This window comes from Cavia porcellus, unplaced genomic scaffold, assembly GCF_034190915.1.
Source record: "Cavia porcellus strain 051 isolate PalLab524CR breed Dunkin Hartley unplaced genomic scaffold, mCavPor4.1 scaffold_25, whole genome shotgun sequence".
NCBI lineage: Eukaryota > Metazoa > Chordata > Mammalia > Rodentia > Caviidae > Cavia > Cavia porcellus.
In genome coordinates this window covers 40,345,547-40,489,725 of record NW_026947508.1, presented here as the reverse complement: position 1 = coordinate 40,489,725, position 144,179 = coordinate 40,345,547, and the positions used below count along the sequence as shown (strand labels likewise).

General features: G+C 38.8%; 3 protein-coding genes and 3 non-coding genes across 9 annotated transcripts; 5 read left to right on the top strand and 1 right to left on the bottom strand.

The window, feature by feature from the left end:
• Positions 1-29,199: 29,199 nt before the first annotated feature.
• On the top strand, positions 29,200-29,336 carry LOC111754746 (small nucleolar RNA SNORA2/SNORA34 family). The gene has a single exon (XR_002789414.1). It is a non-coding gene; the product is annotated as a small nucleolar RNA SNORA2/SNORA34 family (small nucleolar RNA).
• A 27,611-nt stretch (positions 29,337-56,947) lies between these two features.
• LOC111754742 (small nucleolar RNA SNORA31) lies at positions 56,948-57,073 on the top strand. Its single transcript, XR_002789410.1, has one exon. It is a non-coding gene; the product is annotated as a small nucleolar RNA SNORA31 (small nucleolar RNA).
• Positions 57,074-57,597: 524 nt separating this feature from the next.
• On the top strand, positions 57,598-57,703 carry LOC111754743 (small nucleolar RNA SNORA31). The gene has a single exon (XR_002789411.1). It is a non-coding gene; the product is annotated as a small nucleolar RNA SNORA31 (small nucleolar RNA).
• Positions 57,704-69,207: 11,504 nt separating this feature from the next.
• On the top strand, positions 69,208-108,214 carry Efcab14 (EF-hand calcium binding domain 14). 2 transcript variants are annotated; one of them, XM_013144216.3, is made up of 10 exons: positions 69,208-70,429; positions 72,140-72,288; positions 78,403-78,548; positions 89,483-89,581; positions 92,061-92,171; positions 94,337-94,441; positions 95,468-95,659; positions 101,010-101,121; positions 102,662-102,787; positions 106,103-108,214. In XM_013144216.3, the coding sequence occupies exons 1-10, from the start codon at positions 69,960-69,962 to the stop codon at positions 106,276-106,278; spliced, it is 1,686 nt and encodes a 561-aa protein (XP_012999670.1). In that variant the 5' UTR covers positions 69,208-69,959; the 3' UTR covers positions 106,279-108,214. The 2 variants fall into 2 exon arrangements, with proteins under 2 accessions (XP_012999670.1, XP_012999668.1); XM_013144214.3 differs by having other exon boundaries at positions 101,007-101,121.
• Positions 108,215-111,038: 2,824 nt separating this feature from the next.
• Positions 111,039-115,169, bottom strand: Tex38 (testis expressed 38). The gene is made up of 2 exons (XM_013144205.3): positions 112,723-115,169; positions 111,039-112,135 (listed from the first exon to the last, which is right to left on the bottom strand). The coding sequence occupies exons 1-2, from the start codon at positions 112,754-112,756 to the stop codon at positions 111,531-111,533; spliced, it is 639 nt and encodes a 212-aa protein (XP_012999659.2). The 5' UTR covers positions 112,757-115,169; the 3' UTR covers positions 111,039-111,530.
• A 410-nt stretch (positions 115,170-115,579) lies between these two features.
• Positions 115,580-138,058, top strand: Atpaf1 (ATP synthase mitochondrial F1 complex assembly factor 1). Of its 3 annotated transcripts, none has more exons than XM_003462478.5 (9): positions 115,580-116,041; positions 118,864-118,972; positions 123,151-123,201; positions 123,839-123,901; positions 126,829-126,879; positions 128,643-128,690; positions 130,354-130,449; positions 132,347-132,454; positions 134,999-138,058. In XM_003462478.5, the coding sequence occupies exons 1-9, from the start codon at positions 115,722-115,724 to the stop codon at positions 135,191-135,193; spliced, it is 1,041 nt and encodes a 346-aa protein (XP_003462526.1). In that variant the 5' UTR covers positions 115,580-115,721; the 3' UTR covers positions 135,194-138,058. The 3 variants fall into 3 exon arrangements, with proteins under 3 accessions (XP_003462526.1, XP_023417571.1, XP_063092478.1); XM_023561803.2 differs by having other exon boundaries at positions 126,781-126,879; XM_063236408.1 differs by lacking the exon at positions 123,839-123,901.
• The last annotated feature ends 6,121 nt before the right edge of the window (positions 138,059-144,179 follow it).

The window sequence follows — 144,179 nt, the reverse complement described above, 5'->3', positions numbered from 1 at the left end:
AAGGGCCTGCAGTGGGCCTCAGTTCAGGGCATAGGCCTCTGCGCTCAATCCAGGACGGGCTGCGATGCGCACATTCATTTAATATAAAGTAGGGGGAGATGTTGGGAGCCGCGGCTATGCTAGGCCACCATGCATAACAGCCATGGGGCCTGTGGGAAAGAGCAAAGCCTGAGCTAGATTACCCCTCCCATCAAGGGCGCCAAGATGGCGCCTGCGTCCTGCTTCCTGGGTGTCCTTGCCGCATAAACAGCCTGCCTCACAGAATAATCTGCCTAGCAACAATTGATGTTAGCCAATTAGCTTGCATTACCCGCTTCGCTTTGATTGGGTGCTGTGACTGCATATAAGCGAGTGCCTCTCCCGCCACAAGAAGAGAAGCACGAAAGGAGCCGCGGGGAGCGGACCGGTAGAGGCTTCGGCCGGGAAGAATCCCAGGGCAGACTGTGCGGAGAAGGAAAATAAAGAGAGCCTAGCCACTGCCAGATCTTGTCGTGTGTTCTTCCTGCCGGCCGGGAGCGACACCGACAGTGCCCCCTTCTTAGAAAGTCAGGGCTCAACCAATTCAGTTCTCTGTGGAGATGGCTCAGCACAAAACCTAGTAACCAATCATCCCCATGTGTCTAAGAATAAGAGTATCATGGGATACAGAATTTTCCATGATAACATCAGAATAGTCTGGGGCACACTGAAGTGTCTGATTACCAGCCAATCCACAGTTGAGTTAGAAAGTACTTAACTAAGCCAGGGATTTAACCCAGCAGCACAATGCCTGCCTGGCAAGGGTGAGGTCGTGAGTTCAATTCCAGTACCAAAAAGAAAGTACTTAATTAATTAAAGGAAAATATGAAAAGTGCTTAATTAAAGGAAAATATGAATGAAAAACTTGGTATCAAAAATGCATCTCATCATTAATGAATTTTTATCCAAGGGAAATAGGATCCAGAAATTGTTTTCATGCTAAGGCTGCAAGAAGCATGTACAGAGCTACAGAGTTTGGAAAGCATTTTCTCCTTCTTGGATTCTCACAAAACCCTGTGAGCTAATTAAAGAGGAAAATCTAATCCCATTTTCACTTGCCTCTGAAGTACAGAGAGGTTAATACATGGAGAAATAAACCATATCCATAGAGACGACTCAGTATCACAAAGATGGCACTTCTTCTTAATCTGTAACTTCAATGCCATCCCCCCAAAAATCCTAATAGGAATTTTCTTGGGACTTAATAAACTGATCCTCAAATTTTTACAGAATAATAAATGGCTAAGGTACCCAGAGAATTTTAAAAAGAATAAGAGTGGAATGGCTATCATAAAGATATCAAGATTTGCGGGTGACCCAGGGAGAAAACCAGCCAGAGCGTCTCCCAAGACCCTCGCCACAGTAGAACTTAGGACACTGGCCAGCAAAGGAACACGCTCACCTCCCTGGTATGCAGCAGTGGCTCGAGCCAGCGGTGGGCGACCCTGGGAGAGAACCAGTCAGCCAGTGTCTCCCGAGATCTTCACCATGTTGGCACTTAGGGCACTGGGCAACTAAGCAACCTGCTCACCTCCCTGGTAAGCAACCATGAGCCTACTGGCATGCGGGCTGAGAATCAAACATCCTATCCTTCCCTTCCCCCTCCACCCCCCCACCATTAGCAAATGGGAGCCAGAGATCTGAGCCTCTCTTGGGAGGATGACCTATGCAATATAGCAAATATGAGGATTTCCTGTTGCCATCTCTTTGAAAGCAAATATTATCATTGTTTTGCTTTGTTCCAATTAATTGTATTGCTCTATTCAACACTCTGTTTTGATAGATTGTATGATGTTCTGTACTAGATTTGGTTTTACTGTACCTGATTAAAAGGACAACTATTGTGAAAATAATGAGATATACTATGGTACCTATTACTGTTATCATGGTAACCTCCTGTGTAGTTCTGTACCAATTTCATGCATTGTCTCGATTGGCTTTGTTCTGTCTTGTTCTGCTGTATTTTACTACCTTCAAAAAAATAAAAAAAGATATCAAGATTTATTTAAAGCTATAATAACATTTTAAAAAGAATGGTAGTGGACAATGGAACAGAAAGATTAATAATGACATTAAAACATCATCTATGACAAAAGTAGCATTAAAAGTCAATGGGTATACATCAACTGCAGAGTGGATGAAAAAGAAGTGACAGTTTTATACAATGAAATACTACCCAGCTATAAAACAGGATGATCTTGAGGCCCTTATAGGTAATGTAGACAATTTGAGACTATCCTCATAAGTGAAATAAATAAGTCATTTTTATAAATATCACATTGTGTCTCTAGTGTAAAAATCAATAAGAAATGTAGAAGTAATAAAATGCAAAATGTGTAACTGCTGTTGTAAAAGAGAGGAAAAGAGAGTGCTCTAAAGAATATAACTGCATGTATGTTTAAGTGTGTAGGATTGACAACCCATTACTAAGTGTTTATTGGGGCATTGAACAGAACTGTTTGCTGTCTCACTGTTTGAATGTCCACTTTGTATACTTTAATTTTGTAATTTGAACAACTATTTCTAAGGGGACAATATGTAATTTATCAACTAGTGATTTCTTACGGTTTATTTTTTTGAAATTCTGTATTATTTCTACCCTTTTTCTGTTTTGCTTTTTTCTGTTTAAATAATTTTTTTTAAAAAAATCAATGTGTATAAATGAAAAATTCAATAGATGGTGCTGTGACTATGGATAGACTACATAGAAATGGGGAAAATCAGATTTCTGTGTTATATAAAATATAAACATTTCAAATGGATTAAGTACCTAAACATTAAGTGTTTTAAGGCTTTAAAACTTTTAGGAAACTATCAAACCATGAAAGAAAAAAGTGTATGCATCTGATCACTTTCAAAACTGATGATTTTTTTTGATACAGGAGCTCACTATGTAGTTTAGGCTGGCCTTGAACTCACTATGTACTGCCCTCAAACTTATGGCTGTCCTCCTACCTCAGCCCCCCATAATAATAATTCAACAGGAAAAAATAACAATCATAAATATATATGCACCAAATACTGGGGTACCCAATTACATAAAATAAGCACTGATATATATTAAAAATCAGATAATCAGCAATTCAATTGTAATGAGGGATCTCAACCCCCTACTCTCACAATAGATTGATTAGATGAAAAAATCAACAAAGACAAAACTTTTGAATAAATGAATCTAATAGATACCTATAGAGTTTCCCACCCATCAACGTAAGCATTCTTCCTAGCAGTACATAGGACTCTCTCCAAAATAAATCATATATTAACTCATAGAGCATGTTTAAGAAAATGCAAAGGAATTGAAATTGTCACACACATATTGCCAGACCATAATGTAGTGAAATTAGAAATCAATAGCAAAAGAAACCTCAAAAACTTCATAAATACATGAAAATTAAGTAATACCCTCTTCAATAACCAATGAGCCAGAGATGAAATGAAGGAATAAACTAGAAAGTTTCTACAATTATATGATAATGTCAGTACACCACAATGAAACCTATAGTTAGCAATAAAAGGAGTCATAAAATGAAAATTTATAGTGGTCAATTCCCACATCAGAAAAACAGAGAGAGTGCAAATAAATAACATAGGGCCTTGTGACCATGTTAACAACCATCAGAGCTGGTAACTAGTATGGGATGGGAGGCACACCCGGCCACATACCCATAGGCCTGCCATCATTGGGATAGTCTCACTGTAGGACTTGTGTCTGGAGAAGTCTGCTCTGCACTACACCACCACCCCAGGAACCGAGAAACCCAGGTGCCTGGCCCATTCTTCTACACTTTAGATAGGCAGCCAATATGGGAAGTGGCTGGGACCCCACAATAATCTAATCCAAAAGAACCCAAGAAAATGTCCAGATGAAGGAGCAAAAGGCAATCTCAGACCTCCAGCCCACACACAGAACAAGTCTAGGAGACATGGACAGGAACAAATTGGAAGTCACATACCTGAAATCTGCTAGAGAATAGCAGCTAAAGTAAAGAAACAACTTCATGAAATTGTAAAAGCAATCAGATCAGAAATAATATCCCAGGTAAAAGAATAAATGACAAATATAATGAAAGAACTGCTGAGCATTTCTAAGGAAGACAAAGATTTTTTTTTAAAAAAAGAGGAACATAGGAAAATGATAGAAACTCTGAATGAGAAAGAATTACAATCCATGAAACAGATTCAGAGATATCCAGGAAATTAAAAATTCCATTGAAAGCTGGCAAAACCACTTGAAAGAAACTGAAAATATACCCTCAGACCTTAAAGACAGGATTGCAGCTAGCAATCATGAAAGGAAAGAGCTCTTTAAAATAACAAGGAACCAAGAAATAACAATTAAAGACTATAAGACAAAGCAATGACAAATAATGTAAGCCTGATAGGTACCATCACAAAAAACAGGAAGTCAACACAAATGACATAAAAAGAAGACTGTTTACAGAAGTAATAGCAGAAAACTTCCCAAGTATAGGAAAAGGACCTGACACAGAGATAAGTGAGGCAAATAGAATTTAAACTAGACATAACCAAAATAAAGCTATACCCAGACATATAATGATCAAGATTCCAGAAATTCAGCACAAAAATAGAATATTAAAGGCTTTTGGAGAAAAAAAAAGTCATCTATAAAGAAAAACCTATCAGAATCATGGCAGACTTCAACACAAAACCATTAAGTCAAGACAAGTTTAGAGTGAAGTGTTTCAAGTCTGAAAGAAAACAACTTCCAGCCCAGGTTGATGTACCCTTCAAAACTATCTTTCAAAATTAATAGAGGAGTAAGATACTTCCATGATACAGAACAAATGAAGGAATTCATGACCACCAAACCAAATCTATAAAGAGTCCTGAAGGATATTCTAGAGAGAGATAAAGATGATCAGAGTTTCAGGAACAGCACCAGAAGGGGATCCCCAAAAAGAGCAGGCAATTGAATTGAGGGGAAAAGTGGGGGATCAATGACAGGAGGATAGCATGACCGAGAAAGCCAGTGAATGTCAGTCATAAACATTAATGTAATGGCCTCAATTCACCAATAGAAAGAAACACGGGCAGAGTGGATCAGGAGACAGCATCCATCAATATGCTGTAAACAAGAAACACCTCTTTTTTTGGGAGGGGTACTGGGGATCGAACTCAAGACCAAGCACTTGCCAGGCAAATGTTTATGCTGGTGAGCTAAGTCCCTGGTCCTAAGAAATATATTTGACTTAAAAGGAAATTCATGGACTGAAGGTTGGAGGAGAGAAGACAATACTCCATGTTACAGGGACCCAGAAAAAAGCAGGAGTAACATCCATCAACTGTAGAATGCATAAGAAAGATAGGCATTTTTATACAATGGAAAGCTACTCAGTTAGATGCAATTTGATATCATGCTTATGGGTGAAACGGTTTGGACTCACATGGATGAACATCGTGTTGTCTCTCTACTATAAAAAAAAAACTGAAGCAATTACTGCCAAAATGTACAATAGATATTGTGAAAGTTAAGGGGAAGGAAATATCTAAAAAGAAAAGGTGATAACCATTGTTTATTTCCTGCTATCTTGTTTTGAAGTCCTGTGTCACTTACGTTGTTTTATTTTGATTGGCTCTATTCTGTTTTGTTTTGTTTGATTTTATTATGTCTGATGGTAAGGGCAAGTATTTTAAGGATAGCAAGAGGGGTGAGCCAGTGCCATGAACAAGCCACCACTGCTGGGGAGACAACCAGGACCTAGCCTTTTCCCATGAGTGAGCACCATTCAGCCAGACTTTAGCACCTTCCAGCATGCAGGCTGGGAAACAAGAAGAGCAAAAGTGACCCTACCCCTTGTAAGCAACTGACAGACCCAGAGAAACATAGGCTAAGATCTAGTGATTGAGATGAAATGCAATTTGATGACTGTGGAGTTTGATGTTTCCTTGACTTTGCAGGTCTAGGGCCAGTGGTGATCATCTGTTCAGAAAATAATGGTATGCAGTGCGGCATCTCTGCAGACAGAACAATTGACTTGAAGACCACGCCCCATGCACTAGGGCAAAGATATCTCCAGATACTTGTCTTCATTTTGATTAGTTGGCAACTTGGATATATATTGTAACACTTAGGATAACATCTCTCCAGAATTGAAGGTGGGTTTTTATAACTAAAAGAATGAGTGAATAGAAAATTATCCCACTTATAGTCTAAGTAACCTATATTTTGGTATTGAGGTACCTGGAAGGAATATCAGAATTGAGAAAGACAAAGAGACCTGTGCCAATGTCTGGTAATCAGCTGGTTTTTACCTCTTGTCATGAGTAATCATGACAAGAGGTAAACACTTCTTCATGGAGATGACAGGCAGAGATGACAGTCTGGCCAGAGGGAGGAGACAAGTGCCCTGAGGCCCTTTAGTCCTGCTGGACCAACTGACCAGGTCCTGAACCCTGGGGTGTTGGCCTCAGAGGACAGTTTGGCCTACAGTGGTCACCTTTGCATTTAGGACATGGCTTGGAAGGCCCTTTAAGGCAGTCTCTCTTAAAGTAGCCTGGCTTGTGGCAGCAATCAGTAGGTCAGTGTAGACTTCTTCAAGCTCTCTTGGAGCCCCAAGAATCAGACTTAAGGTCTGTGTTTTTAAAACCACAAAAAGGCAGCCATTTTTTGGTGTCTTTGCTTTTTCCCTTTGGTTTTCTTGCAGTCCTGATTATAGAATGCTAAGGAAGCAGTTTTTACTAAAGAATCAAGTGAACTATCTGAAGCAAAGGCTACCTTTTTTAGATTTGTTTTAATGTCTGAGGTTGACTGGGTTACAAACATGCCTTTAAGTATAATTTGTCCCTCTATTGAATAAGGATTTAAGGAAGTATGCTTTATCAATGCCTCTCATAAATGATCCAGGAAAGCAGAGGGGTGTTTCTTTTTGTTGTTGTGGAACAGCTGATAATTTAAAATAACTGAATGGTCTGGTTTTTTTTTTTTTAACCTTTAAGAACACATTCCTGGAAATTTTTTTTTAGTTCAGTCATCTATCTGGCTGTTAGGCCAGTAAGAGTCTTGCATAGGGACTGTTTGTGATCCAGTGGGAACTGTGGTTCCCCTGATGTCTATCTTTTGGCTCTTTAAAATTAACTATATGGTATTTATCTCCAAAGGCAATATCAGCCTGTAATTTGGCTTGTCTCTCACTAGACGTTAAGTGTCTGATTTAAGCATAACATCACATCTTTTTACTCTAGCTCACAGGTCTGAGTAAGTTCTCAACATAATTACCAGGGTTATCTGAAAATTTTTTAAGGTCTGACTTAGTCTGTTTTAAGTCCCTGAGAGAAAAAGGCACGTGAACTCTGGAAGTCCCAAATTGTCCATGTCCTTCCTGTAAAGGATATTGCCCGTAAGGAGCTTGCATAAACTCAGCAAAAGATGGATATATCCCTGTAGAGGCCTGAATTACAGCTGGTCTAGAATCCTCATCCTTAAGACTAGAAGGGAAAATAGGGGAAATCTCAGGTTCAGTAATGAACATAGATTTGATTAAGGCTGTTCTGTCCTCAGGTTCCAAAGGTTTGGAAGCAGTAATCTGAGGTTCTGGTGTAGTAAATGCCTTAAAGGCCTGAGGTGCTGAGTATTCTTGTGGCTCACATTTACATTTAGAATATAAATAAAGAATATTTCTCAATGCAAATAATATCTGAGCATAAGACAATTTTGAACATTTTTTCACCTTTTTATAGTATGTCTCTAATTGTAAAACAGTATAGTCAATATTTCTCTTTTCATTCTATTTTGGGTCTAAGGGGTACGTAGGTCACATACACATGCAGAGAAATATCAAATGGCTCTTTTTCAACATGGAAGGGTCAAACATCTTCTTGTGCTTAAGAATTCATTCTAAAGGAATAACAGGCTTTGGTATTAGTAATATGTAAGGCTATGAAATCTTTTTGTACCAGGAATCAAACTCAGAAACTTTTGCTGAGCTATGTCTTTGGCCCTGTAGTGCAAAAGATTTTGACATAGAGCTATCTGACTAGGCAAAAAAGAGATAACTAAGGTGTCCCTTATTATTCCTATTTGATAAGTGTCCTCAATGCATCCTTTAGGTTGACTTTGCTCTAGGGCCAGGTGGATGCCATCTGGAGAGCATAGAAGATAAATTTGATCAACCTATCCACCCTCAGACTGGTGCAAGGCAGTCTTATCTTTCCCAATAGCTCATGAACTTTGTTTCCATATGACATTTATAAGTTATTGTGATAGAAATGTTTAAAGAAGGAAGTATCACCTTGTAATACACTACTGCTTTTATTCATTGGAAGAGAGTATACACCAAAAGGTGAGTCACAAGCAGAGCAGTTCTCAGGTTGTAAAATAACTCACCTCTGCAGACAGAACAATTGACTTGAAGACCTTTTGCACCATTCACTAGGGCAAAGATATCTCCAGACACTTGTCTTCATTTGATTATCTATGTAAGCTTTTCTAGTAACAGAACAAGGCTATACTTTATTTAAATTTTTATATCTTTGAAACTCACAGGTTAAATTTATAAATTATCATCTAGCAGTCACATTTTAAGTTAGAAAAATGCACATCAGTCTTCTAGTAACACATAAAAACCTATTTACTTTTAATTAACATAGGTAAATCAATTTTTTACTGGCTGCTGTGGAATGTAAGCAATTGCTGTAGGATAGGTCAGTTTAATCTCTGAAGGAATGGGTAATCTAAGTGATCTGAAGATCTACTGAAAAGTTTAGAGAGAGTTATTAATCTACTAGCAGAAAATTAAGGATGATAGAAAAGTGGAGACTTTCAGTGGTCATGAGAAAATGTCCACTGAGGAACCTTTGGATGTCCACCAGAGTGTTGCCCTGGCCAGGAAACCTCAGGTCTCAGGTGTTCTTTTGTTTGTTTGTTTGGTTTGGTTTGGTTTGGTTTTTTTAATGGAACCAGGGATCAAACTCATGACCTTGCAGTGCCACTGAGCTAAATCCCCAGCCCAGGTCTCAGTTTTTTTGGCACAGATAACCAGAGATCAGTCTCCAGAAAGTAATCCAGCTGTCTGTCTGGTCAACAATTCATTGAATCCATTGGTCACTGGCTTTAATGGGGATTCACCAAACATACGCTGGGGAAACCTGTCTTCTGCTTTTAAGGGTGGCAGCTGCTATGAGTGATTAATTAGCTAGCAGAGTAACCACTGTGTGTCATAATTCTATAAAGGATAGTTAAAAGCCTGAGCAAGCTCATTACCTAGTGCTCTATGAATTTACAATGAAAGTTTTAAAATCCACGACTTGAAAGGTTGGAGAGCCTCTTTATTTTAAATGTGTTTAGATCCCATAGATGTACTGCTTTGGGGGATAGCTTCTTCCATTGTCACATGGAAACCTGTTCTCACCACAGTGACTCAGGTTTTATCTCTAAAAGAGGTGTGGCCTCAAACATTACACCAGGACATGGCTCTCATGTATGTTCTCCTGGATGGGCACAATTCCATCTGGGTCTCATCTGACCCATAGACAGGTATGTGTCCTCATCTAAGATGACTTCCCTGTCTTTGACATTAGCAAATGCTCACTTTCTATGGGCTTAACTAAAAGGACAAGGTTTGAATAGTCTAGAGGGTTTTTTTTTCTACTTTACATTCCTCTTTAAGGAAAGTACAAAGTGGAAAATGAATAGAAGTAAAGTCAAAGGAAGAAAACTGAAGCAGAACAGGCTTGACATTTCCTGTAGAGTATAGAGAAGGATCAGAGCCCGTCTGTCTCAGTGAAACCTGTCCTCCAAGTCTTGAAGACCAGCCATCATCCTAATACTGCTTAAATGGTGGAAGGAGTCTTGATTTTATTACAGGCATGTATATTTTCTAAGTCTGAGGTAGATTTTATTTAAGAGCCATTTTATATAAGTTTACATTAAAGTCTGTCAGGGGTGTTCTAATATTTTTCTGTCTAGTGTTATTGTCTAAATACAGTTAAGCAAGGAGTACCTGTAACTTTAGCAACTAATTTAAATTTTAAAAAATCAAAATAATAAAAATATACCATTAAAGAAATATCATGATCTTATTCTCTTCCCAAGTTTTAACTTATTATTTTAATAAAACTATGTTTTTAATAAAAACAATGAGCAAATCACAAGCAATTATCACAAGTAATTATAAGCAACTGACAAAGATAAAGCAAAATTTGAAGCATAAAAATTTGTTTCCTAATGGGTACCAGATTAGAGTCTGATATAAAAGCAAATTCTTATCTCCATCTAATGATCTTGGTGGGACCTCCAAATGATATAAGGGAATGAAACTCTTGACCTACTATATGTGCAGTATGAGTCTGTGTTTTCTAAATCAAATAATTTAGGAACAACAGAGATTAAGAGCAGAATATATTTATTGAGAGAAAAAAAGTTCCTGTCTGAGAGATAGAAGGGGTCCTGAATGGGTTGCCAGGGACTCTATCATTTTTAGGGACCTTTATAGAGTAAAATCAGGAAGTTAAATGGGTCTTTCTCCTTGGGAGAGAAGCCAAGCCCTCTTGTTTTGGTAAAGATGGAGGATAGATAACAGCAGGCTACAGAGGCTCCCTGAGATAGTCAACTTAGATTCGAAAAATAATACAGTGTGGGGAGTCCCAAACAGAGGGATAAGGATCCTCCCAATCCAGGAACAAACTAAGCTGATTGAAACCAATTAAACATACAGTCCTGATGCTACTATTAGAACAGCTAAAGGTTCGGTGCTCCCACTGCAGCACTTGAACTCACACAGCTGAGAATTACCAAGCTGCCCGAAAGCCCACAACTTCAATTCACTGGAGACACACTCACACTGAGGTCATGGGTCCACAAGCCAAATAGAGAGCTGAGCTGGTGGGGAACCTGCATTGACCTGTGGTGAGTGACGGGAATAGAACCAATCAACAGAAAAAAGGGCTCCAACAGACGACATTCTGCTGATCCAGGAAAGGTAAATACAAAGGACATTGATCCAGGAAAGGTAAATACAAAGGACATTGATGATGACAAACATGCAATTTCAGACATAGCAACAGTGGACATAAAGTGATATCTTTGGGACCTCATAGACAAGTTCAAAAGGGAAATATTTAACCAAGTAAAGCAAGATATAAATAGATTAATAAAAGAAATGCTGACAGACTGGCAAGAACAAGGAGCGGTGGTGACTGTAGTCAGCTGCTCCTTTCTCAAATGGGATTGGTGGGGTATGCTTGACCTAGGTCATGCCCCAGACTGAGACCCAATAGGTTAGCCCAAACCAAGTCCCTACGCTTGGAAGAACACCCTAATGCAGTGAAGCCCTCAGCAGGTTGACTGATCCAGAGGGGAGGACCCAGCATGTGCTGCCCCTGTTTGTACCACCATAGTACATGGCAGTGGGCAGGAGCACCTGGTCAACACACTTCAAACAAACTGTAACCAACAAAGAAAGAAACTGGGGCCTCCTATGTACACATGTATGGAAGGAACAAAAAATATGAGAAGAGGAAGCAACAAGAAAAAAAAATCCCAGCCCCCAACCCTGAGAACATTGATCCAGGAAAGGTAAATACAAAAGACATTGATGACAAACATGCAATATCAGACATGGCAACAGTGGACATAAAGTGATATCTTTGGGACCTCATAGACAAGTTCAAAAGGGAAATATTTAACCAAGTAAACCAAGCTATAAATAGATTAATAAAAGAAATGCTAAGCACCTCTCAAGAAGACATGGATGGAAGAATGGAGGAACACAAAAAAAGGGGAGAATTACTTGATGAAGAATATAAAGAAAACATAGAATACAAGAAGCAGGTTCAAAGAGATTACCAGGAAATTAAAAACTCCATTGAAAGCTGACAGAACTGCTTGAAAGAAACTAAAGATAGATTATCTAAACTGGAGGACAGGTTTGCAATGTGGGATCATGAAAGGAAAAATTTTTTAAAAATAACAAGGAAACAAAAAGTAACAATACAAAGGCTTGAAGATGACAAGAGGATCTATAACTTAAGAATAAAGAATGTGAATAAAGAAGCAAGGGTACAAACAAAGGAACTACAAAGGCTATTCACAGAAATAATTGAGGAAAACTTCCCAAACATAGGAAAAGGAAATGATATTTAGATATATGAGGCATACAGAACTCCAGGCACCTACAACCAAAACAGAACTACACCCACGCATATAATAATCAAGATCCCAGAAATCCAATATAAGAACAGAATATTAAAAGCTGTCAGAAACAAGAAACAGATTACTTACAAGGGAAAACCCATCAAAATTACAGACTTCTTGGCACAAACCATCAAATCAAGAAGAGCATTGAGTGAAGTATTCCAAGCCCTGAAAGAAAATAACCTGCAGCCCAGATTGATGTACCCTGAAAAATTCTCTCTAGAAATTAATGGAGAAACAAGATGCTTCCAAGATAAAGAGGAACTGGGGGAATTCACAGTCACCAGTCCAACTCTACAAAGAATACTGCAGGACATCCTAAAGAGAGAGAAAAGTACCAGGATGCCAGAAACACTGGCAGAGAGGCCTCAATGAATGGAACAGAAAGTGAAATGAAGAAGACAGACAACTCATAATGGAAAAATAGCACAACAGAAATGAGGCAGAGAAGGTTGGATATAATTTCTAATATAAATGGCCTAGATACACTAAATTAAGGAAAAAAGAGAGAATCAGAGGCAGAGTAGATCAAAGGGTAGGGTCCACCGAGATGCTCTTTGTAGGAAATATAATTAACCTGAAAAAGGGTATATGAATTGAAAATGAAATATGAGAAAACAATACTCTATGTGATAGGGAACCAGAGAGTAATAGGGGCAACTGGACCAGTATTTATGGATAGGTTGGCAAGACAGGCTTTAATAGGTAAAGAAATACAACTAGAGACCAAACCCAGGGATGAGAAGGTTCGGAACCACTTAGCAGGCTGCCCCCAATATAAAACCGAGGGTGTTAGGGGGACCTAAAAATGCACAGTACACCCTGGGGGAGAGAAAGGGGAGTAATAATCTTAAAAAAGACAGCAGAAGATATTGCTAACAGTGTATCAGGAATTAAAACCCATATTACTCACACTGCTCTGCTTAGGTAGAACCTATTCCATCCCAGTTTGTATAGAAGCACTAAATCTGAGGGCACAGACAGCTATCCCCAAAATATCAGGATATAGCACAGTAAACATCTTTAATTTCCTATTAACTTAATCTGGATCCCTGTATAACTTATACTGTTATATCATGACTGATATTAGTTAAATCTGATTTGTTTGATTGCTGTTTGTTCTTGACAGATTTTATTCAAAACTGATAATATCAAGTCTGAGAGTATAGACAACTATACTGAAAATGAAAATGATTCATTATGATACCCATTCTGGTTTGATTGCTACCTGTTTTGTAGTTCTACCCTATCTACAAAGTTGTACTTCTATTAATATTGTTATGTACTGATATATTCAATTATACCCTATCTGATGATACAGTAAATTCTATTGATGATAACAAGAGACAACACAGTAACCACAGTAGAACTCCTTGCACAGCAGTTTTATGTGTCTTTTTAGTTTTATGTGTCTATAGGAATATGTCTTGTTCTGTCCTGCTCTGCTCTGTTTCACCCTCTGGTATAGAAAGGATAGAAATACATGCTAAGGGGCTGGAGATTTAGCTCAGCAGCATAAGCACCTGCCTTGCAAGCAGGCAGTTGTGAGTTCGATCCCCGGTACCAGAAAAAAAAAAAAAAGAAATACATGTTAAGACTCATGCATGCGTAGAACCTATAAACAGTTTACGAGAACTGATCTTAAGACACATGATGAAATGAACAAATACTTTGAAGGAAAAAAAGGCACTACAGTATCCAGTGCTGATTCCGGAGTGTCATGATGTGAAATCCAGCAATACTATTATTCTTTGTGCAGAGTGATTTTAGTCTGCTTTGGTTTATTTAATCTCAACATAAATGAAGATATGGATAAATGTGTGTATGTTTAAGTGTATATGATTGATAACCATATTACTAAGTTTTTATTAGATAGTTGAACAGAACTATTTGTGGTCTCACTGTTTGAATTCCCATTTATATGTTCCACTTTTGTATCTTGAACAATTATTTGTATGTAAACATCAACTAGTGATTTATTGCTGTTTATTTTTTTCTTTGAAAGTATGTATTATTTCTACCCATTTTCTGTTTTGTTTTGTCTTTCTTTAAATAAAATTTTACAAAAAAGAAGCCAAGCCCTCTGCCTCCCATTCGTGGCACAAACTGACTCCCAAGGGCCAACTTAGTGCCCCTCCCACCCACACACTGCAGTTTCCCTTTATCTATTACCCATAACCTGTGCCTAGAAGGCTCTCCCCAGCTAAAATGCCATTTCTTCCAGGAAGCCTTTTGCTACCTGCTCTTACAAACTGTCTCCCCATAGTCTCTATCTCAAGGTCCTCCGTGCTGGCCTCCACAATAATTCTAGTTACACAACCTTATAATTATGTAACAGGAAGGAGGGAGTGTTATTTTCAACAATCACTTACAGCCTGGGAATTTGGCCAAAGAAAATAATCTTTAGGAAGGTAATGTTCTTTTAGTTAGAGAAAGACAATAAGAGATCAATTTGAAATAAACTGACCTTAACCAGAGAATATATGTGATGTGTGCAGACAAAGAGACTTTAAGTTTCTGTGTGTGATGTTTACTTCTCTCTACTTCTGCTATTGCTCTCCCACTTTCCCAATCTCCACTTCACCAACCAGACCTGCAAGTTTTTTAATCAGAGTCAGATGCTTGATTTCAAGATTCACAAGCCTAAGTCTGAAAGATTTGGAGCACAAACTCTATAATACCAATAACAAACTTGGAAAAATATATGATCTGTTGGAGCCACTTTCCCATATCTGAGACAGATCTAAACTGAATGAAAGAAGTATAAAGAGAGAAGTATGAAAAAGAAATAAAAACCACTAGGTCTGCAATAAATTTCCCTGCATTTCCTCTTTGGAGAACTCAAAGCAAAAAAGTGTTACAGGTAGCTGAGTTAGCTAGAAATATAGGCAATGAAACAAGGCTAGATCCTTGAAGGGGCCAGTGCAGAAGCCCAGATACCTTGTAACTGTGGGAAAGACAGACACCTCTTGCTGTGGGCCAGGCCTCAAGACAAAGACCAAACAAATGCACCCATATCCTAAGGACTGATATTCTAAATAGTTCCCTATCACCCTGAGGAAGTCAGTAGTCACCATCCCAACCCCCTAGCAAAGAGCCACTGCTTTCTAAGAATCCCTGCTTTCTACATGACTTGCTTCCCCATTTGTCCCCAATTTAGTCAATTTTACCTGAACAGTTAATCTTATTGATTAACCATAGTTTTGTCCCACATCATGCCCATATGCCTTATAAGTTCCCAAAATTCCCCACCTTGAATCCATCTCAACCCATTATTTTATACTATAAAAGTCCCTAGAAAAGACAGTCTTTGGCAACCTGCTTGGGACCCCTTTGTCTCTCTCAGACAAAAGTTTTCTTTCTCTCAATAAATATATTCTGTTATTAACCTCCATTGTTCCTAAAATTCATTCTTTGATTTTAGAGTACACAAACTCATACTGGACATATAGTAGGTTGGGAGTTTCATTCCCTTATATCACTATCTGGTACCTTTTTATATCTGGTGGTTTTCCTCTCACTACCCTTGTCCTTTTAATTGTTCCTAAAGGAATTCACCTAATAAGGTTTTACCACCTTTAGTCAGGATTAGCCAGTAAATGTAACTGCAGAGGCAAAAACCACTTTTAGTAAGATTTCCTACTGATTTCTTTAATAAAGACTAATGAGGCCCTTATGCTATTCTTTTCCTGCCTGCAGATCCCTATCTCTACAACAAGGACAAATGCCCTGAACCCGAACCTCACCAGTGTTGTGACTGTTAAAACTTGACATGAGACCAGACTTAGGGTCTGAATGTTTGTGTCTCCATAAATCATGTGTTGAAACCTAATCATTAATGTGATGACATGAGAAAATGAGACCTTTGCACAGGTAAGTAGATCATGATGCAGGATCCATCATGAAAGGATTAGTGTTCTTATTAAAAAGAACTCTTTCCCTTTTAGTTGTGAAGACATAAAAAGATGGCTATGAACTGCTAGGAAGCAGGTAGTCATCAGACACTGGGTAAGCCAGTGATTTTGATCTTGGTCTTTCCAGCCTCTGAAAGTGTAAGAAATAAACTTCTATTGTTCCTAAATCACCTTCTCCATGGTATTTTGTTATAGTGTCCCAAATGGGTTAAGGTAAGGTGAACTGAGGATACCTTGTCATGACTGAGATTTGTTTCTGCCCCCACAGGATGGAAGCAGGAAAAAGGGGAGGAGGAGTCTCAATATGAAGAAATAGTGTTCTTTTCTTGTAGCCCTAAGTTTATGGACTAAGAATCTAACCATTGGATGGTTCTACATATGCAAATAAGAATAAACATAGTGAAACCGGGGAATGGGAGAGGGAAAAAAGAAAGGCCCAAGATAATGGCAAAAAAGTGTGCCCAAGGATGGGCAAGACCTATAAGAAAGTTCCTGTGGGTGATCCGGGGATATGGCTCAGCAGCACAGCACCTGCTTGGGAAGAGCATTCCTGTTACCACCACCCTGCAAAAAAATTCCCTGTGTATAGAGTACGTATACATTTTCACTCATGCAAGTTGAATACTAAATTGAAGTTCTCATTTAACCTAGTTTTTACTTTGGCACCAAACCTTCCTGTTGTGACCACAACTCTTCAATATCTTCCTGTTATGATTTGTGTCTGAATGCCCCCCAGACCTCATGTAGTCATTAAGGGAGGCCTTTCATAGATGGTTAAATCTAGAGTTTGTGATTCATTCATTGTCTAGCACTGGGATTGGCCATATGAGTGCTGCACCCATCCTGAGGTAGGCAGCTTACATACAGTATAAAGGAGGGAAAGAGGATTGCTCCATCCTTTTGCTCTTTTTGCTCTTTTCTCTTGTAGATACCATGAATGATTGCGCCTTATCCATACTACCTAGCCTTGGAGCCAGCTGATGATGGACTGAAACCTCCAAGAACTATAAGCTAAATAAACCTTTCTCTCCTTAATTTTGGGCATTGGCATTTTGTCCCAGCAATAAGAGAAAAGTAACCAAGACACTCCCTTTGCAAACATATTTTTTGAGCTGGTCTCATTATGCAGTTCTGGCTGGCCTTGAATTCACTATGTAACCCAGGCTGGCCTCAAACTCACAGCATTCCTCCTGCCTTGGTCTCCCAAGAGTTGGGATTATAGGAGTGTGCACCATTCCCAGCATTTTCTACAAACATTTGCCATGCATTGGTGATGCTTCATCAGGCTGATGGAGGAGAGGAAATAGTGTATGTGGAATGAAGAAGCAGGAAAAAAGGACATTACTCCCAGGCCATAGGTAAATTACAGTCAGGTAGCAGATGGAAAAGGAGTACTCTCAAAGACTTATTGACTTACATATCACCTGAGACTTCATCTGCAATTGTCAGTCAGAACAGCTACACATGACTATTCCATGTGGCCTGGGATTTCTCATAACATGGTGGCTAGATTCTGCACATGAGCACCTAGTGATAGAGACTGTCAGAGGCTCAATCTTCTTTCATGATAGCCTTTCCTCAGCAATCAAATGGTACTGATATAGGGCAATGAAACTCCTGACCTACTATGTCCAGTACGAGTTCACGTTCTCTAAAATCAACAAATGAATTTTAGGAACAATGGAAGTTAAGAGTAGAATATATTTATTGAGAAAAAGAAAGCTTTTGGGAGGGACAGAAGGGATCCCGAGCAGGTTGCCAAGGACCTCCATCTTTTCCAGGGAATTTTATAGAGTAAAATCCGGAGTGAGATGGGTTCAAGGTGGGGAAAACTAGAAACTCACAGGCAAATGAGTGTAAGGTGGAACAAAACTACAGTTAGTGAATAAGATTAATAGTTCAGGTAAAACTGATTAAATTGGGGACAAATGGGGAAGCAAGTCATGTAGAAAGCAAGGATTCTTAGCAGTGACTCTTTGCTAGAGGATTGGAATGGTGACTCCTGACTTCCTCAGAGTGATAGGGAACTATATAGAATATCAGTCCTTAGGATATGGGTGCATTTGTTTGGTCTTTTGTCTTAAGGCTTGGCCACAGCAGGAGGTGTCTGTCTCCCCTCATAGTTGCAAGGTAACTGGGCTTCTGCACTGGCTCCATGGAGGACCCAGCCCTGTCTCACTGCCTATATTATTTCTACCTAACTCAGCTGCCTGCAACATCTCTGCCTTTTTCTGTTAATCTGAAGCAAATCACCAAGACCAGCCCATACTCACAGAGATAATTAGGCTCAGTCCTTGATAGGAAGAGTGTTTAAAATTTTTCAGACATGTTTAATGATTGAGTTAAATTTAATTATTCAATCTAAGAACCTAAAATGGTGCAGGAAAAGAGAGAAAAAAATATGAAGACAAGATATAAAAGTTTAATGCAAGCACAGAGAGTCACCACCACAGGGAGGTGCGGGCTCTCTGAAGACAAAGGGCAAAGCTTATATGTGTTCTGATTGGAAGAGGCAAAAGGTAGCTTATGTTAGCTGCTAAATATGATAAAACTGAGGGGAATAGGGTTATTTTTGCCACACATGGGCTTTGGCAAAAGCAGCTGGGAAAAATAAATCACAAGGGTCTCTGGAAGAGGGAGCTAAGCACCATCATGACTCAGCATTGGTGATGACTGGGCAAGTCTCGGGCAGGGAATCTAACATTTAAAACCACTGAAAGATCCCAAGGCCACCAGGAGAAGCACAAATCTTGAAGATGATGGTTGAAAGAGTGATTCTACTTTTCCCTGTATGGAAACAGATCTCAAGTGATTCTGAGTAACAAAGGGCAGAGTAACCTAGAGACTGGAGGACTTCAGGAAACCCAGGGCAGGAATGCCAGTTTGCCTGGCTGACACCCTGAAGACAATGATCTCATGACACTCTACTCTGTGTCTGTGTTGGTGCTAAGTAAACTAGAGTGACTGTAACTCTGCAACATTTCAGTTTCCACGGGGTGCACACACTTGTATAAATCTAATAAATGTGTAAAATTTGCAAAGCTCACAGAAGCATCACTACAACAAAGGGTGCAGCAATTTACTCACTTGAGAATGTTCTCTGGAGTTGTTTTGGAAACTGACCACAGCTCTGGCTGACACACCAGGTGGACAATGGTTCCTCCTATGAACAAAACTCTGTAACTAAACCAGGCAGTTAAAATTAGCAGAGATGGATTTTAATCTGATTGTATTATTGAAAATTCAAAAATTTAAATGATTTTATTATTGAAAATAACAAAACAAACACTTTTCTGAGTGGGAAAGGATGAGATAAGGGCAGAAAATTGGGCTCAAGTTCTGCACATGAAGACCCCCCAAAAAGCCAAGGGTTTGAGGGTTCCAACTGCCTGTTCAGACACTTCAGAGAGGTATTGAGTTTCCCCATAGCAAATCATCCATCCCTCTCTGATAGAACTGTGGAGGGAAGGAGGAGGAGGAGGACCAGTGACGGCTGAAAAGATAAGAAGTATAAAATATAAATAACCTTTATTTTGGGAATGTGGGGAGAGACACCCCCTACCCCCTGGGGTGTGGTATCTCCACCCCGGGGCCTGCGATCTCTCCGTGGAACATGTGGAGTGAGGCACATAAGTAGCCTCAGCCTGGGGTGGAACCTAAGGGGGCATTAGGGATGCACAGGTAGCCCATTGGTCTTAGTTTGGCACCAGAGGCAATTCCTAAGGGTGGGGGGAGATAGGAGCTCCTTGGCTTTACCGGCTACCGTATCCGGCCTGGGCCAAAACCCTTTCATATCCCATCTTATGATTATTATGAAGAGGGGTGAAGATTTCTCTCTTTAACTACTTCCTACTGGCTGAGGGTGTTGTACTGGGGTCTAGGGGAGTTGACAGGATGATGGTTGATGTCTAGGTAGAAGCTGGTGTCAGGTGTTTTAGCCAGGACAACTTTACTGATGAATGTACGTATGTCAGACTGGAAAAACAAAGAGACATGATGTTATTAGGAGACATGGCACTGTCATATTTAAGGACCCAGGTGAGGTAGAGAGGAAGGTGCCTTTGATTTAGACATGGTATTTTATTAGGATGACATTGAGGTAGGATCATTTTTATGGTAAGGCAGAATTCTGAAACTTAAACATAGGATTAGGAGGAGTGAAGTTATGAGAGGTGTTTACTCCCCCATCTGAAAGCATAAAAGTTAAAAGGTAGGCCGGTAAGGCTTATCTCTGGTATATACGACGTTGGAGTCTGTAGGCAATACTGTTAAAGAGTCCTGCTGTAAAAATGATCATTAATAGAATGTAAGAAATTAGGAACCAAAGTGGATAACAAAACATGACAACCTGTGAGTCATAAGGCAGAGGTGAGTACGAAAAGGATGGTTAGATCTAGGGCCTGCATGATGTGAAACCAGGATGGCAGTCTAGTAACTTTGATTGCTGTTGAGATTACCAAGAATATCAGGTATGGGTTGCTGTGACCTGGTTGTAGTCCTCAGAATGCTTTGTTGCAACAGAACTTTACCAAGTATATCAGTAGTTTCCCTGGTTGTGAGAAAGGCTTTATGTATCCTGAAAAAGTATAAACAAAATGAGAAGACAAAATGTATCTGTCAGCCTGTATAAAAGGGAATAAAAGCATTTTAAGATTTAGGACTGGGACCTGCACAAAATAGGCCCTGTTTGTAACTGGCATAGGTTGACCTTTAATACTCTGTCAGACATTGAGAATTTATTAGCCTGAAAACTCAGTAACAACTCTGTATACATGGCCTCTATGTCCACGAATATAGAGAATGTCTTACCTTGAAAGTTTTAATGTGACTTGGACTCTGAGACAGACACCCACAAAGGCAGTTGTTGTTGGCCCTTAGCCCCTCTCAGTCTTCAGCAGCAATTTTTGTCAGTGACAAATCTGGCAATGTCCTGTGAGGGCTAGAAGTTCAAATGGCCCACCCACTCTCTGGTGGCCAGGACAGCCCAGCAGCCCTGGAGTAAGGTCTCAAAGAATGCCAGGATGGGGCATTTTCTTGTCCGATGTCTTCTGTTGCATTTGAGCGTGGTTCCATGGTGGGGTAGCTTTACCTTGTGTAGATTTGTCTGTCTCAGAACTGCAAGTGTTATTTAAAATATGAAAAACCATATTAAGGTCTCTGTGGAGCTTGAAGGTCAAGTTTTGCCTTGTTGCTTGAGATCTGGACTATAGTAAAAGGTATCTGTAGAATTAAGTAAGTATGTAGGAGCTTAATATCGGCATTTTAGATTAAAAAGCTGGCTTTATCTGGATGTTATACCACTTTTTATAGAGTGCCATGTGGAATTAACAAAAAAGGCTTTAATGGAAACATTTTGCAGTAAAGGTTTATCAATCTTATGAATAAATTTATTAACTTAGTATATACTCTCAAGTTATTATAACCCAGTTGTTAAACAGGAGATTGGCGACAACACAGTACAGTGGAAGCAATGAATTTAACAGAGAACATTACTGGTGGTGGACAACATTAGAATTTTTAACAAAACCCTTGTCTTGGAACACAGCCAGTGGTTTCCAGCAAAAAGGAATTGACAAATATCTCTTAATTTTAGTGGTTAAAACAGGATATTAGTGTAGACTTTAATTGATAAGCAAGGCTGGTAAAATTACCAGGTAGCCACTAACCTTGAATAAATGGTAGAAAATTGTAAGAAAAATAGCCTCTCTTGAGTGGAACTGAATTGTAAAAAAAATATGTTTGAGCGGAGCCGCAAGATGTTGTAAACACACGGTGTCTAAGGCAGTTTGGAACTCTGAGATAGACAGATCGCTCTTATAGAGAGAGCATAGTCACACTTGGGGCGGGGCCGAGATTATCTGGCACACAGCACGTAGGTGAAACATGAAGAGTGGGCGGGGTGAGTGCCTCAACATAGCGTGCAGGGGCAGGCTGAGATGGAACCCGCAGAGTGAGTGGGGCAAGCACTGGGACAGCGCGCAGGGGCGGGCCAAGATCCCATCCAGAAACCACGACAATGGTGCTGGGACGGTGCAGGGAAATATGCATTTTAGCTGCGATGGCACACCGGGGTGGGGATTGGAAGCCTGTAGTGGTGGCAGCGGCCGTGGCCTGGCTCTGCTGAGGGAGGCGGCAGCGTGTGGCATGAAGGGCTGCGGGGGGGCAGGAGCGACGGTGGCAGTGGCAGCAGTGGTAGCCCCGGCTAGGGCGGGCAGCGGCAGCAGCAGTGGCTGCAGCAACGGCGGTGGAGCTGGGAGGCGCGACATAGCCTGCAGCCAAGTGTGGCTCTGCTCCCAGAGGCGCGTGGCCGGCAGCTGGCAAATGGCTGCTCGCGGGATGCGCGGCCCAGGACGCAGTGCCAAAAGCATGTGAGAGCCTAAACCTGTTCGAAAAGCAGTCCTGCGCATATCTCTCAACAGCGGAATGGGGTGGCATGGTGGGGAATGGGTTGGATATGGAGCTGAAACTTTGTGGGGCGCACAGAAACATCAACCCTATGTGGACTTGAAGCGCTCCATGAGAGTGGAGATACTGCACAGAATTGGAGCACGGTGTGAGAGTCAAAAGCTGTTTAAAATCTAAAGCAGTTTTATGTGAATCTCTCAACATTGTCTGGTCTCATTTTTTTTTTTAATCTCGGTGGCAGGGGGATGGGTTGGCGCGCATGGGAAACAAAGGGACGCTGGCAGCGCGGTGCAGGGGAGGGTTAGCCGGGAGGAAAGGAGGCACTGAGAAAACTCTGAAAGACTGCAAGGGAAGATGCTGTTATCTCTTTAAGTGCAGGAAGGGAGAGGGATCCTGGAGGAGACAAAGGGACAGGGACGCTGGCAGGAAGGGAAAGGGCACATTCCCAAAACAAAGACAGAGAGTTTTGTAAGCTTGTCTGCAGTGTGATAAGCCATAAATAGGTATGGTTTCTGGGGGGGCACTGGAAGTGGTCCCCGAGATAAAATCTGGTGTGGGGTCTAGCCCATGGGGTACAATCAGATGAGGCAATGGACCGTGGTCTGTCAGGACTAGAGTCATCACACTGCACCCCAGACCGACAGGTTGGCTATATGGCTCCAAACTCTTAATGATTGGCCGTCACCAATATTAAGAGTGGACTTTGTGTGGGCTGAGTAACCGCTCTGCCATGAGAACTTAAAAAGCTCTAGAAAAACGTGAGGGTCTCTCAGTGTGGGCAGTCCAACAACGGACATAGGCTTGCCCAGAAAGCCCCTAGTTTGGGCTGTCTGCCAGTGAGAGCTTAAAACACCCTGGAAAAACATGAGGGCCTCTCAGTATGGGCTGTCCAGAGTGGACAACGGCTTGCCCAGAAAGGCCTTAGTTTGGGCTCTCTAAAAGATGTGAAAGGGTCACGAACCCATGCAAAGGGGGAGAAAATCCACATGAGCCTGGCTCAGTGGCTGTCTCCGGGGAGTTGCTCACCTATGGTAAATTGGTGGGTGTTGTTTGTGAACCAGCAGCCAAGCTTACAGTTCCTGATGTAGAAGTGAGGAATTAATGCAGGATGCAGTCTGGTCGGTCCTGAACAGCAGGGGACTCAAAACTGGGAACCAGCCCCAGGAGTCTCTCGCCTGCTGTTCCCAGTCAGGGAACCATCTGATAGGCGGCTGAAAAGATAAGAAGTATAAAATATAAATAACCTTTATTTTGGGAATGCGGGGAGAGACACTTCCAACCCCCTGGGGCATGGCATCTCTACCCCGGGCTGGCGATCTCTCCGTGGAACACATGGAGTGAGGCACATAAGTAGCCTTGGCCTGGGGTGGAACCTAAGGGGGCATTAGGGATGCACAGGTAGCCCATTGGTCTTAGTTTGGCACCAGAGTCAATTCCTAAGTGTGGGGAGAGATAGGAGCTCCTTGGCTTTACCGGCTACAGTATCCAGCCTGGGCCAGCAACCCTTTCACTCTCTAGCAGCAGGTGCCAAAGAGGAGGAAGTACTTCTGCTTATCAGTACTTGCTACTTCACCAAAAAATGAAAGTCCTGGAATTTAAAGATGTTGCTCGCCCTCCTCTGCCTCCTTCTCACTATCTCCTTCTCCTGATAAATGATACAATGAGGAATCCATGCTTCAGGAAGCCAGGAACTGCAGTTTTAGATGGACTGGAGCACAAATATGGAGAAGCAAATGATTAACGAAAAAAGAGAACAAAATGTGCACCAAAGACTGTGCCAAGGCAGAATTCCTCTCTCTCGGCATAAGAGTGGGTTCTCCCTGTGGCCATGGTAGAGCTTGGTAACAGTGTGCCCTAATTGTGGAAGAGTGTCTGGAGGAAAAAGGAGGCAAACCAACAGGGATGCTAAAGGTTTTTCTTCATATACCTTTGCAAAGTTTTCCCATTATTTAGTAGGATTTTCGCGCAATAGGAACTTGAGGCCATGTATTGGAGAAGTCAAGTCATTTGAGGTTAAGATCAGGCATTTAATAAATACCCACAAAGCTATCACTGTGTTCCAGAACTAGATAAGGTCTGGGGTCACTAAGTTATCTCAGATGAGATTATTGTTCAATAACTCTGATAGGGGTTTCATAGATGGGGTGGCAGGAAATTGAAAAATAGGGGAAGAAAGTACTGCTTTGAATATTATGGTTCAATAAAGGAATTGAAATGCATCAGTGATTGTCAAACATAGAGAAAACTGTGCATCCTGCTTTGGATTTGGTCTTCCTTTGGCTTTCCTCACAGAAATCCATTATTCATATATTATCAATGGCTGCCTTCTCAATCATTTTTCCTTTATTAATCATCAACGCCAATGAAGCAAAAGATCTCTAGAAAAGCATGCCTTGCTTTGTGTTGCGTTTCTTCTCCTTGATGGTCTTCCTTTTTTTCAAATCCATTTTACTCAAGGATAAAAAGAAAGAGAAAAAAAGAAGGACAAGAAAAAAACTACAACAAAATTTCAAAACACACCAATCAGGGGGCAGCAATGGTAGATATACTTCACACTGTCATCCCCAAAACATTCACTCAGAGCACAAGACATCTGCATTCAATTATCTGAACAGTCCCATCACAAATCTTTCTCTTCAGTGAACTCAGAGAAATCAGTAGTATAGCTATGACTTTTTATATACATATTCATAAACATATACCTGTTTTTTCCTTCAGCTTGTCACACGAATGAAACAATATGATGTTTACTCATGTGTGTTTTATTTATTTCACTAATGACTATTTCTCAAGATACATCCCTTGGTCTTCTTAAGCATTAGACTCTTCTGTAAGACAATCTGCCATGTTTGAACTTACAAAACTGGGCAAGAAAGGAACCCACTCACCTCCCTGGTAAGCAGTCGTGGCTCAAATGAGCAGTAGGTAATCCAGGGAGATAACCAACCAGCATCTTCTGAGATCCCACCATGAGGGAACTTAGGGCACTGGGCAAGAAAGCAACCCACTCACCTTCCTGGTAAGCAGCTGTGAGCCTACCGGTGCACAGGGCTGAGAATCAAACATCCCATTCATCCCCTCACCCCCCATTAGCAAATGGGAGCCAGAGGTCTGAGCATCTCTTGGAAGGATCACCTATGCAATATAGCAAATATGGGGAATTTCCTTCTATTATCTCTTTGAAAGCAAATATGTTATTACTATTTTGCATTGTTCTGATTAATTGTATTGTTCTATTCAGTATTCTGTTTTGATAGGTTAATGTTCTGTATTTGTTTTGATTTTTCTATGCCTGATTGAAAGGACAACTATTGTGAAAATAATGAGATATACTCTGGTAACTATCACTGTTATCCTGGTAACCTGCTGTGAAGTTCTGTACCAAATTCCCTGCATTGTCTTTATTAGCTTTGTTCTGTCTTGTTCTGCTGTATTTTACTACTTTCAAAATAAAAAATATTTTTAAAAGACAGTCTGTCTTGAGATGCTTCACCTCTGCAGATCAATTCTCTTTATCACATCCATTTCCTGCACACTGAAGGTTGCTGCAGGCCACTATCATCAAAAGAGGATAAGTGGAATAAGAGATAGGCTGTGGCAGCTCTTTTCTCTGTTCTCTCTTCCTGGTAAGGGAAGGTAGAACCCATTCTGCCAAGGGTATTCTGCATGTTCACTTCTCTTTAAAGAAATAGAATTGTTGTCTCTGATGCATATAAGGAAGAGTCTTCCTGACACCAATGTGGGGATTTTTAACACCATTCTGAATCTAAATTGACCACAGGTTTTTCTGTAGCTGTTTTCTAGCATTTTTCAGCCCTCGTACCTGGACTGATTGGAATACTTTGCTTTTTTCCCCCATGCCATTTACCCTCCTATCTGTCCTTTTTGCCTTTCCATGCCTTTGGAGGAATGGATTTTGTAATTCTGCTTGTTGTGTTCTTTGGATTCGTTTTTTGTGGGGGTTTTGTTTTGTTTTGGTTTGGTTTGGTTTGGTTTTTTGGTTTTCTATGAAGCATATACACTGGATGTAAGAGGTAAAGGAGTATCTCAGTTGCTCCTGGTCACTCCCTTTGTAGCCATCACTGTCTTGTTTCTTGTAACTCAGGTTAAGTTTTGGTCTCTTTTGCTTTCCTGTAAAAAAGAAAAAGAACTTGAAGACATAGGACAAAAGGAAACACCTCACAGCCAGATCAGTATGATTTTGAGGAATAATTTTCTTTTTTCCTTTTAAAAGGGAAAAAGCTTTCCCTGCTCCTCACCGGTACATTTAAAGTTCCCAGCCGTGGGGAGGTACAAATCCTAGATAAGTGCCGCTGCAGCAGAGACTACTCAGAGAACCTCAACTTTGCGACTCTGGAGGGTGAAATCTATTGTTCCCCCTCCCATGTCTCACTGGTATTTGAAGGAAATATTAAGCACTGCAAATATAAACTGAGGAGTTCTATCTACTAATCCCATTAACCCTCTGTGTGGTGATGTTTCTATCATTTTAAGAAACTAAATGTGGGGGCTGGGGATTTAGCTCAGCAGCATAAGCTCCTGCCTTGCAAGCAGGCAGTTGTGAGTTCGATCCCTGGTACCGATAAAAAGGAAAAAGGCAAAAAAAAAGTAAAATTAAGAAACTAAATGTGATGAAAAGATGTCAAAACACCTGTACAATTCTAAAATGTCATAATTAATTGTGAGCTGGTACCCATTCCTAAAAATAATAATTGGATAGCACAATTGATAAGTGTAAATGTTTACCATTTATTTAGTACAAAAGAGGAAGAAAAGCACAAAAGAAGTGTTCAAGAAGAAAATATGTTCTGAAAAGAAGTGCTCCACATGAAGGAGCAAGCATTACTCTGATACCAAAACTGGAGAAGAACCCAACTAAGAAAGAGAACTATAGGCCAGTCTCCCTAATGAATATATATACAAAAGTCCTCAATAAGATACTGGTAATTAGAATGCAGCAAATCTTCAAAAAGATGATATACTATGATCAAATAGGAGTCATCCCAGAAATGCAAGAATGGTTCAACATATTCAAAGCAATAAATGTAATACACTATATCAACAGTACCAAAGACAAAAGTCACATGATTATTTCAATAGATGCATAAAAAGCTTTTGATAAAGTCCAAAATCCATTCATGATTTAAAAAAAAAAAAACCTAGAGACATACCAGCCTTTTCTCATGAGTCAGCATCATTCACAGACTGTGGAGAAAGAGAACAAGAAATAACAATAAGCAAGCCTCCCTGAGAATTGACACCATGCATGGGCTGCTAGGGAAACAACCAGATGCCAGCCTTTTCCAGTGAGTCAGTGTCATTCACAGACTGCGGGGTGTGGGGGAGAAGGGTATAGGAATTCAACAAGAAGCTAGTCCTCCCTCCAAATCAACACCATGTGAGGGCCGCTGCCACTGGGGAACAGCCAGACACCAGCCTTTTCGCATGAGTCAGTGCCATTCACAGAATGAGGGAGAAGAGAGTAGAAAATCAACAAGAAGCAAGCCCTTCCTGCAAGTTGACACCATGTGTGGACTGCTGAGGTGAGAACCAGCCCCTTCCAGTGTGTGGACTGGGAAACAGGAAGAGCCAACCACCTTCCCAATCCCCACCCCCATTGTAAGGGACTAGCTAATCTGGGAAGAAACAGGCTACAATTATGGCTATTGAGACAGAATACTTAGTGTTTCACTGACTTTGCAGTTCTAAAGCCAGTGGTCTGATCATCTATTCAGAGGATGGCAATGGCAGTATAGCATCTATAGGTGATCTCCTTCTGAAGATAGTGGCTATCATTGATTCCCTATTGTCTTGTTTTGAAGTTTTATATCATTTTCATTGTTTTGCTGGGTTGGGTTGGGTTTTGTTCTGTTTTGTTCTGTTTTATTTTACTGTGTCTGATGGCATGGACAGCTATTTCAAAGATAACAAGATATATTATGGTAGCCATTTTGAATTTGCTATTATCTTTCTTTGAAGTCCTTTATTGCATGCATTGTTTTGTTTTTATTGGTTCTATTGAGTTCATTTTGTTTGATTTTTACTATGTCTGAAGGTATCTGCAGCTCTTTTTAAGACAGTAGGTGGCATTATGGTAATCATTGTTGATTTTGTATTGTTTTGAAGTCTTTGCATAGATTGTTTTGATTGGCTTTGTTGTTTTATTTTCCTTGGTTTTAGTCTCTTTAAAGTAAAAATAAAAAGCCCTACAGAAAATCAGATAGTTGGTCTCTTTCTCAATCTGATAAAAGCCATCTAGGACAAATCAACAGCCAACAGCATACTAAATGTACACAAACTGAAATCTTTCTCTCTAAAATTAGGAACAAGACAAGGATTCCACTGTCTTCACTCTTATTCAACATAGCCCTGGAAACTTTAGCCAGAGCAATTAGAAAAGAGAGGGAACCCTAAGGAATAAGTATAGGAAAAGAAGAGATCAAACTATCACTATTGGCAGATGATATATTCTCTACATAGAAGATCCCAAAAACTTCACCAAAAGACTACTAGAGTTAATAAGCAAATTCAGCAAAGTAGCTGGGTGCAAAGTGAATACTTTAAAATCAAATCTTCTGTACATGAATTTAAAAGTCACAGAGAAATTAGGGAAACAATACTTTTCACAATAGTATCCAAAAAATGAAATACCTGGAAATCACTCAAAAGAAGGATGTATAAGACCTCTATGTTGAAAACCACTATACTATGGCCCTGAATCAAGGCCAGCAGCTTCCTGATACTGTTGCTTTCAAGCATGAACCTAAAGAGATGCCTTTCTATGGTCTGTTGGCCATTTCAGAACTTGGACAATGAAATGGTCAATTCATTAGAAAGAAACAGCTGGAAGCAACCACTCCCCCCATGAGTGGCTATGAGTGTGGCAGGCTGTAGAGGCCCAGGACAGGAGCCACTGGCATTTACTGGGACCCATGCCATGCTGGGACCTGGAGCATGGGAAAACCAAGCAACCCCTCCCCACTGTGAGTGGCTGTGAGCATGGCAGTCTCTGGTGGCCCAGGATGGGAGCCACTGGTGTTTACTAGAACCCATACCATGCTGGGACCTAGGGCACTGGGAAATCAAGCAACCCCTCCCCCTCTGGTGAGCAGCTGTGAGCATGGCAGGCTTTGGTGGCCCAGGATGGGAGCCACTGGTGTTTACTGGAACCCACACCATGCTGGGACCTGGAGTGCTGGGAAACCAAGCAACCCCTCCCCCATGCCTGTTTTGTTTTGTTGAACTTAAATATACATGAAAATATAGACAGCTATTTTGAAGAGAATGAGACACTCTATGACAGCCACTAGTGACTTCCCTATTGTCTGATTCTGAAGACCTAAAATGCTTTTCTCATTCTGTTCAGATTAGTTTTATACTATGTTGTTTTGTATGAATTCTCTGCATGTGAAGACATGGACAACTATTTGGAAGAAAACAAGAGACAACATGATAGTGAAGATCTCAGGTTATCTAGCTTTGAAATTTATATCTCACCGTGGGAGCAATGAAACCCAAAATGTGTAATAGTCATTGTACAAAAGAGAGGAAAAGAAAGTGCTCTAAACTATATAACTGCATGTATATTTAAGTGTATAAGATAGAAAATGATATCACAGAGTTTTATTGGATCATTGAACAGAACTGTTTGCAGTGTCATTGTTGGAATGTCCACTCTACAAGCTTTAATTTTGTGACTTGAACAATTGATTCTAAGATGGCAATATGTAATCCATTAACTAGTGATATCCTATTGTTCTTTTTTTTTCCTCTGTAAATCTGTATAACTTGTACCCTTTCACTGTTTTTTTTTCTTCTTTTCTCCTTAAATAAAATAAAATTTTTTAAAAAAAGAAAAAAAAAGAAATTTATATCTCTTACATTGCTTCCTTATGTCCTATTTTATTCTGTTTTGTGGTGTTTAATTTTACCCCCTTTAAAATAAAAATTAAAAAAAAACTACTATACTGTGAAAACAGAAATTGAACAGGATATCAGAAAATTGAAAGATATCCTTTTCTCTTCAGTGAGAAGAACCAATATAGTGAAAGTGGCCATACTTGCAAAACTTATACAAATCTAGTGCAATTCTAATCAAAATTCCAACAGCATATCTTACAGAATTAGAGAAAAAAGTATAAAGGTTATCTAGAACCAGAAAAAACCTAGAATAGCAAAGACAAATCTGGGTAACAAAGGCAAGGCAGGGAACATCACAATCCCCAGTTTGAAATTACACTATAAAGTTACTGTGATTTTAAAAACACAAAAGTGAGGTACTGGCAGAAAAAACAGACCTCAGGATCAGTGGAATAGATTATAATATGAAGAAACAACTTCAAACATATTCAGCTACCTTATCTTTAACAAAGATGCCAAACATTTTCACTGAAAGAAGCATAGCCTTCTTTAATAAATGGTGCTGGGAAAACTGGCATTGCATATGCTGAAGATTAATATTGGAAGCGCATCTTTCACCATGCACTAAATTAAATTCAAAATGGATCAAAGATCTAAATACTGAAACAAAAACAGTAAATCTGCTAGAAGATAGACTAGGTAAAACTCTTGAAGACATTAATATAGGCAAAGACTTTATGAATAAAATCCTGATTACATAGAAAGTATCACAGGGGTGTGGAGCAAAGATGGCAGATAGATAAAGCAGGCTACAGAGGCTTCCTGAGATAGTCAACTTAGAATTCAACATAATACAGCATGGGGAGTCCCACACAGAGGGAGATGAATTCTCACATCCCAAGAAAAAACTAAACTGAGAAGAACCAATCAAACATACAGTCCCAGTGCTACTATTAGAACAGCTAAAGATTCAGTGCTCCCACTGTCACACCCGAACTCGTGCAGTGGCGACTCACCAAGCCATCCGAAATCCCACCACTTCGATTCATTGGAAACACAGTCACACTGAGGTTAGGGGTCGGTGAGCTGAGCAGAGAGCTGAACTGGTGGGGGACCTGAATCAACCTGTGGTGAGTGAAGGAGTAGAGCCATTCCACAGAAAGGGGGGCTCCAGCAGATGACATTCTGGGACCAGGCAGGACCAATAAGAACAAGGGGCAGCAGTGACTTCAGTCAGTTGTTCCCTTCCCAAATTGGTAGAGTGAACTTGGCCTAGGCCATGCAACCTGGCTGAGACCCAATAGGTTATCTGAAATTAATTCCCTAGGGCAGCAGTGCACACTAATGCAGTGAAGGTCTCAGCAGGTTGGCCGATCTGGAGGGGAGGCAGCACACACTAATACAGTGAAGGCGGCACACACTAATACAGTGAAGGCCTCAGCAGGTTATTGATCTGGAGGGGAGGGGCCAGTATATGCTGCCCCTGTTTGCAACTCACTAGCACACTGAAATGGGAAGGGTCACCTAGTCAGCATGCTTCAGAAGAATTGTAACCAACAAAAAAAGAAACTGGGGCCTCCTGGAAGAAACAAAAAAGATGGTAAAAGGAAGCAACAAGAAAAAGTCCCCAGGTCCCAACCCTGAGAACACTGACCCAGGACAGGTAAATACAAAGGAGAATGAGGACAGCAAACGTGCAATATCAGACACTGCACCAATGGACATAAAGAGATATCTTTGGGATCTCATACACGAGTTCAAAGGGAAATATTTAGTCAAGTAAAGCAAGATATAAGAAGATTAATAAAAGAGATGCTAATCACCCCTCAAGAAGACACAGAAAAAAGAATAGAGGAACTCAAAAGGAGAGAATCATTTGATAAAGAATATAAAGAAAATATAGAATACATGAAGCAGATTCAAAGAGATTACCAAGAAATTAAAAACTCTATGGTAAGATGACATAACTGCTTTAAAAAAACTAAGAATAGGTTATTTAAACTGGAGGACAGGTTTGCAATGTGGGATTATGAAAAGAAAAACTTAAAAATAACAAGGACACAAGAAGTAACAATACAAAGGCTTGAAGATGACAAGAGGATCTATAACTTGAGAATAAAGAATGTGAATGAAGAAGCAAGGGTACAAACAAAGGAACTACAAAGGCTATTCACAGAAATAATTAAGGAAAACTTCCCAAATATAGGAAAAGGAAATGATATTCAGATGTATGAGGCATACAGAATTCCAGCCACCTACAACCAAATCAGAACTACACCCAGGCATATAATAATCAAGATCTCAGAATTCAATATAATAACAATATTAAAATCTGTTAGAGACAAGAAACAGATACCTCTAAAGAAAGGCTCATCAGAATAATGGCAGACTTCTCGACACAAACCATGAAGTCAAGAAGAGCCTGGAGTGCAATATTCCAAGCCCCAAAAGAAAATAACCTCCAGCCCAGATTGATATACCCTGAAAAACTGTCTCTAGAAATTAATGGAGAAACAAGATGCTTCCAAGACAAAGAGGAACTTGGGCCATTCGTGACCACCACTCCAACTCTACAGAGAATACTGCAGGGCATTCTAGAGAGAGAGAAAAGCACTAGGAATAGTGACAGAGAGGCCTCAATGATTGGAGCAGAAAACCAAATGAAGAAGACAAGCAGACAACTGATGGTAAAAAAAAAAAGAGCATAACAGAAATGAGGCAGAGAAGGTTGGTTATAATCTCCAATATAGATGGCCTTGATACACTAAAAATAAAAAAAAAAGAACCACACATAGAGTAGATCAGGCGGTAGGGTCCACCAAGATGCTATTTTTAGGAAATATGGCTAGCTAACAAAGCAAGCTGTATATGACAAACAAAGAGGATTATCAAGAGCATTTTGACAATTTAAGTTTAAGGGGGTTCTCAGTCCATGTGACATTCCACTTATCTGTTTCCTGGGCATCCAGTGGGATAACCTTGATGTGAGAATGATGTATCCAGGTAGGTTTTCCTGCTACTTTGACAATCATAGGGATATATACTCAAGGCAAAAGAAGGCAAAAGAAAACAATCATAGGGATGCTGAGGATGATGGCATACAGTCCAGTCCAGTGAGGTTCAAAAGAAGAGTTGCAGGAATGATGCTTAAGTAGCACTTGATCTCCTGGATTAGAAACAAGAAGAGTTTCTGGTGTGAGCAGAGATTTGGGTTGGTGGTCTCGGAAGAGTTGGTGGATAAAAGTCAGCACAAGTTGAAGAGCCTGTAGGGACTTAATAAAACTGTGGTTAGCAGTCTCTACCAAATGACTACTATTAAGGTGGGGGACAAGGGGTGGTGGTCTCCCATAGACTGCCTGAAAAGGGGCTATTTCATTTATATATGGAGTACAACACACACAGGAGGACAAAAGAAAGGAGATTCACCCACTTTTTGCCAGACTCTAAAATCAATTTGCTAAGCATCTCTTTTAGAGTTTGGTTCATCTTCTCAACTTGACCTGAACTTTGGGGATGGTAGGCACAGAGACATTTCCAATCCATCTGTAATAACTGAGCAACTTTATTAGTGATGGAAGCTATGAAAGCCAGGCCATTGTTGGACCCCATAGATAAGTGAAGGCCAAATCTAGGAATTATTTCATATAAAAGCTTTTTGACAACAATCAAGGCCGATTCAGTCTTTGTTGGATATCCCTCAGTCCAACCGGTGAAGGTGTCTACCCATAGCAGTAAATACTTATGTCCATGTAGACCTGGTTTCTCTGTTTCTGTGAAATCAATTTCTCAGTGTTCTCCAGGAAAAGTCCCTCAATATCTAGTTCCTTCTGAGGTAGCAGTGGCTTTGGCATTTACTTGCAGACATTGTGGGCATCTTTGACTGACTTCCTTTGCCATTTGAGTCAGCTTAGAAATGAAGTACCTGTTCTTAAGCAACTCATCCAATTTTGAGGCTCCTATATGTGAGGGCTGGTGGATTTGAAGAAGTCAAGTCTCTTCCTAAGGCAGTGGGTGTTAAAATTCATCTTTCTGGCAATTGAAACCAATTTTGGGGGTGCTCTTGTTTTGCTCTCAGTTGTCTAGCTAGCTCCTGATCTGACTTGGATTACACCAATTGGAGCAAACAAAGGGGTGGCAGAACTGGCAGCAAATGGGGCTGTAGGCTGCACAGATGACTTTAGAGCTGCCTCTTAAGCACTCTTGTCAGCAAGTGCATTTCCTATCAAGATTGGATCTTTTCCCATTTGGTGGCCCCTGTAATGCACCACTGTTATAGATTTGGGGAGCCAGACAATGGCTAACAAGTCCAGGATAAAAAAGGAGAATTCTTAATCTTTGAGTTAGTAGAGGTTAGCAGCCCCCTTTCTTGGTAAATGACCCCATGCACATGAACATGTAACAGCTGTCTGTGTAGATAGTTGCCCTTAGATCCTTAGCTAACTTTAGGGCCTCTGTAAGGGCAATGAACTTAGCTCTCTGAGTGGAGGTACCTTGATCCAGGGTTGGGCCCAGAAGACCTGTGTATGTGTGGTCATGGTTGCCCCTGTCACCCGTTTACCTTCAGAGAGCTACTGTCATCAGGAAAGTATTTAACATCTGGACTTTCTAGTGGAAGATCAGTGAGGTCCTGATGAAGGCTGATAGTCACAGAGATCAGGTCCTGGCAATCATGAATAGGCACCTGCGGATCATCATCTGGCAATAGAGCTGTCTTTGATTCATTGATTCTTTGGATTTTTCTCTTAGTCTCTATTGCATTAATTTCTGCTCTGATTCTTATAATTTCCTCCCTTCTTTTGGCTTTGGGCTTGACTTGCTCTTCTTTTTCTAGATGTTTGAGGGGTAGAATCAAATTTTTTATTTGTATTCACTCTGTTTTCCTGATGTGGAAACTCAGTGCAATAAATTTTCCTCTGAGGACTGCTTTCATTGCATCCCACAGATTCCAGTAAGTTGTATTTGTATTTTTGTTTGCTTGTAGGTATTATTTAATTTCTTGAATTTCCTCTGTGACCTACTGATTGCCCAAAAGTGTATTTCTCAATTTCTATGTGTTTGTGGAGTTTTTGCAGTTTCTTTTATTATTAATTTCTAGTTTCATGACACTATGACCTGATAACATGCATGGGGTAAAATTTCAATTCTTTTTCTTTTATTTAAATATGTTCTGTGAGCTAGTGTATGGTCTATTTTAGAGAATGTCCCATGTGCTGCTGAGAAGAATGTATATTCTGATATTGTTCAGTGGAATACTCCGTATATGTCTATCAAGTCTGTTTGTTCACAGGTGTGATTTAGTTCTGTTATTTCTTTGCTGATTTTCTGTCTGGTTGATCTGTCCCTTGGTGTCAATGGTGTGTTAAGGTCTACTGTTATAATTGTGTTATTGCTAACTTGATTTTTCATTTCTCTTAATACTTGCTTTATATAATTGTGTGCAAATCCTTTTCCTTTAGGATCTGAAATATTTCACTCCCTGCTCTTCTTGACTTCAGTGTTTGTGTTGAGACGTCTGCTGTAACTCTGATAGGTTTTCCTTTATAGGTGATCTGTCTTTTCTCTATAGCAGCTTTTAATATACTATTCTTACGTTGGATTTCTGGGATGGTGACTATTATATGTCTGGGTGTAGTTTTATTTTGGTTATGGCTATTTGAAATTCTATATGCTTCACTGATCCTGATATCAGTTTCCAATCTCATGTTTGAGAAATTTTTAACTATTACTTCTCTAAATATCCTCTTGACATCCTTTACGTTATCCCCTTCTTTTTCATTTATCCCTATCAATCTTATGTTGTTTTTCTTTGCATCATCTTGCAGCTGTTGAATTGTTATTTCCTGATTCCTTGTTATTTTTAAAAGATCTTTCCTTTCCTGTTCACTAGCTGCAATCTTGTCTTTGAAGTCTGAAATTCTATCTTCACTTTCATTGAGGCAGTTTTGACAACTTTCAATGGAATTTTTTACTTCCTGTATATCTCTTTGAATCTTTCATATATTCTGTTTGTTTTCTTATGTTGTTCATCCAGGGATTCTAGCTTTTTGTTGTTCCTCTAATTTTTTAACTGTGTCTTCTTTAGATGTGTTCAGCATCTCTTTCATTACTTTTATCATTTCTTCTTTTACCTGGGAGATTATTTTTAGTTTGAATTCCTTTAAAGCTTCCTGAGTTGCTTCTTTATTTCAGTTGTTATTTTTTCAGATATTTCAGGTGTATGGTATATATTTTCTTCTATGTACATGGCTCCTAGGCTTTCTTGGGATGGGTTGGAGGTATGAGATTGCATTTTGGTCTTTCATTTTGTCATTTTCCTATATTTCCGTGTTTCAAGTGTTGTTCCAAGGCTTCCCTTGGGTGTGTTGGAAACCACCTCCTGTGCCCTTGGCTCCTGGGGCTGCATGGAGGTTGCTGAGCGTGGTCCAACCTCAGGTCCTCCTGTGCCCCTTCCAGTGTTCCAGGAAACTGTGTGGGCACCTAACCACTGTGGATGGTGGTCCAAATCTCTCCCTGGTCAGAGACTAATGCCCTGAAACTCACTTCACATGACCTCAACTCACCTGATTGAAGAAGGTCACTGAGCGTAGTCTATTTGGGCCACAAAACCTCCCAAACCTAGTCTAGTGTGACTGGAAGCTGAGCAGGTCCTTGACCACTGGGAGCAATGATCTGAAACTCTCCCAGGGATCAGGATCGTGTGCAGGACTCACCCCAGCCAGCAGCTGAGTTCCCCAGATTGAAAGAAGGTCACTGGGCATGACCCAAGCAGGCCTGAAACCTGCCAAATCCAGCCTAGTGTAGCTGGAAGCTGGGCAGGTCCTTAACCACTGGAAGCAATGATCTGAAACTCTCTTGGGGATCAGGATGGTGTGCAGGACTCACCCCAGCCAGCAGCTGAGTTCCCCTCATACATTTAAAATGCAAGATATCAATAAATACAGTGGCCAAAGAAATCTGTAGCAACTGCTCAAAATATTATTATTCTACTTTAGTAGGTCTTCTGATGTTCTCTCAAAACTCACCAAAGCTGAAACAACCTGGGTGCCTTGAGACCTAGGGTTCAGACTCCTCCTCTTCTGTCATGTCTTCCTTGTTTATGCTTATTCTGGTTAGCATGTCTCTGCTTTAGAATGGGATAACTACTAAACCAGTTACATTTATTATATAAGACTTAAAATGCAGAAGTTTTAAGATCCATAGCAACAAAGAATTGTTGGTATAGATACAACTAGAGCATGACACATATACAGTAAGACAGAAAGTGGTTTCTGAGAGTTCAAAGGTAAAACGCAGCACATGATATCAGAAGTAACTATAACAAAGAAAGAGTTGTTTAAACAGTGATCACTGCACATTGAGCACTAATATAAGCTGCTAACTATGCTTCAGCTGAATCTACAAAAATAACAGAATCTGGGTAGCATGATCCAAAACACATTCATGTGAGGAAAAATTAAATTCAAAATAATAGATAAATAGATGTCTATTAACTTACACAGCAAACTAGCATTTGGTAATAGAGCAAATGTTACTAAAATGACAGTTCCAGGAAACTTATCTGGATTATGGTCTTGGTCATGATTCTCAGAATTAAAAATACTTGTGAACAAGAAAGGAAAATAGGAGTGGCTGCTGATATAATTAGATGGATTAGAACTGAGTGATTATGTATACTCAATGCTGAATCTTCATGCCTAGTAAGTGCCCAATCAATCACAAACAGGAGTAATCAGTTCCTTTGATATTCTACAGAGGATACACTACAAGGTCTTTTAAGCTCCCCATTATGAAACAGTTTGACTCTCTTGCACAAGTCAAGAACAAATTAGCAACTAATCAAAAATATTTTTAGGATTAGATTTCCCTAGCAACAACCACAAACTTTAGTTGCCTCATATAATAAAGTACATAAAAGTTTAGAACAGCAGATGGTTACACAATTTTTTTCTCTTGTTCAGTTTTGAAAATCTAGAGTACTTGCAAGTTCTTGAGAATACCTTTACCACCAAATTAGAACAGTAAGCATAAACAAACGAAAACATACTTAAAGTTGCTTTAAATGCATTTTCCCTGAGTGAATCAGATCTTGTTCACTTATGCTTAAAATCAAAGCAAGTATCTTGCTCTGATGGAAACACGGTAAATCTCTCATTGACATGATATACAGGTTAGATACCCATTTTTACTTCATCAAAAGCATATAGTTACCTACTGCTAATTTATAAAAAGATGGCATTTCAATGGATTTTATATGTAAAATAACTACATAGGAGTTAAATAAAATTGTAAACCTTGAAATGTCTGAATTAAACGCTTGTTCTAATATCTTTTAATTTTCAGATAAAATCTACTTGATTTTAGGTTTGTAAGCATTATATAAGTCTTTCCTAGTCAAACAATATAAACAGTGAACATTTATAATTGGTTTATAGTGCATTACTTGAAATATAACAGCTTCCCATAATGCCCCAGGAGAGGGATAACAACAGAAAGTGACAAAGTCATCCTGCTTTGTCGGTTTTGTGCCAGTCCCACTTTTAAGCAGACAGAAGCTGCTTGAGTTGGTGAAGTAGGCTGGGTGAAAAAGGAAAAAGGAGGCCCCATGTGCAATTTGTGGGAAGCAGCACTGCTGTTGGTGGTGCCCCTCCCACTCTGGCCACTACTGGAGACCTGGCCCAGGGCTGGAGGTCCAAACATCCTCACAATTCAAGCACACTCAGGTGGACTGGTGATCATGGTCTTCTGTACAACAGCCTCATCTGTTCTTCAAAGGAAGTACCGACCACGGCTTCTACTCCCTCTCCAAGATCTTCCCCCAGCACTTGGCTCAGCCCTCAAGCCCCTCAGAGACTCCCAGTCTTCGTCCCACCTAGAGGCACCTGCAAGCTAAACCTTAAAGGGGCTGCTGCTGCTGCATAGCATGGCACTACTGTAGGCCTCCTACTCTGCCCTGTGGGCTCTCCTCTCATGGCCACTGGAAGGACTAGGGAGGAAAACCCAGATTCCACTAATTTTTACAACCCTCTGCCTCTTTGCTTTTCTCAACAACCAAAGTCTCACTCTTGGAAAGAAAGGACAAGAAGAGCATTGTGAGAGGGGAGGGACTGGGTCCTTCCTAGGTGTGAGAGAGGGGAAGAAAAAGATGAAACCAGTCCTTCTCAGCTTGAGTCTATAGACTTCAGAGAAAGAAACAATATTGAGTCCAAAAGCGTTTCCTTCGGGCTCCACTTGTTATGTCCTCACTGGTTTGCCAAATCCGTTACTGGATATTCTAGTGACCATTGGTCCTTTCCAGGCTCTTACTGTGCCCTTCAAAGATGTGGACAGAACAACTGATGAATGTGAAACTTTACAGTTATTTAAGACAAAAGGAAAAGAAGTTGACAGGAAGTTTTCAAGAAAAGAAAGGGCTCTGAAATTAAGTGCTCCACAGAGTGAGTGGTCCAGTTCAAGTATGAAAAAGAAGTGTACCTTGCATAGCACAGGGCCAGCTGGTAAAAAGCTTCACAGCAGTCACAAATAAAATGACCACTGCCTTTTACACCACCATTCTGACATCGGATCTAGGCTATCCCATCAGAACCCTGCTTGATGTCATGCCAGCAGACTGGTATGAAGCACAAAACTCGGTATCACTTTATCCAGGAAGATTAAAGAATAGCATCCCCTGATTAGTATCACATGCAGGGCTCTGAAGCTTGCTCTTCACATGTGTTCTGAAACTCTATAGTTAACAAGTTTCTGCAATTCCCAAGTCACACCTAATTGACCAGGTACTTTACCATGCTCTAATCTCCTGACACAGGGCCACCAGAGCTGAGTTTTCAAAAAGGGACAACATTCCCTAACAGAGGATATAATGTGGGTGTGTGCAAGGCCAGAGAAGCAGGAGGCAGCTGGCTAGTCATGGATTAGGCCAGGGCAGTGGACATGAGGATAGTACAGGCTGAGCAAAAGGGTTGGAGAGCAGGCCAGACCCAGATCAGACCTGGTCTACTGGGGAAATTAGAGTTTTTCCAGACCACATGGAATGCTGGAAGATTCTAAAGGAATTGAGGCCCAGTTTGGCCACGATGTGGGCATTATGTAAAGAGGAAGGAAGAACTAGAGGATGGGAGATCAGTAAGGAGAGCAGGCAAGAGATGATGGAGGCTTTCCCAGGAGAGTGGCCACTGAGAAATGCCCGGGTGTAAGATGAACAGCAAGACCAGGATGGTCAGCTGGGTCTGAGGCCACAGGCCAGAATTCAACCGAGTCCAGTGTCCCAAACTCTAGGTACAAACACCTGGTTCCTTTTCCAGCCTCGGATAGAAAAGAAGTAGCAGAAGCAACTTCAGAAAAGAGGAGACAACGTGGACATGTTAGACACAGTCCGAGCCAGGAAGCCAAAGGCAGAAGCAGAAAAATTTGTTCCTCAGACAAGAGATTTATACTCAGCCATGCCTGATGTTGCCTTGGAGAAGGATGGCTGGATGAAGGACCCTTCTTGAACCTCATTCCACAAGTTCATTTACTGATGTTTGTTCCTGAGCCTTGGAAGAAACACCAGTCCTTGGCAACAGAACACTTGGTTCAAATTCCAAAGCAAACTCTTTACCAACTTCATGGTTAACAAATGACTTCATTCTGAGCTACTTTTCATCTGAAAAATGGAGACTGTCAGTCCTACTATGCAGTTGTTTTAAGGATTATAAATAATAATATAGAATGGGTGTTCAGTACATTACTGGCATTATTATTTACCTAGAATCCTACTGATATTCTGATCTCATTTGAAGGATGAAACTAGAGGCCTACAAGAACATTCTGTGTTTTCATGCTGCCCTCTGCTGGCAAAAAGGGGTAAGTGCACTGGGGAAAGTATGAGATGTTAAGACCAAACTCCGTTCCCTGCTCTCCTACAGAGAGCCCAGTGGGAGAACACCTGCTTGACACCAACCCTCCCAGGAAAGCACATACAGTGCAGGACGTAGACTACTAGTTGCTCAACAGCAGTGTGAAGTTGCATGAAATGCTTCACCTCTCTGAGTCTGTTTCCTTGGTTGTAAAATGGGATGGTGATCCCTGCCATGTTCCAGATTATACTGAATCCCAAATGAGATTTTGCTTATGAAACATTTTGGGACCCTTGAATGCCCCGTAAGTGTTAGTAATCAAGCACTTTTTGATAGCACTTCTCCACCATTCTTGGAACTGGAGACTCCATCCCCTGAAGGCCTAAGAAACTGGCCCTGCCTTTGAGGATCTCCAATCTAGTGGGGAGAACGGTCACACTTCAGCCACTTACAGGAGTGAAAGAAGATCCGCTCTTCTACCAAACTGCTCCAGGTCCCCCAGGTTTTCATCCCTTAAAGACCAGAGGCAGAAGCCAAGTCCAGGAGGAACTACATATCTCCAACCATTGCAACTCAATGTAATCCTTCTTTCTGATCCTCAAATCTAAAACCTCCAAAGCAGAAAACAGAAAAATGTGAAAGGAGGTCACCACAGTCAATCTGCTGAAGCCACAGCTGTCTCCAAGTATACACTACTTCCCATTCAGGGTGTTTGATACATTACATACATGACGTATTTTAAATTTTTACTTCCCTTCCACTCGCCACCTTCTCTCTCCCATGGTCTCCCTGACCCTGTCCCATTTGCAGTAGACCTGATAAATTTTCTTCTTTCAGGCCTTTATTTTGATTCATACTTTGCCTTACTAAAATGAAAGATACCCTACAATATTTAAGCTTGTGTGTTTGATTTATTTTACTAAACATATTTTCCAGGTTTATCCATTTTCCTACAAATGTCTTGAATTTCTCTTTTTAGTTGAGTAATATTCCATTAAGTATAAATGCCACATTTTCTTTACCTATTCATCTGTTGATGGGCATATTATTATAGAAATCTAAATTAGGAAAAAAATGTTATAAGCAGTCAGATGGAGCTAGGCCCTCAGAGGAGTCAATATGGATGAAAACACATCACAATGGTGACAGGTGATCCAAGGTAAAGACAAAAGGACCAGGCCTTGATACCAGGCATGAACAATGGATTAGAAATTGTGTTCACCTGGTAAATATTGGTCCCTCCAGTGGGTACACAAGACACCCTAGTTCACCTTTTTCTTAAAAAATCCTTATTCTTCCCACATTGGATCATACTACCTAAGCAACCAAATTTGTAATCTTATTAGTAGATCATTGTTTTTTGTAACCAGCTTGTAATTTTTTACTTTTTTTGTACCAGAGATTGAACTCAGGACCTCACACTTGCCAGGCAGGCACTTGTGCTGCTGAGATATCTCCCCAGCTCCCAGCTCCGAATTTTTTTCTCAATTTGTGATTTTGTTCCCAACTGTGGTTTTACTCTATAAAACTTATTGTGTAAAATGGAGTCCACAGAATCCCATTTCTCAGGTCCCCTCCTGTCTCTCAGTAGCTATTTCCATCTCACTAAATATTTTCTACTCTTACCCTCTTTTGTTCCTTAGAATTTATACTTTGATTTTGGGAAACATGAACTCAGCATATCTGACATCTAGTAGCTTGGCAGTTACATTTATTTCCCCTAAATCAATAGAGGCTGATTGTAGGATTTAGGTATTATGAATCGTGCTGCTATAAATATTGATATAGATGTATCTCTGTAATAATGTCTTTAGGTCTTCTCAAGGATACCTAAGAGAGGAGTAGCTGAGTCAAATGGAAATTCTAATTTTAGTTCTTTGAGAAATTTTCTTAATGATTTCCATAATGGCTGTACTAATTCACTCTTCACTGCTGGTTGCTTCCTTTGCTGTACAGAAGGTTCTCCATTTGATATGATCCCATATGTTGATTATTGGTCTTTTCTCTTGTGCAGTTGGAGTTCTGTTCCAAAAGCCTTTGCCTATAACTGTGGCTTTAAGAGTCTTGCATATCTTTTCTCTCCCAGTAGATTAAGTGTTTCTGTTTTAACATTTAGATCTCTGATTCACTTTTATTTTATTTTAGAACATCATGAGAAATACAGGGTTAGATTCAACCTTCTGCATGTACATAGCCAGATTCCTACCACCATTTGTTAAAGAGGTTACCTTTCCTCCACTGCATGTTTTGTACCCTTTATCAAAGATCAGGTGGCTGAATGTGCCTGGGGTTGTATTTGCACCCTCTATTCTGTTACATTGATCCATATGTCTGTATTTTGTGCCAGTGCCAGACAGTTTTTATCATAGATGCTTTGTAATGTAACTTGAGGTCGCAGATTGTGAGATCTCTACTTTGCTCTTGTTGCCCAGGGTTCCTTTTGCTCTTCCAGGTCTCTTCTGATGCCATACAAATTTACAGATGATTTTCTCTGGTCCTCTGATAAATGGCATTGGTATTTTGATTGGAATTGAATTAAATTGGTTTACAATATTTAGGAGTATAGCCATTTGGATGATATTCATTCTGTTTATCCAAGAACAGGAAATATTCTTGCACTGATGGCCCCTTCAATGTCCTTTTTCAGAGTACTGTAGTTTTCACTGTAGAGTTTTCACTTTATTGGTAGGTTAATTTCTAAGTATTTTTTTTCTTGGTGCTATTATGAATGGTACTGTATTTCCCATTTCTTTCTCTGTGAGTTTATTATTGGTGTATAGGAGGAACACAATTGAGTTTTGTGCATTGAATTCATATCCTATTACAATGTTGAATTTGGTTATTAATTCTAGAAATCTTTTGGTGAAATTTTTGTGTCATCTATGTAGATCATTTCATCTGCAAATAATGATAGTTTGACTTCTTGCATTATACTTTATTTCTTTCTCTTACCTGATTGCCCTGGCTAATGTTTCAATTACTATGTCCAATGGAAGTGGTGATAGTGGACATCTTTGTCTTGAACTCACTTTGTTTGCAGTCCAGGCTGGCCTCAAACAGTGATTCTCTTGCCTCAGACACCTGAGTGCTGGGATTACAGGTGTACATTACTGTGCCAGCCCAATTTGCATATGTTGAATCACCCATGCATCCATGGCATTGAACTTACTTGGTTATGATATATGATCTTTTAAAATTGTTTTTTACATTCTGATTGCCAGTATCCTGTTAAGGATTTTTGCACCTGGGTTCATTGAAAAGATTGGACCATAACTCTCTTTTTTTGTTGAATCCACATCTGGTTTGGGAACCAGGATAATGTTAGCTTCCAGGAATGACTTTGGGAGTACTTCTCTTCCAATTTCACTAAAGAGTTTGAGGAATACCGATATTAGATCTTCCCTGACATCCTCATAAAATTCAGTGGTGAAACCATTGGCTTCTGAACATTTATTAGTTGATAGATTTTAATAAATTACTGCTTAAATTTCATTGCCGGCTATCAGATTATTCTTAGTTTTTATATCTTCTTGGTTCAGTTTTCAAATGTCACTTTTATCTAGGAATCTATCCATTTCTTCTGGGCTTGCTAACATTGGAGTACAGTTTTTTAAAGTAGTTACTAATAATCTTCTTGATTTTGGCAGGGTCCATTGTGATTTGACCTTTATTGCCCTAATGCATTGATTTGAGTCTTTCTTTTCTCTTCTTTTCATAGTAAGATTGACTAAAGGTTTGTCTATTTTGTTTATTCTTTTAAAAAACAGATCTGCATTTCATTGATTCCTTTTGTTGTTTTGTTTCAACTTTATTAATGTATGTTAGGATCTTAATAATTTCCCTTCCTCCTACTTGCTTTGGACTTGGATTATTCTTGTTTTTCTAGGACCTTGAGGTACATCATTAGGCAATTTATTTGGGCTTACTTTATCTTTATGATGTGGACGTTCACAGCTATAAAATTCCCTCTTAGGGCTGTTTTCATTGTGTCCCATAAGCTCTGTTATGTTATACTGGCATAGTTGTTTGAGTTTAGGAACTGTCTAATTTTTTCCTTAGTTTATTCTGTTATCCACTGATTATCCAAGCATGAATTATTTAGCTTCCATGTGTTTGCATAATTTTTATGGTTTTTTGGCTCTTGAGTTCTAGTTTCATTGCTCTATGATTTGATGATATGCATGGAACAATTTTGACTCTAGAATTTACTTAAGCATATTCTATACAAAATGTTTATTCTGTTGCTTTTAGGTAGAACACTATGTAGATATCTATTAAATCCATTTGTTCAAAGGGTTGGCTCAACTTTGATATTTCTGTGCTGAAATTTTTTGTCTAGTAAATCTGTTTGTGACAGTGGGGTGTTGAGGTCCCCCACTATAAATATGTCCTGTAGTGCTTGTTTTATGAAACTGAATATTCAGTGTTCCACACATATGTGCTAATAATTGTTATCTCTTCCTGTTGAATTGTTCCTTTAATCAATAAGTAATGACCTTCTTTGCCTTTTCTGATTAGTTTTGGCTTGAAAATCCACTTTCTCTGAAAATAAGAATGCTATTCTTACTTGTGTTCTGATTCCCTTTGCAAAGAATATTGTTTTCTGCTGTTTGATTCTCAGTCTGTAAATTTCTTTTTGGATAAATGTGTTTCCTTTATAAAGCATATCACTGGGTTTTGTTTTGTAATCCCTTCTGCCAATCTATGTCTTTTGACAGACCACTCACATTGAGAGTTATTACTGACGAGTATTGACTTATTCTTGTCACTGCATTATTTTCCCTTTCCTGATTCTCCCCCACTCACCTTCTGCTTAACTGCTCACCTTGCCTGCTGTATCATTCTGTTAGACTTTTGGCATTGTTGACCTTATTGTCTCTTGCCAGGATATCATTGAGAATTTTTTGGACTGCTGGCTTGATGCTCATGAATTTCTTAAGGTGTGTTTGTCATAGAAAAACCTTATATCCCTTCTATTTTGAAAGATAGTTTTGCAGGATATATCAGTCTAGGTTGGAAGTTGCTTTCTTGTAAAGCTTAAAACACTTCAAAGTTCTCTTCGCTGCTAAGTTTTGTGCTGAGAAGTCTGCTATATTTCTGATGGGTTTACCTTTGTAAGAGATTTGTTACTTTTTTCTAATAGCTTTTAAGATTTCTTTGTGTTGTACTTCTGAGATTTTAACTGTGATGTGTCTTCAACAAGCTCTTTTCTGATAGCAGCTATTTGGGGTTTCTTTGTCTCACTTTTCTGTATATTAAATTCTTTTTTCTATATTTGGAATAGCTTTCTGCTATTATTTCTATAAACCAGTTTTTATACCATTTGTGCTGTCTTCTGGTTTTTCATTAATTGCAGTTAATCTTATATTATAGTTTTATTTGCACTATGCCGCAGCTACTGGATTTATTTTTCATGTTTTCATGATTTTTGTAAGTTATCTCTGAGTATATGATCACCAACATCAACCCTATCTTCCAGTTCTAACACTGTCCTCATATTGGTCACTTCTGTCGCTCATACTTTCAATAGAAATTTTAATCTCCTGGATTTCTGTCTGGTATCTTTTCATCCCAGTTCTTTGCTAAACTGGTCATTTGTGTTTTGTATCATGTTGTTTAACTCAGTTAGCTTTTTATTAGTCTTCTGTAAAGCCACTGATGACCTTCTTTATTATTATTATTATTATTATTATTGTTATTATGTTTAGATAATAACATCTTCTGTGATCTTATCTTTTGATCTTATCTGTGATCTTATCATGGAGAATCTTATTGGCTTTTTTTTTAATCTCCTTTTTTATCATTTTGCATAATTCAGTTCTGTGGTTTTTGATTTTCTTCCCTTTGATGCCCCCACGGGGATCAGCTTGGGGGAAGCTGGGAATTTTGAAGGCATTTTGTTGGCTTGTCTTCTTATGTTGTGTGTGTGTGTATGTGTGTGTTTTCACGCACATAAACACATGGACTAAGGTCTGTGGGTCAGTTATATTAAAAAGACTTTATTGCTAGTATGGAGATCTCTTTAGTTAGTGTCTGCTTTTCAGTAATTTATTCCGGACATGGCTAACCATGGGCCTTTGCCTCTGTCCCAAGATCCAACATCTGTTAATAGGTAAGGGATTGCTGTGTAATTAGCGCAGCACTCAGTTCACCAGAAATGCATAAAGACAATCTAGGTATTTGCATACAGAAAAATCCTTTTAATAACAACAACTATGCTAACCTGGCAACAACAGTAATAGTCAAAGACAAACTGAATATCGACCTACCATAAGAACCAATAATGTGCCATCTTTTACCATAGAAAGTGGTATAAACATAAAGATGAACCAAATACTGACACACAGTAAGTATCTACTAAATGCAACAACTATCATTCACTAACCATATAACATTATTCAACAGTAGAAGCAGTTAACTAAATATCTAAAGATTAATAAAGCTTAATCATTATACTAGTAAAGATAGAGGGACACAGAATGAGGTAATGAAAAGTAAAATTTTAAATACAAAAAAATAAATATAAGAAGGAGAAGATAAAAGTGAAATAAAGTAGTCTACTAAGGAGTAAAAGGAAAGTAGTAGAAATAGATAAAAAATAACAGACAACAGAAGGAAAAAACAGAAAAATTAAAAAAAGAAAAACCCCAAACCTAAAGAACCAATTTTTTAAAAAGAAATAAGAGCAAAAAAAGTCTCTGTGTGTTTATGAGTGAGTGACTTCTTCCCAAAATCTGCAGAATTGGAATCCAGTGGATAAGGGAGAGCAATAGTAAGCTACTGCTAAGACCTATGTCATTTTCACACTCATATTTTTGTACATGAATGTTGTATCCTGCCTCACCTTTCCCACTGAACATGATCGGCCCTTGTGTCCACCCTTTGGCTACAGTCAGTTGTATCCTTTGGCTACCATCACTCTGGCAGTTCCCACTTTCCACGTCCCTCTGTGCACCCCGTCATTCCATTCCCTGGGTTGTGAGGTGTTCCTCTGTTTCAGAAGTTTCTCAGTCTGTATGGCCCAGCCCGTGGCAACCACAACAGCTGAGCCATATCCTTGCTCACATTGGTAAATGAGGAAACCAAACAGACCACTGAGTTCTGTGCTAATGTAAGCAGCAGGGCCCTGCCAAAAATGTTTACCCTGTGTCTGGCATGAGGAAACAATCACACAGCTGCTGGTGGAATTCTGAATTGGCCCAACCATTCTGAAATATGTTTTGCAAATGTACTTTCAAAAGAATTGTGAAAGACAAAATTCACCTGACAAGCCAAAGAACAGTTTTAGATGAAAAGAGGGGAAAAAAAGAGACAAGGCAACTCACTTCAGTATGAGATCTTTGATTGAATCCTGATTTTTAAAATCAACTATAAAACACATTAAAGGGATAAGTGCAGAATTTTTAACATGGGTGTATATAAAAGAATAATTTTATATCAGGTTTACATTTTTTGAGTGTGATTGTAACAGCAAACAAAAAACCAAAACGTCATCCAAGACTTGGAGGCAGACTTTTTATGTCAACAGACCTGATTGGGATTCATTCTCAAAGAATTGGGCCTTGATCTCTGGTGCTCTAAGGCTTATATAGGATTTGCAAGTGAGAAGTACAGATGCAGAGAATTTTGCAGTTATTAATTGGTTACATGTTAGGTCATTATTACTTATTAGTCTAAAAGAAAACTACATCATATGTGTTGCATAGTAAGACAAGTTCAAACTCTGGGCAAGGTAGGAGTTGCAGGAAGCAAGTGTTTGAGATAATATAGGAGTTCAGGGTACAGTCAGTTAAATAAGGGAAATTATGTACCCCTGGTGGAAGACAATTCTGTTCAAGAGAGTGGCTAGTTTCAGGCATAGGATCTCAGAAATAAAATTTAACTCTAAAGTTAACTCACTACTAAAAAGTTAACGCCCTGTTTTCCTCTTCATAGCAATTATGTTGTGCCCACTCAGACAAATGCCTTTGGATTTAGGAATTATATTTTGGAACTATTTTAGAATAAATTTCATAATTTGAGTTGTCACTCTTAAATGATTCAGAATATAAAAATGTATTACTACTTATACAGAGAGACCTAAAGCAAATATTTCAATGGTATACAGGTGTTGATTTACTGTTCCTACAAATGTCCAATACCCTGACAGTTTTCCAAAACAAATATTTGGGAAGAAAACTCACTGAAAGATGTTAAAGAATAGCTAAGTAAATGACGATGCTATATCTCTCATGCTCAAAAATAAATACACTCAATATTATTAAAAGGTTAATTTTAGATTGAATGTAAATGAACCATAATTTCCATAGAGGTTTGTTTTGGGTTTTTTCCTTTGTTTTTTTTTTGTTTTGTTTTGAGACAGGATCTAACTATGTATTGCAGGCTGACCTTAACTTGCCTGTGTAGCCCAAGCCTGAACTCACAGTGATTCTCCCGCTTCAGCCTCCTAAGAGCTGGGATTACAGGCACACACCACCATACCCAGCTCCCATGAAGTTTTTTGAAAAGAAACTTGGCAACTTACTGTAAATTAATAAGAAATAAACAGACAAGAATATGCAAGGTATTTCTGAAAGAAAACTATACAGCAAAGACTAGACAATAAAATAATAACAACTTATCTATCCGAGAAAAGCAAGCAAGCCTTTTAGCATCGCTCAAAAACTATTAGAATTTTTACATAAACAAATCCATTAATAGGCTAAATAAGTTATAGCTAATAATCTTTCAAAGCAAAGTGTTTATTAGCTACTACTAGAATATTAAATGAGTTGTGCTTATATAAATTACTAACTTTAGGATATCTTAAAGTAAGCAGGTGCAATCCTCAGTCATTTTGAGACTTATTCTTTAAAGTTCATTTTTAACTTGGTATCTTTTGATCTTATATCAGTGTTATCTATGAAGTACATTTCATATACCTATGGAATACATTTAATAGATTTAAATACCTTATCATTTATAAATTTTAAGCAAAGGATACATGAATTTATATTTAGCAAACATCTTTAGCACTTTAACTTAATTATAAACAACTTAGATGTTTTACTTCTACATTTAATCTAATTTTTAACAAATATCTCTGCATTTCCCACAAAATATAAAACATCTGACAAACACATTGATATCCTAAAAGGAATTTTTTTGCTGAAGATAAAACTCACAAAATTTGTAGCCAATTTATAAATACAAATTGTATTTATATCCATTACATGCTTTTTAAAAATCCATAAAGAACTTTCTGGGACTTTGGAACTTGAATATTTATATTGACCCAAATGAATTATTTTTAACCAAATTCCAATGTGACAAATGAAATATATCCTTGATAATAAGAATGCTCATAAATGAATCCACTTGGAAGATTATAAAAGGATCATTACTAGTCTTGAGTTTTTCCAATATCAAAACTCAGAAGATCTAAAAAAGATCCACAAACTATAAAAGAAAATACTTGCCCCATCTCCACACCTCCTGGCTTTATCATTTTAAAGTTGTGAAAGTTGTTACCCATGGAAAGATGGAGCCAGCTCTTTCCAGGAATTCTGAAGCACAGCACAGATGAGCAACATTTACTCAGACACAAATCAATATGCCACAAAACCGTCTATGCCTTTCCATAGACTTAGTAAAAAATTCTCAGCCATTTATCAGATGTTGCCTACATCTGGAAATACAGCTCAGTGGCACAGCACCTGCCTGACAAGTGGAAAGTCCTGCATTCAATTCCCAGTACAGAAGAAGAAGAAGACGAAGAAGACAAAGACAAAGACAAAGATGAAGACGAAGACGAAGATGAAGACAAAGAAGAAGAAGAAGAAGGGGAAGGGGAAGAGGAAGAGGAAGAGGAAGAGGAAGAAAAGGTCTAAGATTATCTAATAAACATAAGCTTTTTAATTACTCTCCCTTTTCTACTGTAATGAACCATAGGATATGTCTGTTATCCAACTCAACTTCTGCTCAATAGATTAACCAAGTAGAAGCTTAGTCCTGCTAAACCACATTCATTAAAGAAAACAGTCCCAAGAGCATCCTGGAACTAACCATTCTTGAAATTCATACAACCATGGCATAGAAACTACCATGGGGAGGGGAAATGGGCCAAACCAAGCCCTTACTGGCCATTCATTAAAACCATGATTTATGGATTACTTTATTTATGTCAGGAATTTAAAAGCCATTTTGCCATAAACCATAACTCTCTTAACCAATGTCTAGGAATATATTGCCTCTTAATGACAGAGGAGAAATATAACTCCCAACCTATTAGATATCAAATGTTAGAAAGAAATTAATATGAAATCAGACATGAACTGGGCCTTTGAGGAAGTCAGCATGGAAGATAAGACACAAAAATTATGGTTAGAATCAAGTCTGAAGGGAATCAGTATTGGGAACCACTGAAGCTGGAAATTGATCACATGTGCAGGGCTGCAGAAGGGCTGAGGGAAGGCCATCCAAAAAAAAAAAAAAGAGTGCCCAGGACAAGCCATGTGAAGAAACTGCCCCGGCCCAGAAAAACATCAAGCCCCAAGATAATCCGAGCAATGAGTTTCTAGGCCGCAAGGCTGAAATTGACATCATCCTACTAAGTATATAAGTAAATGTGCTACAGTAGTTGAGCAGTTCCTTCCCTCCCATCAGGAGAATATGGGCTCCACCTGACCTCAACTTCATCTCTTCCTTATTTTCTCATCCTCTTATGGTCCTTCACCCCAAGAACCTCAAGGGCCGTATGGATCGCAGCAAACCAAGCCTCAAAAAAGAAATGCAATAGTCAGTTTGAGATTTAAGAAAAAAACAAAACACCTAACTTGATATTACACTGTAATTAGCATCACTTGGTCCAGTGAGGCTAGATAGGCATCAGACACATAGGTAGGTGACCAGAACATCTGAACCCGTTCTTTTCCCCTTAATTCTCTCATGTGACTCATTTCCCTCTTGGATCAATATTATTTAAGCAGATATACCTATAATAATAAGCTTGGTTGTAGTTTGACCCACACTGTGCCACCCACATTGTGATTTTGCTGTGTAAATTACCCCTGACCCAGAGATTTGGTGACCAGCCACTCAAGACTCCTCCTGAAAAATCCAGGAGCTATTCCTCCTATTTCCAGTAAAACTCTACTAACTTCCTCCTTAAGTTTGCAGCTTCATTCCTCAGTGTTGTAAGACCACAAACTCGACACATTTGACACTTAACAAGTTGGGAGTTGTTTTTCCCATGCCATAATGGAGGTTCCACCTAGATCACTGGAAGTTTGCTTTTGCTTTATGGCACCTCTAAAATGTTTTGACTAACCAAGCATGGTGGCACAGGTCTGTACTTCCAGCACTCAAAAGGTTAAGATAGGAGGATATCCATGAGTTCAAGGATAGCCTGGACTACATAATGAGCTCATGGCCAGCCTGAGCTACAAAATGAAACTCTGTGTCAAAAAACAAAAAACATTGTGACCATTTAGGTAATCAAGAATTGTCACCCCGTTTGTTGGTTGCTTATATTGGTTTTTTTTTTATCAAAATGGTAATAGATTTAAGTTGTGAGAATGGAAAGATGGTGATGCCTTTGATAGAATATCTTTTTTTTTCAAACAGGGTTCTGTATTCCTCCTTTTACTTGCTTAGCAGTTACTTGGTCTCTTTTTACACATACCTCTCTAGTATGGCTTTTTGGATTCCAGTTCATATTCTTGGGTGCGTCTGAGGATTCAGTTGGAGGCTATGGGACAGATTTTTTTATTTTATAGAATCTGAAAATGATTTTATAAATTCATGTAAATTGCACAGAATAGTGGATTACATTTTGGTGTACTGCAACTTGCATATAATATACATTGATTTTTTTTTTGGAGGTGCTGGCTTGGCTTCCCAGAGTCCTAAGTTCCAAAATGGCATGGATCTCAGGAGACACTGCTAGTTCTCCCCCTGGAAGGGCTGCAGTGGGCCACACTACCACCGCTTACCAAGGAGCGGAGGTGCTGGCTTGGCTTCCCAGAGTCCTAAGCTCCAACATGGCGTGGATCTCAGGAGACACTGCTAATTCTCCCCCTGGAAGGGCTGCAGTCTGCCACCCTACCGCCGCTTACCAGGGAGGGAAGGTGCTGCCTTGGCTTCCCAGAGTCCTAAGTTCCAACATGGCGTGGATCTCAGGAGACACTGCTAGTTCTCCTCCTGGAAGGGTTGCAGTCTGCCACCCTGCTTCCGCTTACCAGGGAGGGGAGGTGCTGGCTTGGCTTCCCAGAGTCCTAAGTTCCAGCATGGCGTAGATCTCAGGAGACACTGCTAGTTCTCCCCCTGGAAGGGCTGCAGTCTATGGGACACATTTTGGCAATTCACCTCAAGAGGAATGGTCATTATTAGTATCAGTAATGTTCTTCTCTTTGTAATCCTGGAAATCTTTTTCCTTGACTCCTGAACCCTTAGAAATTGTTATAATCTTACATCCTGGCTGGCTCTGCCAAAACAGTTACAGACTACTTAAATTTATATGCTTGGGTTTGTTTGCTTGCCACTGACCAAATCAAAGGAGGCATTTGATAAAAAGGAAAAAAGTTTTTATTCAAAGCTAGCTCTGAAAAGATGGAGGAGCCCATTGCCTCCTATCACCATCTCCAGGAGTATTATTTGTAATAATAGCAACAACTCCAATGCTCATTGACAAGAAAATGGACAAATAAATTATAATATACCTATACAAAAGAATACTTTTATATACCAGCCAAATTGAGTGACTATATATAGCCCATATAGCAATAACAGCATGAATGGACCTTGGTAAGATTATAACAAAATTAAAAAAACAAGTCTCAGAAGACTGATATAACATGCTATCCATTTTAGAAATTTTAATGCCAATGAAAATTGTTTAAAGTTAGGTAATATATTTTTAATCAAATAAATTAAAATATAAATTTCAAGATGGTGTTTACCTGGGAATGAAGAAAGAGGATGGATACTTAAATATAAATTATTATTAATTGTTGGATTGGATTGGGGAGAGAGACAGAGACAGAGACAGAAGAGAAAAAGGGAGAAAAAGAAAGCAATATATGCAAAGACCAACAAAAGCAATAGCAAGAGTCACAACTTCAGATTTATAAACCAGTTTTGTGCATACTGTCAATTTAAAAGAAAGAGAAGAAAAAGTCACTTAAGTACCTTGAGAGGGGTCAGGGACAGTTTTCTGGAAACAAGTACACCTAAACTGAACATAGAGTAGTACCTAAGACTTATCCAGATCAAGAAAACATAAAGGGATTTTACAGAAAAAATTAACATGGAAAGACTAAGTACCAGAAAATGTGGATCTACAAGTTGCTCAAGAGAATTACTGAGCAGAGTGAGAAGTAGGTATGAATAGAAACAGGACTCAGGAACCAAGTCAGTCCTGAGCCACCTCCAAGAGCCCCCAACCTAGATTGGAACCTAGGAGAGTGACTGAGTCAGAATGATACTGCATGATGGATCTGACAGGTAGATTCCAGGCTCTAGTGTATGACAAGCAAAAAATTGTAAGTGTACATCCAATGATAAAAGAAAAGGCAGCTACATTTATTGAAGATTATGAAAAGAGATGCTCAGGGCAGGTCTATGCCAACACAAAGGTGGCACAAACAGAAAAATGGTGCCAGGACTACAAGAAAATACACATGCATGTGCGCACACACACACACACAGAGCAGGCTTTTGGAATTTAAATGATGCTTACCTGATTCCAGTTTCCTCTCATCAGTTCTCTAGATAAAGACTGACAAAATGATTGACAGAGTGCTGAGTCATTCAAAGGCTTCCATGTCCAGTCCTGAATCCACTCTGATTAAATTATATATGTGAGGTTCAGTCCATACACATGAACCTTTAACAAAGTTCAAGTGGGGAAGGATTACTGATAATCAGACTGTAGTATTTAACATGCATGTGCTCTGATCTGGAGCTTTAGAAATTTCATAGATCTTTTGTTATTTTTATCTTCTGCTTCTCTTAGAAAAATGGAAAGAGGATTGGCCCTGGGATGTTGCCCAAATTCAGATGGAAGCAGAAGGAATAGTCTCCCAATCATGCTACCTGTACTAAAAACCCTCCTGTTCCCTAGATTTGAAACCTATTCCAGTTTGTCCTGCCAAGCCAGACTCATTGAGGCAGCTATAACATGATTTCTAAACACAGTGGGAAATAGCACACATTCCCCAAATCATCTTTTACCAAAACCCAAGGCCTCAGCTTTTGACTACACAAGAGGTAATGCTAGACTGGTTGATTCTTCGCTAGTCCTGAAATCTGAGGTTGGAATGCAGGTTGCTTTCAAGAGGTGTAAAGGAACACTTACGTGTCAGCACCATGGACAGCACCCGCGGCTTCCTCTTTTTTACCTCAAGGTTTCAGTGAAGCTAGAAAGGTACGGATGAAGCTTCACCTGAACCCTAAGATTTCTTTAAAAGGAAGCAGAGGGTCCATCCTTAGTGTCAATGAGTAAGTCTTCAGTGGAGGAACCTTGGGACAAGGAAATCCAACATAGTTGGTAGCCAGCCTGTGTCCCTGAATATTTTGCCTATGGCAAAGCTTTCTTTCCTATTTCTCTGATAATTCCCCCCAATTTCCCAAAATGAGGATTGGAAGGCTTTGGGATGCTTCTCCTACTTTCACTCACCCCATAAATGATCTAACCTGGTCTTGTGTACCTAAATATATCTTAATTTCAATTTCTGCCATGAACTTCTGAGTCATATCTGTGACATATATTTGGATGTCCAATAGGCATCTCAAACTTTGCAATTTTATAGCAAGGCATTTTATCTAGTCTTTCCAAAATGTCTCTTCCCACAATCTTCCCCATCTCAAAAATTAATAAATTTGTCTTCAGTTGTTTGAAGCTTAACTTATTCAGTTCCTTTCTTCCTTCCTTTCTCTCGCATCACATATTCGATCATCAGCAAGGCCAGTCAGCTCTACTTTCAAAATGGATTCATAATCCAACCAACTCACACCACCTCCACCATGATTTAAATCATCATCACCTCTGTATTACTGCAGTAGCCCCCAAATTTTTTGTCTGCTTCTGCCCTTTCCTGCCCTTTGATTCTACTCTGAATATAGCAACGAGTATGTTCTTGTTAAAACATTAGTAGAGATCATATGATTTCTCTTAGCACTCTCTAATGGCTCCCTAACTTCGGATAAAGGCTATAGTCTTTATGAAAGCTTACATGGCTCTAAATTATTTGACTTTCCACCACCCATCTGACCTTATCTTCAGCTACTTTCTGCTGCAGCCATACTGGTACCCTCATTGTTCTCAAACATGTCAAACAATCATGCTCCTCCCTTAGGCTACTTATACTTTCCCTTCGTTTCTTTTTTTAACTTTCTCTTCTTTTAGGTGAGATCATTTCTCCCAAGACTTCCGTAATTTCTCCCTAACCTTTCTCACATCTTGGTTGTGGGGCTGGGGATTTAGCTCAGCAGCATAAGCGCCTGCCTTGCAAGCAGGCAGTTGTGAGTTCGATCCCTGGTACTGATAAAAACGAGAAACACACGTACAAAAAAAAAAAAAACACATCTTGGTTGCCATCATATCTGTTACATCTTAGAATCAATGTAAATCTTCCAACATTTTTGTCTTTCAGAAGTTTTTGGACTATTCTAGGTTCTGTTCACTTTCATATATATTAAAGTATATAAGCATATATCTTTAATTGAGAAGGTTACAAAAACAGAAAAAGGCTGATGGCTTTTTGCTTAAGATTTCACTGATCCTGCATCCACTGATAGACCTTGAACAATTTGTTGTTCTTATGGTTTGCACTAGGATGATAAAGGAAAAATCCCTACGCTTTCTGTTTGTCTTTATGGCAGCCCAGATTGAATTGGGGAGTACACCTGTATGGAGGGAAAAAAGATTTCACTGAAAGGCTGGGGATGTGGCTCAGTGGTAAGTCACTTCCCTAGCCTGCTTGTAGACCTGGGTTTGATCCTCAGAATCAGGGAGAAAAAAAAGAAGAAGGAAGACAAGAAAAAGAAAAAACCCACAATCAATCTATAGATCTATAGATTTTGGGTAACAGCAGAGTCTCCCAACCTGTGAACATAGTTCATGCTTTGCTTTACTTCAGTCTCCAGCAACCTGTTGCACTTCCCATGTGCATACATAATTTTATGCATAATTCCTGAAACATCCATAAATATTCCATGTTTTACATTACTGTAAGTAATATTAATTTTCTGTTTTATTTTCCAATTATCAGGAGTTGTTCATAATTCTCCTTCCTAATATATAAAAACACAATTGGTATGTACAAATTGAGCTTTTATCCTGTGACTTTGCTAAATTAATATTAATTCTAATAACTTTTTGTAGATTCCTTAATACCCTTTGTCTCATCTGTAAATCAAAATAGCTTTACTTCTGCATCCACTGATAGACCTTGAACAATTTGTTGTTCTTATGGTTTGCACTAGGATGATAAAGGAAAAATCCCTGCACATAATTCTGCATAATTAGTGGTATGTTTTTGTTTTTATTTTTGGCTCTGTCATTGACTGTGACATTGATACAAAATTGAACAGAAGTGGTTAAACGAGACATCCTTGTCTTTTTCCTAATCTTAGGTAGAGTGTTTGATCTCTCAGAATTGTGCGATATTAGTTCCAGACTTTCGCAGATACTGTTTGTCACACTAAGGAAGGGCCTTTCCTCAATGGTAAGGGCCATCAAATGCATCTTTGTGCACATGCTACGTCTTCCTCCCTTACTCTACATAATGAATTACATTAATTCTCAAATATTAAACCAATATTTAGTTGCTGGGATGAACCCCAGTTGGTCGTGATATTTTATGTATTTTTGGTTTTAACTTGTTAATACTTGTTGAATATTTTTACACCTTTTTTGGAGACAAGTTCTCACTACGTAGTCAAGGCTGGCTTTGAATTCATGATAATCTTCCTGCCTCAAACTCCAAAGTGCTGGGATTACAGGCATTCACCACAACGCCCAGCTGCACCTTTTTTTCAAAGAGAATATGGTTCATAGTTTTCTTACCTTGCAATGTCTTTAACTGATTCTAACATTAGGATAGCACCAGCTTCAAAAAATAAGCTGGAAAATTTCCTCATCCCATATGTTTGCAATAAGTCTATATTATATTTGTATATTATTATTATTATTATTATTATTATTATACTCAACAGAATTTACAAGTGAATCTATATGACCCTGACCTGGCTCTTTTTTTCTATTTATGAGGGGAAGGTGGTAATCACATACACTATCTAATTTATTTAATAGATACTCAGAGATGTTTTTCTTGAGTAAACTTAGGCAGTTTGTATTTCTCAAGGAATTTTTCCAGTTCATTTAAGTTGTCAAGTTTGTTGGCAAAAATTTTATTTTTAAATATTATCTTATTGGGCTGAGGATTAAGTTCAGTGACATAAGTGCCTACCTGGCAAGCATGAGGTCAGGAGTTCAATCCCCGATACCAAAAAAAAAGCTCTTATTTTCCTTTGCAAATCAGAAGAATATATACTAATGTTCTCTTTCATTCTAATGTTCATACTTTGTGTCTTTCTGTTTTCCCAGTTTTGGTCTAGCTAGAAATATATCATTCTTTGGTATAGATCCAAATTTAAGTTGGTATTATTTTCTTACAACCTGAAGAATTCTTTTTAACATATAAAGCAATATTTTTGATATAAATTCTTAAGCTTTTACTTGTCTGAAAGTGTCTTTTCCTTGCAGTCATTTTTGAAGAATATTTACAGTAGGCACAGAACTCTATTCTGATTTTTTCTCTTGTCACTTTAACGTTGTTCTTCTGATATAATGAGAAATAAATGATTAATTTCATCTTTATCCTCTTATAATGCATTCTCTCTTTTTATCTCTTTAATATTTTCTCTTTGTCACTGATTTTGTTTGGTTTTTTTTTTCTTTTCTTGGTACATTGGTTATTCTGGGCCTTAGTATTGTTTTCAATGTGTTTATCCTACTTTGGATTTGTTGTACTTCTTGGGGGCTATTGTTTATATTCTTCAAGTTTGGGAAATTTTTCAAAACATTTTCCTTACCCTCCCTAATGCCCCAATTAATTGTACATACATTACACCATTTGATAGTGTCCTAAAAATACTGAAGTTCTTTTTTTCCCTTTCTGTGCCACACTTTAGATAATCTCTATTACTAAATTTTCAAGTTCACTCATCTTTTCTTCTTCATTTTCTAATCTGCTGGTAAGGTGCACAGTACCTTTTTTAGTTCCGCTATTAAACTGTTAATAGAATTTAATAATTACTAAACTCTAGAAGTTTTATGTGTTAACTTGCACTTCGTTACTGATTTGGTTCATGTTTTTATTCATATTTTTTAATATAATTTACAATAGTTTCTTCAAAATCTTGTCTACTGATTCCACTGTTCCTCTCGTTTTCTTGATCTGTTCCTATAGAGTGCTTTTTATCCTGATTATAGGTCATATTTTCTGGTTCCTTTACATGTCCAAACATTTTATTTGAACATTGGACTTCACAGTGTCCCATTGTTGACAGTCTGAATTTTTAACTCTTTCCTTTAAAGAATGTTATTTTATTTTGTTTGTATAAGCTATGATGTTATGTTGTAGTAAAATAACACAAGCCCAATTTTTAACAATAAAATAAAACTTATACATCAGCTTAATAACTATAAGCACTTGCTTTCACAGGCATATGCACATGTAGGTAATACTAATGCCTGACTATTTGTTGGGGACCACAAATTACAAATTGAAGCCGTATCCTGGAGGCCTTAATGGAGCCTTAATAGTCCCATGATGCTGTGATGCTCCAGGGCAAAATTATGTCAGCATAGAATCACTGCTGCCCTCTGAGTCATCTCGATTGATCCTCATCAATATAAGATCTTCATCAGTTTAAGGTCACCACTGCACTCTAAACCATCCCATACTCACTCCAGTTATTGTGTGCACCAAATAAATAGTGGCTAGCTCAGTGTCATTGTCTCTGCCCATCCTTAGACACTGAACTCCCAGATCTCATTTTATGAATTACTAAATTTGTTTCTGCTTTTCCTTCATCCTTTGCCATATCCCTCACACAGGCTGTTGGGGAATCTTGGCCAGTCCTGATGGCTGTTTTATTCATCAAGTTGCACAAATATGTGCAACGTCTGAGACATTCCGTATAGAGAACCTTTTCTTGTCCTTGTAGTCTAGAAAGGTTTATATTTGGACAAGGACAAGTTACTGGAATTCTAGTAAGTTAATTTCTATCTACCACTTCCAGTGCAACCCAAGGCAAGAATAAAGACACTAAGACATATATACAGGTATGGGGAGCCAAAGGGTCCTAAGTCTGGCCAAGATGGTGGTTTACCAGAATAGAGATCACACCCAGAGCTCAACTTAGGTTTTATTAAATCTCCATGAAGGAAGTGGCTCAGGCATAAGTGACAGTGACAGTGGTGAGAAATAAGTGACTACCTAGAGCTGGACTAGGGCAAGAAATGCAGAGACAGTAATCTGCATAACACACCTGAGCTAGTATCTAATAATTTGGGCTTGGAGCTTCAGTTCTGATGCACAATCCTTTCTGCCCTGGGAAGTCATAGGCTGTTTCTCGAGGCTTGGTCCCAGCTGACAACTTGTAGCACGGCTCTCCTTCCCATATATTCCCTCAACCATATATTTGAGGAGTCACTGGGCGGGGTACTGATGCTTTGCTTCAGAGATTACACATCAGCTCCTCAGCTAGTCCAGTTTATATTGGCTTAAATCCAAAAGAAGGACAAAGAAATAGCCATCTCTGTACCTATCAATACATGGAGATAGAGCCAAGTTTATCCAAAATAGAGATAGTTGCTCTTCTTTTCAAAGAGAGTCAAGGAGAGTTGTCTGGTTGGTTTCCCACAACTTGGATTCTAATTCAAATGCATATGGCAGGCAAAAAAGGAGGCCTTAGCACTACACTGTGCCCTACCCTACTTGTTGCCATTGTGCAGTCTACAATCAAGTACTGTTATAGGCAGCTGAGTTAGATAGAAATATTATAGGCAGTCAGACAGGGCTAGGCTCTCAAAGGAGACAATGCAGAAGACCAGATATCTTGAAATCTTGGAGAAGACACCTTCCACTGTGAGCCAGGCCTCAAGACAAAAGATCAAGCAAATATACCCACATCTTAAGGACTGATATTCTAAATAGATCTCTATCACCCTGAGAAAGCCAAGAGTCACTGTCCCAACCACCTATAGAGTCACTGATCTTTAAGCATGTCCACTTGCTACATGACTCGCTCCCTTATTTGTCGCTTAATCAATTTTACCTGTGCAATTAATCTTATTGGTTGACCATAGTTTTGTCCCACCTCATGCCCACCTTAGACCTGCCTCACTTTGTGATTTTACTCCATAAAAATCCCTGGAAAACACAGAGTCTTTGTTGACTCACTCAGGACCTATTCTGTTTTTTCTCTCAGACAAAAGGTTTCTTTCTCTCAATAAATAGATTCTGCTCTTAGCCTCCATTATTCCTAAAATTCATCCTTCAATTTTAGAGAACACGAACTTGTACCAGACATATAGTACGCTGGGAATTTCCTTCCCCTATATCAGTACCATGCAATAGAGTCATGAAAAATATTACTAAAACTCACATAATAATGTTAAAAGTTTACTATGATCTTGTGGGACCACATTACTAGCTTTTCAGGCCCTTATATAGCCTGTGGATCATGTGTTAGACACACTCACCCTCGAGCCTTTACCCAAAAGCTAGTTTAGCTTTTCTATTACAATCCTTTGGCGGTCTCTACTGAATGATCCAGGTATTCAGCAAGTTCCTCTGATTCCAGCCAATTAGAACTTAAATATCTCTCAGTTGTCTGAACTGGAAATTGTTGGCTTGTAGTTTCCCAGTAGTTATTACTGGTTTACAGACACAGTGTTTTACCCTATAGGTGCATAACTTAGTACTCAGACAGTGATTGGGGGGTGACCCTAAACAGGTTTTCAGAGCTCTTTTTCTGAGTAGTTCCTTATGTTTAGTGTTCTTCCTGAAAATCCTAGTGGCTTAGCTTTCCCAAATGCCATTGTCTATTTTTAACACAAAAAGACTATTATTCTCTATTCAGGTTTCCCCTCTCTACTGAGCCAGGAAGCATATTTAGGCAGAAAGTGTACATGACCATAAAAACATTTTGTTTGTTTTCTTTCAGAAATCACAGTCCTATGCTGACTGTTGTTCATGTCTAAACAATTTCTTATATTTGTTCAGTTTTCTAGTTATTTATGCAAAACAGAATATTTGCTACTAGTTAGTCATGTCCAGAAAGTGAATTTCCTCTTTTCTCAGGTTTTTATTCAAATGTTACTTCAAGAGTTGCAGTCATCCTAACAATATTCCCTACCCTCCTCTCCTGATCATCTTTCTCCTTAACATTCATTTCTATCACTATATGTATTCATTTCTCTTATTTATTGTTTCCTTTTATAAGAATGTATGCTTCATGCAGGTGGGGATATTTTTTTGTAATTTTACCCCAGTTTGCAGCTCCAGAACAAAGATCAAACCTTGGAATACTTTAAGTGATCAATAAATATATATTATGAATGAGTAAATTAACACATGAGTAAATAAGTGAAAGATAACACACCATTTGAAAAGTTTCCACATACAAACTACAACTCGTATCATGGGGATTAATCACATAAAAATATGTGTCTCTGTCTTTCTGTTACACACACACACACACACACACACACACACACACGAACTTTTAAGCAGTAGGAAGATGATCTTTCAATTATCTCTGGAAGCCCAACACAGAGCTGGACATGGGCAGGAAGTTACCTGAGTGAATGGGAATTGGCCCCATTTGAGAAGCACTGCTGTTCCTACACCAGCAGAGAGCAGCACAAGCCTAAGGTTGCCCAAAAGCCAGTCTTCTCTGGTGAAGGTCACCGCAGGAAGCTGGAGCTGCCTTAGGTAATGTTGGTGTTCTAAAGAATTCAGGAGGGCCCAGGTACCCTTTCTTAGGATCCCTTACAAGGATTTACTGTCTCCACATCTCCCACCACTCGGTCAGTCATCTATGAACACTCAGGCTTGATGGAGAAGCACACAAACAAACACATACACACACCCATTCACACACTTACACATTCACACCTCACATATTGGCCTCCTCGGTGAGAAGAACCCTCCTTTTTGTTATAGACTTTTTCTCTTCATCCTGCTTCAAATGAGATTTCTCAAAATTCTGTTCCCTGGCCTCCTGGCCCACTAAGTGCTCTTAGCAATTTCCTGGAAACCCTTTGATGCCCACCATTTAAACCTAATCCTTACCATTGGCACTGTCGCAGGGGAACATTATTCCAATTTATAGATGAGGAAACAGGCTCAGAGACAAATAGGAACTTGCCTAAGATCACAGAATTAGAGATTGGAGAGACTGAGATGGCTCCAAGTCTTTCTCCATGGCCCTTTGTGGCTTCCTCTCCAGCTCATGCCCAGGCACAGAGGCAGTGGTGTAAGCCAACACAAGTGAACCGAGGCATTGTGTAGATTCTTCTCTTCTGAGATTATTGTTCTCATCCTAAATAAACCTCATCACCCCAGGGTTGCCTTTCCCTCTTCTATAAATTTTGTGTGACATTTACTTTTAGGTTGGAGCTAGGCATTGCCTGCTTCCTTGGAGTACCTACAGGCAGAGCCTGATTATTAATGGTGTACTTGAGGACAGCACATAGGACCTCACAAACAAGTGGCGGCTCCCTCAGGACAGGATGGATGGAAGGAAGGAAGGATAGATGGATGGATAAATGGCTGGGTAGGTGGGTGGATGGATGGATGAGACCAAAATGAAGAAGTTCGAAAACCTTAGTTTCATATAGTGCAATAATTCAGTTCAGCAAACAGCACGTGAACCCTCCTCCCTCTCACTCTGTTATGAATGCTAAAGATAGTTTACAGGGGGGGAAACTGAGGCTGTTACTACACAAATGCACAGAAGCTTGTGATCTTAGAGGAGGCAGTACTTGAAATAGGAGAATCCAGGGAGGGGAGTCCTCACACCTGCCTACAATAATGCTGGGAACAAGTTGCTGTTTCCGCTGCTTTGGATCCAGGAGGAGAGAACCCATTGTTTGGCTTGCTGTTTGGCCCCTTTCCTACCACCTAATCCTTCCCCTTCCCATTGTCTGTAGGCCTCTCCTCAAGATCCAGGATGCAGCTGCCACAGCCATAAAAAGATGGGAAGAGGCTGGAACAAGTCGAGATCATCCCAGAAAAAACAGAAGCTTCAACTAGTGGTCTTTTTTCCAAATGAGCTGCAAAGGAACCAGGCAGGGGGCTCTGCCAATATGGCCCTGGGCATCAAGCACAGAAAAGTCAGACATTAAAGGTGGACATATCCAGATTCAAGTGCTGCATCTGGAACTGATTTACTGTGTGTCCCTGGACAAGCTTCTACCAGTCTGTAAGCATCAGTTTCCTTCTTGTTTAGAGCAAGAAGATGTTTCTGTACTAAAGATTAAATTACTGCAGTGAATATTAAAACAAAAATGCCTGATACATAAGTACTTAACAATATTTATTTATTTATATTTCTTCTTCTCACTTCAACCATAACAAAACATCCAGAAAAAAATGCCAAAGAGGGATCTTGTAGCAAATGGAAGCATGCTTTCCATTAAGTAAATGGAGATGTATCTCCACAACTGAGGTATCATCAAGATCACATTGTAAATGTAAAATAAATCATACTAATTTAAAATCACATTACTAGTACATCTGGCATTTGTTGAACACTTACTATGAGTCAGACACATTACTTCTGCCCAATTACTCTGTGCACTAGGTACTATCAAGGCTTGGATGGGTGTGACTGATGCAGGTGTGCAGAGTGCCGCTCTCAGAAGGGAGCGCCACACTTGTAGTTTCATGCTGTGTGGCAACCAGCTTGAAATTCATAACATGGTACAGCACTTTTGAATTTTTGTTCTGTACATGAAGTCTGATGGAACATAGAGAACACACGGAGGATTTTGTGCCTCCATTCACACAGAGTCCTGCCTCCTTCCCTCCTTTCCCTGATATGGATTCTTGGCTGCCTGTTCCCACCTCCCTAGCCAACCCCTCTTTTTCCCAGTCTCCCCAGTTCTGTAGGCCTGGATGTAGGAACAAGGAAAGGAGAGGAAGTTGTGCATGCCAAGTCGTGAAACAGATTCCTGCACTCCTACCACACTTTGCACTAACCTTGTATCACCAGGCCCAAGGGAATACAACATTAAGTAGGGAACAATAAGCAGCATAGTAGCCAAATCTCGGAAGGCGTATGTCCATCAACAAATAAATGAATAAAGAAAATGAGGCATTTATACACAATGGAGTACTACTTCACCATAACAAAAGAAAACGCGATCATTTGTAGGAAAATGGATGTACCTTGAGACCATAATGTTAAATGAAATAAATCAGATGAACAAAGTATCACATGGTTTTGATTATGTAAATTAAATTAAGTAAATAAAAGACCAAAATAAAAGGATAATAGGAAACAGAGAGATACATCTTTTAACAAATGGAAAGGGGGCCAAGAGATGGAAGGAAGGAAGAGAGGTAAAGGGGATGAGAACAATTAAGATGTGTTATATACATGGATCAACTCCTTATAATGTCATCATTATGTACTGCAAATGCACTGATAAAAATTTATTTAGAGCAACACAATAGGTTGTAAAAAGTTGGAGAAAAAAAGGAAAAAGCTTTTTATTTTCTTTCTTTTTAAATAAAAGCTCCTGGATTCTCATTTTCACTGGCCCCCATAAATTATGCAGTCAGTCTGGGTACTAGTATTACCACCACTTCACAAAAGTGAACATCAAAGCTCAGTAACTTTCCCAAGATCACATAGCTGCCAAGCAGCAGCACACAGAGACTTACACCCATGAAGACAGAGAACTCTACGGTCTTAAAGAGCTTTAGTCTAAGAATTAGGAGATCTCTAACTTCACACTATGGCCATGGGCAAGCTGCCCACTATATGTCTCCTTTTCCCCAAGTGAAAGCACTCTGTAAAGTTTTCCAAGGTAGTACAGGCTCTGAGATTTGCTTTTGTCATTTAGACAGGCATAAAGGAATCACCTTCGCACCCCACCTTCCCTAGAGCTTCCAGGTACATTTAGCACAAGACAGCCACCCACACTGCATGACACTTCACGGCTCACAAAGTACTTTCATGCCACTCCTTCCCCCAGACAACACTGAGCAGAAGGCAGGGTGGGGATGTTTTTATCCCCATTTCACAGACAGCAATATTAAAGCATGAGAATTGTAAAAATGACTCACACTGCTTTCAAGCAAGTTTTGAATAGGTTACAGGGCCCTACAGGTGCAGAATCACATGAATAACACCCACAAAGGAAAAGCTAGGTTGCTACTTTGGGAAGTCCTGCTATGTGAGGGCAGCATGGGCCTCTCGGGACAGCGGCCCTAGCTCTGAAGGATCTGGTTGGATCCCATCCCTTGAGGCTCCCAGGTCCAAGAGAGGAGGTCAGAGAGCTATCCTAGAGCTCCTGAAAGAAAAGAAATACCAGGTCAGCAGTGTTCAAAGGGTGACTCAGCATCTGAGGATGTTTGCCCGGTACAAGAGAGGTATAATCTCCAGGACATAAACAAGCAGACAGATGGAGGAATAAACAGGGATGGACAGAGAATCCCAGCACAAGCACTGGCCTCTCCTCTCATGCCCCGCCCACTAACCACTCCTGAAGGAGGTCACCACCTAAAGAGAGGGAACATCAGGTTAACCAAAAGTCGTTGCAGGTGGGTGGTCCTGGGTTCCTCAGTCCCTGTTACCTCTGTAAGAATATAGCATCTACAACACAGAAGGGTCATTCACTGGACAGCCATCTCTCTGCCTGCAGATTCTGGTGGCCACTCACAGAGTGAGTCTCTGAAATGGTTCTGGAAATCTAGAGCCTCACCTGTCCATTCCCAACCCTTCAGGGAAGTACTAGCACTCAACTGTCCAATAAAACTTTCTTTGATGTTGGAATCATACACATAGCTACTGAGCACAGTGGTCAGTGATACTAAAGGGAACCAACTTAATTTGTTTTCTTTTATTTTAAGTTAAACATACATTTTAGTTCTGTGTGTGGCTAGTGGTTATTGTATGTGGGCATCATAGCTCTAAAAACAAAAAAGGACAGTAAAAATGGAACATCTGCACCACAATTCGGGATTTCAAAAACACTGGCACAATCATCTTTCTATTGTCCTGTGAATTAAGTGTTTATTCTCATTTTACATGGAGGAAAACCAAAGCCCAAAACAGTTAAATGGCTTCCACTGACAGAGCTAGGGTTAGAAATGTGATTCAATCCCAGATCTCCTGATTCCAAAACTCCATCTACATCTCTATGCAACACCGCCCATTTGTGTAATCATCACATATTTATTGGGTCATTGTTGTTAGCTGCCTACCTCTGTGGTACACAACAACAAATCAGACATAGGCCCAGGCTTTGGATGGAATCCTGAGACAAAGCAGTGTAATTGCCACAATAAAAATGTGGGTATAAAAATTGCTTTAAGTGACTTTCTTCCAAACAAGTGAAGGCACTTCACTTTAAATACCATTTACATCTGATGAGTCCTTAATTTACAGTATATTTCAAGCCCCAGAACTGCCAATGGCTATAGCAAGAAGCCTATTGGACATTTTTATTTGAATGTCAAACTGGCTTCTCAAGCTTGCCCCAAACATTCCCCTCCCATTACATGCCAATGCCCTCTTTCCAGTTGTTCTACTTCAGATTGTTCCATCATAGAATCACCCACGACTCTTTTTTGTGTCCTGTCTTTCATCTAAACTATTAGCAAATGTTTTCTCTATCTCTATTTTCAAGAAACTTCCAGAATGTTCCCCATCTCTACTGCTTCCACCCTTACCTATCATCTCTACCTGGACTAGGGCAAATTTGTCTCCTGTGTCTCTGGCTCTTCTTGATTCTTTTTTCTACACGGTAATCAGAGGGATTTTTTTAAAAACTGGAAAGCCATAGTATGTCCCCTCTCAATTTACAGTGCCCAGTAGTTTCCTAAAGTCTTTACATACAATCCTACAAGGTCCGGTCCTGGATGCCTCCTCTGACCTCTTTTCCTTTGCTCTTCTTGCTTTTCAGGTCCAACCACACCAGGTCTTGCCGGTGAGTCTTTCCTGCACTCATCGCAAAGCTCACTCCCAGGTTCTTCAAGACCTCTGATCAAAGGTCCATTTACCATAGAGGCACTCCTCATCAACCTTATCAAGTTTCAGTTTTCCTCATAACATTCATCACTTCCTGACATTTAATATATTTGTTGGTTATTGCTCTCCTACCACTAGAGTGCAAGCTGCAGGAAAAAATGGACAGATACAAGCAGGATTCTCAGTTGAATTTGAGTTTCTGGTAAACAAGTCATTTGTCAGTAGGAGGATGTCCCAGATGTTGCATGGAATTTATTTATATTTTTTTAAATTTCACTGTTTACCTGATATTCAAACTGTACTGGATGTCCTGTATTTTCATTTGTTAAATCTGGCAACCCTATTCTGGAAGGCAAGGACAATGATTATTTTGCTTAGTGCTGTGTCCTCAGCGCTAGGGCAGCTCCTGAAATGTTGCCCTCAATAAACATGTGTTGAATGAATGAATGTGGTCAACCAGATCATTAATCTGAAACGCGTCTAAACTTTTAATAAACAACCTGGGAGTCAGAGGGGTGGAGCCTCTAGGCTGGCTTCTCCAGACCTGGTTCCTCGGTAAACATAACCCTGCCTCGCCTCGGGCGAGCCTCAAGTTTCCTTATACCCACCTCAGGGCGGAGCCTCCCTCAACGCCGGCCAGACACAGCCCTCGCTAGAGCCGGGCCCCTTTAACGCCCCGCCTCCCACCACCACTCGTGTCCTCTGTCGTGACGTCATCAAGTGAGCGACCAATGGGGTCGCGTCTTACTGACAGGCGGTGCCGGCGGCAGCTGCCAAAGGGGAAGTGAGCTGTGGCCGGAGCAATGGCCCGGGTCTGGAGCCTGCGGCCGTCGCCTCCACCAGCGCTTCAGGAGCGGCCAGAGCCGGAGTAGGGGCTGGAGTCGCAGCTACAGTGGAAGCTGCGCGTGTGAGTTGCGGAAGTCGCCCTTCCAGACACTTCAAACTAAGCGCTTGAAGAGGGCAGAGTGGCAGTCGCCCCTTCAGCACTGTCCCTCCACCCCCGCGCCAGGCCCGGACTGGCAGGGCTGGGGTCTCCCAGGAGCGGTGCTGGCTCATCTCAGGCCGAAACTTCCGAGCCGAGCTCCTTCAAACTCAGGACGGAAGCCAAGGAACGGTGATCTTCCCTAACCCCAATTGGCTTCCTAGTCGGGCATTTTCTCCGCGCCAGGCAGTGTCTGGGTTATAGCAGCTAGACACCACCACACACACACACACCGCTGCCACCTTTGCGTTGTAGCGAATAGACACCACACACACCGCTGCCACCTCTCCTACCAGGGACTGGCGAGTTCCAACTGTCGTACTCTATTACTCTCCCTTCTCCCATTCAAGAACACGTTTCTTTTTCTCTGCGTTGAAAATCCTGTCCCAGAAGTCCAAAGTACATATCCTGTGTGTTCCCTAGCTCCTAGATCACTGTTAGAAATATTACTGAACTTAACAAAGCTGTGAATCTTTCATTCTTCGCTTCGCTTTTCTTGGCTTTTTTACCCTTTCTGCATTCTTAACTGACACTGCATGCCCAGAGTTTTATACATTTCAGTCACCAATTCCTTGGCGATCTTGTGTGACTTCCCCCACTCATTTGAGTTCCAGTTTCCTCTGAGTTCCAGTTTTCTCTGGGCTCTCTTCTCCAGCTTCCAGCGGATCAGGTCAGTCCCACCTCTGGGTGGGAGTGACCAGGGGGGCTCTGGCCCAGAATTTCTCACCCTGGAAGGCAGCTCCAAGACAGCAAAAGAACTGGGCGTCGGGTACGAACCTGGCAGCTCAGGAGTGGGTGCTCCACTAACCCCACACAAGAAGATGAAAAAGCGCAAAGAGCTCAATGCATTGATCGGTTTGGCTGGAGACAGCCGGAGAAAGAAACCCAAGAAAGGCTATAGCAGCCACCGCCTGCTTCGCACTGAGCCTCCTGACTCAGACTCCGGGTCCAGCTCAGAGGAGGAAGAGGAATTTGATGGAATTGGAAATCGCTCTCGCTTTGTCAAGTAAGTGATGCAGTGGTGAGGGCTAGGATAAAGTGATCTCCTTGCACTACCAACAGAAATTGATGGGAAGAAAAAAAGAGTGTCTAGGAAGAGAAGGAGGTAGACCTTGGAAGGCAAACAGGGAGAAAAGTGTCAGAGGTAAATTGGCATCCTGAATGAAGGGTAAATTAAAGGTCAGTCTTTAGGTGTAAAAGGACAGCTCTAGATCTAGGATGGAGGTATTGGTGTAGGCAGTGTACCAAGGGCCCAGGGCATCAGAATGAGGCTAAGAATAATAGACAGTGGGGCAGAGAAGCTTTCAGGACTAGGCCTTTAAAAGAAAGAAAGAAAGTAGAAGCTGGGCCTGGTGGCCCAAACCTATAATCCTGTAATTCCAGCACTCAGGAGATTGAGGCAGGAGGATTATTGCAAGTTCGAGACCAGCCTGCACTATAAAGTGACTTCAAGGCCAGTGGGAACTGCATAGTGAGACTCTTTAAAAAAAAAAAGAAAGAAAAAGAAAGGGGCTGGGGATTTAGCTCAGTGGCATAAGCGCCTGCCTTCCAAGTGTGTGGTCGTGAGTTTGATTCCTGGTACTGATAAAAAAAAAAAAAGACAAAAAAAAGAAAGAAAAAGAAAAACAGTAGAAGGATAAAGGACCTTAAGATTGCTAATTATTTTTTATACTCTTAATAAATCTAAATCTTGGTGATGGGGGACTACGATGAGATACATACCATAGAAAGTATGGGCCTTGAGAGTAACTAAGGAGTGAGGGTAAAAGAAGCAACTTTTTCCCAAACCATTTTTAGATGATGTTGGGAATCAGGTTTCAGGTTGGAAGGGGCGAAAGGCAACCTTGAAGGTGTCCTTGGTGGAAGCAAGGACTAGCAGAAGATTGTGGTACTAAAAGAGGTTGGATCTTTGTTATTTATTTACAATATCTATATCTTTTTAGGTTAAAGAGTTTGGTTTCTAATGAACTTTGCCAGATTAAGTATATAAGGCCAATTTTGTGTATGATGTATGAAGGTTTGTTAATTCTGAAATACCCTCTTGAGTTAGATGTTCAAGGCTAGATTAGTGTGAAATCTCACTTGTTTCTGTTTCCTTCCTTCTGAGTCAACAAACTAGAGCAGTGGTGGAGAACCTATGGCAAGGATGCCACAGCTGACTGATATCATTGAAACCTCTAAAAGGTTTGCCATTACTGAGCTATAGGGTACCAGGTGTTCCTAAAACTTAGAGATTCTGTTTCTTTCTTTCATTACATTTGCAGTTAAGACTTGCTCAGAAGTTTGTGAGGTTTCAAAAACTGAGAAAGCATGTGTTTGAGAGAAATAGATACATTACAGTGCAGTGATGGAATTGCAAAGAACTGCTAGTTTTTACATTTTTCCAACTGAGCTTGTCTCAGAAGGCTTCTCTGTTGAATTAATGAGGATAGTGGTCTGCAAGGCCCAAAGATGTTTCCCGTGGCCCATAGGACCTCTCATGAAGTTTCACATAAAGTTTAAAACCTTCATACTGAATAGAAATTTTAATAGATCGTATTATGTGTTTAGTTAACCTTTTACTATTTAAAGGTAAGTACATTATCCGATTTGCCCTGGTAAACCTACTGGCCATTCATTAGAGAAGATAATTGCATGGCAACATATATATACGGTTTCTATAAAACTGTATTCATGATCACTTTCATACTGATGGTTGGATTTGTTCTTTTTATAGGGGAGACTATTTACGATGCTGCAAGATCTGTTATCCCCTCTGTGCTTTTGTCATCCTCGCGGCCTGTGTTGTGGCCTGTGTTGGCTTGGTGTGGATGCAAATTGCTCTCAAGGAGGATCTTGATGCCCTCAAGGAAAAATTTAGAACAAGTAAGTGGTCTCCTCCTCATCTTTTTCTTCCTTTTTCTTTTTTAAAATCCATTTTCAATAGCCAGGGATTTAGCTCAGTGGCATAAGCGTCTACCTGGCAAGTGCAAGGTCATGAGGTCGATCACTAGTGCAAAAAAAAATCCATTTTCAAAGAAAAAAAAAAGAAAACCAAATTTTAAAGCATGTCATTCAGGGGTTAACAGTGGTACATATATTGCACATTGTCATCCCCAAACCTTTCACCCAGAGCACAAGATAGGATACCTTTCCAAAGCTTAATCTTGAACTCTTTTTTTTTTTTTTCCTCACATCCTAGGACAAATTATATATTCTTATCAGCATTTTTATCCTCATTCTCAGCTGTCAGCTTGAATGGTATAACAATTATTTGGGTTTTTTTTTTTTTTATTTGTTTTGGTTTTTTTGGCTTTTTGAGACAGAGTCTCGCTATGCAGTTCAGGCTGGCCTTGAGCTCACTTTGTAGCCCAGGCTAGTCTCGAACTCACAATGATCCTCCTGCCTCAGCCTCCCCAGTGCTGGGATTACAGGCGTGAGCCAACACACCTGGCTCAATTATTTGCTTTTAAACCCATAAGCAAAGACAGTTCTCATGTACCACCAGGACAAGTAGTATCTGAGATAGAGTGTCACTATATAGTTTAGACTGGCCTTGAACTTGTGGCAGTCCTCCTGGGATCCCTAGTGCTAGGATGACAGGCATGCCCTACCATGCCTGCCTTAACCTCTAAAATAATGAGGACTCTTGGAGTGCTTCAGGAAGACTTAGAAGGGAAGTGCTTCAGAAGTCTAGAATTTTGGTTAACCGTCACCTGTGACGTGGCAACACTGGACTGTTTCCTTTTTCCAGTTGCAAAAGAATGTAGGACTGTCAAATGATTTCCACTTAAACACCATGTAGGACATAGGAATGAGCACTACTAGTAATGGTAATAGTCAACATATGTGGAATGCGTATTATGTGCCAAGTCACGAATGAATTATTTTATTCCAAAAACAGTCCTGTGAAATGAATATTTTTTATCATTTTTGTATTCTTAAAAAAAAAAAAAGAGTTGCCAGATTTGGCAGCACATGCCTATAATCCCAACACTTGGGAGACTTAAGGTAGGAGGATCGCTGCAAGTTCCAAGGCCAACCCAGAGAACCTCTCTCAAAATACCAGGAGAAAAAAAAAGGCTTCGAAAGATTAAGTGACGTGTTAAGTGACTAAGTATGCAAAGTTGAGACTTGTTTATAGATGCCCTCTTGCCCCCTTGCCCAGGACTGTGTTTGTAACAGTTATTATAGTGTATCACTGTTCACAGTGGCTATGTAAGCATACACACATTTCTTCAAGTGCTTACAGATTTTGTTGCTGTCAGCTTGGGTCAATAGTCTAAGAGAAGACTAGTAGAAGTACTGGAAGAGCTTGTCTTCTGCACATTAGCATTCAAGCACCATGGAAAAACTAATAGATTTCTCAAGCTGAGTATGATGACACATACCTGTAATCCTGAGGCAGGAGGAGTGCTTCAAAGACAGACTGGGTTACATAGTGAGTTCAAGGCCATCCTGGACTACATAACAAGGAAAAAAGAAAAAACCATTTCTCTCCTGTCTTTAGCTACACTTATTTGTCTTTCAAGGGAAAAACCTTGCCATTAATGAGTATTACCATTTTGAAGTTTTAGAAAACCTTTGTGACTCTTTGAACTAAATTGCATAAACTACTAAAGTTATGTACTAAAGTCAGTAACCACAGTAGTGTCTATCCTAAGCACTATACAACTGGCAGAAATTTTGGTCTTATGAGTGTGTTTTAAGGTTTAAGAGATGTTTTGTTACAAAGTATTATATATTCTAATTGTAGTTTGCATGTTTCTGAAAGATATGTTTACATGATAGCTTCAACCAAATTTAACCTAAATATCATTTTTAAAAATGTAACACTGAACTTTTCATTTCTAGATTTCAAGGGTTAATTTTCTAAGGTAAGGAACTAGTTTCAACTTAATCATAGATACCTTAACCTCAGTAGCATTGGCATCCCAGAAAACGCCTCAGACTTTGTCAAGATCATAAAGAAATCTAGCCCCAGAACTGGAAAATTCTTCCCATCCTGAGCCTCAGAGATCATAATATCCTACCTTTTTTTTACTCCAGCTTCTCTCTGCTGCCTGCAGTTTTTCCAGTTCTAAACCTGACATAGAGGGGAGCTAATCCTTAGTATGTTAGTGCTATTTCTAATGAAGTTGCTTAGGAAAAAAATGTGTAAATACTAAGATTTTCTTCAGAGTTTCTGATTCAGGGAATGTAAGTGGGGGACCCACAATTTTCTGTCAGAATCATTCTGACCTGTGTGTTTTGTCAACCAGTCAAATCAGAGCACAGTGCAAGGAAAGAATAATATTTGTACCTTGTAGTTTTTTCCTACTCACATGTCTGTTAATGCAGTATTGCCAGTGTTTCTAGGTCCAGTCTTTTGCGTTCATGTAAATAGTAATCGTAATTTGGAAATGAAGTTCTCGAAACTAGTTTTTAACCAAAAGTAACCACTGAACCATCAACTCTCCATAATTAGTTGGACTTCCTAAGCTTGTGCCACAGCTTTTTTTTGATCACATATAGCAGGTATATATTTGTACATTTCAAAGCATTCCTTAATTCTGCCTTCTAGGGATTCTTTTCTCTGCTTGCTGTGTGTCTATGTTTACAGAATACCCAGATAATGTATACATTAGCAGAGTTTTTCAGGAAATTTTTTTGGAAAATGAAGGACAGGTAGTTTCACTAACAGTCAACAAATATTTTTTGAGCACTCATACCACTTCCTTGAAGTAGTATATTTAAAAATACCAAGTACTATATCTTAGACCCTGGAACCAGCTTTCTACCACTGAGAAACATTCTTCTGAGACCTTTACTACATCTGTCAGCCAGCTGAATAAAATAGACTTGAAATTGTCAATCTAACTTTTATTGGCTTTGATTTGATACAACAGAAAGTGTAGCACCTATAATGTCTAAAAGCAGGACTTTCTGAGGAAAGGTAGAGGATGGGGCATGGGGTGGGTAATAGGCTATACTACTGTAGACTGCGCAAGGTTTTTTATGAAAACCAATTATCTTGACTAAATGGGGTCAATCTTGTTAAGTTTAAATACTTTCTTTGAATTGTGCTTCTACTTTAAATATATTTCAGTAACTTAATTTTTACCTCTTATTTCTCAAGGCGACAGGGAATTCATTGACAGTTACAAATTTAAGGCTACCTGCTTCTCTTGCTTTAATACCTTTTTGAAAAATTCAGACGCCATTTTTATTTATTTCAAAACTTTTCCCAAGGTAGTTGGTAGGAAAAGAACAGAGATTGCCAAAATACTTGAAATAGAAAGCAAAACAGATAGGCTTGACATTTTCTTTGCAGCCAAGAAGTAACTGAATCCTTAAGTTAAAATTACTGGCTGATTTTGAGACTCTTAGCTCACTCTTCTGTTTCCAGAATCAGGTACTTCTGAAGACCTCCACAGTTATCCTCAGGAAAATTCTATTCCCAGCCATCCCTCACTGTAACTCAATTATGAAACATCAGAGTAAAGGAAACAAATTTGAAACAGAAAGACAGTATTAATATATCAAGCATGTTCTTTTCTGACCATATAGGCACAGTGGTGGTTTGATCATTTAGTATAGACTTTAAACATTGTCTTGTGCTAATATGGGAATGGGCAAGTGTGTGACATCAGGAATATGCTAAAAAGAGAAGGTCCTACAAGCAGAAGTTTCATCTGTTTGAATCCTGGCGTCTCATTCTTAACTACAAAATCTAGACAAGTCTTTTATTCCTTTGGAATCTTCATTTTCTTATCCATAAGACATAAAGATGTATATTTACCATAAAGCACTTTGAGTAGTCCTCTGTTTGAACGCCTGTTACAGTATATAACCCTCACTTCCTCTCTAGACTGAGAACTTCAAGGTCTTTTATATACCTGGTGCCAAATGCACAGTTGGGAACAAGGTCAGAGCTCAATGACAAATTACTGAAAAGGTTTATTGAAAACTGTAAAATAGCAGGTGGTACACACCTATAATCCCAACACTTGGGAGGTTAGGGCAGGAAGATTACTATAGGTTTGGTATCAGCCTAACCTCAAGATCCTTCTTAAAAAGAAAAATCCTAGAAAGACATTAGATAAATATAAAATATGCTATTGGCATTGTATATGTTTTGTTTAAAGGGTGTTTATAGAAATTTCTATTTCCTAATCCTAATGATTAGGAAATCTTTTGAGAATTAACTTGCTAAGCATTAAATGAGCTGCTTTCCTTGCTGAAAGAACATTTATTGGCAAGTTGTGTGTGGTCTATACTTCCTCTCAATTATGTAATAAAAGTACCTGGACTTGACTTGTCTCTCCTAAAACAGCCCAATCACATAACGATTATGAACCCCCTTTGGCTCATTCATACATTAGTCAAGGTCCAGAGTGTTTTAAGAGCTTATCAGCTTTATATAGTTATTAGTTAATTATTATAACCCAGGTTATTTGTGTTTGTCTTATTTCCTCTTACACTTTTACCTTCTACTTCAAACAGACTTCAGGAAGAGGAGAGACGTTTTGGGATATGTGACAACCTGAATATGGCACACACCCATGGGATGAGTTTTTCTTTACAATCTAGCTGAAATGTGTAAGAAATTCAGTGACATGCCTAAGAGCTGCGTTAGTTTAGACTGAGTGGTAAAACGTTCTCACTATCTGAGATAAATATATTCCTGAAAACTATATGTAAATCATATACTACATTAAAAGCACTTAGGAAAGTCTACTTATAATTAAATCCTTTAGCAAGTTTTTTTAATGAACAAAAATACATAACATTCTTAATTTTCATTTAGTGGGCTCAAAAACTCACCACCATCAATTTTTGTGAGTTTTTTGTGTGTTATTATTAAGCATGTTTATCTAGGTTTATTTGTTGAGATTTTATTAGATTGAAGAAGCATATAAGGTGATTAGAAATGTGGTTAAGAGATAAACAAAGATTTGTTCAGGAGACAAATATTTGTTGAGTGCCTAAAATGTGCCAAATGTATTCTAAATGCAGAATATATAGAAATAAACAAGACCAAATTTTAGAGCTTACATTTTAGTAAATTGCTTTCTATAGGGCCTTAATGCCAGTTTTTGGTATTAAAGGAAGCATATAACTAATCAGGTAGACTGTGACTTTTTTTTAAAAAATGGTCCAGATTTTATTCTGGAGGACCAGCCATTATCAATATTTTATTTTCCATTAAAAGGAAAAATGATTTTTAAAGAAAAAAGAAAAAGCACTCTCTTAGGTCTCTGCCTTCAGGCTGGCAAATCTCTAAACCATTCAAGAAATGTTGTTTCCCAAAGAAAAGTCCAAATGTCACTCAGTATTTCACTAGCATGTTCTTTATCTTCTATTTCATCTTGAACTTTGGGTTGATTTTTAAATTTAAGAAAACATTATTTGCTTTTTGAGAAAGAGATTAAAAATACTAATCTTCATAATGATATTTGAAAAGTTATAAGATCCCTTGCAGTTAATCCATTTAAATCTAAAAATAGATTTAAGAATTTGGAAATATAATGTCATTTACCACTAATGAAATTTATAAATCATTAAGAAGTTCCTTAATTAAACTAATCAGTATTTTTTATCACTTACTATATGTCTAGTCAGCTACATTAAGTGATTTACAGACATTCTAACAATCATATTATAGATGAGGAAACTTGAGTTCAAGGAACTTGAATAATTTACTCAAAATCATAGTAAGCTATGGAGTTGAAATTCAAATCTAATTCTTTCTGCTCATATTCTTTGCTAAAATTTTTAGTCGCCTAACTAAAATGTTGTATTGCCACTAGTCAGATGGCTCCAGTTAAAATAATTCAGTGTTAAAAGATACACATTTGTGTAAATAAAAGGATGATGTAGTTGATAAATATAAATGTAATCATTGTTGTACAAAATTAACTAATACATATGCTTTCTTACTATATGCTCTTTTTTTTTATCTTGGGACCCTGAGGGAACTTTGTGTATGTTTATGATTTTTCTTGTGTTTGCTTTTAGTGGAATCTAATCAGAAAAGCTCATTCCAGGAAATCCCCAGACTTAATGAAGAACTTCTCAGCAAACAAAAGCAACTTGAAAAGATTGAATCTGGAGACCTGGGCTTAAACAAAGTCTGGATCAACATCACAGAAATGAATAAGCAGGTAGCAAAAGTGTGTTTTTTTAATTTGTATGTAAGCAATGAATATTTGATTTGATTGGTTGGGTTTTTAGTTTGAATTTGTAGGTGCAGGGAATTCATTTTAGGGTGTTCAACTTTTTTTTTTTTTTTTTTTTTTTTTTTTGGTCCTGGTGATCAAACTCATGACCTTGCACTTGCCAGACAGGCACTTACACCACTGAGTTAAGTCTCTGGCCCAGGGTGTTTGACTTGTTAAACTGTGATTTTGTCTACTATGATCCCAACATGTTAAAATACATAACAGTTATACATTTACCAGATATGTAAAATGTTAACCCTTTCTGCAAATAAACAGTTCTACCAAGTTAAAAGCAATGTAGAAAGTTGGAAATTCTTGAGTTAGCTTTTCCTATGGAACAATATGGGTATCAAATAAGAGTATCATCTAGCCCCCAAGAAAATGGATAGACCATTTTTATTAAACAATGAAGATTTTTTTAATATTGTTAACAAACTTACAGATACAGCCTTATATTATAGTGCTATAAGCTATACTAAAACAAATATGTAAAGCATAGTAGCTAATAGTATACATTCTAGAATATCTTAGGAGCAGGTGATAAAGTTAGTTAATTACCTTGACCAGGCAAGCAAGCCTAGAGTATAAACTTTTCTGATCCCTAAATTAGCCAGAGCTCAGTAGGCATCACTTCCAGATGAGTCTGCCAGAACAAAGGGATTTTATTCTAAGGATTTTGACAAAGCACTTCTTCTGTATAAGGGACCATACTTGCCCTGTACTCATTTTTTTGTGTAGTTAGTAAAGATATGGTCACTGAAAACAAAACTCACGTACCAAATAAGCAATATGCATGCAAGTGCTGTTAAGAGTGAGCATGTCATTTTTGATGGGACTAAGAAGGTATTCTCTTCTTCATAGTAGAGTTACAAAGTTCAAAATGAGCCAGAAGGGAAGAGCACTGTGCTAGAAGAAAGTGCTTGCAAATGTTTCTGAACTATATACTTTTCAGTAATGGTTTGAGAGTGAGATAGTTCAGTACTTCAGACCATGAATCAGTGCTCTGGGAAAGTAGCTTCCAACTTTTGCATGGAACCCACAGAAAAGAGTGTTTTAAAAATTATCCAGTGGACATGTATATATCTATATGCAGTAGTTGAATGTGTCCCCCCAAAATTCATGTGTTGGACAGCTTAGCGGCACAGTGCCTGCCTGGCAAGTATGAGATCTTGAATTTAATTCCCAATAGTGAAAAAAAAAAGTTCATGTGTCAGAAATTTAATCTCCAGATTCATGTGTTATTAGTAGTTGGAGATGAATCTTTTGGGTGGTAATTAGAATTGAGTCATAAGGATGGGCCCTCTTGATGGCATCATAAGAAGCAGAAGAGAAAATCAGGCTGACTACTGCTGTCCCTTACTGTGATAAAACAAGAGGGTCCTCAGTAGATTCTGGTGCCATGTTCTTGGATGCCTCAGCCTCCATTACCATGAGCTAAATAAAGTTCTGTTCCTTATGAATCACTCAGTGTATAGTATTCAGTTGCAGCAACAGAAAATGGACTAAGATACTAGGTATTATTGAAATAAAAATTTCTGAAAACAGAAACACTATGTATAATGTCTTTTGACATTTCATTATCTTTTAGTTTAGTTTGCTTTTTAAAATGATGCATGAAGTTCACTGCTATAGTCCCAGCAGTATCTCTGGAGGCTGAGGCAGAAGTATCTTAAGTTCCAGGCCAGCCTTGTTACATCTCAAGTTCAAGGCCAGGCTGGGCTACATCACAAGTTTAAGCCCAACTTGGACTAGATAGTGAGACTGTCTCAAAAAAATTTGAGAGAATAAAAATTTTATTTGTGAAATAATTGATTGTAATATCTGTAAGAATGCTGTTGATATTTTAAGATTGCATTAAATCTACATAAGGTAAATCCTTGGTTTGTGAGCATAATTCATTCCAGAAACATGCTCATAACCTAAAACATTTATATATCAAAGCAATTTACTCATAAGAAATAATAGAAACTCAGGTGATTTATCCTACAACTCAAAAATATTCATATAAAAATGATTACAATACTGTAGTATAATGCAAAACAATAAAACACAAAATATAAAGAAAAATAAATTAACCTGCATTTACCTTTAAAAAATTTTGTGGTGGGGGCTGGGGATTTAGCTCAGCGGCATAAGCACCTGCCTTGCAAGCAGGCAGTCGTGAGTTCGATCCCTGGTACCGATAAAAAGGAGAAAGACAAAAAAAAAAAAAAAAAAAACTTTTGTGGCTAGTGTGAGACAGACAAGAGAGTAAGGGGTTATTGTGTACCATGACTTGCAGAATCACTACCTATTGGCTCAAAGGAATCTTTTTCCTTCCATGCAGGTTTAACAGGAAATCTGTCCCTTTTGAGGATTTCACAGAAATGTGACATTGCATTGTTAAACAGATTTATCACTCACACTGCTACAGGGTTAAATGGGTGGTGCTTTCTAGAAAACTTTGCAGGTTTATATATTTAACTCGTTTCCCAATCTCATTTTAAGTGAGGGATTTGTCTGCATTTTTCTCCTCCTCGGCAGCTAAGACCTCCTCCATGACCCCTTGCTGTTGGAGATGATCATCCACAACCCCACAGGGGAGTATGGGATTGGGAGAAAAGAACCATTAACTGATCTGTGATCATGTAACATTCAGTGTCATAGCAAGACATCACTCCTTTATCAAGTTAAAATATATTAGAGCCAAGTGTGGTGGCACATGCCTGTAATCCCAGCACGTGGGGATCTGAGGCAGATTCAAGCCTGGTCTGAATTACAAATGATACCCTATATAAAAAAAAATTATTATAAATGTTTGCTCATCTCACAGAATACTCACAGAACAAGTTACAATCTAAAGGTTTTACTGTATCAGTTTCGATAGTATGACCATTTTGACATTATTAATTCTGCCTATCCCGGAACAGAGGATAACTTGCCATTTTCTGATGTCCTCTTAGATTTCCTTTTTCAGAGTATTGTAGTTTCCATTGTAGAAGTCTTTCACTTCCTTTATTCAGTTAATTCCTAAATATTTAATTTTTCTTGAAACTATTGTGAATTATTGCAAAAAGTACCTGGATATGGAAGTATAGAGGGAAATTTACATCAGTCCTAAGTCTTTATATATTAAACTGGGGAAGAATGGACTAAAATGCTCTTCATTTTGGCCTCTGCATCATGCTGGCTCCATCAGTCAGATGCTAGGACTGACTGATGGAGCCAGCATGATGCAGAGGAATTTTCTGCTGGTATGGACTCAGAAAGATAGGCAATAGGTAAGCAAAGTTTCATGTTTGCAACAGGAAGTTCTGCACTCTGAGTGGTTTTCTAAATTTAATGCTACACATACATCTGTGGTGGTCCATTTGAGTAAGAGGCATTTCAACAAAAATCGATACAAAAATAAAATGAGTATTTAATTGTTTCTATACCTAGAGATAACTGTCAGTTATGATGCTTTTATTGGCATTTTTGAAAGCATTTCAAAGTGGCTTACACAGCAAGCAAATATATCACTTACAAGAACCCTTCTTATCACATGTGAGTTAAAGATAATACAGTCTGAAAAAAGCCATTAGTTCAAAAAAAATTAAATCAAACTTCCATGGGAAAATTTCTTAATAGCTAAAATTTTATTATATTTTTATTCATGAAACCTCTGTATTTTGGGGTTTTTTTTGTTTTTTGTTTTTTGGGGGTTCTTTGTTTCTTTGGGTATTTTGGGGGGGTTGCTACTGAGGATCGAATTCAAGACCGTATACTTGCCCAGTATGCGCTTATGCTAAATCCCTGGCCCAAAACTTCTGATTTTATACTCAATCCTCCCTCTCTACCATATAAGGAGTTTTCTCCCCTTTCCTTGAAGATCATTAATTCAACTAATGTTTATTAAACTACTTCTTTAGATCTAGGCTTTGGATTCTTAATCCATTCAGGCTATTATAATGAGTAAGTAACATAAACAACACAAGTTTATTGCTTATGTTTCTGGAGGCTTAGAATTCTGATTTCAAGGTACCAGCAGATTTAGTATCTGGCAAAGGTTCATATCATACTCTGCTTCATTCATTGTGCCTTCTTACTATGTCCTGAAATAGCAAAAGGAGAAAACAAGCTTCTTTAGGCCTCTTTTATGAGGATGTCTAATCCTATCCATAAGGGTGAAGCCCTCCCATATCATACCTCAAAGGCTCTGTGTCTTAATGACACCACATTGGAGATTAGATTTCATGTGAATTTTAAAGGCATGAACATTCAGACCATAGCAGATTCTAAAGCAAAATGATATGCTGTGATTCCTTCCCACAAGGGTCTTACAGTCAAATGGAGGAAATAGGATAGTAAACTAGAATAAACAGCCTGATAAACAATAAAATACAGTCCAAATGAGTACTGTAAGGGCATATTTATATATTCAATCAGTCTGGACTCTGATGAGGAAGTTTCCTAGAAATGCTGAACAAAGTCCTGAAAGACAAACAGGAGTCTACTAGTTGAATTCTGCAGAAAGAGAGAAGGATGCTTGCACTAAAACATAAGTATAGCTGATCCTCTTAATTTTTGAATTCTATATTTGAAAATTCATCTGTTCCCTAAAATTTACTGGTAGCCCCAAAATCTATACTTAGGAGCCTTTGTAGTCACTCACTGATGGAAAAATTTTACTTACCCAACACATGTTTACAGCTGAGGTCAAACTAGATGACAAGCTGCCTTCTTGTATTAGGTCTCATGCTGTAAACAAGTCTTTTGTGCTATACTTATATTCAGTAACATTTTTCATATTTTTGTGCTTTCGGTTGATTATTTTGCCATTTAAATGTCTCTCACAACAGCGCTAAAGTACTAGCTAGTGTTCCTAAAGGGAAGGAAACTGAGATGTGCCACATAAAGAAAATACATATGTTAAATAGATTCCCTTCAGGCATGATGTAATTCAGTATTAATGAGTCAGTACTGTGTATTCGATAAAATGTTTAAACAGAAAAGACATAATAACAAGGTTATATAGTGCATTGATCAATGGATGAAAACAGACTAACTCTGTGTTTCCTCAAAGAACAGTGGCTTGCTGCAGCTTTTTTAGGAGATAACTAACACTAATAGTAAGAATTATTTTGTATGTGTAAAAGCATAAACCAGTGAAAACATGTCATGTTCAGGGAATTTTAGTCATTCATTATAACTCTAGTTAGGTGGAAAGAGGCCAGAGATAAAGGAAGCCACCAAGAGCCATTTTTGAGAAGGACCTTCAGTACCCATCTGTAGTACAATCTGTATATCTCAGTTATTTTTGTGTACATCTGATTGGACTAGAAGGTTGTACACTGTCCTGAGCCTTAAGCATGATAATGAAAATGATGGTGGCAGCTGCAGGGGAGGTAATAGTAATAAAGATGATAACTGGCATTCATTTAATATTTTCTTATGCAAGCCACTATTAGATACACTTATGTATGATCTTCTTTCTTTGTTTCCATGAAGTAAAAATGGTATTTCATTTTACAAGTAAGAAAATCAAGGCTTTAAGAGGTTAGTTTGCCCACAGTTACACAGCTGTATAGCAGGGCTAATGTTAAAATATTTAAGTCTTGAGAGACTCTTTCCAAATTCCCATTCTACCTCCCATGTTTATATCCTTCGCAGGATTCAGAAGGCAGTCTGTAAAGTTGAAAGTATATAATGTTGAATTCTTACTGAGGGGTTGCGTGGTTGGGGGGGTGTCCCTACTCATAAACCATTCAGCTTTAATGACTGTCTGTTTTAGTAACTTTTTCTTTACTATTTAAAGAACATTTAACTTTAAACCCAAAGCCAAAAAGGAAAGAGCATTTCTGACTTTGTAGTATAAAATGGTACCTTAATCAAATGGTCTACAGTGGCTATTTTCAATTTTGCTAATGAAAAATCATGTAATATGCATAAAAGCCACGATTCATCTTTTGGTTGGAATGTGAGGGTTTTTTTTCTTTATGGTTTCTATTTAATTCAACTTAATAGATTCTTCAAATTGCAAAAAATGATTCTTAGCACACATTTGTGTGCTTGAATCTAATCTGACATTCTAGGTTTGCCTGTTACAGAACCTGAGAGGCTCCAGAGACAGTAATGGGAAGGTGCCCTTTATCTTTCCATTCCAGTTATGCACATGGATTTGCTGTAATTTCCCAGGTGTTGGCATTACTGCGCTGAAGAGGGGAAGACTGGAAGATGGAATCTGGTTTTGTAATATAAGAAATATAGCTGAGCCCTAGTGAGTAGTGTATGATCTGAATACAAAGCTCTAAGTGTGTTGGTGAGCTACAGAGTTGATGGTCAGCTCTCCTCAGTATACTCTTTCAGCAAGACAGCTTAAAGTCTAGACTGAGTGTGGCATGGTATGAGGTGGAATAATACTTCACCTAATCCTACCTGCATTTGCTTCAAGTTGCCTCAGAGGTATTTAGTTAATTAGAGCACTTGGAATAACTAAATTCTTGTCCATCAAATTTATTTTGGGCTGGTTATATTCATACTTTAGGGCAATGAGTGAAACATATCCTTCCTACTACTTCATGGGCATGCTCAGATGATCTTGGAAGGCCCAGTGGAGGACTTGGAAGAAAGAGACATCTCTTCCAAAAATCATGTGATTTCTTTTCATATATATTTTTTCTCATCTTTTGTCTTTTAAAAATTTGTAAGTAATATATGAATATATTATTATACAAGATTTTAAAAAGAAAATACATGTAGAACTCATGCAGATTTCCCTTTGGTCCCCGTCTGTCTGCCACCATTAAACGCACATGCACACACTCTGTTCTTTGTGCTCTCTGTCCTCATATTTATCCACTGTCTATAATGTGGGCTGCACTTTTACAAACCTCTAGGCATTTACAAAGCTTTAATAGCTTTTAATGTGAATTAGCTTGTGGGTTAGCCTGTGAGTGTAAATAAGTGGAGTCATTCAATATGTGTTGTACCACAGTTTGCTTTGCTCACCAAATACATCTACATCCTAGATGATAGGCATTTAGATTGTTTCTAGTTGCTTTGCTGTTACAAATAAAGAAGACACAAATATCCTAGTGCATGTATCTTTGTGCACATGAGCAAATAGTCAGAATCGATTTCAAGAAATGAAATTGCTGATTAAAGAACCTAAACACTTCAAATGTTGAAGGCTATCCCTAGATAAATTCTAAAACGGCTTCTCTGATTCATGCTCTCACAAACAATGCATGAGAATGCTTGTTTCTTTTTGTGCTTTTCAAACCTTAATATTATTCATATCTTCTAAAAGAGATAGATGAAAACTTCCTTGATGTAATTACTAATTTAAAGAGGTTTATAATTTACTAAAAGTATCTCTCTGTGTATTGATGTTTTTCACCTCTGTTTTTGAAGGGATAGAGTCAGAATGTTGATAAGTAGTCTGCATATTTTAGAGCACTTATGGAGAATTACATGTTTAAATGCTCATTAAATTTTACTAATAATACCTGTCACTTACTTGATGTTTTGTTTGTGCTACGTACTGTGCTCAGAGCTTTAGTTATGTATGGCATTTAATTCTTATTACCTCTGTTAGTCATTTGTCATTGGATTATATTTCATCCCAAATTTTAGTGGCTTAATGACAGCATTTATTCTTCTTTAGTTTCTGTTGGGGAACAGCTAAGCAGAATGCTTCTGGCTAGTCTCTAAGGCTAAGATACCAGCCAGGATTTCCTCGTCTGAAGGCTTGAATAGGCTTGGCAGGTCCTCTCAGGGCTATTGGCAAGAGATTTCAGTTTCTCCCAACCTGGGACTGTTTGGGTTTTCTTGCAAAATGGCAGCTAGCTTTCCCAGAGTGAGGGACCCAAGAGAGCAGAGAAGCCTTAGTTGCAATAATGCCTTTTGACATATGACCTAGTTTCCAAAGTTGCCAACTGTCACTTCACTAAAATTGTCTTTTCACTAAAAGCAAGTCACATAAGTTCAAACCATATTCAAGGGGAAGGGAATTAAGGTCTATCTTAAAGGGAAACTATTAAAGAATTTGTAGATTCATTTTTCAAACCATCACACACTCCTCTGCAGTGGTTATTAAACTTTTGATGGTAATGATGTTGTTGTTATTGCTGTTTTTGTTTTCATAGTCAGAGCACTATACTTGTGAGAAAAATAAGTTCATTATTTATGTAACTTTATTTCTGACCTCCTGGCCTTTCCCTCTGTTCTGCTTGGGACTAGCCACCTCAGGATCCATCCCAAGTATTAGTTCTCAGCCATTCATTCTTCTATTCATTCTTTAAATGCTTATTGAATTACTGTCTGTGTGGCAGGCGTGTTGTGGAATATAAAACAGACATGATCATTGATCACATGGAATTTACAGTCTTGTGGAGGAGAGAAACCTCAATAATTAAATCATTGTTGCTTTCAGAAGCATAGGAATAGTACTGCTGAACCTATGATATTGTTGTTCTCTACCCATTCCCCAATGCCACTGTCACACTTCTAACCTAGAAAGTTTGGCCGGTTTGTTTGTTTGTTTGTTTGTTTTTGAGACAGGTCTCCCCTGTAGCCCAGCCTCCCACCTCAGCCACCTGAGTGCTGGGATTACAAGCATGCACCACTACACCTGGCACCTGCTTTATTTTTATATATAAAACTTAACTTTTCCATCAGCATTTTCTTAAGTCCTACTTCAATAAAGCCTATCATTTTCTGCCTCCACTAATATCATTTTTAAATGATTTTACCCAATATCACAGTTAATGCTTAATTATTCCTTTAATAAGCCCTTTTAACTCCTTGAAGTAAAAGATTTAGGAGTTTCTTAATTCTTTTTTTTCCTCCTCATCTCTCATATCTAGTCCCAGCAAATCATGTCATCTTGATTTCTGCAGCTACCTTTGATGCAAGTGAAATCCAAGCCATCATTGTCTCTTATCCAGACTACCCAAATCATCTTCTTCCTAGACTCCTGTTTCCACAAGGTAGCGATAGTATAGTCACACAAGGTATCTACAACCATGTAATTATCATTTCACCCCTTCCCATTGCAACTCAAATATAATGCATATCTTTGTTCTGATTTACAAAAGCATTTCTACCAGTTCTGGCCCTTTTCTGTATCTCTAGCCAACTTCTACTACCTAAATACCTTTCTGTCCTTTAAATATACCAAGCACCTTCTTTTAATTGCCGTAGTAATTTCCTTAACCCTGACATGTACATTCAATTTTTATATGATTGATTCTTGTTATATAGATCTATTTAAATTCAGCTTCCCTATAGGCTCCAACTCGTTGTCTCAGCCTTCCAAAGTGCTAGGATTACAGGTACATACCACCACATCCAGCCCCTTCTGGAACCTTTTGATCCGAAGTAGCTACCAAGTCACTTCCACCTGGTGTTTTATACATAAAATTGTCTAAAATGTAGGAACCACAAAGATTCTAATATCTGTATTTTTCACTACTAGTATACAATAGAGCTTGACTCAGGAGGCTGAGGCAGGAGGATTGCCCCAAGTTCAAGGCCAGCCTGAATTATGTAGTAAAACCCTGTCTCACATACACACAAAAAAATGTATTTATGTGTATAAATGTGTATATATATATATATATATATATATATATATGGGCTTGATAAATATTTGTTGCATTAATGAATGAATGAAAAATGATCTTAAGCTTCTACATTCACCCCTCTTAAGCAAAAGATGGAAATGAGAACTTGAGTTCCTGAGTTACCAGGTTCCTCACTGGACTCCTTTGTTCATACCAACTTATTACTGATTCTTTGTTTTTCTGTCACCTTCTACCAGTATTAAACTCCATGAGAGCAAAGCCCCATGGGCTGACTTGCCACTGTCTCTTCAGTGCCTATAGCAGTGCTTGGCACAGAGAAGATGCCAAGCACTTGTTGAGGGAGTGATAGGGAATCAGTTTCTCCTTGGTCTGATGTCCATCTGCTGTCTACCACAGTGCTTAGTCTATAGCAAGTACCCAGAAAGTGAAATGGTTACTGTATAAAGGCCACTCTTCTAATTGCTATTATCAGATCTGTGTTTTTATCCTAGGATTTGGAATAGGAGAGCAGTTTATAGCTGAGAATCTTTGAAGAGTGTTTTAAGCTACACTGTAAAAATTGTTAGAATATGATTTTCATAGCCTAAAATTGAATGTTATGCAGGTTCTCCCAGCCCCCATTCAAGAAAGAAGTCCAGCTATTTAGAATTCTACCCTTAAGAAGCAGAAAGGAAGTCACATTTTTATTCAGTGCTTATTGTAATACATTCATTGCATCAGTCAGTGAGTCAATGGGTATTTATTGAGCCTTCAGGGTACAAAGTAGTACTTTGGTTGAGCTATTGAGTCTGAAATATTAATCACATTATTAAACCAAAACCAAATCCCCAAGCAGTTGAAAGTACTGTTCAAGTTGTTGGGATACAGTATATGTAGACTCTATTTTGTGATGATGGGCTTTTACTTTATAAAATATGTTCCCACTTGGACAGGAACAAAAGTTCAGTTAAATAACTGAGGTGTTATATTTTACCAAAATGAAATCTTGAAGTGGTTCTTGATCATTAGCTTTTTTCCTGTTCAATTGTTGAAGGATTGTATGGTAATTACTGCATCTGTTGGGTAATTTAAGATTTTTGGACCTTACAGCTGCCAGGACTAGAGTAAAGAATAATACCTGCCTTTCCCTCTTTGGCACTAGTTTAAATTGGGCAGGGAAAGAAGGTGTATTACTGCTGCCTTCCAAATCTCAGCTCTAGCCAAGGTACTATAGCTCCTCTGCTCCTGTGAGTTGCCAGGGTACATTGACACCTTCAACCACAAAGTTTATAAAAGAAGTGCATATTCTATAAATTCTGTATTCATTGCTTGTTGCTTTTTCCCTTCCAGATTTTTCAGTTGACTTCTGCTGTAAACCACCTCAAAGCCAATGTCAAGTCAGCTGCAGACCTAATTAGTCTGCCTAACACCGTAGAGGGACTTCAGAAGGTCAGTGCTATGTATGAGTACTGAGATTAACCTACTCCTTCAATTCTAGCTTCTTTCAGGTTTTCTTTGAAAGTCTGATATTTTAAATCATCTGCCCTGAGAGGGCAGTCATAGAGAATATCTTTATATTCTAAAGAATTCAGAACATCTTTCTTTTGATCTGGATAATCAGGCCATTAATTTGCAGAGGTTACTTTAGCTATGGTTTATATGAGTTCACATTTTTTGATTTGTCTGAGTCCCCAAATTGCTTTGCTGAAACTGTTACATTAAGCATATATGGGTTTGCCTTTCAGCCATTTCCCTTTCAATTTGTCATTTGCACTGTCTTCATAGAGGAACATAAATTATATATGAGAATTGCTCTAAATATCTTCTTTTATGGTTGAGAAAAAGTTGACAGTTTTTGTTATTGTGTTTGTAAAAAACAAGATGACAAGGGAAATATAAAAGTGAGACATTTCAGAAACAGGTGTTAGCAAGAGGGTAAAGCAAGGATACTTCCAAATACTTCTGCTAGGAAGTAGAAGTTGGAAAAAATCTCTTTGGAAAACAATTTGATGTTATTCTTACAAAGGTGAATGTGTACATCCTATAAGCAACTCACCCAACAGATGTCTACCCTAGACTGCAGAGCCTAGGTAAATAATCATTTGGAACTTCTGCTTACTTGATTCCTAGGATTCAGGCCTAGAGCTGGAGGCAAGGACCAAGCAGATAGATAATATTCAGGAATCCTTAATGCTTCATGGGGAGAAGGTACAGGGGTTGTAAGGAAAAAGAAAGTGCTGAAATAAACACAAGGAACATTCATACAGCAGGAAGAAGGAATTCAGAAGTAAGAAAACCCCAAACAGTGGTTATTAAGTCTAAGATCCTTGACTTTTGAAAGTTAGCATGATTAAGCACACACCTGTAATTCTAGTACTCGGAAAGCTGAGGAAGGATAGATAGCCACAAGTTCAAGGCTGGCCTGGGCTACATAGTGAGACCCTGTCTCAAGAAAAAAAAAGTTAGTGTGTGGTTTTGATTTGATCATATGCCAGAATCCAACTATCTATAAATGTGTTTTTCTAGAATAGTGAAGCCATAAAGAAAACGAAAATTTGTTATTTTCTAGCAACAGTCTCAGCCGGACATGGTGGCTCACGCCTGTAATCCCAACACTCAGGAGGCTGAGGCAGGAGGATCGTTGCAAGTTTGAGACCAACCTAAGCTACAAAGTGAGGTCAAGGCCAGCCTGAACTGCATAGAGACCCTGTCTCAAAAAGACAAAAAAAAATTATATATAGCTACAGTATCCATGTATACTCAGTCTCTATAGTTCATGTGTGCAGTATGATCATCTGTTTGCAACATAAAAAAAAAAGGATGGGGACAACTTTGACAAGGCCAGATTCTTGCCATTGTTCCCAAGAGCCAATGGGAAAAAAAAGTAGGCCAGCCGTGGGCAGGCCTCTTAATTTTACCAAAGCAACTCTGACAACCATGTATTAAAAAAAGAAATTAATTTGCCCTTGCATTCATTAATCCAGTAGTCGTTTGTGGAGCCTCCTCTAGTATGTACCTCCTCAGGCACTTTGAAGTTGGGAATACTAGTTTTAGAGTTTCATTGCCTACTTTATGACTCAGTCAGCTGGTTCCTTTAAAAAATTCCTAAACAAGAGCTTACTATCCATACACCCTGATGAGTTCAGACATCCAGCCAGGGAGGATTCTCTAACAGTTACATGTCTTTGAATATAGCTTTTGAACAACAACGTTTACATGGCATCTCAGCTTAGAGACTTCTGTTCAGTATATTGTCTCTACATTCTGTGCATTGATGATGCCACACTGCTTTTATTACAGGCAGCTCAGTCTTGTAGTGTTAAGTCATCCCAAACACCTAACTTCAAAGTTTATCATATTATTTCTTTTTAATTGAAATTTTAATTTTAGTTGAAAAGCCTAGGTCTACCATACGATCAGCCATTTCTTCCTAAATACTATGACGATGCAAAACTAATGATAAAGGGAAGTAAAGGCATAAACCCATGTAACAGCTTGTACAAGAATGTTTATAACAGTTTTACTGTAATCATAAATACTGAAAACAACCTAAAAATGTCCCTCAGCAGGTGAATACACATTGATACATCTTTGCAGTGGAATGCAACATGCTAAGTAACTAATAAATCTCAGTTACTTTTGGTAAAAGAAACCATATTAAAAAAAAAATGTGTACTCATTGGTTGCATTTATGTAAAATTTTATAAAATAACTGATCAGTAGTGACAGAAAGTAGAACAGTGATTGCCTGAATACAGGAAGAGAGAACTTATAGGCTTACTTGATCATGGTAATAGTTTCACAGGTATATTTATATCAGAATAATTAAATTATACATTTTGAATATGTGCAGTTTATTGCATATCACTTATATCTTCATACAACTTTTAAGAAAAGAAACTTGACATTCCTGTGTTTCTCCATTCAGAGTGTAGCTTCCATTGGCAATACTTTGAACAGCGTGCATCTTGCTGTGGAGACAATACAGAAAACTGTGGATGAACACAAAATAACCATAGAATCATTGCAGAGTGATATGGTAAGGAAGTCTGTAAATGCTGCAGATAGGCAACATGTTCTTACTCACCCTTTTCTATGTCAACTTTCCACTGATCTGAATAGGACAAACTATGCATCTGTTGGAATATCTAATAAGTAACATGTACGGATTGTTCTTCAGTCTGTAAGTTAAGCATCTAACTTAAGAGTAGAAAGTGGATCTCTAACAAACTTGGTCCTCGAGGAGATGATGATAAAACAGTTACTGAGGATGAAATGGGTAGGATGGAAAATAGGAAAGAAGGAAAAGGAAGTAGAGAATTGTCTCAATTATTTGGTGCTACATAGCAGACTGCCTCAAGACAAGTTATGATTTCTAACTATTCTGAACATCAGAAACTTAAGCAGTTTTATTCTCAAGTGCTAAGAAGCCAAGGCAAGAGGTGATCTGGAATATGTAAGCCCATATTGAGTGTTCCAGCTCCAGCAGTATCTTAGTAGAATGCAAGCATATGTGTGATCTCAGCCCATACCACATGGAATAGGAGAAGCACTCCACCCAGCTGAGCACATTCAACCAGCAGAATCATGCGAAAAAATTGTTGTTTTAAATCTTAAAGTTTGGAGATAATTTGTTATGCAGTGACAGATAGCTAAGACAGAAGCAAAAACTTGCAGTGGCTAGGAATTGTTTTTAAATATCTCTAGGTCTCCTAACGTTACTCTAGATGTTAACTGTCCATAGCCATTCAGAGACCTTAATCAATGGATAACAGCTTCATGGAAGTTTTATATAGAATAAAAAGTGACAACACATCCCTTGCTGTCTTTCTGGGAAGACAAGTTACATGTACATGAAATCAGTACTATTCAAAGCACACAAAAGTTCCCTAGCCCGTTGATTAATTTCTAGAACTGCCCATGTTCTTTCATTCAGAGTTATTAGTTTAAACTAGGAAGTCTGTACCAAGGATAACTGAGCTTTTTAAGAGAACTCCAGGATGGAGGAGTTTTCATTTTCTTTAGAACCAGTATTCCTGTTATTTAGTGGCGGCCTACCCAGAGGAAAAGCATTGATCTAAGTGTCCAGACATCTGGCTTCTGGTTCCATCTGCCATAGTGTAACTCCTTGACCCACAGTAATAAAGAACCTATGGCTCAGCAATTCTTTCATCTTATGTATATTCTCAAATAATGAACAATTTTCTTTTTTGTTTTTTTATACTGGGAATCAAACTTACAACCTTGGGCTTGCCAGGCAGGCACTTATGCCACTGAACTAAATCCCTGGCCAAATGAACCATTTTCTGAAATGCCTCTTCCCAATTGAAAAATTCGTTTGTCTAGAATCTTGAGTTTTTCTTCCTTTCTCTTTAATGTTGCTTTTATGTATTATAAAACAGCTTTGCTCAATGTCTAGGATTTCATATTGCAAGAAAAACAATTTGTTTTAACCAATTGTATTCTATTGTAATTAATCTACCTCTTTTGAACTTCCATGACTACCAATAATAATCCAAAAACTGACATACTTTATACTAAGTTATAGTTATAAACAGTAAAGGATTAAGACAGGCAGTTTTTCCCACTAATGTGGAAAAATATATACAGTATAAGCATAACACACCTTATCTCTACAAAGAGAGTCTAGTGTGGAGGGAATGGGAAAGGACGGTAACCCTCCAACATAAATCTTGGCATGAGTTATAAGGGAAACACTATAATATGCATGATCATTGGTTGTGTTTCATGTCTGATGCCAGTGGTTGTATGATTGGTTGCTTTTGTGATGTTGAAACCCTGTTGGACCAATAAAAATGATGGCACCCTCCCAGATTCAGACTGAGTTGGTCAGGGGAACATTCTAGTGATTCTTCAGTTTCTCTGGGAGTACAGATAGGGGACAGAAAAAATGTTTTGTTCAGTTTATTTCCATTATCAAAAGCAGACTAGAAAGTTCTCAATCCCCCGGAATAATCTGGGCATTACTGATCCTATCCATCCTTCACGCTGAGCATCCCCAAAAGGTTGTGGTGCCCCCAGGGCCTCACACTAGACTGACCACACTATAGATTCATAGGGTGCTTGTAATTAAAACCTGTGAATGTACCCTGGAGAGGCTAGAATGTTCAACAGCCACCCTAGTTGGTTCAGTAGACCTAGTAATAACTTGCTCCCTGCACTAACCTCCATCCATTTTAACAGAATCAGCACTTCTTGAAGGAGACCAACAGAAGTAACCAGATCATTCCACCACCTTCAGCTACTTTAGAACTTGACAATAAAACCCACAGTGAAAATTTGAAACAGGTACTTTTTGTCTACTATAGTGGGCTATGGAGGAAGCCTGAGGAGTATGGGCTTAATGCTGTGATGCCTCAGCATGGGCTCATCTATCTCTTTGCTTGCCAGAGAGCTTAGCACAGATAAATGTGTGTAGATATCTTGGGGATCCAAAAAGCCACCCTGTCTCTTCCTTGACCCTCTGCTTTTTCCTGTGTGTGTGTCAGTGGAGTAAATTCCTTTTCCTATCTTAAAAGTCAGAATGGCCAGATTATCCTGAAACTCTATGAAAAATAGCAATCTTGTTAAGTCAAAGAGAGATAGGTAGCAGATTATTCCAGAGCAATGGCTATTTTGAACCACAGTAATTCTAAGAATGTTAGGAAACATATCCTTAAAAACTGGGATTCTCTAAAGTCTAAAGATGAAAGGCAAGAGAGGAGAAAAAAGGATACTGGATTCAAAATCACCTTAAAGAAAATAAAGGAAATCTCCACTAAGAAGAATTTCCATCCTGAGTTTAATGCCCTTTAAGCCCTATAGTCATCATTCCTTTTTAAGTAGCAATCAGTACCAGAGGACGTCAATAAAAATAATTGAAGCTTGTACTAAATAATGCACTACTTGTTATAGTTTTGTTACATGAACCAATTCAGTAATTGGTATTGTTCCTAAGGTAGTTTTGTTCTGACAAATTAGGTTAATGGGACTTTCTGTTAATAAGCCAACAGGCTTTCCTGCAAACAAGTGAGGAAAACATTGGGTAATCAATTCCCAAACTCCTCACTTTTTTCAGACCAGGGAGAATCATGTAGGTAGTCTCTTCCCTCTTTCCTTTCCTATCTGTCTGGGATCAAACAACTCCAGAGGGAGTAAACTGGGAACAATTTGGAGTGTGAGGGACAAGGCAGAGAGAGACAATTGATATTCACAACTAGGAAAAGAAGTTTGCTTTAGTAACTTAACACAGTAATGGTTGATCAGTGTCATTAGCCTGTTTGCCTAACATATGTCTTTAGCTGGATTGTGCAACTTGCTTTATTTCCACTCTAGGATATCCTGTACCTTCATAACTCTTTAGAAGAAGTAAATAGTGCCCTAATGGTGTACCAGAGACAAAATGATCTTAAACTCGAGGGAATGAATGCAACACTCAATAATGTTACCCAAAGAGTAAACCTGATAGAAAGTGACACGATTGCTCTGACCAAGATAGAAAAGAGAGCAAACCTGACCTCTAGCATGGTAAGCTTTTCAGATTTTTTGGTGACATAATCCGTGTTGAACTGTGTTTTGTCTCTACCTAGGTGACATTTCACCATCTTTTGAGAACAGTCTTCTGGCAAATTTGAGAGGCTACACATTTGTATTATGTTTAATCAGTGTCTCCTTTAATGTTTACACTAGTTCTGTGATATGAATAGCATAGGCAGTGCTGTTCCACTTTGGAAAGGGAGATACTTAGTGGTTGCCGAAGCCTCACCCTACGTGGTTGGCAGAGATGAATGGTTTGTTATGCTGCAGTGGCCCATTTGGTGGGAGGCTGTGGTACATATTTTCAAAAGTGCATCTTAATATTTTTCTTTTCAAAGTATTAGAAGTTTAAATGTATTAGAAGGGAAAGTATTAGAAGGGAGTGATGACAATGACTATTACAAATAATCTTTTGCCATTTCTTTAAGCCTAAACTTAGCTTTCAGATTTATCCTATTTCTACCACAGGTTAGGGGGAGCTCTTTGACCTAACGTCAAGAAAACATTTAACCCAGATCAGGTCACACCAGATTAACTTACAAAGTCATTGAGTCCAACCCATCATTTAACTAACTGATTTTAATAAGTGACCAATCCTACGGTTTACTGGTTTTTATGTTCTTATGGATAGAATTTTTTAAAGTTACCTTTCATATATACATTACAGTGAGATCCCTGTAGATTATTTTTAACAATTGCAGACCTTAATTTAAAGATTTCATACACGAAGATGTAGACATGTATTAAAATAAAATAGAAACCAAATATAGGAAATTGTACTATAAATTCAGATAACCAACAAGGCTGGAAGCAAGCCCAAAAGGAGAATCAAACTCAGGTACATGGCAAGAATGTTTGAAATGCTTCTGCCGCAGAGGAGCAAATTGACAGGATTTTGAAGGGCAGAGTAGGAAGACCTATGCTCCCCCCATTTCCCCTTCCACTTTATAGGGGTGTGTAATTTATTACAAAGTTGCAAAGTTTAAAGGTGTCCTATTTATAAAAGGGCTTTGGAACTCAGCTAAGCTAAGTAGGGACTAGGAACCTTGAATGATTTGATAAATATTGTACCTTGAAAGTTTTTGAGGCAAACTCCCCTTACTGACCCTTGTCTTCCCTGTTTTATTTTTCTCCAGGGAAAAAACTGGTAATAAAATCCATGTGTCCTACTGTTATTTGCAACATCATCATGCCCTCCCTGGATCTGGATAAAGTTTTATCACCTTTTGTATTTCAAAATTGTGAAACAACTAGAGGCACCAGTTTCTGTTTTCAATCTCTTTGATCTTCCTCCCTCTTTCTTCCCATTCTCCCAATTCTCTGCATTCTACCGCGTATCTCCCATTTCTGCTGACCATGATCTGAGACCCTCTAAGTAAGCTTGACTAGCCAAGTGTGGTAGCGCACACCTGTGACAGCTTTCCTAAGGCGGAGGCAGGAGGATCATTGTAAGCTGAAGGTCTTCCTGGGCTACATAGTGAGTTCAAAGCCAGCCTGAATTCCATACTGAGACCCTGTCTCAAAAATAACCTTGACCAGCTTGTTTTAATGTGCTAGATGTCAAATCAACTTTTAATCATTGTCTTTAATCTTTTTTCTTATTCTTTTTGCTCTCTAAGATAGGTGATGGGCTGCCACTCCCAAACAAGAATCTTTGGATCAAATAACTATCAGAACTGATATCATAAAATCCCAGACCATAAAGATAAATAACAGGTGGCTTAACCAGAAATAAAAATCAGCTTATCAGTCATAAGTCTGATAAGTGCTACAAAAGAAAAGCATAGAATATGATGTATTAACAGAAGTAGGAAGGGTTAACAGAAGTCAAGAAAGCTTCCTTCAGAAAATGACTTAAAAACTAAGATAGTGTCTGTACTAATCATAGGACACATGCATAGATAATCTAAAAATAATGCTCAACCTTAAAATCATTTCCTGTGTTTATATTGTAGTGTCAGTACATTCCCAGTCCATTTAAACTTTAGCCAGTTCCGTTTACTGCATATCTACCCAGACATACTGTCAATGTAAAATAAGCAAATTGCGATATGCTTTGCTATACCAGGAAGGAAAGCATTCTCTGACTGGAGTACCATCTAATATTTTAAGTTCAGGCCTAAAGTAAAGGAGTAGCCAGGAAGATTGTGACTGCACGACTAAAATGTTATGTAATAATAATCAGACAATCTGCATTTGAGAAATTCAAAGAATATGAGATTCAGAGAAAATGAACTTCAACTAGAACCAAGAACAGGCAGCTGTTGATATAGTGCTTTCTATCTTTATTTTTTTCATCTTTAGCAACTTTATATTGACTTGATAAAGTCACGTATATTTAAGGTTTCAGTGTATCATAAGGTGGACTTTTGAGTTTTCTAACTACTTCAAATATTTTAAACATCACTTAGAGAATGACAAGAAATAAGTGTTGGGCACAAAAAAGTAACAAATGGATAGTATTAGAAAAAGAGGTTACTTTACCAGTAGTTCACATTTTAACAGTAAATATCAGAACGTAATACCAGTGTACATATTTTTTGGGCTTTACTTTCAAATCTTATGTTTTTGTTGTTTTGTTGTTTTGTTTTAAAGAGAAAGTCAAAAAGAAAAAAAAACCACAGCAACAACAACAAAAATTAGCAAGATAGGATTTCAAAACAAAATAATAGGAATTTAACAGTGGTTACTGTATTACATATTGATATCTTCAAAATAGTTGCTCAGATTACCAGATACAAGCTGCAAAGTTGATCAAACATTATGAGCACTAACTGTTCTTTTCATGAACTAAGAGTTAGTGGTACAGTTACCTTTGTTATCTTGTGTTTATATATTTTTTTTCCTTTTCCCTTCCTTTCTTTCTTTTTTCCCCATCCCAGTTGTTCTTTCTCTTTCAGCAGTTTTTTTTCCCATTTCATTAAATCCATTGTAACTTTTGGATCTTACTTATGCTTTCAGTTTCTTACACAAAGGAAACAATACAGTGTTTACACATGCAAGTCTGATTTATTTCACTGATGAGTATGATCTCTAGTTGTATCCATTTACCAATAAAATCCTCGAGTTTATCCTTCTTTGGCAGAGTAATACTCTATTGTATAAAAATACCACATCTTTATCCATTCTTCAGTTGATGGGCATTTGGGTTGTTTCCAAGATCTATTACAAATTATGCAGCTATAAATATGGATGCATATATATATATATCACTGTAGTATGATGTTTTCTGTTCTGTTGGGAAAATATCCAGAGGGAGAATAGACGGGTCAAGTGGAACCTCCAATCCTAGTTTTTTGAGGAATCTCCATACTGATTTCCACAGAGGTTGTACCAGTCTGCACTCCCACCAACTGTGGAGACAAATTCTTTTTTCCCCACAGCCCCTCCAGCATTTTTATTAATTTCTTGATGTTGGCCATCCTTTTAGGAGTAAGATGGTATCTCAATGTTGTTGTTGTTGTTGTTGTTTTGTCTTTTCCTTTTTATCGGTACCAGGGATCGAACTCACGACTGCCTGCTTGCAAGGCAGGCGCTTATGCCACTGTGCTAAATCCCCAGCCCCTCAATGTTGTTTTAATTGGCATTTCTGAAATGACCAATGATGTTGAACATTTTTTCATGTATTTATTTGCCATTTGTATTTCTTCATCCAAGAATTGTATATTCATCTCAGATGCCCATTTTTGGATTGGGTCTTTGAATTTGGGGGCCCTGATTTTTTTCAGTACTGTATACATTCTGAATAGAAATCCTTTGTCTGAGAGACAGTTGGTAAAAATCTTTTCCCAATCCATAGGTTTTCTTTTTGCTCTGTTGGTGATTTCTTTTTGTTGTTGTTTTTGTTTTCGTTTTTAGTACTGGAGACTGAACCCTTTCCAGGCAGGTACTTGTGCCACAGAGCTAAATCTCCAGCCCTGTTGGTGATTTCTTTTGATGTACAAAAAATTTTTAATACAATGGGATCCAAGTTGTTGATTCTTTGAAATACTTCCCGTGCAGTTTGGTTTTTGTTCATAAACTACCCTTGATCCTCAAGGATTTTCTATCTACTTTGTTTTCTAGTATATTTAGTTACTGTTTCAACATTTGATCTACGTTGACTTTAGTGCATAATAAGCATGGGTCTAGTTAAAGTCCTCAGCATACAGAAAGCCAATTTTTCTAACACCAGTTATTAAAGAAGCTGTCTTTCTTCCAGTGAACATGTTTGACCCCTTTGTCAAGGATAAGGTGGTTGAGTGTGTTTGTAGTTGTGTTTGTATCTTCTCTTCTATTCCATTGATCCTCAGGTCTGTTTTTTTGCCAGTATCATGCTTTAAGTCAGCGATTGTAATGTCTTCTGCCTTGCCTTTGTTACCCAGAATTGCCTTTGCTGTTTTGGGTTTCTTATGGTTCTATATGCATTTTAGGAATGTTTTCTCTAGATCTGTGAGGTATGCTAATGGTATTTTGATCAAGATTGCATATCTCCTTATTAGAGCTTCCTACAGAGACTAATTGACCTACTATACAGTCGCTATTAGGGTAGAAGTAAAGATAAAAGAGAGACAAGTAAACACATACTGAACTAAAAGAAATGTGAGATGAGTTCTTGTTCTAATAAATACAGGATTGGGGCTTGTCACAGTAGTGTGAGCTCAGTGAGAAACTAGCTTCAGAAAAACAAGATGCCTCCCTTTTTATAATTAAATGTATTTTTATGTGCCACTCTGATTCATATTGGGACTAAGACAGGAGGGAAATTTTTTTCAAAGATATTAGGAAGTTAAGACTTTGAATTAGAAATATCACTACTTATTCATGTTAATGATAACTTGCTACATCAGCTGAATCATCATAGGGGACAGGGAAGATTGGGCATATACTTGTGATTTGTTTGGGTTCTGCTGGTTTTTTTCTTCAGGTGATACAAGCATACAGCTCTGCTTTAGGGAATCTGGTCACAAGGTGATATGAGAAATACAGGACAGTTATTTAGTTAGTGTGAAATAGCTCCTAGAAAACAGTATCTTCCTCATTTAGGAAATGAGTATCTCACAGACGCCTGAGGGAGGATGTATTTCCTTTACTGCTGACCTGCACGTGCCTCTCCCATCAGTCAAATGTTCACAGTGAATCAGATCATCTGGAGTATAAGTTCCCTTTAGGATCCAACTAGACACTAATCAACAGTGCACCAAAGGTACCTCTAGTATTTGCTAATTCATTCCTTCATCACCTTTAGAAGAAACCTCCTGAGGATCAAGCACTATATGCTAAATAGGCGCTAGGAACACAGTGAAGATTGAGGTGAAGTCTTTCTTTACCTTAAACCTTCTTTGATCTTTGTTTTAAGCAGAAAGAAGATAGTTCAAATTCTCAGGTATCCAAGCTACGAGAGAAGCTTCAGCTGATCAGTGCTCTCACAAACAAACCTGAGAGCAACAGGCCTCCCGAGACTGCAGACGAAGGTAAGCACTGGGCTGGCTTCTGAATATTTCACGCAGGCTTGGGCAGCTTGCCTCCCGCACAGGGAGGGAGCGGGGAAGGTATTCCAGCAGCACTGATCGAACCAAGGGAATGATGCCTGAGTGCACTGAGATGAAGCTGACGCACTTTGCTTTCATTTAGAAAAAGCCCATTTTGTACATGATTTGTACTGTAGTCTATTAAGGGAAGAATGGGTAATGTTTAGCTGGAAATAGACTTCTCCATGCTGTCTGCATCCAATTATAAGCACAAATGTTACTATTACAGTGTATATTAAACTAGTTCTAAATGTTGTTTGTGGGAGTCTTTTCACTTCTGTAAGTGCATAAAATTTACTTAAAAATAAATATTAGTTTTCCTAAAAATGATTAACATATAATGATGGATTTATTGGGATGGAAGGATACTTGGCTCTAGGTAAGGGATATAACTAATCAATGTTAGCACATACATTACGGTAGACTGACTTAAGCCTTGTGAGGATATAACAAAGACATTGAACTATCTTGACCTTGACACCTCCACCTAGAAGTATTTTTCAGCTTTAGAAAAACAGTACAGCTACCTTGAATTCTCCTCGGTAGGAAAAAGAACCATAGTGTTCTAACACAATGCTTCATAGTCTTACACTGTTTTAGCCTCAGCTTGTCTGGTAGCACATTACCCCAGGCCAGACTTACTGCAGATCTTGCAGGATGTCAAAGATCTTTAATATCCAAGCATTATGTTGCCACTTAGCAGTTTAAACTATTACCATCTAAATGTATACAGTATTAACTTATACTACAGCTTGAGTATTCCTAATCCAAAATATCTGGAATAGAAAGTATATGAGATTTCAGATTTTTTTTTTAGATTTTGGAATATATCTGATTTTGAAATATATCCATGTACATAATGAGGTGTCTTAGGGATGGTACTTGGGTCTAAACATGAAATTGATTTATGTTTTATGCTTATATACATAGCCTGATGATAATTTTATTTAGTATATAATGTACCTTCATTTTGATTACAACCCATCACATACATGAGGTTATGTGTGAAATTTTCTATTTATGTCATTTTTTTTTCTTGGTTTGTATTTTGGAACTGGGGATCGAACTTCATGACCTCATGCTTGCCAGGCAAGTGCTTATGCTGTCAAGCTATATCCCCAGCTATTTAAAAAAGTTCAGATGCTCAAAAAGTTCAGATTTTGGAGCATTTCGGATTTCAGATGTTTTAATTAGGGATGCTAAACTTATACAACATACTCTAATGAAATTGTCTTTTCAAACTACTGATTCATTTTCACTTAACCACAAGTATATATGTATGTATGTATGTGTATATATATATATATATATATATATATATATATATCCAAGCCTTTAACTTTATATAGTAACTATGCTATTTAGTTCTCAACTGTTTCTCTTAAATTAAGCACATATGCAATTGCCCTAGAAGGTAGCCTTTAATACTAGCTTAATTTGGTGTTAGATTTGATTATACTAAAAGTGTATGTGTTTCTTACAGAGCAAGTTCAGAGTTTCACATCCAAGCCATCATCATTGCCAAAACTTTCACAATTTCTTGGAGATCAATTTGAGAAAGCTGCCCAACTAAGACCCATCTCCCTACCAGGAATTTCTAGTATTGAAGGTAAATTTGTATAATGTAGGAAAAAGGTGGGAATGTTCAAACTAATGTTTTTTAACTTATAGAAAGATTGTATCTAACATTTATTGAATATTTCCATTGGATGATTGATATACATCATATCCTGTTAACCATCCTGTGAATATAAGTATTCATGTATTATACCCATTTTACTGATAGGAAAATACCTAAGTCCAAGTAGCAAATAATTGGTTGAGCACAATTCATTGTGACACTATCACAAAAGCTTGCACTCTGAGCCAGTGTTTCAGATCTATTATTGTTCTTTAGGGCCTTCATTCAGTGCTCATTAGGGGCCACATGCAAAACTACAACAATACAGTATAAGTCTCAAATTCTTTCCTCGAGGATATTATAGTCTAGTGTAGAAGGCATAAAGGCAAATACAATATTATGATATTAGAAAAATAAAACAAAAATTGACAGTTTTTCCAGTCCAAAAATGAGAGGGTCCTTTGCTGAAAATCAGCAAAATAAACATTAGTAGGAAGGACATGATTCACAGAAAAATATGTTTGCCCTGTTTGCAACAGTGTCATCTAGTCATTGCAATGTTGAGACCTCCTGATTTTCCATTTGCTAACTGCCTAGAAAAAAATCACCACCCCTGTCTACCTACCTTTCTCTGGTTCTTCACTTTAGCCTAGATTCCATTTTAGCACGAAATATGACCTCCCAGGACTGGAGTAGGCTGCTACTGTGTGCTGGTAGTTTGTTTTTACCCCTGTTTGCACTTGTCACTCTGTTGTAATCCTGGGAAGATAAAAAATTTAACTTCCATGGGTAAGGTTTGTGCCCTGATCACTCCCAAACTCTTGTACAGTGCCTGGTATACATGAATATTTGTTAAATGAGCGAATGAGTTACCAACAGACTACAATTAATAGTTTAAACATAAAATATACAAGATTTATATCAACATCTAAATGTGATTACTTCTTTCTCTATCCCAGGTTTTTTCCTTTCTATCCTCTGGGTAGGGGAGGGTATTGTGTTCAAAAGCAAGTTGCGTCTTCCCACTTTACATTATTATATCCAGAACAGTTGAAAATACATGGGAAAATGACTGTTAGATTAAGAAATAGCAGTCTAAACATTTATACTTCAAATCTCAGGCACTTTTGCAATGACCTAAAGCAGCAATCATTTTTATTTTAATACTGCTAACCAAGTATTATATAAACTCATGCCCCCCCAAAAAAATATTAACCACTTGGTAACCAGGCATTGGAAAGAAGCATCTCCACCTGCTTTTCTGGCTTTCATAGAGCTTTTGAGACTTTACTAGCTGCATTGCTGGGCCTTTAACTGAAGTGAGCCCTGTTCAGAAGGTGTTTATAAGAACTTATTGGACTGGAACTGCTTTTCCTCCCTTCAAGCCATTTTTATTCTTCCTGAATACCAAAAAGTGTGAAGCCTGTTGAATCTCGAATAAATGAAAAAGGAATAATTTAGGAAGAGTTTTTTTAAGAAACGTAAGCCTCATTGATCTTCTTCAGTATTAGATACTAAATCTCCTATTTGATTATGAAGCTAAAATGAAGTTCCTTTTAAATGTTATAGACTTAGTAAAAATTCTCTAGTCCTGTTGAATGAAATAATGCCTTAGGAATACAAAGATGACATAGACCAACTGGTAATAATGTGCTCTTCCTTATCTACCAAATTTTTTAAATCATATACAGTGAGAGAAAATACAGCTCTGTGCTTTTTTAAAAATTGGAATATAACTCATATACCATATCAGCCTTTCAAAATGCATAATTGAGTGATTTTTTTAGTTTACTTACATAGTTGTGAGTGACCTAACCCCATCACCAGTAACTAATTCCACATTTTCATCACCCCACAACAAAACTCTGTACCCATTAAATAATCACTCCTGGGGCTGGGGGTTTAGCTCAGCGGCATAAGTGCCTCCCTAGCAAGCAGGCAGTCATGAGTTCGATCCCTGGTACCAATAAAAAGGAAAAAGACAAAAAAAAAAAACAAACAAACAAAAAAAAATAAATAAATAATCACTCCTCAATTCGTTCTGCTCCTACCTCCTGGCAACCACTACGCCTATAGATTTGTCTTTTGGGGATGTTTCATATAAATAAATCATACAGTATGTGAACTTGAGTATGCTTCTTTTGGCATAATGTTTTCATGACCTATTCAGTGGGTGAATAATATTCCATTGCTTCGACATACCACATTTTATTCATCCATTTCTCAGTTGAATATTTGAGTTGTTTCCAGTTTGAGGCTATCAGGAGCGATGCTTTCTGTGAATATTAGTGTTCTGGTTTTTATGTTTTCATTTCCTTTGTGTATATACATAGCAATAAAATTGTTGGGTTATATCATATCTCTTAACTTTTTGAGGCACTGCCAAGGTATCTGCCAAAAGTAGCTACCCCATTTACATTCTCATCACCAGTAGAAGAATCAATACACTTTGTCTATATCCTCAGCAGTATTTTTTGAAGATGAAATGGTATCTTATCTTAGACTTGAATCACTGCTCTTTGGTCTGCTTAATTTCTGGATTCAGAGTGACAATGTCACGTACTAGAAAGAGGACCAGAGGAGGTTAAATTAGAAAATTTGTACTCTAGTGTATATCTACTTATGTAAGAGTTATGTGACCTTCAGCAACTTTCCTTTTTGAACTTTGGTTTTGCTATTAAAAGTCAGAAAACCATGAGTCTTAGGAATCATTAGTGCTTTATGGACTTCCAAGCCATTCCTCCTGTTTGTTTGTTTGTTTCTTTTTTTTTTTTTTTCTTTTGAGACAGGGTTTCCCTATGCAATTCAGGCTGGCCTTGAACTCATAGTGATCCTCCTGCCTCAGCCTCCCCAGGGCTAGGATTATAGGTGTGTGCCACCACACCCAGCTCCTCCGGTTTCTACTCAGCCATCCAATAAGCTGTCTCACAATATGCCATAGTCACTCTTATAGGCTAGCTCTTACAAATAAGTCTGTGCATTCCTTCCACCCCTGCAGCATTGAATAAAATCTGGAAAAATTTAGTGGAAGGCCCTAGACACAGAAAATCAATCCATTAATTTCTTCCATGATTGTCTGGCACTTATTCTATTTGCCAGGGATAATGTGATACAGTATTCTTCTCATTCTTAAAGGACCAAAAATCAATCTTTCTAATTTAGTAAGATCCTCAATGTTGCCTTTGTAAGCAAAATCTGCAAAGCAGCTTTTCTTCTAGTTCTTTAAATTCCCTAGAGGCTACTTTTAACTAAATTTAGCTGTATATATGGACATATACATCTTTTGTGATTCCTTTTTGACAGATCTTCAAGATTTATTCCACAAGACTGGCCAGGATGTGGATGGGAAGCTGACCTACCAGGAAATCTGGAACTCCCTAGGTTCTGCTGTACCAGAACCAGAGAATTTGAGAGCATTTGATTCCAATGGAGATGGAAGATACTCGTTCCTAGAGCTAAGAGTAGCTTTAGGTATCTAAATGTATCAGGCATATTTTAGAAATAGATATATACTCTCTACAACCTAAAATCTACTTACCTAACAACAACTTTTACTTACCCATCAGCTCTCCAGTCCTCCAAACTACTGTTGCAGACACATGGTCACCTTTTAACTTGTTAAAAAAAGCTATAAAAAAGTTATTTTTTTAAAAAAAAAAAGAAAAACATTTTACTTATAATGTTCAGAAATTTATGATTTCCTGAAGCTAGTAAGATCTTACATTTTAAAATTGCTAGGGAAAAAACCCCCTTTTTCTCTCTCTTCTTTGAGGGAAACAGACCTTATCTTTTAAAACTGAAATATATATATATATAATAAGCCACCTTTTATATTTCATCTGAATTTGCCTTAAAATTAGCTGCACTTTATACAGATTCAGAAAATGTCTTTTCTTTAAAAGATAAGCCTTTTCTGTTTGTAAATATTTAAAATAAATGAAAGATTGTTCATATTATATGGAAAGTAGGAAAAATGATTTTGAATAGGATGTGAACAGTGACTTGTTATTAAAAACCACTAATTTAATCTGGGTAGCCACTGAAATTGTGCTCACATTTCCTCACAGCAGCCCTCAAATGCTTCGGGCCTCCCTGGGCTTGGGGTTTAGTGTATGGGTAAGACCTGGGAGTTGTGGGGACAGTGCCCACCCACCCTCAGGAGAGTTGTTGGGAACTTCTCTGATTTTCTTCTTCAAGGTTTATGAACATAAAAAGTTATCCAGTGGGGAGCTACATTCCCTCCCTACCCCTAAGCAAGCTAAATTGTCTTCTACCCACCGTGCTACTCACGTCTACCTTAAAGCTACAGCTGGGGCCAGGTGTGGTGGCACACTCCTGTCATCCCAGCACTCAGGAGGCTGAAGCAGGATTACCATAGTAAACCAATCTGGACTAAATAGTGAGACCCTGTTTATAAAAACCAACAAAAAAGTAGAAGCTGCCTTCATCCTGCAGAGCTATCTCTCTTCTGAATGGCAGGGCTCAAGTCCCTGGTCACTTTGGATAATCACCCAAAGCATTAGAAGAAAGTTGTACTTCTGATTTTGACCCTGATTTTATAAAAGAATTAAATATATTTCTTGGTGGAATGACTAACACCAAAAACATAAAATGAAATGTGAAGTCATATTCAAGTTTCCTTACAATTTTCAGGTCTGTGACACACAGGCTTGGAGCAAGAACCTTCACATGATGGTAACAGTTTTTTTTCAAATCTTACACAAGCAAGTGCAATATTTTTCCCTTTAAATATTTGTGTAGACCTTACACAAAAAGCCCCTAAACTGGGAGGAGTAACACCTCCATGTCACTTTATGTTGAGACTTTCTGTGTTGTTTCAAGAAGCAATCTGAACAACACAAAAGGAAAACTTTATAGAACTGAACTTTGAAGTAGATAAGTCAGGGAAAAACTAGAGAAGCTCTCATGGCACAGACTTCTGTAGTAGAAACCATTTCCGTTTAATTTTGTCCAGGTTGCTCTGTTATCCATGGGTGCAGTCCAGGTCCCTTAAACATTGAAATACCTTTTTTTTTTTTTTAACATAGTAAAACCCCATCTCCAAAAAAATGCCTTTTTTTCTTTACATTTTATTCAATTTGATGAATATCCTTGTATAACCTTAATTTTTTCTAGAAACTTAAAATTTAGTTGAAGCAAGACAGGTTTTCCCATATATGTGTCTGCTTATCTCATTATAGCTTATGTTTGTCTTTTTAATTTTTTCTGTAGTGTTTCCCTTGCTCATCTATTTTACTTTCTTGGAAAAATTATAGTTTAACATTAGCCTGGCACTTTAGGTAACTTGAAGATAACTCTTACTCTTTTGGCTGCTTCCATGTCCTCCTTTCTTTTTTAATATATACACCCTTATAGATTTTTGTAACAACCAATAAAATTCTAGCAATAAATTGACTTACACTGCTATATTTGTATATATTGTACCATAAAGTATGTCTGTACCTGGAAGGTATTTTTTTGAAAACTGATTTATATGAAATATACTTGAGGGTAATGTAGCTTGTCCTTTTTAGTTTCAAGTTCTTATTCAAGGCAGACACTTTCAGGACACTTTAACTCTTTGTGGTATGTACTTTTATATCAAATAGCTATTTATGGACGTTTTCTGGGGCCTTTTGGTTTTTGGTTTTTAGTTTCTCTGCTAAAGTCCCACCTCAAGCCTGTCTCCTAGCATCACCCCAGAGCCAGTGTAATGCCATTCCCATTCCTATCAAGTCTTCCATAGGCATCCATGCTGCACTCAGGCCTGTGATCCCCCTAATCATCCTGCCTAAGAAACGACCATAGCTCCTGGACAGAGGTAGGTATATAGATCTCCTTTGTTCAAAGTTGAGTAGACACAACTGATTCAAAAGCCTCAGAAGCCCACACTCAGTGTTAAATTTGGGATTTTCATTCTTATGTTGTTCTAACTTAGCCTGTGGCTTGTCAGCTGTAGTCAGGCTTCACCTGTCACATCTCAGCTGTATGACAAAGATTAAGTAGTGGTGCTGAGTCTGGCTTTGGTGAATGCTTTTACCCTTTCAGTCTGGCAGGTCCTACTGCTCTGGTTTCCTGAAGCACTGCTTGATCTTTTTGTTTTGTAGGCTTGTACTGTCTAGCATACTGTTTACTTAGAGGCTCCCCATAAGTCAAAAGAGGCAAACAGCAGTGTAGAAAGAGAAGAACCGGGGGCTGGGGATTTAGCTCAGCGGCACAAGCGCCTGCCTTGCAAGCAGGCAGTCGTGAGTTTGATCCCCGGTACCGATAAAAAGGAAAAAGACCAAAAAAAAAAAAGAAGAACCAAAGGAAGAGTACTTCGCTTCAAGATAACTGTGTGTTGTCTGAAGGCCAGCAAATCAGAGGAGTGGACACCCTTCCCCTGTTGGGGGCTCTTTTCCCTTCCCTTGCAGTTTTCTTTCTTTGCAGTTGCTGGACATAAGCCCTTCAGCCCCCCTTGCTGGTCCTGCTGGTCACAGTAGAGGATTTTGACTGTGATGGGCTCATACTCTTAATAGCCTGTTGAGTTGTTTCTAGTGACAGCTTTTGTTTGCTATACACCTCATTGGCTTGCTTGTCAACACCAGCCGGATGTGTGGTACCTTCTTTCATATTCAAACCAGAACACCTTTGGGTATTCCTGAGACTCTATAGAGCGTATATTTGTTATAAGAACCTAACCTACCTTGTTGTTTTCTCATATTAAGAAATGTAAATCTACTTCGTTTTAGTGAAGTTATTTTGGTAATGTATAAGCAATTTCAGTTTTGTTTACAGAGTGAATTCAAGGTTTCCGTGACTTGATTTAAGCTTTGCTTATTTTATATTAGTAACACAGCCATTTTAATTTATCTAAATAAATATATTTTTTTCTCTCACTGTGTCCGAATAAAGCCTTCCCCATTCCCCTGATTATTAAGGGAGAAAACTTGCTTTGTTCACTAATTTTTCTTTTCCTTTTGAAAGTAACAGATGTGGGCACAAAGTAATGTTCAAGAATCTGCTTTTAAAAATCGCAATATTTGCCACCAGGTATGGTGGTGAACACCTGTAATCCCAGCAATCGGGAGGCTGACACAGGAGGATCTCTGCAATTTTGAGGCCAGCCTCCTAACTACAATGGTGAAACGCTGTCTCAAAAATTAAAAACAAAACCAAAAAATGCAATATTTGGCCTGAAGAAGTAAAGGCTACGTGGCTTAGTCTTCATATATCTACAGAGTGGGAAATGAGTAGTTGAGAGAGGAGTGTGATCTCCAGTTAAGCCTGTTTTGTAGTTAGAGGTTCAATATAACAGCAGGTTTGCAAGAAAAGGTCTTTAAATGGATTGCTAGAGAGGGGCCATATGACAGGACTGGGGCTTTTCCATATACATCAAAAAATAAAAACTCTGTTTAGTAGGTTCTGGGAATACACATACACTTTGGGGGGCCCTTCTCAGGGAAGTCTACCATGTTGTTTTCTCATATTAAGAAACGTAAACCTACTTTGTTTTAGTGAAATTATTTTGGTAATGTATAAGTAATTTTGGTGGCGTTTAGAGAGTGAATTTAGAGTATGAAGAGAGGATTTGCTGATTCCCAAAGCAAAAGGGAGAAATGTATATTTTGTGACAGCCAAATTTTTTTGTCTTGTTGAGACAGGGCGTGCTATACAGTTTAGGCTGGCCTTGAGATCACTTTGTAGCCCAGGCTGGTCTCAAATTCATAATGATCCTCCTGCCTTAGCCCCCTGAGTGTCTTATCTTTAAATAGGGGGAAAATAATATTATTTTTGTCTCTCTAGGACTTTTTTCAGCAAGTACAAAGATTATTCATAGTCCTTTATAGCAGATCTTAACTTACAAGGAGGCCATGGAATCCAAGAAAAGGAAACAATGGATATATTTCTGCACATAATTGTACTCCCTCAAAGCCAATCTGGACCAAGTTGCTGACACCTACACACACTACAGCACTTACCAAGTGCATTCATATGACATAAGATTAGGGAAGTGGGGCTGGGGATTTAGCTCAGCAGCACAAGCACCTACCAAAAAAAAAAGGGGGGGGGGAAGAAACACCATGGGATACAGTGAAGAGATCAGGACTTTTGATGCCAGACAGATGCAAATTGGAGAGCTGGCTCTACAACATAAAAATTATATAGCACACAGCCTTGGAACCTGTCTCATCTGTAAGAGGCGGCTTATGATAGCTATGTGACAGTATTCTTGTGCATCTTAAAAATAATGTACAGAGACAACTACCTACAAATCCTTATAGATAACAGCCATTCAAGCCCTTAGTGTGCTGTGGCTTAAAGGTCTCATTACAGGACTTGTTTGGCCATTGACAGCCACTGTGGACCTTCATAGCTGTGTGCTATAGAACAGCAGTGTCTTTGGGGACCTAGGCTAGGGCTTAGCCCACCTGTTTGGCCTTAAATGTTGAATGGAGGGATAGGGAGTCCTATAAGTACCAGTTGAATGTGTTTCTGCACAGCCATCCTTTGTATCTGATAAGACCTTGCAACTTAGTTTGCAAAGTGCCCTACTCCCTGTGCCAAATAGAGGAAATACAATGCCCTAACAGCAAATGAGACACAAGAGAACCTTGGGCTTTTTTTTTTTTTTTAATCTTTCAAAATGACATCCAGATGGGCTCTGGCCTCTGTATCAACACCACCTCCTTGAAGTTAGCTCCATTTTTCTATTCTGTCCCTGATAGCTTCCCCTCCCAGTGAGAGGAGGCTACACTTCTGCAGCAAAAGGTCTGGCACTGAAGCTCTTTGCCCCGTGGGCCAGTGTAGGAAGGGAATGGAAGTGAACATTCCTCTCAGGATGCTTGGCCAAAGGGTAGGAGACAGAGTGGCTCAGGATGGGAGGTAGGCTACAGAGGGTTGGTGCACAAGGTGCCTCTTTAAAGATGAGAAATGGAAGTGGGGAGTTGGTCTGGGGCTGCAGCACGAAAGAAGATACGGGCTGCTGGTGTGCCGCCAGAGTGGGCTGCAGAGGATCAGGGACCTCAATCTTGGGGCTGTCATGTTGGACAGGGTAGTTCTTGCTTTCGGGGATATCCAGTTTGCATGAAGAATCTGGATTCTGGACTTCAGTCTCAGGCTTGGCAACAGCAGGGAGAGGGCCCGTGTTGATGGCAACACTCATGCCATAGTGTCGTCGCTTGTTGATCCAGTATAACAGCGGGCTGTAGGTGAACCTGGCGGCTCTCATCACCTCAACCCACTGCTGGGCACGTGCTTCCCGCCACATGTTCTTCTTCCAGTGCAGAAAGATAATGCAGCTGCCCGTGACCAAAGAACACAGCCCCAGGAATCCAAAGTACAGTGACACCCACACTAAGGCAGTGAGAAAGAAAAAAGCAGGCTGCCTGACAACTCTGGCTTAGAGTCTGAGCTGTTGCTCAGTCCTCCTTGACCCATTTGTTGATCACTCCTTCCACTGAACTACTCTCTCCCTCCCTTGTTCCCTCCCTTCCTCTCTCTCTCCCTTCCTTTCTTCCTTCTTTCCTTCCTTCCTTCCTTCTTTCCTTCCTCATAGACTTGCCACAACATTCTTTCCATCAGTCAAAACTGGATCTCCAAGGAGCTTCAGAGGCCACTGTAGCCCTTTATAGATAAGCCCAAGTCTAGAGGGAGCATGAACTGCCTAGGTTTAGCCAGACCTAGAACCTGTCCAATCCATAGCACTGGGAAGCCTCAGTAAGGGCAGAGAAGTTCAGTTCACTAGTATGTCTCCTGGAGCTGGGCAGAGGACAGTCTCTACCTTCAAGAGACCCTCAGCCTCCTGACAGCAGACTATCTCTTAACTGTTTAGCATTCCAAGTAGGTAGCTACCACCTTAACAATGCAGAGGACCTTCCCTGAGTATCTGTCCTCATGCCCAAAGGCACAAGGCAACAGGCGGGAATTAGATGGGCACTTACTGCCAAAGATGCTCAGGTCCTGCTGGGAATCCATGTATGTTTATCCTTGGTTCCTGGTCTATGGCTGTTGGAATTGGGAACTCACTCATCTCTCCACCAATGGGAGTTTTCAGAAGGCTCAGGACCCATTGTTCTCTAAAGAAGTAACCAGGTTCTGAGCACTAAGCATTCCAGGGGTGGTGTTTGTGAAGGGGTCCTGAGTTAATGGAAGTTCCTCCATCCAGTGGCATTTTGTGGGCATGGTGTGTGTCCATTCCTTCTGTCAGAAACTGGTCCACCACAGAATTGTCTCCCCACACGTTTAGTTCAGCTTCTTGGCACCATTTAACTACTCTGGTCTTTATAGTTCCCTAGTGGGTAACTTGAAACACTATTTAGCAGAGTTTTTTCCTGGGGTCCACTTCCCTCTGTTCTCCTACATCACTGACCCCTGCTTTTCAGTCTTCTTTACTGGTTCCTCTGCTTTTCCCTGATATCTAAATATTGGTAAGTCCCAAGGCTCAGTCCTTATCATTCTATCTACATTGACTCCTCAGTGATCTTATGAGCTTAAGAATCATGCTGTATCTCCAACTGGAATACATTTCACAGTCTGATTTACCCAACATCCTGGCTGACATCCTTCCTTGCCAGTCTATTTTCACAAACATGTCCAAAACCAAACTTCTATCATCCTTCCTCAAAATCTAGTCTACCTGCACTGTTGCTGCTCTCTGAATAGTGACTGTCCTTCCAGGTGCTCAGGCCAAAATTCTGCTAGTCATCCTTGACTCCTTTCATTCTATCATATTCAGACTTCAGCAAAATTTTGAAACTTTAATATTAGAGGCCAGGGATATAGCTTAGTGGCATAGCACCTGCCTGTTAAGCGCAAGCTCCTGAGTTTGATTCCTGGTATCAGAAACAAAACAAAACAAAAGCACTAAAATATGCCCAAAATCTGACCACTTGTCCATCCTTATAACTTTAGTCTCTTGGATCAGTGACCTCCCAGTACAAATAATCAATCATCTTGTTTGGCCAGGATTTGAGAGTGCTTTCAGGACATGGAGTCTTCAATGCTAAAACCAAAAAAGTCCTGTTCAATAGGAAGGAACCAAAGAAAAAAGAAAAACCAAGATACATTGTGTACAGGTAAAAATTCCTTATAATCAGTGTGATCATTATCTAAATTGTACCAATACACTTAATTTTTAAAACCCAGAGGACTTTATTGGTTTCGACATTGAAAGTGCTTATGTAAAGTATGTAAATTTAGGTAGTGATAAGAGGCTAAAATAGTTATTGATAATATAGATTCTGTTACACTGCTAAATATATTTGTCCTTTCAAATTTTAGAAGAAAAAAATAGTTTTTAAGGCAAGAAAAGAAAAGGTCCTAGATAAACAATTTGTCTTTACAAATTACATACCTTGGGAGAGTCTCCATCCTTGCTCTACATACCTTAAATTCCACCAGCAGAAAGGATGATCCTTTTAAAGGTAGAACATCTTACTCTCCTGCTCAAGACCTACAGTGATTTCTAATCTCACACAGATCAGAAATCGCAGTCCTTAACTAAGGCTTCCAAAGTCCTGAGCAATCTAGCCAACCTCCTCATACCAACTTAGTCTTACTTCTAACGGCTTCCCTCTCACTCCTCCAGATATAATAATCTCTTCATTATTCCCTAAACAGGGTAAGCATGTTTCTGCACTAGAGCCTTGGCATTTGCTGTCTCCGCTCCCCATATCCATACAGATCATTCCTTCATTTCCTTCAGGTCTCTGCTTGAGCCTCCCCTTACTTACATCTCTCTCTTGGCCTGCTTTGTTTTCCTGCTTATCTCTCACTCTACTAGAATATAACCTCTGTGAGTTAAAAGTAAAAAAGGATCTAAGAATTTTTATAGTGATAACTTACCATAAAGATAATAGGGTAAAATAAAGACATAATGGAGTAAAAAATAGACTATGAAAGAATGGAGCGGTTCATCTTGAAAAATTCTTTTAAGATGCTGATGTGTGGACTGAGCCCGAGATGAACAAATCTAAGCAGAGGAAACAGCAAGTGCAAGAATCCTGAGCCAGACACAGGAGAACACACTTGTGATCTTCCCCTATAGTGTTCCTAAAATAGGGCAGGATTCACCTGCATAAAAGCAAGTTGGACTAAAAAGGGTGGGAAGCTCACTTGCTGGCTCAGGTAAGACCCAGACAAGGATTTCTATGCAAGGCAGATTAATGGCTACCCTTACAGAGGGTCCACTCATGCTAACAGCAGTGAGCCACAAAAAGGGTGAGGTTACTGTCCCTGAACTCATGAGTTCAGATACATTGGTTCAAGAAATGAAGAAGATGGTGATATTTGGGTTAAGAAGAAGAGACCATTCCATGGATAAAAATAATAACAAATTTACTGAAAAAAGACATGTCAAGGACCATTCCTCGTGTCTCTTTGGTGGAGAAAAAGTTTGACTCGATCTCCAATTAGGTGTCAAGAAATCCAGAGAAGAAACAGAGTCCTGCAAGCACCTGGCATCTTGAAAGGCGTTCAACTCGGTCAGATCTTAGACAAATCATTCTCATTGGTAAAATGAGATGATGCCCGCTTCATAAGTTATGAAGCGGATAGTGTTCTGCACAGCAACCTCAGTAAAGAGATGCTGCGGTGGTGGTGATAGTGAACCAGCATTGAACGCGGAAGGAGGGACCGCTTTAGCTGGTGCCAAACGAATTTAGAAGGGTGCAGGCTCCGGGAGGACCCGAAAGACCGACCTGGCTTTCCAGAGGACACTTGGCGCGCAGAGGCTGCTGGTCCCGGGGGAAGGACGCGATCCCTGCGGGCTCCGGGGAGGAAGCGGCCCATCTCCCACGCCGGACTGCTGGAGCTCACGCTCCGCTCCCGCCCCCGTCCCCCTGCCCCTGCCCCTGCTCTGCCTAGACCCTCTCCTGCGCCCGGAACTTTGGGCGTGCGGAACCTCCGTGGCGAGTCGCTAGCGCCGCGGACCCGGAGGCCGATGGAGCAGGCACGAGGGCCCGGGGCCGACTCGCCTGAGGAAGAAGTGGAGGAGCTGGAGGAGGTGGGGGCGGACATGGCGGCTGCAGGTGGCGCGGGCCCGGCTGTCCTGCAAGTGGCCGGCCTCTATCGAGGCCTTTGCACGGTGCGCAGTCGGACTTTGGGCCTGGGATTTGTTTCACCCGCACAGCTGCGCGTGTTCCCCGTGCGCCGCGGCTCGGGTCAGACCTCGAGGGGCGCAGACGGCTGCGGGGTTGGGGCCGAGCTGGAGGCCAACCCCTTCTACCATCGCTACCGGGACAAGATCCAGCAACTGCGCAGGTGCGGCCCCAGCCGGCTGGCGGGGAGGGGGAAGGGCTGGCGGTCCCCTGCTAGGCTGGGCCTCCGGACAGCCCTGCGTGGAGGGCTGTCCCCGTGTGCTGATGGTGTGTAGAGGTTCAGGATCGGCTACTTTTCCAAGATCACGCAGCTGGTTAGTCTCTCCACAGTTGTCTTTGTGTTTAGTTCTCAAAATGCTAAGGTAGACTTTTTGACAGCCCTGTGTGGCAGGGACACCTGTCCTCATAGAAATGAAAAATGAAGTCTTCCAGAGAAAGGTCTTGATTTGCTTAAGGTCACGTATTCAGTAAGCCGAGATGTGGTCTAGAGTTTGAGTTTCCGGGCTCATAATTTAGAGAACTGGATGCAAAAAAGGAGATTGATGAGAGAACTGCCGCAGAGACTGTCACCATTGGACCATCAGTCAAAACATCTCGCTAAAATAAGGAGACTAAGGATGAGAGAGTGGAACAGGCTTGCCAAAAATCACACCCCACAAAAGTTATCTAACTCAGCTCAGAGTTTGTAACACTACTCTTCAGCTTCCATAGGGAAAGACCTAGAGATTAAAACAGTTTTGAAGAGGGTGTAGTGGTGGGACTTGGGGGTCTGAAAAGTTCCATTGGAAGGAGCTAAAAGATTAGAAGTGAAAAGGGAGCTGAGGAGAGAATTTGGCAGGGTAAAAAAGGCAGTTCTGTTATGAAAGGAAACCAGAAATCTAGTTCTGTAAATCCTCTGTACTATGTCTTATCTCTAATTTTACTGCCTTAATTTACCTGGACTACTACTATCATCCTCTAATGTCCCTCACTTTCAGTCTTGGACCCTCTACCCCAGTCCATCTCACTGCTACTGTAAGGGTTCTCACTTTTTGAAGCAATGATGAAATACACGAATGAGTAGTTTTTTACTCCTTTTAACAGGATTTAGATATTCTCAACTTATTTGTCATTTTTAAATCTTTTTTGGCCTACCACTCTAACCCTTTCTTTTTGATCCTTTTTACGCACAAAAATTTCCACGAGCTCCCATTCATTCTACCTCATGAAGAAATAATGATTTTGGGGCTGGGGGTTTAGCTCAGTGGTGTAAGAGCCTGCCTTGCAAGCAGGCAGTCGTGAGTTGGATCCCTGGTACCAATAAAAACAAAAAAAGACCAAGAAAAAAAAAATAATGATTTTGTTCTCCTTCTCTATTAACATTTACACATACTGTTATTTGTTGAAGTGTGAACTTTCCAAATCACCATTGACTTCTGGACAACACCCAAATTCCATAGGGTTCCACGCAAAATTCTCACACCTTAGTTGCTTCCAGTCTCTCCAGCCTTATCGCTTACCACAATTTCCTTTGAGTACTATGTCCAAAAACAAAAAAGTTGGAGGAAATGGGTAGGATGTTCTGGACAAGGGGAACAGCAACATAGTTAAAAGTCCAGCAACATGAAACTACCATACATTTACGGATGTTTGGACAAATTTTCATAGTGCCTGTAGCATACTCATATAGTAATTAACATGACTATCTCTCCAATTGATAGCAAATTCCTTGAAGTAGGGACTCTATCTTATTCTGTTCTGTATCCCCAGAGCCCATCAAGAGCTCTGCCTGCAACAATACCTCTTACCCCATTACAGTTACCATGGTAGGCTCAGATATGTCTGGGCCACTGTCAGGACTAACCCAATCCTTCTAGAGGGAAAAAAAATCAACCCATTTACATGACAGTGAAAAGTGACATTTGATGTTACCTCCAAAAAGGAATTTTATGGAAGGGGAGCTCCCTAAAATGTCTTAATGGAGAGGGTCTGCCAGACAGCCAAGATGTCCCTGGATCCTACCAACCTCCCTGATGACATTGTGGCTCTCACAACCAAGAAACTAGAGCCTGTGGATGATGTCATCACTAAAGTATACAAAGCCAACTATCTACACACCCCCAAAGAATTCTTTTGGTTTTTGAAGCAGAGTCTCACTATACACCAAGCTGGCCTCAAACAGTCTTATTGCCTCAACCTCCCAAGTGCTGAGATTGCAGGTGTGTGTGACTGCCTGGTGTGAAGAATTTTTAACAAAAATGACAGCCCAAGGTTTAAAAACCAGCCGTTTGGGGACTGGGGATTTAGCTCAGCGGCATAAGCACCTGCCTTGCAAGCAGGCGGTCCTGAGTTTGATCCCCAATACCGATAAAAAAAAAAAAAAACAGCCGTTAACAAGGATGGCATCTCCAAGTCTGAAGTTTGAAAACTAGCCCTATTTTAACACAAAAAACAAGTTCTGATGTTTCATCTGCAGTTTTTCAGAGGATAGGTCAGGGAGAGACACTCAGGTGCTAAATTTTATGCGAAATAGATGCCTTCAAGCCTATGATAAAATAAATGCTTAACCTGAGGGGTAAAAGAGTTGTCAAAGGACTGAGTATATTCAACTAAAAGCTTGACACCTAGTAGAGATCCTCTAGGATTCCTGTCTGTGGAGGTAGCAAGATGACCTTTGAGTACTTTTTCCAACCTGAGGATTCTAATTACCCAGGCTAAAAGTACCTGAAGGAAAAAGCCCTGTGTTGCACTTCAGTATCTCTTGCAGGAGAAAAAAATTTTACACTGACCCCTTGAGGATTAATAGCAGTTAAATAACTAGACCCCCCCACACACTGTTTTGTGCCTAGTCCTTATTAACTGAAGACAAATCTTTCAGCCTTTTTGAATCCCTGTGTCCTTTTTCGGTAAAGGTAGAACATACTGCTTTATTAATTCAAAATCTAAAAATCTCCTCCAAAAAAATAAAACAGCCCAGATGGTTTACGTTTGCTTTACTTTTATCAGGTCTGACCCAGCTGCCTTTGAGTCACGCCTGGAGAAGCGCAGTGAGATTCAGAAGCAGCCAGTAGGGTACTCTAGGCAAGGTGATTTCATCAAATGTGTGGAGCAGAAGGTAAGGCCTGCCCCTTTTTGTGTCATTGGCTTACCAACACTCCTCCCCATTTCTTCCATCTCTATCCTTAATGTGGGCTTGATAATGGATCAACTTGTGTGATCTGAGCAGAGCTTCTCTCTATTGTATTCAGTCTCCGTCTGTAAATGTATATCCTGTTTTTTCTAGGCAAGGTACTGTGGTTATGGCAGAGACTGAGAAGGAAGAAAAGTGTATTTAATCCTGCTAAACTGGCAATCTAGAAGCCAAGGCAAGGCATATGTGGGGCTATGGGAGTCAGGAAAAATTTCTCAGGAGAAATTGAATCTGACCTATGCTAGGAAGAGTCTGGGGAATTTAAAACAGCAAAGAGAGAGTAGGGCTTTGATATAGAACAAAGATCATCAAACTTTTTGTAAAAGAACCAAGCAGTAAATATCTTGAGCTTTGTAAATCATATGATCTCCATTATAACTACCCAGCTCTGCTATTATAGTACAAAAGCCACATAGACAATAAATGAATAGGTGTGGTTGCATTACAGTAAACTTCATTTACAAAAACTGTTGGCAGGGCTGGGGATGTGGCTCAGTGATAGAGTTCTTGCTTTGCATGTACAAAGCCGTGGGTTTGATCCCCAAAACCACACACAAAAACAAACTAGAATCCTAGTTTGCTAACAACCAACCACTGCCCTTCCATCCTCTATGCCCACTCTATGATAAGCAATTAGCTTAAATAGAGGAAAAACTTTAAAAGCAAAGGGAGTTCCTGGAGAGACTGAGGTACTTTGTCCAATTTCTATATCCCCAGAGCCTACCAAGAGCTGCACTATCCAAATGGCCACGGCATACTCATTTGGATAGAAGCCCAAGTGAGTAGAGGCAGGATAACTGTTCTACCAAGAGTATGGATTATGCAGACAGATGCCAGGAACCGAATCTTAGGTCTTCTACCTACTAGCTCTTCCATTTGCTAGCAAATTATATAACTTCTCCAAGTGTCAGTGTGCTTCTCTTTGAAACAAGAATAATAACAGTACCTATTTCATAGAGTTGTGTAGGGGAGTAAATAAAATCATGCAACACTTTTTTAGTGTAGTCCTAGCACATAATAAGTACTTAATATGCACATAGTAAGTACTTAATATGTATTAGCCATTTTTATCCTTAAACAAGAGTCAAAGCTAGAGAAAAGCATGTGGAAAAATTAACACAGTATTAGTAACATTGTTTGATCGGGGCCTATAATAAGAAATGCATTTTATGTTACAGTTTAGTACATATGGCATGATTATAACAAAAATTTTTATGAAACAATAGTTACTTTTATGACATGTAGTACATGCTTATTTTTTTATACCTTTTCATCTTTTAAAAATCTCTGATGGCAGTCCATTAAATTGATTTTACAACTGAAGATTTGAAAAATGCTAATCTAGACTGGGGCACAGAACAAATTGGAGTAGGAGAGACTGGTACCAGAAAAAAAACACAGGAGTCCAAGTCTGGGCATAAGAAAACCTGAAGTAAGGTAGTTGCAGAGGGAAATTAGGATTGTAGACTGTATTTGAAAGTCAAATTAGAGATGTTTGTTTTTCTTGGGAAATAACTTTTTTGCCTTAGGTATCCTAAATTTTAAGAGCCTATATTCAGTCTTAATAACGAGTTGGGTCAATTAGTACAAGACTAATAGTTAGTGGACTAATATCATAAAATTGGAGAGCAAATTCAACCTCCTATGGTAAACCAACTACTCCCTACTACAAATATTTTAACTGTTGTAAACATTTATAGCAGCAGAGTTACAGCAGATAGGTCTTGGAAATATATCTGTATTATAAATTTTCAATTTTATATAGGAAAGTTTTTGACCCATTTTTTTTCTTTGACCCTTTTTTAAGCAAACTTAAAAATTCAACTTTATGGGACCAGGGATATAGCTCAGCAGCACAGCACCTGTCTGGCAAGCTCAAGGCCCTGGGTTAGATTCCTGGTACCAAAAAAAAAAATTTCAGCTTTATGATGATAAGATATAGAATAAGCAGTTTACATTATGGCAACTCTTAGGTAAATATTCATTTACTATCATGCTTATCTAGGTAGACAGAGGATGGGTTTTGGCTAGCACATACATTTAATTCTCAAAGCCTTCTCTTTACTTTGAATCATCAGTTCCGTACTACAAAGGACTCAATATTCTCTTTTTATAATAAATTATATTTAATTCTCCCTCTCCAACCTGAAATAAAATAATATAGTTAGGTGGATTATATAACCTACCTAAACACATAATTTTGATGGAAAAATCAGCCATAATTGAAGTATTTTTAAATAAAATTTATGATATCTGAACTCTTAGATGTTTCACTTATTTGTGAAATAACTATGAGCACATAAGTAGAAAATACTAACTGGTATAGAAATGTAGTGATAATTATAAAAACCCCAAAAGCTTAAGAAGTAGGCTTATGAGTGTCCCAAGATGCTACATTGTACAGTATTCTTTCAGTTATACAGTGATTATATTTCTGGGAAAGTCAATGTCTGATAAAGCTGTGTATTTTTTTTTAATTATGGGCTAGGTAATTCCAAAATAGTTTCACTTACAAGGATGTCTGGCTGAACTCAGAGATTGTCATTTATGTGGACTCAATTATAAAGTTGTAGCATGTTTAGTGCTCCTGCCGTTCGGTAAACACAGATATCACCAGTCGGTTATTGTAACAACAAAAAAATTGTCCCCACAAATTTCTAGAGTATAGGAGAGAAGGTAAAGCAGTCATTTAAATTTTTTGTTTAGTGCTTTGAGACCTTTGGCATTTGGTTTAATTATCTTATTTAATCAATTTTAAGGCCCAAGATTTTTTTTCACACTTTGGCATCATTAAAACTGACTCAAAATTGATGTGATATCATAGTGTTATGTTACTGCTAATTATTTTTTGATACGTAAAATATTTTCTGATACGTAAAATAATGGTGAGTCTTAAGATCGGTGATATCTTAGATTTGATAAACTATAATAGGCTTGTACTTCGGGGGTTTTTTGTAAGTGAAAAATAGAAACAAAAAATGTATTTGAAGAACAATATGGGAAAAAAACACATGCGAAGCTTGGTGATTTAATGGTGAAAGTAGCTGTTAAAATGAAGTTTTGTTTTCACGGTACACCTAAGGATGAATAGTATGAAGATGAAATCATTTCTCTCCTTTTTAGATGGCTTGAATATGAAGGAATAGCTATCTTGGGATGCTGTAATAGTAAATAATAAGAAAACATTGTATAAGAATATAATTTTAAAAAAAAAACAAATCCTGCCCAAAAAATTTTTCTGCACCAGAGTTTTATCTGATTTGTTAGCACCAGTCCTGTGGACATCATTATTAAAAATTTGGATTCATTAAATCACATAGTGACAATGTGTTTTGTAGCATTAGTAGGTGTCCTACGTGTAGACTCATTTATCTCTGAAAACCTTTGTTTTTTTTCCCCTCCCTTGTAGCTGAGATTGTAGATCTCAACCACTGCACAGGCTTAAAAGCCTGATTTGAATTTAGAGGCTGAATGGAAGACTCAGAATTATCAACCATGTCAGCCGTTCCTACTATTAGGAACTTACCATCAAAGTAAGATTTCTAGTTTGTGGCTTCTATCAGAAATAGTACGCAAGAGAGAAAATAGTTACTTTCAGTTGTTCTTGGCCTTTTTTGAGATAGCATTTAATTTGATAGAGGGACTGTTAAGATTTAAGTCCACTCAGGAAATCTGCCATCAGAAAGTGTTGTCGGAGATACAGAGCAGTCTTAGAAAATACATTTTTCTGTTTTTCATCCCTCTTTGTCTCAGTGTTCAACTGGTCATGGGCTGAGCACAGGCAACCTAAACAGATCTAATTCTGGAAAGGAATACCTCATATTCACAGTAGCAGGTGTAGGATGAACTACCAGTACTACCAGGTGGTAGTACTTACCAAAAAAAAAGTTCTCATCTCTGCATTTCAGAATCTTAGAGGAGAGTTGTTGCATAAACAGTAGCTTTTCAAATTTATAAAGAGGGGAGGGTGGGGATTGGAGAGTGGAGATTGATTGAAAAGTGAGTCATCAGGTATAAAATTAATAAGATTGGGTACTGCAGCTAGTTTGGTTTTCTTTTTCTTATAAATATAGATTAAAACCCTCTCTTATCATGTATTTCAGACAGAGGCCTTGGAGAAACAGCCTGTGAGCAAAGGATTCACTAAAGACAAAGTAAGTCTCTAACTATTGAGATCCAAGTTTGAAGTCATATGGGACGTGTATAATGAGGGGTTGCAAACTTGAACACATTTATTGTGATTCAGTGGTTTTGTATAAGATCATTTTCTAACTATAGAGATGAGATATGAATTTCTGTGTTGTTAATGTGACTCTAGCTTAAGTATGGGTCCTGGTGATGTTGGAAGAAATTTAAAAGAAGTATAGTAAAATTTCTCCTTTATTTAGGGAGTAGATTAAAAGGTCAAATAAAAATCAGTTTGTCACTTGATTTACAAATGAGGAACTTCCCTTGGTACAAAAACAGTTAAAATAAAAGTAACAACCAAGCTTTCTCCTTTTACCAGCTGCAAAGAGCTGCAACACTTACCAGTGAAGTGGAAACAACTGGGAAGTATGTGATTGTCTAACAGATACTCTCTAGGAATAAAACTGTGAAAGCCTGTGTGGATTTGTGCCCTCATGTCTCTGAGTACAAAGTTTTCTTATGCTTGTAGTATAGTTAATTGAAGATCTGCTTACTGTCCTTAGATATTGTTTCCCATAAGGCTTAGACACAGAGCTAAGATGCAGGATTTTTGTTGTTGTCGTTGATTATAGATGTTAATTGCTTTGTACTTTTTCTTCCAAGACTCTTAGTTCAATCTTTAACCTTGAGATGGTGAAAGACAAAACTGCAGAAGAAATAAAACAGGTAATGAATGAAAATGTGTTGGCATACTCCATGAAAATGTGTTCTGTGAGCCAAATCTGAATAGAAAAGACTATACCTTTATTGACACCTCTGTCTAGTAGAAATAAAAAGTAGTAATAAAGGACAAAAGTGATGAATTACATGAACAGTGGCATAAGAAAACTTGTCTTAGCCGAGCGTGGTGGCTCAGACCTGTAATCCCAGCACTCAGGAGGCTGAGGCAGGAGGATCTTTGAGAGTTCGAGACCAGCCTGGGCTACAAAGTGACTCAAGGCCAGCCTGAACTGCATAGTGAGACCCCGTCTCAAAAAAAAAAAGTAAGAAATGAAAACTTGTCTTTCTTGGTCTTGCTTTTCTATCTAATCAACTTATATTGCTCTTTCTTTTTTCATACTTCTTACCACATCTTAAAATCATTAGTACTCTGTACCTGATTGCAGTACTACCTTTCTAGGTAGGTTTTCCTACTCCCGTTTCTGTCACCTTACCTATCATATTCTTACTAAGTCTTCTTAAAGTTATTCTTGCCTAGTGGAGGGACAAATACAAAACAACTAAGATCAGCACAAGGTTCTAACTTCTATTAATAGAGCTTTATGCTGTCCTGTGGACATCTCAGGCTGTCCCTTTGAGAGAAAGTGCCATTGGATCATGTACATCAAGCATGTCATTTAAGAGACCTGAACAAGGAAGTGACATTTAACCTGCAATTTTAGATACAAATTTGTGTTCACTGAAATAATTTTTAAGTAATAGAAATCAACTAAATTAGGAAATATCTCCCAGTCTCATAAATTTCAGTGTTGATTCATAAGCTATCTGCTAATACCACAAATCGAATCAAAATACTGTAATTGGAATATGCTGTCCTTCAAATACAAAGAAATGACATGGTTTTTTAAAAGAGTATGGGCCAGGGTTATAACTCAGCAGTACAGCGCCTGCCTGGCAAACACATGATCGTGAGTTCTACCTCCAGTACAAAAAAAAGAAAAATAAAAGGGCAAAGCAATATTAGGGTCCATTAATAGAGTGGTTTTCTTAGGCCAAAGGAGGTAACAGACATTTTGTGCTCTGTGTTGACTAGCTAGATCACACGCTGATTATTGTTAGTTGGGGTTATTGTTAGTTTTAGTGGGAATGTTGACAATACTGAGCAAGCCTAAAAGGGAATGGCTGGCTCATTCCGATGTCATCTTGACTATGATGCATTTGCTGATTTCTAGGCCTTTGCTAATGATGTGACTCGCTGCTTAGCATGTGTCTCTTTTCTCATCTTGTTCTACCTGTTCCATCTTCTCGCCTCTCTTTACCCCACTCACTTCTAATCATTTTTTAGAATATATCCAAGTGTCCCTTCCTCTGACACCCTTCCTAGCCTGGTTTAAGTGCCTCTTTTGGTATCTTTGTGTTAACAACCATGGAGAAGACATTTTTTTCTTATTAAATCACATTGGTCTACCATCTAGTCAGCATTTCTGAATACTTTTTGGTTTTCAGGACATTGGTGACAACACAGATAATCTGTCTTCAGAAGATTTGCAAGCTAGTGAGGGAGAGGTCTCCACATGTAAATAGCCTTATTATGAAGTAGCATATCCTAGGCATCTTTGGAGAGGTATAAATGCAAAAGCAGCCAGGCATGGTGGCACATGCCTGTAATTTCAGCACTTGAGAGGATGAGGCTAAAGAATTGCTGGGGTTTTGAGGCCAGTCTGGTCTACATGGTGAGACCCTATCTCCAAAAAACTTAAAAATAAATAAATAAATAAATAAATAATAATACAAAAGCAATCCATTGGAAAATTCTTGACAGAAATGATCATGGGAAACTACATGGAAGAAGAGGTATATAAGCTTAGCTTTGGGTGACAATCTTTGTAGGGCCAGAGATGGAGAAAAGAAGGCTTTCCAGTCAGAGCCAATAACATGAAAAGGAGTGAAGAATCCTAAAAGTAAAAATATGAGCACTTATCATGTATATGATATGCTAAGAGACAAAAAGCAAAAGACACAATATTGCATATGCACTATATCTATGTATATGTACTATAAAAGAAAAAACATTCCTAAGAAACACTAGCAAAAGATGTATCACAATATTATCTAAAAGGTGTATCTTTTAGAGTGGTAGAACTGTGAACATTTTTTATTTTTCACTATATTCTAATTTTGTAATTTTATTCCCTTCCTTTTGGTATTTACATGATGAAAGTTAACTGTGCCCTTTCTGTTCATGATGCCAGACCAAAGTAGGACTTCTAACTGATAAGAGTTTGCTGAGTCTGACTGTGCTATCTCTTCCTCATATGGAAAACTTTCTGGAAGTGAGGTCTCGAGCTGCCTATAATAGGACATTAATAAAGCTAACATTGTTTTTAGTGTTTATTCCATGTCAAGGACAGTGATAGTGTATTGATTTAACTAGTATTTATGACAATCCTGTAAGGTTGATATTATGGTTATTTTATTGTTATGACTTAGGGAATTTCAGTGATAAACACAAGATGTCATAACTCGTAAATGGCTGCAGCTACGTTTTGCATCTAGCTCCTCCTGACCTCTCTGAATGACTGATATCCTGGTTCTCTAAGAAGATCAACATTTGGCTGGGATGGAGAGGGAAGAAAAAAGATAGGAAAAGAAAGGTTGTCTATTACAAGGCACAGTTTGAGAGGAATGATTTCAAAGATCATAGAATCAATTTCTCTGATAGAATTTATTAAGAATTACAGTTTAATCACCTATAAGTGAGTGTGTCATTAAATCTTTTTTATAATCATGTACTAGTTACAAAAGCATTACGATGGGTTTTCCTCCCCATTATCAAGTAGTATATTACTCTTAGCAATGAAAGCTGTCACCATTTCTTACCACAGGTTGAAAAGATTATCTACATGTCACAGACACCCTCTTTTTTTGTACAGATTTGGCAGCAGTATTTTGCAGCAAAAGATACAGTCTACGCAGTCATTCCTGTAAGTAGTTTGGAGGGGAAATGAAGTGTTACAGCATGAAGGTCAGTACTGTAACCTCAGCAGGCAGTTGCCTTTACTTTCCCTGTGTTTATGGCCTCTTGAGAACTTGAATTTTACAATTTTGAGGGTTTTTATTATGCCCTAAGCACCAAAGATTGGAAGCTCCATATGGTATATTTATGGCTTTTGTTTTCCCTCTTTCTGGTTTAGAAATGTCTTTGAGTCAAGTCTCTTGACAAGGGAGCAGGGTATAAGTTTCTGTTACTCAGTGATTTGCAGATGTTTTTTATTTCTTTTTGGTATTTTCAACCAAGCTGTTAGAATTCAAAACAAGGCCTCTAACATAGCTTTCTTCCCATCTTGTCTGTAAATGACACATACTCATGGTAATTTAGAGCCTTCTCCTAGTCTTTCTTTCTAGCAAGTGGCATTGTCTTAGTTTCTCCCTTCCTGAAATTGCTGTCTTGAAAATGGTCACTGGTCACTTAGTCATTAAGGTCTGTGCCTAGGCAGGAATGCTACTTTCTGGTTTTTCTGCTAATATAGGAAAACTTTTTTTTTTTTTTTTTTTTTTTTGAGACAGGGTCTCGCTATGTAGTTCAAGCTTACCTGGACTCACTATATAGCTTAGGCTGCCCTTGAACTTGTGGAACCTGCCTCCACCTCCCAAATGCTGAAATTATATGGGTGAACCACCATGCCTGGCTTCAGGAAAATTTTCAAAATACTGAATTACTGGCTAGTTCCTCTCTTGTCCAAGCCAAGCCCTTTGATTTTTACATGGTTATCACTATCTTTTTTTTTTTTTTTTTGGGCCTCTTACACATATACATCCTTACCTTTTATGAGTGTAACAGAGCAGTCTGCATTTTCATCATATCTTAGCTCTTTTATACCAATTCATTGTTTGAACAGACCTCAGCTCTCTTTTGGATTGAGTTAGTGGTTCCCTGGAATGTTAGAGCTAATCTTCACATAAAATTCTCACAGCAAGCAGTAAAACATTCCGACATTTTCTGTCTCTGTCATGAGAGCAATTTATAAATAGAAAAGGATTGGTTAGTTGTTAGAGACCTACAAAGCAACTCTGAACAGGATTTAAAATTAACTAGTTGGCTTCCTATGTTTATCTGAGAGTCTATCCTCAGCCTAGGCCCCTTGCCTAGCAATGGGAGCTGATTCATAGTAAGCAAACCTCTATGAATCACTGGTCCTGGCTGTGGCCTGTGATGCCAAAGATACCTCAAAAAGCAAGATAAGGCCACAGCAGAGGACACGTGGCTCAAACATCAATTAAGCAGATAAAGACTACAGCTGCAGGCATCTCACTCCTGCAATCTCACTCCTACCATAATGTCTTCATGGAGATAAGACAGTTCTCCTAAATTGGCATAATTTCCTACTTGGAGAAGTCTTTGAAGTGACTCCCAAAGCCCTGTTCATTTCCCACACTTTCCTCAGTATACCCGCTCTTTGTTTGAATCTAATATGAGCAGTCCAGAGAAGCTCTTTGTCTTAGTCCTCAACTTCTTGAACTTGGCACAAGAGTTTTGATCTTCCTGGAGCCCTAAAATCACATTACTTGTCTCGTTTATTTAAGTTTTCACCATAAACTCATTGGGGGGGGGGGTTGGGGATCTAGATCACGTCTCAATAGTTAGTTGTAGTATAATTCTAGAATTTAGTCTTTATGACTAAATTGTGATTGTGCTCTCCTATATTTTCCTGTTTATGAGGTAATTTTACTGTTTTCCAACTCACAGAAAGAGAAGTTTGATTTGATCTGGAGCCGGGCTCAATCCTGTCCAACAGTAAGTTTCTGGTGACTGTGTAAAGACGATTTATCAATGCTGCCAAACAAGGATGCTTTCCAAGTAACTTCCTCGTTTTCCATGCCCTCTCACATGTTCCTTTAACAAAAAGGCTTACATTTTAATTTGCTAATAAATTATATTTTCAGCCTATAAAATTATATGGGTTTGACCTTATAGCCTCTGCCTTTTTGGGTCTCTACCACATCTCAAGCCTTACTGAATGTGGGCCTTAACCCATCAATATAGGTACATATTGGAAGGCATCTGAGACCTTAGCCTTTGCAACTTCCTTCAAATTCCTATTCTGTTGACAGTTTTCTTTGCTATTTTGGCCATGCGTTCTTATCATAATGGACCTAAAGACAATTATGAGGTTGTTGTTGCTTGAGTAAAGAGCTGACAGAAGGCCCAAAAAAAGGGAATGTATAGCTGACTTGACAACTGAGTTGGTGTTGTTCATGATTTCTGGGTTTTTCAAAAAACTTGATAAATACTGCTGAGAGAAAATAAAAAATATCTAAGTAAATGGAGAGGTATACACTGTTCATGAATTCCATAAATGAATGTTGTTAAGATGTTTATCTCTAGATTAAATATAGTCCCAATCAAAATCTCGATAGGCTTTTGATTTGCATGAATGAAATCATTGTGTTATTGGTGTAAAGATAGGCACATAGATCAGTGGAAGAGAATAGTCTAGGAACAGACCAACTTATCTGGGTTAGTTGTTTTCACCAAAGTTACCAGCATCATTAAATAAGGAAAAGAAAGGACCATGGATATAATTCAGCAACCTAAGCACTTCCCTAGCAAGTACAAGGTCCTGGGTTCAATTCCCAGTACCAAAAAAATAAGGAAAGGATAATCTGTTCAACAAATTGTTCTAAAACAATTGCAAAAATATATCCATTAACCTCATTCTATATACAGAATGTAACTCAAAATAGATCAAAGACATAAATGGAACTAACAGAAGGAAGTAAAAGAGATAATCTTAATGAAGAGCAGTTTGACAAAGATTTCCTGAGATAATCTTAGTGAAGATCAGTTTGACAAAGATCTCCTAAGTATGTCACAAGAAGCATAAACTAAAAAAAAAAATGTAAATTTCATTAAAAGTAAAACATTGTATTTGTACACTTATGTTCCTTGCAACATTAGTCCCAGTGGCCAAAATGTAGAAATAACCCAAGTTATATCTAAAACTCTTAAAGCTCAATTTTAAAAAACACAACATAATTTAAAAGTGGACAAGAATTTTGACTAGATAGTTCACCAAGGCCAAGTACGATGATACGTGCTTATAATCCCAGTTACTCAAGAAGATGAAACAGGAATTTGAGGCCAGCATGAGCAACATAATAAGGCAATATCAAAGAAAAAGAGAGAGAGAGTTTTCCAAAGAAGTGAAATGACACATAAGCACACATAAGCATCTTACCTCTAGTGGGATTAGAATGGGATGCAGAGAGATCTTCAAATTAACCTCTGATGCTTTCCCTCTTAGGTGCATGAGTGTCTATTATACATTAATTTCATAATTAAAAATTTATTTTTAAAACCAAGCATTGAAAAAATGGATTAAGAAATACAGGTAGTTGGACTCAGAGCAAATGATTTTGTTTACTTGTCCATCTGCTTGTGTATCTGTATCCCACAGTTTCTGTGTGCCCTGCCAAGAAGGGAAGGTTATGAGTTCTTTGTTGGACAGTGGACAAGAACTGAACTTCACTTTACTGCACTTATAAATATCCAGGTACGTGGCTGTGTCCTGCAAGCATAAGGATAGAGGAAAGAGACCTATCATTCGGCCAGACTAGGAGTACTTGCTGAGATTTGGGGGTGCAGAATATCTACTATTTTCTAGCAATACTTGAGGCACTGATGAATTTTCATCCTTTGCATGTTGTACTAGTTTTTCTCAGTAACAAGAAAAGAGAAAAGTCTCCAAAACACTTTATCTAAGCACATCTGGCTCTCTTTTATCTCTTTGTGAAATTCTGTATCATTGACTGCATGTACCTCACTTAGCAAACATGACTAAATTAGGATATTATGTTTTTGTTTTTGTACTGGGAATTAAACTCAGGGCCTTGAACTTGCCAGGCGAGTGCTGGATCACTGACCTGTATCCCTGACAGGGATATCTGTTTATCTTTTTAACCCAAAGTTATCTTTTTAACCCAAGCTGTAAACCTGTTGAGGAAAAATCCACGTCTTACATGCGTTTTGTTAACCAAGTCATAACATTCCAAGATACTGAATGAAGTTTCCATCTAATGTTATTTTATTTGACTCCTTTTTTCATTTTATTCCTATATGTTAGATTTAAAAGTTAAATTCTAAATATTTAAAGCTTTTAAAGCAAAAACAAGGATAGTCAGATTGGCTTAAAGTCAAGGTAAAGTAGTAGGGTGTGGTGGCACAGGCCTGTAATCTCAGCACTTGAGAGTAAAGCAGGAGGATTGTCACAAGTTCAGAGCTAGCCTAGGCTACATATTGAGTTCAAGGCAAGCCTGGACTACATAGTGAGACCCTACCTCCAAAAAAAGTTGGAATAAAGTGCAAAATAGAATGGTGGGGCAGCTTTTCACAATTTTTGTATAATTTATCCAACAAGAATTTATTGAGCACATACTATAATAACTAACATTTGAGGGTTCACATTGTTAAGTGATAGAACTGGGCTCGAATCCAAGTTATCTAACTCCAAAGTATATGAACTGACTTAGTATATCATTTTGTTGAGGACTATGCTAGGACCTGGAGAACTGAGACTAGGTCCTTGCCTTCATGAAGCTTATCCCCATATACAAGAAAAAGATTTAGAAACATAATTATGATTAAAATGATTAGAATATAACAGTAGAATAATGACCAAAATGATCAGTAAAATACTAAAAGTTCGAGAGAACTAAGAGACTGAAGAATACCTTAGCAAAAGTTAGATATGTTCATTAAAAGATCTGTGAAATTTTAGAGATGAAGCCCAGGGATCTTATTTTGAATGCAGTGTCCTTCTGCACCAGATGAGACATGGAGCTTTAGTCTTGAATTTAACCTTGCTTCCTAGTCTACCCTTGAGGTCTGATAATCACTGCCCTCATCATTTTTCATGGACTTATGATGTCCCCATTCCTCTTTTTTCCTTTCTCACCTCAAACAAATTATATTTTAAAACCACAGACTACATATCTGACCCATGTACAAACTCTCCAGCTCTTACTACAACTTAAAAGAGCTCAGTCTTAGAGCCAGCCATGGAGAGTATATTTCAGCTATGAAATGCACTAGTCCATAAAAGTGGCAATTACACAGGCACATTGCTTTCTTTGGAATTTCATTTGGTAGCAGCTTGTGCCGTTTTATTTTTAAATGTATGGCCACTGTGAAGGATTCACTGCCTTCTATAAACATTTTCTGGGAAAAAAGCCAAACCTTTTCCAATTGAAGACACAAATAACACCGTGCAAACTGTCAGTTTCACTCTGCCTTTGCAGGCTCAACCTCGCCCCTACATACCTGTCCTCAAGCTCACTGGCCACCGAAGCGGGTGGCAAGAGCCAGAATTTCCGCCAGACTCTCTATTGCTTTGAAATGGTCATTTGTTGTCATGGTACCTTATTGAGCCTTAATAAGTGTTTGTCCTGCAGACCCGAGGGGACGCTGCAGCCAGCCAGTTGATTTTATATCACTACCCTGAACTTAAGGAAGAAAAGGGCATAGTGCTGATGACGGCAGAAATGGATTCCACATTTCTGGTAAGAATCACCTTTACCTGTTTGGATTTACTTGGTGGCCCTGAAAGTGCTGCACTTCTATCAAAGTTCATGAGAAGTAAAATTCCAGATACTTTCTCTTTTTTTGTTGTGTTGGTACTGGGAACTCATGACCTCGTACTTACCAGGCAGGCACTGTGCTGCTGAGCTATAGCCCTGGCTTTCTTTTTTTTTTTTTTTTAACTTATAATAGTTGTTTGACCCCCATTTAGTCACAAAATCTTACCTGATTTAAATTCATCTGAGAGCTGAGTGTTTAAATTGACATAAGGCTATTTATAATTTTTTTTTTTTTTTTGGTACCAGGGAATCAAGCATGACCTTGCACTTGGCCAACAGGCACGTACATCACTGAGCTAAATTCCTAGCCCTTGCCATTTATAATCTTTATTAAATTTCACTTTGTATAGAATATTGTGTTTTATTAGTAAAATGCTAGTATGTTTGAATATGGAGAATTATATAGTACACATGTATATTATCTGAACCTATTACCTTAAAAAAGTTTCTTAAAAAAATTTTTTTAAAAATCCAATAATTCTAAATCTAACACACATCTGACCCTAGGGAATTTCAGGTGAGAGGTTGTAGACAGATAAGTGACTTTCTAAATGTAGGGTAATTCTTTGTCTTTCATCTTTCTTCATACTGTCCACATGTGAAACCTTTACTGTACATAGTAATTTCTTTCCTCCTTTTCCCATTACCAGTTGAATTTCACTAAGATAGAGCTACAACTATATGCCCATAGCTAATGAAGCCTGTTGTATTCTCTCCAGGTATCAGCAGCAGTTTTATGATTGCTGCACAGTCTATTTGTCCCTTCTCATGTCAGTCTCATTTATCAGCTTCAGCCTCAGAGAAGTAGTATCTGCCTCCAATTTTAGACATACACTTGCTTTAGGAAGAGCATGTTCTTTAGACATGTTTGAGCTTAAGAAAGGTAAAATTGATGGAATAGAGTTACCAACTTCAATCAGTCTTGATTATCAAAACAGTAGCAGAATGAAGTGGAAGGAGTCCCAGCCTAGAAATCTTGAGGTCTGCCACTGGCTAACTAGATGAGCTTGGACTCATCCCTTAAGCTCATCTACATTTGTTTCCTGCATGATTAAGAACTAGGTGATTTCTAAGACTCCTTCCAACTTTAAATTTATATTAACTTGAAATAGCCCAGTCTCAGAGATGAGACTGCTTTTGAGAAATGATCTGAAAGTCTCATGGAGAGAATAAAGGTGAAGCACAGATGATAGTGTTTATAAACTCATCTTCATCATCCTGTAGCTAAAGCACACGTTAGAATTTTCCATTATCTTTTGAGGTTTTATTTTAAACATGTGAACTCAGTGATGATGGATAAATGTCTCTGGCCAGCTAGCACTGCAGAATATATAGAAAACAAAACTCAGTGTTGAGATAATTCTTTGGTGAAGTTTTGAGGGTGTAGCCTGTGTCTCCCCAACCTTACCCCGCCTCTCGTCAGGTATTGTCTGCCCACCATTTCTGTGCACTGTACTTTAGAGATGTGGCCCTTTCTCTTCCTAGGGCTTTGCTGGTGGATTAGTTATAAATGGCTGCAAAACAAATTGCTCCAAGACTTAGTGGCTTAATACAACAATCATTTGTCACCTCCCAGTTTCTGTGGGACAGGAACTTGGGAGGAGCTTAGCCAAACTCAGAGTCTCATGAGGTTGCAGATAAGATGCTGGTGATGGCTTAGTCATCTGAAGGCTGATTGCAGTTGGGGATCCACTTTTAGCCCCCACACACATGGCTAGTAGTGGAGCCCTTGTTCCTTACCACCTCAGCTTCTCTAAAGGGCTACCTGAGTATCCTAATGATCTGGCAGCTGGGTTTCACCAAAGCAAGTGATTCAAGACAGAAGCTACAGTCATTTAATGTGTTAGTAACAGGAGTCCTTCCCTATCATTTCATATAGTCTATTTGTTAGAGGCAAGTGACTGAGTACACAGCCTTATACAAGGAAAGAGACCTTAGGCATCACCAAAAGAAGGAATATCATAAAATTTGTGGGAAAATCTAAAACCATCATGGCTGGCTCTGGCACTGTTTTTCTGACTGGCAAGGTCAGTGAAGAGTTTATTAACATGTATGTCTGGTTAGTCAGTTTAAGTACCTAAAAACCAGTTCTTAGAGTTTGGTAACTCTTTCTCTTTTTTCCCTTAGGAGATATATTTAAGTTATTTAGGAACTAAATGGGGAAATTATGAACATATACATTAATTTGTTCAAACATTCACCAGATGTGTGAATGCAGGACCATAAAACAAGCCACAATTTATGTCTTTGAGGAGTGTGTATTAGGGAAAAAAGGACACATATAAGACAGTGTGATAAATCCTGTGACAGTGATAAACATGGAGAAGGGGCAAGACTCAGGAGCCAGGGAGTCAGAGAAGTTTTCAAAAGCAATGATTCCTGGGTGAAGCCCCCGACACAGAATTCACACAGAGAACTTTGTGGTCCTGTGTCAGGAGGAACCTCACCACTGTTTTTGTCTTACAGAATGTTACTGAGGCACAGTGCATCGCCAATCAAGTTCAGCTCTTCTATGCCACTGATCGTAAAGAGACCTATGGGTTAGTGGAGACATTTAACTTCAGACCAAATGAGTTCAAATATATGTCTGTCATCGCTGAATTGGAGCAAAGTGGACTTGGAGCAAAACTGAAATGTACCCAGAACAAGGATGAGACTTAGAAACTATAAAAACTGGCCCTTCACAGAGTCAGCTCAACCCTGGATAGTGTAAGAAAACAACCACCACCACCCTGACCTCAAGAGCTCAGCATCTATACTAAGCAGTCTGTAAAGAGTTACTCTATGTACTTATTTTAAGAAGTGAACATGGAGATGAGCCTTAATACTTGACATTCAGAAATAAAAGTTCCCACATATTGTGATAATTACCTCTCAGCATACTCGAGGTTTCCTTTTAAATGTTTCTGGTCAAGAGACAGCCAGGAATCTGCAGGGCAGTTTATTTCACAGTGCAGTCACATTTTGGCTATTTTGACTTTATAGCTTCCAGTTCTACATCTTTATGAACTTGAGACAAGATAATAAGTTTAAAGACCTGATGTAGGTAGATGTGTTTTATGTAATCTTCCCATATGCCTAGCAGCTGGCCAAAGGCATAATCCTGGTATTCTGTTTAGGCTCCAAATAAGAAGATAGTCCCACCAGGATAAAGACTTCATCTAGATGCTCCCCATAGTAATTATCTTTATTGTAGCTGGTTTAGGGTGTCAACAAATTTCAGATACAGTTAGATAAATAGGTACAGTGCCTACATATTGTTAAACTATAGATTATGACATCTACTCCTCTAGCTCTGCCTGTTACAGGTTGTTTGGAAGAAGTAAATCAACACAGGGTAAATAAAACATCTTTCTAAGGAAAAGATCATTTCAGATTTGCATGATTTTTTTAAACCAACCCTAAGCATTATATGAAAACATAGGTGGGAGCATATATTCTCAGATTGAGTGTGGGGAAAATGTAGCAATAAAATAAAATCTGGCTTATAGTTTTTGTTATGCAAAATAGTGAAATCTGAGCTGTTTACTGTCCATAGTTTTGGTGCTATGGGTTGATTTCATCAAAACTTATCTTGGGACACCAATTTCTTGAGACACCAAAAATAAGAAAGTTGTTTTCTAGCGCTAGAAGCCCATGTGCAGTTTTGAGTAGCTCCCAACTCAGTGATAGAAGAGGATGGTAGTTACATAGCAGCCTTCTGAACTTGAGGCCCCAAGAATCCCCAGGATATTTGTCAACTACCTGTACCATGCCTTTCCTTTTCTTAATCTAACATGTACATTTTATCTGCTGCCCCTACCTAAGATCTAGTTGGATGGCAAAATATGGTGAGCAGAAATTTAAGCAGCATCCAGTATGTATGTTTCTCTACATGCACATGCATGCATCTGTGTGTATTTTTCTTTATTATGTAAGTTTTTATAAGTTGGGCCTGTCCTCCAAGCTTTTGTTTTGTTTTGTTTTGTTTTTGAGACAAGGTCTCCCTATGTAGTTCAGGAGGCCTTTGAATTCATGTCAATCCTGCTTCAGCCCAAATGCTGGAATTACATGCATGCATCACTATACCCGGTTTCCCAGGAAAATAGGATTGGACTTCCCAGTATTTTCTGAACAGTCTACTTCTGTTGTACATCTGAGTCAGTGTATAGAGAGATACATATATAATGTTTATTTCATTTGAAGAAGCTACTATCCCTTCCATAATTTCCCTACAGGTTGAGCTTTTCCTAATGCAAATTCTGGATCTGCTACTGGTCCTGACAGTTCATCTTTTTAGAAACTCGAGTTTTATCAGTCTTACCATTTTCCTTGAATGCCATCTGACCTTCCAGATGTTTTGCAATCCAGAAGTCATAGACAGCAGTTGGGGTTGCATTCATGGGTGTCCAATTATGTTTGTTCTTCCCTCCAGATGCACCCAGTTCTTAACTATAGGGTATTTTCATAAACCTCCACCATGGTGTGAGAAAATGATGGAAAAAGAGGTAAGAAATGGCCATTTGTTTTACAGTTCCAGCTTTGCTCTCAATCTCAGCTTACCAAAGAAGGTTGTATCGTGGGTAATCAATGATACTGGATGTCACTATACTACCATCTGACTGTTCTTGATATTTATTTATCGAGAGAGCTACCAAAGAGCTAAAAGAAAATTATAATATTTAATCTTTCCCCTGACATCCCTATAGGAAGTTGGCAGGCTTTATAATTAAATGAATCTTCAAATGTCAGTGTCACTACTCATTAACTCTGTAATATCAAACAGATTACTTAAACTCTCTATCCTTTTTTCCTCTGCAAAGTGGAGATTATAGTATCTACCTCATAGGATTATTACAAGAAGTTAACTTATATATAGATTATAGGGCAACTTAATAAATGTCAACCTTTTTCCTCTTCTGTACTTCCCCTGCCCTTACTAAAGACTAGTACAGATTAGCGTAACAGATGTATAGATCATTATTCATTTCAATTTATACCATATCTTACCGATTTTCAAATGTTAAGATACAGTGGACTATAAAGAATGTGATCATTATGTATACCTGAAATGTACCAGTAAACTTATGAATAAAAAATAAAAGCTGTAAATAAAAAAAAGATGCAGTAGAATCACTCCGAGTGCTTTAAAATGTTGATTCCCAGTCCCATAACTTTCTGAATTATAAATTTGCAGAAGTGCTGGGATATATATTTTACTATGTGCTCCATATGATTCTGTTGTAAATAATTAGAAAGTTGTATTTTGAAAAATATTGCCTTATTTATTCTTCTGACAATGTCAGCCAATCTTTTCCCTCCTGTAGATATGGATCAGAGGATATAGGTCCCCCTGTTCTCTCTCCCTGCTCTTAGTGGTTCCCTTTGCAAACTCTTAATTACATTATTTATTTTTGTGTCTTTTCCCTGTGAGACTGTGAGCTCCTGTGGGCCAGAATTTATCTGTGTTCAGCACCAGGAACATGGTGTGGACCATAGAAGATACTCAGTTCTTGAATAAATAAATTATATAAATTGTAGCCAAACTATTATCTTACTGGTATGTGTGTGTGCTTTTTTTTTTCTTTTTTTCTTTTTTCTCTTCCCTGTGCTGAGTATTAAATCCAGGACCTTATACAAGTGCTCTATGATAGAGCTATATCTTTAGCCCCCTTTTTTATATATATATAGAGAATCTCTCCCTCTCTCCCACGTTTCAAAACCAGGGCCTTGTGCATACAGGCAAGTTCTCTACCACTGAGCTGTATCACCCGACCAGAAGGATCTCGTAACACAAAGATTAGGAATTTGTTGAAAAAAAATTTGCAAACCAAGGCACCAAGTTATGCACAAAGCCTCTGTATCTCATCTGGCATTACCAATGCCCACTAATTAACAGCCCACCAATGGGTGGGCTGTCTTAGTGAATTCAATAGTTGCTCACAGAATACCTCCTCTGCTGCCAGTGTGTGGGTGAGCAGGGTGTGATCCCTGCTCTCAAACTCTGTTTTAGGCATATGTTTCTCTTGCCTGTAATTCTGAACCTCACTCCCAGCACCTAGTCACAGTTTTCCTTGGTTTTTTTTTTTTTCTTCTTTGAGACAGAGTCTATTTAACCCAGGCTGGCCTTGCGCTCCTGTGTAGCCCAGGCTGGCCTCAATTTGTGGCAATCCTTCTGCCTCAACTTTCAAGTGCTAGTGCGCCACCACCCATGACAGTTTGCCCTGTCTTAATCTCAGGCTATTCATATAGGTGCTTATTTCTTCTCCAACCAGTGTGGAAACTAGAGACACATGTCCCATTTCCAGCATTTCCCACGATACTGACCTTTTGTTCAGTCTTGGAGAAATACTAATGCCACTCACCCATTTGATTTAGCAGTTATTCATCAGTCATCCATAGTTGATGAGTGCCTTTTATATAACAACCACAGTTTTAGAAAATTGGATAATACAACTATGAAAAGGACAAATAAGGCCTGTAGCTTATATTCTTTTTTTTTTTAACTTTTTATTCGGTAGTTTATATTCTGTGGAGAAGACAAGCCAATGACTTTCATATATTGGCAGTGCTATAAAAATAATAAACTAACATGATAGACTGGAGTGAAAGTAATAACTACATGGTCAAGAGTAACATCTGCAGAAGTGATAGCTAATACCTGAGCTGGGAGGATACTACTGGGTAAAGAAAAGCAGGTGCTAAGACATTAGAGCAGAGCTAAATAAGCATACTTATTTCTCTTTCTGGGCACAGTTTAGTCCCTGCCCTCGGGGGACCCACATTTCAGGTGAGACACTCACCTGAAAAATTATAATACAAAGTAAAACATAGAACCTTCTCAGAAAATGGCCAAGTGTTACAGAATCCTGCAGAGTATTATGGAGGATGCAAAGCTTGCCAGACCATGGTTCCTACTCTGGAAGTGGTTATGACATTAAAGAGAATAACAAGTAGACAATAGTAAAGTCTCAAAAGATAGCTGTTTAATGCAGCAATGCAGGAGCCCCCAAGAGTTCAGAGCTGGCCTTGTAATATATGCACGTAACAATGATCACTAAGGTTTTCTAGGGACTTAGAATGTAGCTTATCCTGAGCGAGTTGGTAACATGCTGCCAGTGGACTTATACTCCTCCTTATATTTATACTTCTCCTCTTCTTGGCTCCAAAAAGATGGAAACCTCCAAATCACCTCGAAGCCCTGCTCCAACAGTGAACTCACGTCTTAGGAAGTCCTGGGAGACCGATAGAACCTGTCATGTGGAACATGTCTGCCAGTTTTCCTCCTGGTAAAGAAAGAATGTGTACATTCGGTTTCTTATTCCTCCAGACTATTTTTGGTGGGATATGGGGGTGGGGGGCATTTGTGTGTGTGCACATGTGTTCACTCTGTGCTGTATTCTCAGGGAGCACTTTGGTCTTATCAGTTCTCTTAATATGGCAGCTTGGTGACAGCATTTTTATTGCTGTTCTGCTAAATGAAAAACTTGGAGCATGGAAGGGGAAAAGATGACTTGAAGGTTGCTGCCTTCATCAGGGTCAAGCCTAGAATAGAAGCAACTGTCCATGCTCCAGGCTTAATGCTATGATTTGTAGTATCCAATGAGCAAGCTCATTTCTCACATCCATTCAAATGGGGCTATTTCTGAATTCTTCAAACCTCAGGAACCAGTAGAAGAAAAACTGGTTCAGAAAACAAGAAACTCTTCAATCATGAACTTTCAAACTGTGCTTCAGAAAATTTCAGAAGTTCCTTAGAGGTAAAGACCCTGAGAGTCTAGTCCTTACTCTCAATCCAACCAGAGAACTAGTGTTTTATTTACCGGGCTTCCCATAAACTATCGTTTGAAGAAAAATTTCTAATAAAGACCAAAAAAGCACTAGTCACTTAACCTTGAACCATCCTACTAGCCCTCTTTACAGCATACCCAAACCATTGAGCAACTGGGAAAATTTTCCAGGGACTAGAAGAGCTCTACCCTGATTTCCACCATGTTGAGACAGCTGTTAGTGAACGAAAGTTACTCTCCACTCGTATCTATGCTCCTCTCACTATCCTCACTGGAATCCTGCCTTCCATAACTGTAGCCTTCTAGAAGCCTTGACTTTTCTACCTAACAATGTCTTCTGCTTATTTGTGATGTGTGAAGATAACTCTCAAGATGCCTTGGAGGCTTCAGCAGGTAAAACAGCCTTCTGCTTCCTTCTGTGACTCAAAACCCAGCCCCTTACTCTGATCTTGGACATATCCTAGCTCACCAGTTTCCCCTCACATTGGGAACCAGAGTCCAAGATGGCTTTGTAGAGTGACCAGAATGGATTCAGATTGGTAGCCTGTTAGGAGTTGTCATGACCCACCTGGAAATCATTTCGTCACTTTGCTACTCACTGAGGTCATCTCACTCTATTGCCCTTTCCCACCCTCATCCCCATTCCACCTTCAGCTGTCTCATGATCTACTGTCAAACATGACTTTTTGTGCCTGGAACTTTGGACTCTTGGACTTCTGCACATGTACCCTCTTTTCTCTGCCAAAAGATATGACACCCACTTGTGTGCCTGCCAACAAATATGGTACTCACTTTTTCTTGGTCTTTTCCTATATCTGCATGGTAATGGCTGTGAGAAAGTGGTGTCCTCTCAAGCTCTTCACTTATCCAATAAAATCTTTGCCATATTATGAAACATTACTACTGGACCATGTTTGACTAATGATCCACTGGGATCCCAGATCATTGTTGTTGTTATTCCCACATTTATGATGTAGCATGTATCCCCACATTGCTGTTTCATTTTTACAAATATGTATCCTGCCCCCATTTGACCTTGTCTCTGGTCACACTGAAAGTAGCACAGACATTTTTTTGTTTGTTATTTTTTTGTTTTGTTTTGTTGAAACAAGATCTTGCTATGCAGTTCAGGCTGACTTTGAACTCTCTCTGGCCAAAACAGGCCTCAAACTCTTAGCAGTCCTCCTGCCTCACCTTCCAACATGCTGGGATTACATGAATGTACTACCACGCCCAGCAGCAGCAGACACATTTTACATTTTGACACTGATTTTGCAGAGGGAGAAAGGAAAAAGGCTTTTTGCTGTATGTCACTTGCTACAAGACTCCCAGCATGCTCTTTGATATGTTTACTTCCACTAAATTTCTTTCATTTGATCTTTGTAACAATACCATAAGGATAATATTATTCTTATCTTACAGATAAGAGCACTGGGGAGAAAGTATTTTAGATGTTGAATCAGATCTAAATTAAAATTCCAGTTCTTAGAAGCAGTTCCAGCCTCTTATTAGCTCTCTGACCTTGGACAAGTTACTCAATCACTTTGAGCCTTTGTGTTCTCACCTGTAAATAAAATAATCCTACCTCCAAAGCAAATAAAGGATAAGATGATTTACTACACCTTGAGTGCCTAGCACTATGCTTCATGCATAATAACAGTATAAAATAGTAGCTATTAGATTAAAAACTTCAGCTTTTCAAGGTATACATCTCTATGGAGAAGGCGAGATCTGCTTCTGGAATATAAATTCTCTGCTTCTAGAAAATAGACCTGCTTCTGAACCACATTTCTGATATGTTATTTTTCCTGCACCATGTTGCCATTTTCAGAAATCCTCTTCCAAAAATATCTAGAGGCTTGAGGAAGGACCATTGCACCAAACTAAGAAGCAGACATTGGAAATTTTGAATCTTGAGGCCAGGTTAATACAGGACCAGTTATCAGTCATTAACTATCACTCATTAATCACTGGGTAGTGCCAACACCTGGGCAAGGTAACATGGAGTAACATAGGGGTGGGAGATTGAGACAACAATGGAGCCTGTGAGCTGAAGTTTGGATCAGGAGCCCGGTAACACCTAGAGTTGGAGGCCAAGACACAAGTCTGTGTCATTATTTGTGAACGATTTATCTGGAACAAAATTATTTCTGGTAACAAATCTCTACTTAATTCCCTGTCAACTCATGTAACATAACTTACATCTTAAAGAGATTCATCTAATCTTGTCATTTTTCCACTTGGATGAGCATTACAAACACCTCAAGTGCTTATAAAAACTGATGATTCTTGGGCCCCTTCACTAAGATTAAACAGTCTTTTGGCCAGGGGAAGACAAGTTTTACACACACACACACACACACACACACACACACACACAAAGAGAGAGAGAAAGAGAGAGAGAGAGAGAGACACCTTCTTCATTCTTTGAGTAATTCCTTTTTTTGGTTGTTTTTGGCTTTGATGTTGGTTCTGGTTTTGGCTTTTTGAGACAGGATCTCACAGTTCAGGCTGGCCTTGAACTCATGGCGATCCTCCTGCTTCTTCCTCCCAAGTACTGGGATAACAACAGGCATGTGCTACCATGCCTGTAGGTAGTTCTACTATGTAGATAATTTTGAACCTCAGCCTTTTGGAGAATTCCTGCAACAAATTGGTGATTATATTTTTATTTCACAGCTAAGGAAAAAGACTAAATCAGGTGAAGTGACTTTCTCAGAGTCATGCAGGCAGCATTTCTTATATCTCTTTGTTCTAGATTTTCCTTGCACTTTCATTCCAAGCAACTCAAGTGGCCAATGTCTGAAGAAAAGAAGAAGAAAAAGAAGGAGGAGGAAGAGGAGGAGAAGAAAAGGAGGAAGACGAGGAGGACAACGATGAGGTTGAGAATAGGGAGGAAAAAGAAAAAGATTTTGGGAAAGTTTCTATAGTAAACAAGCTCGCTGTTCCTGGGTAGAGATCTGATATGGTGTCTTGGGTAGAGATCTCAGTGGAGCACAAGAGGAAAGCAGAGACCTTTCCAGACTCTTAGCATCCAGATTTTTGTTTGTTTGTTTGATTTTAAAAGCTGAGAACTTTCTAGGCTCGTGACCCTCAAGCCAAATGCTGGATTATCTGTGGCACAGGATTATCTGGGTTTGGGCCCTGCAGCTGCACAGAGAATTGTGAATTGCCTGTGCAGGCTATAGGTCTCCATCCAGCCTGTGTGTTTGTTCTCCCCTGTGGTGGGCAAGCAAAGGGGGATGATATATGGAGAGCAGTGGGAGGGAGGAGGGGCGATTAATGGGGACTCAGCTACCGAGCTCATTGGGAAACTCACACCTCATTGAAACTGGGATTGATTGGCTGGAACTTTCTTGTCCTCAATTTGTCTCAGAGCCAGCCACCTGTATTGTGTCCTCTGGGTGCCCCTGTGGAGAGGGAATTGCACCCAAGGTCAGCAAAACTAGATCTCTCAGTGGTGGTCCACCTTGGACCTTCTTTCCACACAGAAAGCAACTCTACAGTCTAGAATAAACAGGTGACACTCAGACAGCCTGCTGTTCATTCTATTCTTGGCCTCATTCCTACCTGTATCTCACGGTTTACCCTTGCCCCACACTCACTGGCTTTCTCCCTCAGGTGCCATCTATAGTGTGTGTGGAACATGTCTTGCCCAGCAGTTTGTAAGGTTTTCATAAAGAGGGGCTGAGAAATCCAGGCATTTCAAGCTTTCCTAGGATAGTGCCAGTTACTGAGGATTGTCCAGTTATCTAAATAACATTAATTATTTTGACATGGATACAAGCACAGATGCCTACATTATTATCTACTTTCCCTGCAGAACAATTTGGAAAAATATCTAGCCCTCTTTCCAACTGATTTGTTCTTTTGCTAAC

Coding starts and splice junctions, on each gene's coding strand:
- Efcab14 (XM_013144214.3), top strand. CDS start 69,960: ATGCCCAGAGTTTTATACATTTCAGTCACCAATTCCTTGGCGATCTTG. Junction 70,430..72,139: donor AATCGCTCTCGCTTTGTCAA/GTAAGTGATGCA, acceptor TTCTTTTTATAG/GGGAGACTATTTACGATGCT. Junction 95,660..101,006: donor CAAACCTGACCTCTAGCATG/GTAAGCTTTTCA, acceptor CTTTGTTTTAAG/CAGAAAGAAGATAGTTCAAA.
- Atpaf1 (XM_023561803.2), top strand. CDS start 115,722: ATGGAGCAGGCACGAGGGCCCGGGGCCGACTCGCCTGAGGAAGAAGTG. Junction 126,880..128,642: donor CAGTCTACGCAGTCATTCCT/GTAAGTAGTTTG, acceptor TCCAACTCACAG/AAAGAGAAGTTTGATTTGAT. Junction 132,455..134,998: donor AAATGGATTCCACATTTCTG/GTAAGAATCACC, acceptor TTTGTCTTACAG/AATGTTACTGAGGCACAGTG.
- Tex38 (XM_013144205.3), bottom strand. CDS start 112,756: ATGGATTCCCAGCAGGACCTGAGCATCTTTGGCA. Junction 112,136..112,722: donor GGACCTGAGCATCTTTGGCA/GTAAGTGCCCAT, acceptor TCACTGCCTTAG/TGTGGGTGTCACTGTACTTT.